At 45.9% G+C, this 103,202-nt stretch overlaps 2 protein-coding genes across 3 annotated transcripts; one reads left to right on the top strand and one right to left on the bottom strand.

The window, feature by feature from the left end:
* Positions 1-6,051: 6,051 nt before the first annotated feature.
* Positions 6,052-57,524, bottom strand: LOC126522575 (uncharacterized). 2 transcript variants are annotated; one of them, XM_055066475.2, is made up of 13 exons: positions 57,071-57,524; positions 53,322-53,735; positions 52,641-52,907; positions 50,218-50,332; positions 40,389-40,442; positions 37,051-37,181; positions 30,207-30,326; positions 28,608-28,802; positions 22,265-22,384; positions 20,256-20,423; positions 17,205-17,300; positions 12,701-12,845; positions 6,052-6,364 (listed from the first exon to the last, which is right to left on the bottom strand). In XM_055066475.2, the coding sequence occupies exons 1-13, from the start codon at positions 57,152-57,154 to the stop codon at positions 6,318-6,320; spliced, it is 1,956 nt and encodes a 651-aa protein (XP_054922450.2). In that variant the 5' UTR covers positions 57,155-57,524; the 3' UTR covers positions 6,052-6,317. The 2 variants fall into 2 exon arrangements, with proteins under 2 accessions (XP_054922450.2, XP_054922451.2); XM_055066476.2 differs by lacking the exon at positions 40,389-40,442.
* A 164-nt stretch (positions 57,525-57,688) lies between these two features.
* Positions 57,689-59,946, top strand: Bin1 (histone deacetylase complex subunit SAP18). Its single transcript, XM_050171352.3, has 3 exons — positions 57,689-57,798; positions 57,960-58,066; positions 59,582-59,946. Exons 1-3 carry the CDS (start codon positions 57,742-57,744, stop codon positions 59,874-59,876), a joined length of 459 nt encoding a protein of 152 aa, XP_050027309.1. The 5' UTR covers positions 57,689-57,741; the 3' UTR covers positions 59,877-59,946.
* The last annotated feature ends 43,256 nt before the right edge of the window (positions 59,947-103,202 follow it).

Here is a 103,202-nt window from a genome sequence, read left to right as displayed (position 1 = left end):
CATGGCTTTCTATTGGCTGCAGCTGCCGTGGTGCTCATGTCATTGGCTGCAGGTGGTTACTCTCCTCCACTGCATGACGTGCCTACTCCTTGCTTCCTCTCCACCACCCTGCACTGCTCTTGGCTATTCACGGACGCTCAGCGCATGGAGAGACACACAATGGCTCTTTGCAGGATTGGAAGCGTTAGCGCACTAAAGAAAAGACACCACACATTGGAAGGGAAGACATGACCTCATCTTCCCTTCCTTTGTGTGCCGTCTTTTCAAGCAAAGCTTGTATTTTTGGCTCGCAAGTTTCGGCGGCGGTCTGGTCACGCTAAAACCCAGTGCTCTCAGAGCAGAGCAGCTGTGGGAAAGGGTAGTTTGACGAGTTGACAGCTGCGCCGGTGCCGGAGTGTGAGTCGTTGGCAAGGATTCCAGCTGCACAGGCGTGTGCTCATGCCACGTATGCAACTAATCAGAGCCATTTCGCTTCCGCCGGGGAGGGAAAGGGCAGGAAAGGGTTTCGCGTGCACTGCGCCGGCTTCGTTTCCATTCAGTTCAGTCTTGTAAAACGGATGGGACGGCCATGCATTGTGCGTTCCCTGAGGAACGGGCAGCGTTCTAGAAGCAGCGGTGAAAACTCGGTCGTGAAAGAGCTTGCTGTCAGCGTGCTGATCTAGCCATTAGAGCCACCCGAGCCCAGGCAATACGACAGCAATGAGAAGAAGATCCCCAGCTGAGGGAGTGGAAGGCTGAAGCAATCTGGCACCATAACCTGTGGGTTACTTAACTGTGGTGAAGGTCAGGTGCATGCAGGACAAGCTTCGCTTGCTCCCATTTTCCGGTAAGGGAAGGGTTGGTTAATTTTATTGTGGTAATTATCGCTAATCTGTAACACTCCCAAGGCTAGATCTAGTACACATATACATTTAACCAAGAGAATGAGTAGGAGCGCAGTGGCTCAGCAATAGAACAGCGCACATGTAATACGCAAAGATATGGGTTCGGCTCCCACATGCGGCAAGCTGTTCGTCCACTTTCATTTCTCTTTATTATTGCTAGGTTTCAATTTAAAAGAGAGTTAACTTCCTTTACACTTTCCCTGGCATCGACGTAGTTGTGACTAACAAAAAATCGGACCCTTCCTTTCCACTTATTTGTGTCGCACAGTCCCTCATTATGCCGCATGGTAACTTGAACAAGCAAAAAAAAAAGAACTCTGTGACATTATGCTGAGGAGGTATTGGCAGGCTAGTTGATTGGCCATTACAGCCCTAAAAGCAATGCACTTGGCCATGTGTTGACAAGTTCACTGCCTTCAGAACAATAATGACATGTATGCAGTGCTGCAGCAGTATGACGTGGAAAGCTTGTTCAATACTTAAAAGAAGCGCGAAAATTCGAGCATCACTTTCTGCCACATGCTATTAAGTTCCGTCAAAGAATTGATCAGGTTGAACTTGAGTGATTACAAGAGCGAGAAAAATCACCTGCACACAACAAATATCTGGTACTGTATTCTACACATTCTAATGTGTATTGGCCTACTGTTGTACGACTGCCGACAAGTTGAAGGTGATTGGCTATGCATGAACGCACTTGTATTATAAATAATTCTTGCATTCTCATTCAAAGGTGACAGACAAGGTAAAGCCCTGCATTGTGACACTTCATCCTAGTCTACTTGAACTACGTTTAGGCTTATTTACATCATTGATACATGTCATGCCTTTCACAATTGAATGCAAACATGGATGCAAAGGTTAGATGGAAAAAACTTGTAAATGATGTGCAACTGGAATGTGATCATATCTGGTACATCATGAGACTAACAGTAATAAAATAAATGTTACCATATGCACATAGCAGGGTGTTGTCTTTGTTGAAATACAACAGTCCTGTACATAATTTTAATGGCACCCAAACATGACAACAAAACAATAAACTGCTCTGCCTAAATCGTGGCACCAAATTCGTAGTCTATACAAAGTTAGGCATGCTTGCTTAACAGCTGGCAACTATGGTGCAGAAATCATCTCCTCCATTCGCTCACTCAGCACAACAACCGTGGCTCTCCAGCAGAATCATTCAGAATAGCTTCCACTTGCATCAATCTGTATCCTTGCAAATTGCAACAATTGTTATTCCTTACGGTACTCCATAAGAACAAATATTCAGCTACTTCAAATAGTGTATTCTCTAATTGAATATTGAAACACACCTAGTATGTATAGATGAAGTGACACAGTAGTACATATCTGGCCACAACTGTGCACTCACCTTTTTTAGGAGAACGGCATTTCAGTCAACGACTGCCAAAACTAGTCCTAAAACAATGCTAGCTAGAAGGCAGGGAAACACAAGGGCCTACAGGCATACATAAAGAACTTATTGGCTATTTATGTACAATGTTCAAGTCACCCTTTAAACTTATTTGGTGCTTGAAGTCTAAGAGCAAACAGAAATTTTAGGCATCTTTCCTAACGTTTCAATTGACCTTACAGGGTTTATTTGAGTAGTATACCAGCCTCGAACTGTGTGACCAAATACAATTTTCAGAGCTTTCCTTAATTAAGAGGATGGAGCCCGTGCTCCAGCCTTGGCTCCACCCCTTGTGCTCCACCCTTGGCGAGAAAACAATGAAATTCATACCCACATGTACCTCGAACAGGACTTGCTGAGGAATATTTCTTTTGATGAAGCACCTATCAGAGTTCACTAGCCACAAAAGCTGCATCACTATGTTTTGATGTGAAAAGACAGGGAATGCGGGAGATGGAAATTCAAGATGAGCAAAACGTGAATAAGGTGAATGCAGGAGCCAACGTTTCGACAAGTGGACTTGTCTTCTTCAAGGCAATGTATGCTTTCCTTGCCACAGTATATATAGATGGGGTTCTTCTAAAGGGGAGAGGGTGTGAGGCGGGGGGATGCGGAAACAAGGAAAAATGTGTTAGCATGTCGAATTGAGAATAAAGGAACGCTGTGTACAAAGTCAAAGCCAGGGCCCCCCCCCCACCCACCCCGGTCTGTCAACGCATGCACGTTAGCCGGCGTGTCAAGGGTGTCTGACACGCCGGCTGACAAAAAAAAAAGAAAAGGAAAGAAAAAAAAAGAGGGGGGGGGGGAATACGCCAAGAAATCAAACTAAGTGTTGTTGCCTATAGCTTGAAGTTTAGCATAGTGAATAGATTCTAAAGCTCCCTTTGAAACGTTTATGCCTATTGGTTGCAATGTCTTGAACTTATGGATAAGGTATGATTCTCTGTATTTTCTTTCTCGTTCAGAACGGAAATTTGACTGTAAGATGTAGAGTTTAAGTTCATCAAAGTTATGACCTGGTTGGTTGAAATGCTCAGCGACGGCTGTGGGAAGCTTTTTAGCTGTGTCCGCGCGATGTCCGTTTAATCTGACGTTCATTGATTGTCCTGTTTCACCGATATATTGTTTCTTACAGAAGGAACATTCAAGCATATAAATCACATCCGAACTTTTACGAGTGAAGCTAGATTTGACTTCATGTGTATAACTATTTGCGGTGCTTTTAATTTTAATGTCACTTTGAAGGTGCCTGCAGGTTTTGCACCTAGGGTGACAACATGTTTTTATTACGGGGGAATGCTGTTGGCTGACTTTTGCGTGCACTAACATGTCTTTAAAGTTCTTGTTTCGGCTATAGGTAACCCTGGGTACATCCGGGAATGCTTTTCGCAGACGCTCGTTACTTTATAATATTGGGTGGTATTTTCTTGGCGTGTTGTTTATGTTTGGGAGTGCATAAGAATGTTTTGTTATGAAGGCCGGCGGTCTGTAAGATTCTACTGTGGGCTGTCTCTTCGCCAATTCCGACTGTCTCTCCAATCTTGACGCGGCATCATAAGCTCTATCGAGAGCAACTTGGGGATAGTTCCTTCCTGCTAGCGTTGATTTAAGGTCATTTAGGTGGTGGATATAATCGTGGTCTTCGCTGCAGATTCTTGTTATACGTTTCGCTTGTCCGACAAAAATTCCTTGCTTGCAATGTCGCGGGTGATGACTGTTGTAGTCTAAATATTGCTGGCTATCTGTAGGCTTCCGGTAAAGTGTCGTTCTCAGTTTTACGTTTTCTATGTAGACCGTCGTGTCCAGGAAGTTGATCTGACTAGGAGAGTGGTGAGCAGTAAATTTAATACTTGGGTGAAAGCGATTGAAATGGCTAATTAAGTCGGTTAAGGCGCTTGTGCCGTGTTCCCATATTATAAGTATGTCGTCAATGTAACGAAGATAGGTGTGGGGTTTTAAAGGGTAGGATTTCAGCAGGTCTGCTTCAAGCTGTCCCATGAAAATGTTCGCATACGTGGGAGCGAATGGTGTACCCATGCTAGTGCCGAAAATTTGCAGGTAGTGTATAGAATCGAATTCGAAATAGTTGAGCGTGAGAACTAACCTAAGGAGCGATAAGTAAACTTCAGGAGTGTGCGCTTGGGGATTGATTGCGAGGGATCTAGAAACGGCTTCAATTCCTTCACTCATGGGAATGTTGGTGTAAAGGGCAGAAACATCCAAAGTGACTAGAATAGCGCGGTCGGAAAGAATTTGGTTGGCGTTGATGCCGTCGATAATTCGAAGGAAGTGCGGCGTGTCTTGAATGAAAGATGGGAGGGTGGTGGGTATGTTTGACAGGTGGTGATTTAAGAATTTAGATAGTGACTCAGTAGGTGTGTTGTTATTAGACACAATAGGCCGACCTGGGATTTATGCTGTAAATATTTCTTCGACCGGAACTTTATGTATTTTAGGAAGAAGATAAAAGCAGCCTGCTGTTTTGTTCTTGGGCATCATGAAGCGATATTCAGATTGCATGATTAGTTCCCTGGACAGGAGCTGCGCTACTGTGCTTATCACAATATTGCTGTAATCTGAAGTTGGGTTAGAGTCGAGTTTTCTGTAATGGGTGTGGTTGCACAGTTGTTTAGAGGCCTCATTCTTGTACTTTTCGATAGGCCAGATTACGATACTACCGCCTTTGTCTGCTGGTTTTATTACAATATCATTCCTTTTCGCAAGTTCTTTAAGGATTTGGTGTTGAGCGGGGGTCAAATTTTTGCGTTTCCGGCAATGCCGCGTTGACTCTAGAATTTCCTTTGATATCAGTTTTAAGTATAAATCGAGGTCTGGGCACTGTTCGGTTTCCAGTGTCCACGTGCTAGGTGGTCTAAGAGAGTCTATCTTCTTTTCCTACATCTGGTCTACCGAAAAAGAACTCCTTGATGCGCATGCGTCGTGAAAACTCCGTTATATCTTTGTGGAGTTCGTATTCGTTTACTGCGTTGTTCGTCGGACAAAACGTTAGACCACATTTCAGGAGATCAACTTCTTCGGGGCTCCAGGCACGCCGTACTGGAGGACTCCGGAAATTTTGACCACCTGGGGTTCTTTAACGTGCGCCTAAATCTAAGTACACAGGTGTTTTCGCATTTCGCCCCCATTGAAATGCGGCCGCCGTGGCCGGGATTTGATCCCGCAACCTCGTGCTTAGCAGCCCAACACCATAGCCACTGAGCAACCACGGCGGGTGTCATCATCATAATCACCATCACTGGGGCCCCAAGGCAAATTTAGCACTCGGCCCCAAAATTTCTTAAATCTGACAGTGTAGTTGCTTTGAGCAAGTTTACAGACAAGTTCCTGAAGCAGCCGAAATTATCAGCAATAGCCGAGTGGCTGAAAAGTCACTGTGATCCAAAAGCAATATGTTGCTAATCAGTCATTATTGCTCCACGTTTGCTGCTGCTCGTGTAACGAGTATTAAGGTAAATCCTCGTTAATAGAGTGGGTGTGTATTCCTCAAAAAGGTGCGTGAATGGGGCAAGTTTTAAAAACAATATTTGTGCTATCAATCTTTACCCTTACCTGCGGTGTCACATTCGTAGGATCTTGTGAAGGTTAATGTTCACAGGTTGGGAGGTATGGAAATATAAAGCTAGCATAGCATTAGAAATACTAGTAACAGTTTATAAATAGAAGTTCTATCTGGCACCTAGGCACACATTCAATATGACATTCCACAATCAGACAACATTACAGCACTTCTTCTGAACGCCTGTATCACAGGCACACGTTTAATTTCTTTTCCAGAAATCCTTGTGCGCTGTTGTTTACTAACCGTTCAGTGCGCGATACTTAAATAATGTAAGTGGCTGAAGGTGTGCTGCCACATTTTTTATACTCAATCCCTGACTGCAGCGCTTCGTGTCCATGTCTTATCTGATAGCTAAAACGAATAGAAAAAAAAAAAAAAACTGGAAGTAAGGCCTGTGTGAGCTTTGTACTTCTACGATTCCCAACTAAACGAGTTATCCTTCTGTTGACTCATTCACAGCCGTTGTAGAACCAGAGTTTTCTGGAAAGAGAGAGAGAGGCGAAAGGTAAGAACTTGTGAAGTTTAATAATGCAATGCATACAATACGATTCATTGATAGCTAAGCATGTGTTTCTAGAGCTGCTTTTATGCGCATGTTTAGCTACTACAATATGTTGCACTTGGCATCTTTGGCCAATACAATCTGTTCCAATAACAATAAAAAATGCAGGTAACCAGTCGCAGTGCCTGTTTGGAACAGTATTCCTGAACTCTTGATTTTTTGGGGGATTGTGATCACTTTTGCCAATTTCGCATAACTCGGCACCGGACGATGCGCCAGTGTATACAACCGACAGCAGTGTTCGTACAGTGCCCAACGCACTGTCTTGGCATAATGCCAGAAACGCTCTCGCTGTAGATGCTGATGCATCAGGTGCCAAGTCAAATGGAATCTCCCTAATGTGATCACATCATCAAATCTGACTGTTTGAGAACAGTACTACCCCCCCTCCCCTCCACCTGCTTTGGCCATTGTATCCTACGCACACACTAGTTTGCCAACGTGAAATAAGATGGCACTTCTGCCGCAATCAGCCATTTCTTGCCTCAAGACCCGCCTTGGTGCTTCAGCAGCCGTTCGTCCAGAGTGCGGCATCTGCTTTATGACAAGTGGGGAATACAAAGATGCTCCTATAGTTAGATTTAGGTGCACATTAAAGAACACCAGGTGGCCGAAATCAATCTCGAGGCACCCATTATGGTGTGTATCATAGCTCCTGTGTTTCATTTTTTGGGGGTGAAGAGGCAATGGTGGGGGGGACGTTAAATTCCCAAATTTATTTGATGCAATTTTCTGCCTCGAACAACAGTGCACTGTGGTATTTTCACATGAATCTTTGTACTAAAAGCCAATGAGCTTGTAGTACATTGTGGTGATAATGGCAAAGCATTGAAAAAAGATTGAAGACTACTGACCATACTGACTGACTCTTTGCTAACTTAGCTTCAGCCCCTTTTAATATAGCGCCCGATCAATTGTTTGGTACAGCATGCAAAGCTAAAACCGACAATGGATTGCACTGAAAACGTTTTATCTTTCTTCCATCAGCGCACAATGACATGTGCGGGAAGAAGCCCACGTTTCATATAATGTCCAAATGCGATAAGACAGCCCCTCGCGTGCCGCTTGCTGTGGCCGTGAGGGAATATCTGCGAAGGTGCACTGAGAAGGATGGTGGCCTAATGCATGCTGTCCTCCCACGTGCCCAATGTTGGAGGTGACGTGATCAAACGTGCACGAGGAGAGATGGCGGGAGGGCTCGGTAACGTGATCCGTGTGCCATGCTAGGAATTCCTTCCTGCTCCTTTTAAGCCAGCACCACTTTGCTTGCTCCAATTCGGTCTTGGCTTTTCGCACCCCTCTTTCCTCGTCAGTCAGTTTTACGGCATGCAATACTACAGTAGCCAGCAATGCATCGAACCTTTGCCTTTGGCTCTGGTTTGCCCGAAAGGTAGTCCATGATAGTGAGAAACTTTGTTCTAATTAAACGTTCGAATTCACGGGAGTTTACCTTTATTAACATACATAGTACTTTGCCCGGACCAACAGAGCTATTATTGGGATTTCACTGCATACATTTCTAATACGTGCACCATATTCAAGGGCATTCCAAAGATGCTATAAAGATGCCCCTGTTGATGGACTTCAGCCTTCAGAACAAGTTAGTGTGTTTGTGTCGCTCTCCGTCATGAAGCTTGTAGAGGTGCCCGATCCGTAACAATGCGATTGAACTGCTTTGTTCATGATTATGTCGTGAACTTATCCTCTGCCTGGCTCCCTCGAAAGCAGCACGTTTGGGCAGCAAGGCGCCCAGTGCAGGAGAAAGCTGTTGCAATTGGGTTGGGAGCTGGATGTAGATGTAGAGGAAGTTATGACCGTTGCCGCTATTCATGAAATCATTTTCAAAAGTGAAAATGACTGAACAGTGATCAAATACTTTGGAAGGATGATTCTGGGAGTGGGACTGGTGAAGGAAGAAAGTCGCAAGGAAATAGAAACCCTGGACAAAGAGCTTGAAGAACTCAGACAGGACTTGCACCCCAAAGAACAAAAGCATGAAGACCCCAAACATGTGAAACAAAAAGAGTACGAAGTCACGAGTGCAGCTCTGTCAAACACTTCTGAGCTCGCTGAAATGGCTGTATGTTAGGAATGGATGGCTACAAGTGACACAAACGAATCACAAGCTCAGCGGGCTAAGATCGAAAGCTAGGTAATCAACCTCGTTGCAAAGGCAGTACAGTAAAACCTCGTTAAACCATACCCGCTTAAACAGTAGTTTCGTTTTAAAAGTAGTAAAGTCAAATTCCCGACTCAGCGGCCCTTGAACATAATGTGTTTTGTATCCGCATAAACCGTACCAGCTTATTGTGTATGCATTGCTTAAAACGTAGCATTTCCACTTTTCATCGCGTAAACACGGCAGTGTGTCGCCTCCATCGGGAGGCCCAGCAGAACAAGCCTCAGAGATCGGAGCAACGGCCTCCAAGCGCCCTATGCGTTTGCGCGTGAAGCCACATCAACATCAGCATCATTTCAGCGCCGTGCCAGAGAGCGTTGTGGCATCGTGCAAGTGAGCACTCGCGTCATGCCGAAGCCCGGATAAAAAATACGCCGGGTGCTCAGCATAGAAGAAAAATTAGACATCATCCGTGCTGTCGAACATGACACGAAGAAGTCGGCGCTGGGACACGACAGGGATCTGCTGTTGACTGCTGTGTGTGGCATTTGGAATGCGAAGAAGTTGCTTGGCAGCACTGCTGCGACCACAAAGAGATGTCGGCTACGAGGTTTGCCATTGTTGCTTTTGTTGTTGCCGAAGTGTCGACTAGCGACAGTGATGAGGACGACACAGAAAGCAACAGCACAGGCGATTCAGGCCCGACAGTGGCAGAAGCTGCACGTTACGTCAGCCTCATGAATGCAATCGTCGCGACGAGAACAGCACCCAGCAATGAAAAAGGTGCCCTGGGACTTCTGCAGCACTACCGCGCGCGTGCACGGAGAATACGTAAAGCCAATTAGGAATATGCCATGCGAGTGTTTGGTGAAAAGAGGGGGCTGGCTGAAAAGCTGGCACGCAGCTTCAGTAAGTTTGAGACCGCTGTCGTCATGCTAGGCCGCCGCGGCATCAAACGAAAATCGCACTTTTACCACGCGAAGTGAATAAATACTACGTTTTTTTCCCCTTTCATCGCACTCTCTCCGAGTTCTGAGTTCAGTGTTCCGTTTTCGACAGGTAAGTGGGCGATCTCATGCTATTTCAGTTAAACAGTACTACCATTTAGTACTTGCTTTTTCCGAGCTGCGGCCAACTACGGTGTAACGAGGTTTCACTGTACTTGAAACGACAGTTTCAAGCGGCAAACATGAGTCAGACGTACAGTGCATGGAGCTTGTGAGAGCCTCCACATTAGAGCCTTGATGACATCGCTGTGAAAGCAGTACAAGTGAGTACAAATACAGATGCTGCATCAAAAGCACGGCAATCTGAGATCAGTAGCACCTCTGCAATAGAGCACAATGTAGATAGTAATTGATACCGCGAGATGGAGTCACACAGCCTCGGAACCGCGAAGGCGCTAACAGCCGTAACCTTGATGCAGTGCTACAGCAGGAAACACTAAAGAGGGTGCCCGAAAAGAAACGGGTAGACGAGTCGACAGAGTTCGTCACTGCACCCACGTCAGAAAGCCTAAATAGGCTAGAGATCAGTAATCCCGCCCTATTGGCCCAGGAAAACGTGCATTTCAGCCTACAAATCATCCGATGTGACATAACCTGCAGCGTTGCACTGAAAAATGCAAGCTTTCAAGAGAAAGGTGGAGCAAAAGCATGGAGAATGCAACGAATCGGAGTTAGATCAGCTGATTGAGCCTCAGGCCTTTCGTCAGGATGTTCTCCGCTTGTCGCATAGCCCTCGTACCGAGCAGCCAGGTGCTAGAGACACTAGTTGTTCCACGATTTACAGGAATCTGTGGGTACGTGTGAGACATGTCAATGCGTAGACAAGCCAGCGAACCAAACAGAAGCATCAGTAAAGTTAGCACGCATCCCTACAGAGCACTTTTAGTGGCTTGTAGATGACCCAGTCATAGTGAAGGGTGCGCATCACATAGCGGAAAGTTTGCATGACGCACATGAATCACCAGCTGAGGCAAGGGCCATAGCTAAGCACAGAGCCAATATATTTTACGAATGTACAGCAGGAATGTGTCACTTTGAGCGAGGCGATTCAGTGCTAAGTCCCCTATGCCATGCAGGCTTGTCATTTGTCATTTAAAGCTGCAAGGCACTGGATGGCACACAGAAACATTATTTTCTGTAACGAGAAAAATGAATGGGCTTTTAATGCCCTAGTGAGAGTAAACACAACCGATCCCATACTCAAATCACAGAATTACTCTGAGTACGCAGGTCAGGGAGATGCTACTGCATAAGGCAGGGTCGTTGTGATGTGCCAGGTAGGAGGCATAGAGGAGGAGCACCCTGGTCTCATTGCGAATCATAAATGAACCAAGCCGCCACAAACAGGCCCACAGCATCACCGACAAAGAGAGCATTTGCAGACTGTTGCTACCTAAATTGTTGTGCAACCTTGCAAGTTCTGGTTGCATTATTGAATTATTGAGATGGGTCACTGCCCTCAACGTTCTGCAAGAGCAGCAAACTTCGTTCTTCAAAACCGATCATCTCCTGTGCTGGAGCCTTGCCTTGTAGAAAAATTTGTATTTAGAAATTAAAAAGAAGTGTTTTGCAGTGAGACTAATTCACAAGTGAGATTTTAGTGCTGCTGCTTTATTTTGGTAGATTAGTGGTGCCATTTAAATGGGGAAGTAAGCCTACTGGAACTTAGTGAAAATATGTCTTATGCTTGCCAGCCGAGTGGTTGCGTTTTCGGTGTGCTTCTGAGTGATGCCTGCCGTAAACCCGAGACCGGATGCAGCTTGACTTCACAAGGAATTGAGTGGTGTTCTCGACAGGGAATGAAACAGCTATCGGAAAAAGTTCGCCGACCATCTACCGGACACAAGCTGTGGGACAACCGCCTGCGACTCTGCCCCAGTGCAATCCATTTGGACAGCGGATGCAGCCCCTGCCCATCGGGATCTCTTTCTCCCTGGTAGGCAATCTATTACGACTGCCCTGTGCGATGAACAATTTGTGTCACGCCGTGAAAGCCACGGTAAATGTCCGGACGTTTCAAATACATATGCCGAGCCACCCGCAACTGTTGAAAAATGCCTAGGAGGCCGCAATCGCGAAAGCCCGGAAGTTTGCCTTTGAGCGCGCGTTCTCGCCTTCTTCGCCAGGGCACTCACAATGCTCTGATGTCTGCTCTGATGATGGCTCGCCACTGCTGTCTCCTTTCATGAGTGAGACAGTTAAGCTTCGTGTGCACATTCGCTCCTTCTCCTCCTTAGTGCAGAAGACGCCGGCAGTGTCTGTGTGTGCAGGCCTTTCCATCTGCTACACCAGTGGCGGTCCGAACGCCATAAGATCCTATTACGCCCTATGCACAGTATGCTTCGGGTGCGAGTGAAAGTTTGCAACGGTGTAGAAGGATGATGGCTTGGAAAGTTAGTACCGCCTTCTCGCACAAGTAGGAGGAAAGGTGGTGGGAGAGGGTGGAGAAAGTAGGGGCAGGACTCCAGCGTGGCCATGGAATTGAGTCCACGCACAGCCCACACTCCCTTCCTGGGATGTAATCTGCCATGTGTGCAAAGAATAGGCATTTCGAGATGGTGTTGCTTCCTGTGCGCTATCTCCCTGCACGTCGAAGGGAGAGGTAGACGAAGCACTTGCTCCCCACTGCTGGCACTTTTCATGATGGTGTTGTTTCAGTGCGGGTGAGCCACAGTGGCGAGGTGAACTTGGTAGCGTGACTGGCTTTGCTTCGTACCACCAATGTGAAGACATAGTCAATGTGGCACGAAACCGTGTCTGTCGTCACAGACTCACATTTTTAAAAATTACGTTTTTTTCTTATCAAAATCAGCCTATTCTGATTGCCGGATAATTCGGAAAATTTTGTGGCCCCTTGTAAAAAAAACCTATCGGCGACTGTACTTATTTGCATAAAAGGTTGAATTTCAATGTAAGAAGATTTCAATATAACGAAGCAAATTGCCAATTTTACTGACTTTCTTATATCGAGGTTTAACTGTACTTAGAGTACATTCCAATGTTCCACCACAGTGCTGCATAGTCCTCTACAGGTCACTGAGCACAGAAGTGATAGTTCTTTGATTCTGGCAAACATTATATTGTGCACATTCACTGAACTTCCTGGACCACTGAAAACTAGAACACACCTGTGGTACCATCGATGCAAGGTCCCCCAAGTCCCTTGACCTTCAGGCTGAGCTCGTTCCTTTCTAGCTGAAGTGCACGGCAGAGTTTCTCCAATGTGATGACCCGCTGTTGAGCAGCCACCAGTTCCTTGTCTCTGCCGTGCTTCTGTTCATGAAAAATGAAAGGTGCACACATAATGAGAGACAGCTCTTTGTCTATGTTTTCACTGCCACAAGCTCTATGTAATTCTGCACCTAATGCCTTGCCACGAAGTACCGTATTTACTCGCATAATGATCGCACTCGCGTAATGATAGCACCCCTAAATTTTGTCGTCAAAATTCGATTTTTTAAAAATTTCCTGTGTAATGATTGCACCCCGAACTTGCCGCAGCGATATGTTGTGTGCCAAGTCTAGCTAATAATGATCGCACTTAACATCTGTCGAATGCTACGCAAACCACTCTTCAAGACAAACCAAGCGGTCTGCACGCACCATCCTTAAGTAGATGCCTCATTTCATTACTTTCATCACTTTCCGCACTTCCATGACAAAAAGAGGTACAACCAAACTTGCTTTTATTATGTGTAGGCTTTATAATGGTTGTGGTCAACAACAACAAAAAGGCGCCTTTCGATTCTTCTTATCTGCACTTGTGGGCGCGCAACAAATTGCGAGCGGCAACGATAGTAGTCACGTTTACACTGATACATTAGAAGTGTACCCTATTCATACGCAAACAGTTGTAACACACCTAAAATATTCGCCCACCCTTAGCGGAAACGTGCCGTATTAGAATAGTAGTGAAGACAGATGCTGCAGTTTCTGCAGCATGCCGGCCATGTGTTTCTATGTCACTGGCAGCTAAGTGCGCGCACCTCTGTTTCTGTAACCTCAAAGTGGACATGGCTATGTTATTGCTGCAAACTTGCCGATATTAGCAATATTATTCATTACTGATACGGAAGAAACTGTTTCAATGCATGTAATGTACTCACGAGAAGAAAAAAAAATTGTGTTCAGCGCGTTTGGCTTGCTCGGTCGACCGCCATTTTCGTTTTGGTGTCCCGCACTACACACAGCAGCAGCCACCTATTTGTTGACCTGTTGTCATCTCGCAGCAAACACGGGACGAAAAAAAAAAAATTTTCTTCTTCTCGTGGGAAATTTACACCGCGTAATTATCACACCCCTGAATTTGCGTCAATCTTTTTGACAAAGTGCGATCATTATGCGAGTAAATACGGTACATACAAGTTTGTACTGGTGTCCCATAAGGCATCACAGGTATATAGACACGAGAAAGAAATCACCGGCTACAGTTCGTTAATTGAAATATGTGCCATAATGTAATTAATTAGAAAGTTTACAATAAAGTATATTTTGCTAATCAGCCAATTATGCATTTAGTTTTCTCAGACAAATAATGTCTGCCACTTCCGACAAATCCAGCTGAAGGACTACAATTACGGCATCTACCACAGGCAATCTTTAAAAGTGAAGCTTTCTTTGCCCCTTTCTTCGACTTTCCCAGTGCTGATGCTGCTGTCCTGCACGCTGCTAATCCTGGCCACGTCGGGACATGGTTGAGATGTGGTCAAGTCACAAAAACATAAAAGGCATGCGCTGTTGGGGTATTGTTTCATGACATTTGTTTATGAGCTGCCATTCTCAAAATTCCAAGGAATACCTTTGTAAGGAATGTAAGACAAGGTACGAGCCATGTGGAGGGCCTGCCTGGTTGTGGTTCAGAATGATTTCTGCAGATTTTCTGTGGCACGGGGCCCTTGACGCTATCGCGATAATACATGACAGGAGTGTGGCACAAAGGAAAGATGACCCGAAAAGCTTGTGTCAGTATTTACGCTGCATTACATTTGCACAATGCCCCCTGGACGCCGCCATCAGGCGCGATCCCCAAAAATGCAGTGCAGGAGCTGCCGCACTTGTCTCCGTGCTCACCCGCAACGGTGTTGACAGTAGAGGAAGGAGGTGGAGAAAATGTCAGAGAGGAAATAGAGAAAGAGATAGGGCAGTTCTGTGAGGTACAATGCTACAACCCAGAATGGCGCACTTAGTGCAGAGGAGACGGAGGCTCGCAAAAGCATAGACCGGAGCAAGAACAACAAACACGAGTAGTGCAGGCAAGGTAACATTTCACATCACGTCACGACTGTCGTATGCCCTCAACATCACCGACAAATAACATCAATGAATGCAAACAGCAGACAAAGCTTCCCTTACATTGAATCCCACAGTGCGTGGGATCTGCATATTTTTTAAATCCTGCATTGTCTTAAAGAACAACGCGAGGACACCTAAGCACTTCTTATGAGTTGTGAATGCAAAAGCATTAATGTCCAATTGAATGCTGCTGAGCCATCCTTCGAGTTTTGTGCTGCACGTAATGTACCATAGCAGTACGTGCTGCCCGAGCCAGCAAGCAGCAGTAGCTTGCGGTGCAAACGTCGCATGCCACCGATGTCCTGCGCGACAAGAGACCGAGGAAGCAGCAGTGGCCACCAAGGAAGGCCGGCAGGTGCATGCAGTAGCTAAGCCCAGAGGGGGTGAGAGAGAGCTACAGACCACGTGCAAGCTTCTGAGAGCGAGGGTGACGTGGCGTCGCGGCGATGCCCTCTACCCTCATGCAACACCTGCCCTGGCAGCAGGTGTTCACTTTCACCCGCTCTGCTTGTGACTCGTGACGTGGCACCACAGCTAATGGGAATTTATGTACCGTTTCGCTGCTCCAGAAGACAGACACTGGCTTTTTTTCTCAATGGGCCATTTGAAGCTTTCTCATAACAAAAATTAAAATCCCCATATCTATAGCTTCATTATGCGCATGCCATCTTCTCGGAATAAACTTTAGCTGTGAGTTAGCACTTAATCCGTGTTTTTTTTTTATCACTTGCTAAACCTGTGAACACAATGCAACTAGTGCAGCAATAGATTCTTTTAAGTTGATTCTGATGTAGGACATAGATACGTAAACCATGTTGCTTTCTTTATTCCTGGATGTCTTCAAGTTAGCTACATTGATGCAAGACAGCCATTGCGATGGCACACTCATGGGCCACCACATGTTTCACAGAATGAAACATCAACCTGGCTGATCTATTCTAATGCACCGTGCATGACAGCTGGGGCCACATTATCAGCCAATCGCTTAAGGAGGACATTATTTCCCGTAAATGTGCATGGGGCAAAACAGCTTAACCCTTCATGGTCCGAATTTTGTCACTAAAATGAGAAATTCATATTTTGTGCATCCGAATGGAAAAAGACTGCAAAAATAAATAAGGAAACAACTTCAGAGTGCAGTTTCTCCCTGATACCTTGCAAAAAAGACAATGAGTTTGGGAACTTGCCTGATAATGACTTGTCAAAAAACAACTCCAGTGGCTCAGTGCTTCAGCGTAGGAAAGCTTATTTTATACCAAAATAATATTTTTAGAGAAAAAAATTCACGAAACAAAACAATTACTTCGGGCTGCAAACGAAGGCCCATTCTGTACTGTTGTCACTCATTTGTGAGTACAAAAGTTCCCATTTACTGCGCAAAGGCACGTTTATAGTCCCCACGTTTTCAGTGCTTGTCACTCGCAGCTAGTCACACTATGTCGCTTGCGCTTTGTCAGCCGAAATGCTGTCCCCTTTAGACGCGCACTGTACCTGAGTGCTGCTCTGTTCGAAGCGTGCGCATAACGCTCCCCAACCCGCACGCCGCTTTGACGGCTGTCTGTGACCATCGACGAAGTGGCGTGGGCACCTTTTTTTTCTCCGCACCACGCCTTCACAGGACCGCACTGGTCGCGTCCGGTTAGGCTGGCTGCACCAGTGCTTCAAACTACATACTTTGTTGTTCTCACCAACGTGACGTAGCGTATGCGCACACTCACGTTACGTTGGACTATACACGTGCCTTAACCGAGCTATTTTTTTTTCTGACTTTCATTATGTCAAATTTTGTGTAATTCCAATTTTCGTAGCATCCCCGCAGATTTGAAATTAACAAGCTTTTACTGTAATAACTCGGAACCAACTCGCCTGAAGCCATACCTTACTGAATCAAGCATTTTACTACTGACTGAATCAACACACAGTTTACCTCGATATTTTCAACACTAATATTACCAACAAGGACCCTCTAGATATGGGTATTAAAATTGTGTGTGTGGTGGTGGGTTTTCAAAGGGTTAGCTGAATGAAACTCAAATAACATGACAAGAAGACTGTGTAGCAGTCAAGTCTTTCAGCAAGAGTAACTGGCAAGAATAGGTCAGCATGCTCACTCTCGTCTACACTGACTTGTACTCGCTTCGCACTCAATTTACGGGCTTGAAATAGAAATTGACTGACGAAGGGCGTGAGTGGACGTGAGTATGAACAGGAACATAAGCGTCAATTATGGTGGGGGGCAGGAGTGCTCTCGCTCCCCACCGCCCCCTTCCCCAAACTTGTCCACAAGAAGAGGGGAGAGGGGTTTGTGAAGAGATGAATGATTGTGGACTGTAGGCTCACTTCTGCTGTGATGTCTGCAAGGGCTTTATTGCTGGCTTCCCAGCGAGACTTCCACTGCACTGTTTCCTTCTCCAGCTTCTTGATCTTCTTCGACATCTGCAAAGTAGGAAAGGAAAAACATCTGAGCACCTTACATAGCTATCACACAGCACTGAAATCTCCAGAAGATTGTGCTGTACGGTCATGCATCTAAGAGCAGCACTCACCGACCACAAGACCTAGAGATATAAAAGTGGCTGTTCTAAGCAAACAGAATATCCGGAAGCCTTACAATGTAAAGTCACAATGTCAGCTGCCAAGCAGAACTAAGAACAGTGTGCAAGAATGTGGCTGTCTTCTTTTTTGCTACATGCCAATGGGCACTTCGAGAAGCACCAAAATATGTGAGAAACTTAAAAGTGTCAGTAATAATTACTGATAGAGTTTTAATACCTCAAATGTGCACAGTTTGTTGGAAGGGAGGGCTCTGGATTATAGTCAACGACCGATTATCTGGACACGCTTGATTATTCGGACGGCCCTGCCACTAGCCCCATAGATTTAGTATGCAAGGCTAACCGAATTTCAGACACTTCACAGAGCATTGTGCAATAATTAGGGCTCCGATTGCACGACCGTGTGCCAATAAGCCAACGAAACAAGCAGAAATAGCTATATTCTGTTTCGAGACGTCCCCAGCATAATCATCGGCTATGTCACCGGCTTTCCGTGACACCGAAACTAGTGAAACCTAGTAGTTGCCGATGAGAATTTGGTGCATGCATTGACTGTGCTTTCATCTACATGTATGGACAGCATGACTACTATGGTTGAGATACGGGCCGTGATATTGCGGCAATGCCTTCCACTCGATTCTATGCCACTCTTATCATTTATCATCCACTCTTCATGACTGGCCAATCACGGTGATAATGCTTGCGGAGCGTTGCTCTGAACCCTGACAATGTGCAAAAAGCGTCAAAAGGAATAGCATAAAAGGCATCGCTAGGAAATCACGGCCAGGCAATGTCTAGGCATAGGGCAAGCATATGTACGTGCGCAAGCAATACACATTGACAATTTGGGTTGTATTCATTAACCATCACTTTCGAAAGATACCTTAATTTTCGCTATATTTCGAGTGACTAGCATCGAACGCGTTGATGGGCGGCAGTGTTTCCACACAGGGATAAAATGGCGTGCTTGGCAATGGGCCAAGAATGCTGCCGCTCGCAGACACTGACGCGTCTTGCACTAATCTCACGAAAGATAGCGCGTTTCGCACTGTGCCAAGTATGCCATCGCTCCCAGATGACGATGCATCTTGTGCTACAGTAACGCAAAATTGAAGGTACAGTAAAACCTCATTAAATTGTACCCGCTTAACAGCAGTTTTGTTTTAAATGTAGTAAAGTCAAATCCCCGACTCAGTGGCCATTGAACACATTGCGTTTTGCATCTGCATAAACCATACCAGCTTGTTGCATACGTATCAGTTAACGCCTTAGCACAGGCAATTCAGGCCCAACAGTGGCAGATGCTACGCATTACATCAACCTCATGCGAGCGTTTTCCAATAAGAGGCGGCTGGCAGAGAAGCTAGCTCATAGCTTGAGCGAGTTTGAGGCTGCCATCGTCGCTGCTAGCCCGCCGCAACATTAAATGAAAATAACCTACTTTTGTCGCGCGAAGTGAATAAATACTGCATGTTTTCTGTCCTTTCACTGTACTCTCTTGTAGTTCCATTTTTGACAGGTAAGTGGACGATCTCACACATTTCGGTTAAGCAGTACTACCGTTTAGGACCTACTTTTTCCGAGCTCCGGTCAACTACGGTTTACAAGGTTTCACTGTATCTCCGAAAGTGATGATCTGAGAATACGGAACACTTTTTCTAGCCACTTGTGGAATTAGGTAACTTAATTTTGGGTGGATCCGGTATTTTGGAAGAATTCAGTATTTTGGACGCCTGTTTATTCGTATGTTCTGGTAGCCCCCGTCAAGTCTGAATTATCGGTTGGCGACTGTACACTGTTTGTATGCTGCTATTGACACATACATCCCATGGTATGCTTTGTTGGCACCCTAAAACCCTCTCAGTGCTGGATTTCAGTGCCTCAAACGTGCTGATGGGCAGCAGTGTTTCCGAAAAGTGATAAAATAGCATGGTTGGCCTGTTTGCGGTATGCTTGGTGCTTCTTTTGTGCTGAAAACAAAGTGAGCTGCTCTTTTGCATGGCATTGAGCACGAGGAACAACGTGGCGCACACGAGATGAGGCATAACACGGGTCTCTGCATTGAATATACAGAATATTTGAGAAAATTGAATAGTAGATATTCAATCTGCAAATTGAATTATTTGTTTGTTTACCGTTCAATTTGGTGATATTCGAGTACCTCACACCCCTAGAAAATATGACACCCATAATGACAAAAGCAACTCTTAGTATGGTCCTCACATTCCTATCTTCATTTTCCATCTCCTACCTAGTTTCATTCTGACGCATACGCTTCCGTGATACCGCCGCTGTGTCAGGGTCAAAATTAAAAAAAAAAAAAAAGAAGGCCTGCTATAACTGTACCACAGATGTCAAAAACACGAAGGAGTTGTTCTGGTACTATGGAGCGACTATTTGAACAGAGAATTGTTGCAGTAGTGATGCACAAAATCCGGCAGCCACCACTCCAATCGGCGGATCCGTGCTCCATGTGGAGCAACCATGCGCACAAAGGGGCGCGTTCCACAGCACGCTAACAAAAACCCAGACTGAGCAAATCCAGGAAGACACGAAAACATGCTTTTAGAAATATGCAACAGATGGCCGAACCACCTTGAAGCTTGCCAGCTTCGTGCTGCTGCACACATGCGACTGGAGAGTGCAGAATGTATCAGTGTGTCAGTATCACTGAAAGGGTTAACGATATTGTTGGGTCCCGAGTGGTTATTGCTTGTTGTAATTGCATAGACTTGTCACCAAAACTTGTAACGGAAGTACTGCCCCTTTCTTTACAAGAATGCAACCACCAGGACTAGGAACCAGCTTAGTCGCTCAGCGGAAGCAATAGCATTACCTTTTCCATGTCCTGTTTGAAAGTGCGGAACAGCTGGTTGCTCTGCACCAGGGCCCCCTGGAACTCCTCGTACTTGCTGGCGTGAGACGACAGCTCCTCCCGTAGGTGACACTCTCGCGCTGCCAGTTCCTCCTGCTGCCGCTGCGAGTCGCACACCTGCTTCAGCACCTGCACACAGCAAGAGACAAAGGAAGGGCCTTACAGCGCAGAATCTCAAACTGATATGTCTTGCTTCTTTTCATCTGGTTCAGTGAAAATGGAAGACAAGACTTCAAACAGCTGATCTGACAGTGATGCGTTTCCAAGCCTTTCCAAAGCCTTTGGTGGAAGCCAGCTATTTTTCCAAAATGCATCGTTCCCAACTTGTTTATGTTTCTCAATTTAAATGAAGAAAGTCAAAGTACATTGGCATTCAACTTGTTCTAGAAAATTTTAATATTTGCGCACTTCTTTATACATGCTTACATCGCCTCCTGGCCCGGGGAGTCTCAGTTTATGCTATCTCCGCAAATGCCCTGATGTGCAAGACAGCAGTCAGCACTCACAAAGTGGGGAAATGAGGTAAAGAAAGCCTCATTTTAAGAAATTTGCCCTAGACCCAGGTCTACGCATAGGTGGTTTTCAACAAGGCATGCATTAATCTGGTTTGGTTTGACGAAGTGACGTTTATTCAACGTCACTAAGACCAACATATCATTCTTGTTGTGCACAGGGTGTGTTCAGATAAGGACGGACTATGGAGGGTTCTGACTGCAGTCAACGTCCGATTTTCTGGACACCCGATTTTTCTGACATACCTGATAATTCGGACTCCTTCGTGGCACCGTCACATACCCTATAGAGCCAATGTACAAAAACGTCTGGAATTTCAGATGCTCAAACCCTTTGCAGTCCGATTTTCCTTACTTTTTACCCCTAACCACAGGTCTGAAGCGGCATCTATTGCCGCCATTTTGATTATCTTGCAACCTCGACCACCCACGCTCACACAGATCCGCTAGCCATATCCAGAAGAAGCACCGTGGCCACTGTATCATATCGAAACCTCTAATCAGTGCTCTCGCAAGCCAATCCGTTGGCTGCCGTAGCACGTTGTAGCTACGGCCATAGCCTTTTGTGTTTATCCACATGTTGTTTCGTTAGCTTTGTGATAGGTCGTGTGATCGTGTTGTGCTGCTGTGCACTCTCTTCAACATTTGGTAAGAAGCTTTCTGCTGTTTTGCGCTGTGCTTTTCATCAAGCGGTTTCACCACTGACAGCATGGCATCGACTACACCTTCATCATCTTTGCCCATGGCTTCAAAGTGCATAAAACCCTATCATAGAGTGACGATCGAAAAGAAAGCCGCGATCATCAAGCAAGTTGAAATTATCCGTCAAGTGACGATGCATTTGAAAGACTGACACTGAGAATGAAGAGCCAGCGCTTGCCCAGCCTACAAGCTTAGAGTTCATGTGAGCATTGATGATGTTATCAGTGTACAGTGTGATGCTATGACACTGACTGAAATTGAAGTAAGCATCATCGCATTCAAGTGGAACACCGTGCAAAAGAAGATAAACAATTTTTTTCGAGACGCGATGACAGTAACAGGCAGCGTTGAGCCAGCTGAAGACAGTGCCGGCTACACTGACGACACCCGCTGTCGGATTTAAAAAGATGTTTTAATGTTTATTAACGGCTTTCTTGAGAGCTGCAAAATAGAGACACAAAAATACTTACGTTATATCCAATATTTGTTATAAGCATATATTCGCTACACAATTATATCTGCGAGAAATATTTTATATTTAAACAGTTTATATCCGTGTTTGTTATATGGAGGTTTTACTGTATTACATAAGGGGCATCACATAAATAACATTTGATTGCTTAAATTCGTTTGAATCTACTCTCTGTGGCCAAAAATAAAGGTGAATGAGTTGCTCTAATTTCCCTTGATGTGTGTGAATGGTGTTTGGGCTTTTTGTGGGGCTAATATCTGACAAGCTGCGTGGCCATTTCTCACCAGTTGCTTCTCGGAAATGAATGCCTGCCTCTCTGCCTGCAACTGCGCTTGGGCCTTGGCCAGGTGTGTCGTGGCCACCTGCGCCTGCAGCTCCTTCTGCTGAAGAACGGCATCTATGTTCTGCAAGAAAATGGCAATTGAGTGTTAGAGACACACAAATTCCTGGAAACTCAGCTAACACTTATGCTGAGTGTCCCAGATAGCGCATAGAAACAAAAGCGAAGCCTCTGTGCAGATGACATCAACTGTATGCTGTTAGCGACCTATTATAGAAGCCTCCAGTATTTAATGCGAGAGCATTACTTGGGTCATTGTGCAACTCCACTATCATCAGAAAGCCCTAGTAGAAAGGCGGTGGCAGGAAAACGGCACACAAGTTACATCATTACCATATAACTAAAAAAAAAAAAAAAGTGGCCCAGGTAAGGCTTCGATCCTCTGCCCCACTGCAACCGCTCCGTAGCCAAGTGCACTACACCGTTGCATTGCACCACTGCTGCAACAGGCGACAGTAATGAATATCTTCAAGGCTGTGCATGTGGTTGGGCTCTGCCTGGCTAGATGGAGCACGATAAGACTGGCGCCACTGCTGGCACTATGGAGTCTTCATTGTTCGAAGTTGAATCGCTTGCGTTTACTTCATCAGGCGAGACAGCAAAGAGTGGCCAGAGGCGCCAAGTTCACTGCCGACAAAGTACGAGACCATCGCAACGCAGTGAGACATGTGAAGCGAGCTACTGCAGTGAAACAAAATACATCACCCAAGTCCCCAACAACGCAAAGGGCAGAGCGAGCGGCTGCAGAGCGAGCATGGTGAGCTACAGCGAGGCAACGTGCACTCCCCAAGTCCCCGACGAGCAGACAAGCGGCGTACACAGCAGCTAGAGAGCAAGGCGGCAATGGAGGTAGCGAGAAGCAAAGCAGTGGTGACAACAGCAGTGGGAACTCTGCAAAGTCAGGACCGGCAAGCACACAGCAGCAACAAAGCAATGCGTCAAAACGTTTATAGACAATCTGTTGGGAAGTGTTTCCAACATTTGCGATAGACTGTGGCTTAGAACAGACGTCACACCTGCACAAGAAAGATGCCCGGAACTTCTCGCAAAGGAGTTTCCCAATGAGGATGTCATGAGTATCGCAATGTGCCGTGCTTGGTAAGCGTGAAGCAGGGGAAAATTACGAACTTCTCAAAGTCCAACGGCTACAGCTACCCGGAGCGGCCATCATACCTGCCGAAGCTCAAAGAAATTTCTGAAAGGTTAGCGGCGTCCTGTGTCCCATCTATGCAGATCCGCAGATTGCTATATCACACCAAAAGCCAACTGGGAATCAAAGAGCCAGTAGTGAACGTTTCATTGAATGTTGAAAAAACAGTCGCCATGCTTTTGAATTGCTTAGAGAATGACCGAGCAATCAATGTACATTCCAAGCATCGGAAAATGTATAAGACAGCATACTGGCAGGGAATTGCAAAGAAGGTGGATTTGATCATGTGGCTCAACTACTTGATGAGTACACCTCTGCACAAGTACTACAGCATAAAGCTGGATATGGGTGCGGTGGATGAAATCTGCAACAACGCAGAAACCGTGCCAACCGAAGAAGAGGCAGATTACTTGGACATGGAACTCACAAACGCTAATGATCCGTACCAGTACGCAATGCCGATGTCGCTGGGTCAGCAGACTACGATAGTTGATGAGCATGAGATCCTGGCACGTGCACCCGCTGAGAACAAGACACCGCTCAGCATTGTCCACAACATCCACGCTGAGGAATTGGCGTTCCCACAGATCTACCTCGGACACACCAGAGAGTTGAAACCTGAAGCCAAAGCAATAACGGGCACCATCGTGATGAGCGAATGCAGGCAGCAGGACCGGCGCAGAGCAACGGCATGCCATGTTCTGTACATGGTCATGCGGGTGATGCAGTTCAGAGTCAGCACATCCATGAACGTGATGTTCTGAAACTCAACAGAAGAAGCAGCTATGCTACAGAAAGTAATGTGCGCACATTTCAACAATCCGGTGTTCATGAAGCAAGCGGTCAAGCTCGACTTGGCATTCATGGCCGGTGCCCCGAACACGGTGTGCTACTGGCACAACAAAGAAACAGGACGTCTTCGCCATGATAAGGCAGCTTGGAAAACCGTCAGCGTTCCTGATGGTCGGTGCCTGGGATCTACTGGGAAGGATCTCAATGTTGGACTCAGCGACATGCTCAGCTACATGTAATGCTCTCGCATTTACACATCATAAGAATTGCTTAGATGCCCCATAGTTCTTTGTGTTTTTATTGGTGATTAGTAGTGAATAAGTAACGAACTTTTGGATAACCAATTTTATAGCCACAATGTCAATATACGGTTTATAGAATACGTACTAAGACATCACTTTGTGTTGTTTGCGACACGTTCCTGTAGGTATAACTCCTTTCTTTAGCAATTAAAAAAAGAACAGAGTTGCTGTGGTATAGAAGTAGCCGGCGCTGGTGAATCAAAATTTTTGCAGGCTTTCTTTTAAATGCGAACGAAGGACTGCATAAATGATAGACATCGCAAACAACCGAGAGTGACCTTTTAAAATGTACTCTACAAACTTTGCATTCACAAGTTCGTCGTAGAATGACCTATTAAGGTATTTGTCACTCACTGCTAACTACTCAGTAACGGGAAAAAACAAAAAAGAACACTGGAGCCTTCTTCGGGAGGCTACTAAGAATGTACAGCTTTTTTTCATCTGCACTGAAGGCCTCACTTCTTTTTTTCACTTTCTCTGTGTTCATTGGGAATAGAATATTTGGGAGTAGAACATTTTTTTCAGAACCATATAGCTATTATTTCAATCAATCAAATTCCCAAGAAAAGTCTTGGTTATCACAAGAGACGGTTGTGGACAAACAGCTCTTTCTTGACCTTTCGCATCTAAGCCAAAGCGGCTGAGGCATTACTGCTATGTGAGGGATTTCATGTCCCCTTCACATATATGGGCCATTTTTACGCAGAATGAGTTAGTACAGTCCAATCTCGATAATTCGAAATCGAAGGGGCCCAAAAATTTGTTCGAATTAAAAGGAGGACTTGTTTATGAAACATTCGTGCACCATATCATAATAAACAAATGGTGCAAGTTGCGAACTATCGCGCCGCGCAAGCACACAGTGAGCGAGGACCACGAAACTGCCCATGCCGGCCAACGCTCGCTTCTTGATAACGGCAGAAAACGAAACTTCAGCCAGGCTAGCGGGTCTGGTGGCGGTGGTGCGGAGACCGTCGAAGATGAGGGAGTTACGAGGGAGTTGAAAAGGAGGGAGAGGAGAGGGTAGTTGCGAGCAAGGGCTGGAGAGAAGAGGATTTGCTTTCCCGCCAGCTTGCTGGATGGCGCTAATTACCTCTGCCACTTACTACCACTGAAGTAGCGGAGTTGCCAAGGCCAGGACTGGGCCTCTACTGCTGCTTCCCTCTGCATGCTTGCGTGCTTTTTCCTTGGTCTACAGACAGATCGGCGCTGTGTTTACCTTTTTCATCCTACGTTCTTAATGCGAGTCATGTCTTATCAAGATGACGAAGTCATTGCTGGTGATCATAAACATGCTGGTGTGCTCCCTTCTGTTGCGGCGTTGCCGCGCTGTAAAGACAAGGAGAATGAGGCACTGGGTGTCGCCTTTGCATCCTTGTATTCACGGTCTGCCTTGTCGTACAGAATCGGATATGGTGCACTGTCTCCACCAACCTTTCCATCGGGACGTCTTGGTTTGGATGTGTGATTGTAAAAGAACAGGCACGAACGATACCAACCAAGACAACTAAAGCAAGTGTGGGCGAGAGCCGACGCGAGCAGACGATAGTGCGAAACAAGCGGTCCAGCTGAACAAGATGCGAGTACGAAAAGAGTGGCTGGGAGGGTCCGCACGATACCAGTTTCCAGCGCTTATGTCACTGTGGGAGCCACTCTCATTGGTCTCCTCCGCTCTCGGCTCGCTTGCCGCCGCGGCGAGCCACGAAAAATCGGCCTAGGACCGATCCCTCTGGCGGCATGCGCTTTGCTGCGAGTCATGTCATGATCTAGTCATGTCTTATATTATTAATGCTGGGGCATTACAGCATGATGCAGAAACAGCGACTTTGCCACTTGAGAGAGGGTGAGATTGCCACTACAGTTTTTCTTTATTTATTTATTTTTCTTTTCTTTTTTTCCCGCGTAGAGTTGAGGGGTTTCTCCTAAGCTTTTGCTCTATGGTGGGGTCAGAGCAATGCTAGTCGAAGGTGCCACCGTGTGATTTGGTGCGCTGCTGAGAGCATTATCGGAATGTGGTATGCTCGAATTAACCATCGCAAATGCTTGCGCGTTCGAATTATCAGGCGTTTTTGCCCATTGGAATACACAAAACTTTGACGGGACCCCTGCGTCAGTTCGAATAAATTGGAAGTTCGAATTAACAAGATTCGACTGTACTAGAAGGAGCTAGGCCGAGCCTTTGGTTTCTCTACAATGCAAGATTATTTTTATCAGTGACATTGTGATGACCTCACGTGAGAGAACTCCAAGGTGCCATTGCAACTGGTCTTTAGCTATTACGCCCTCCAAGCCTCTGCTCGTGGTAAGGCTGTTCTTTTAGTACTCTAGGAAACTGAAATGTGGAATGTCTTGGCCCATATTTGTTTTCACATTATGCCTACAATGAAATTTGGCTACTACAACTTTGTGCACAGGACCTGAATGCCATAGCCACCAAGCCAACCACTGATAAGACAACATGCACAGCCACAGACAAATCAAATGCGAACAAGAAATTACAAAGTAGAACACCTTCCGCAAGTAACTCAGGAGCAAGACCGCACATGGCTGCTTATATTCAGGTATCAAAGGTGAGAGAGCCCTCACACTAAGCGTACAAGATGAAGCCATGCTGACATTGGACATGTTGGGGAAAGTAGAAATAGCAGAATGTATTCTTGTTAGCTCTCACATGTCCATATTTCAATCATCCATGACTGTATTTCAGGTTATCCCTTTGCTTATGCTTATGCCAGTAACAATGGCTCGCTGGCACAGCAGCTATTGAGATCCACTCCTACCAACGAAGATAAGAGCCACATTGCACTATAACAGTCACTTTATAACATTAAACTAAATCAGAAGAGCTGCACTGAATTTTAATAAAGCAGTACCCTATAAATGCATTTTTTCCTGTGAACCAATGCAACACATGTACCGGGAAAACTCAACTGGGATGGGTTTCTTCTGTATGTCCACCCCAACAAGTTCTATGTTCATACCAGTTCAATGGCCAATGGAACAGCTAATTGGTTCACCTACAATGTAAGCCAAAACAGCAGAACTAAATTAGGACAAATAGGCAATATCTTGCCTTTCCTTATCATATCAATTGATATGCCATTTGATCCAAAACAGTAGCAGGTGTGGCAGCTGTCCAATATACCGAGAGTGATGACACAAGTCGCTCGGAACTGATGACCGATGATGTCGTCAAAGCCAACAAGGATGGTAATTAGGCAATGCTTGACGAAAGCAACAGTGATGAAGAGCCGGAAGAACGAAAAGCTTTTAAACAACAATGCTGGGAATGGCAGCATTCAACACCCTGCAGCTGTACCTTGCATCGTTCCCAGATTTCACCATGATGCAAGAGTGAACCTCGATGACATAATGTCGGCCGCACTTAAACATCCATCGGAGGAAGTGCGTAGAAGGAAATTTGCGACTTCTTTCCCTATCTCTTAAACTGATGGTAAATTAAGGTTTCATTTTGCTGAGTGTGCTCAGCCTGCTTTATCGGGAGTGAGGTGGCGCCTAATTCTTATGAAAAAGTGCCTTGTGTAATGGAGTATTTTGTAGGTCCCGAGTGCTACGAAGAAATTCATTTATTGAAAACAAAATTAAGCATAGTAAGCAGCAATTTTTGCCTTTTACTTTGACTTGTAGCAATTTTGCCACATGCAGTGGCTAAGAATGTTGTTCTCGATGCTGTTGGAACTATAGGTCACACGAAAAACAACTACCTTGAACCATCATGAGAGATGTGTGGCAACATGCAAGTGTTTTCTGGCAGTGGGAGCAGATACCCCATGTTTAATACATATATCTAATATTCATTATGAGGGAGTTATTTCACATGGGTATTGTTCGGTAAGCTTTTCGCGTTCAATATAGACAATAGTTTGCTTTATCCGAGTTCATTATACTTGGATTTAATTATATTACTTGTACAGTATGTACACATGCTTATTCAGAACCAATTTAACCAACCAACGTGAAATTTCTTTGCAGTCAGCCTTTAATCCACAAACCAAGGACACTGAAACATGAAAGCCACTGGCCTTCTCCCAGAGGTCGTAGTGGTCAATGACGCCCTTCAGCCTCTGCGCCAGCTGGAAGTTCTCCTCACGCAGCTGCACACTGCGTGCCTGGTTCTCCTCCAGCACAGCCGTGATGTCCATCAGGGTTGTCTGGAACTTGGAGGCCACTTCCCGGCGCTTCTCCTCCTCGTCCCGGATGCGCATCATGCATTCGTCCTGAGGACATGTTCGCAAAGACAACACATATAAGGCAGGCAGCTCTTTGTTGTGTGGTATGCAGTATTAGGCCCAGTGTAGCCATTTATTCTTGCAAGGAGGTGAATAGAACATGCATTTCGTCTAGTTGGTTTGACATAGCCACTACAGTGCTTGAACAATGGACACAGACAGGATGGACAGATGTGGATGCTGTGCCACTTTAAAGCAAAGTTTTCTTTCGAAGTGTTGCATACTGTACGTCAACCCAGCGATCAGTTGATTTTGTCTAAGTTTACGAGGTCATAATGAAGCAGGTGCCATTTGTGGATTAAAGGGCCCCTCACCAGGCCCCATAGCAAATTTTGGTCATATGCTGCAAGTTGTTACATGTCCTCTAGAGAGCGTGCTGCCGAAAAAAAAATTTTTCAAATCGGCTCATTAATAGCCGAGATAGAAATATTTCAGTGCCGCGAACCCATGATTTCAGCAGGCCGGCTCCACTGTCTAGCAAGACGCTCTCTCCACTCGCTCTGTCTAGCCTCCGCAAGCGAAATTCCTTCCCTGTGTTCTGCCATACCAGAGCTCGAGGATCGTGTGACGCATACATCACAGGCACTGCCTTCATTTTTTTTTCAGCGCTACGCACTTCCGCTGACAGCGTCATGCACGAGCTGTTGTCTTGCTCGCGCAGCGCATGGTTTTGCACACCATGCACACGAACACATGACTAGCGGCATAATTCCGTGCTACAAAAATACTGAGGCAGAACAAGCAGATCGCAGAGCATGATCACGCGCTGCAACACAGTAGGAAATGGCACAGTTTCGGTACCTGCGCACATGACTGCACGACCGTAAGAACAAGCAGATGAAGCGGAAGTACATCTCTCTTGCATCGGTGCAAAGTAAAACAAAAAAAAACACGCAGACATTCTGTTTATGTGTTTTATTATTTCTCTAAACTTCAATTTGTCAATTCAAGCAACAGATCACGCAAATAAGAGATGGTGCCTTGAATAATTCTCGAAGTCACGTGTCACTACGAGCGACGCCCCACTGCAGACCCAAGTACGTGGGCGCAGGGACGCGAGTACGTCACTGTCTGGCTTGGAGAGCAGTGGCCGCAAGGAGAAGGGAAAACAGCGTTCGGATTGAAATTTCAGACCTTTCCGCGGCACGTAGCGATGTAATTCTTTGCAAACACGATCGGTGGCGAACATTTTATGCTCTGCGCTTGTCAGCTCAACATCGCCAGACCTGGTGAGGGGCCCTTTAAAAAGCAACCCCCCCACATACAGAAGCACACTAAATGTTTATACAGTGTTCCTCATATCTGAAAATTCTGCTTAACCAGGTTAACTTTGACGGGAGTCTACTGCATACACAAGCAAAGATGGCAACGCTGACCAGAAAGTCTGCCCACCTTGACTGCCCGGGCCTGCTTCTGGAGTTCACGGCAAAGGCTCTCAAGCTTGCTCTTGGCCAGCAGGGCCCGGTTGCAGTCAGACTGCAGCTGCTCCTTCTCTCTCGACAGCTGCCGCACCTGCACATACACACACAAACCACATCTCTTCAAGACCTTAACCGTTTTCTGGCATTTATAAGCTGAATGCTTCTAGAACGCTAAGAGAGAGAGAGAAGAAACTTTATTAATGAATGGCCGGCAGTTTCGTTGTGGTGGCCTCAGGTGGCGGCTCCAAGTCCTTGGACTCGGGCGGCATCTTTGGCTTGCCGGACGGCCCAGAGCTGGTCTGCCAACTCTGAACTTTTGAGAGCCGCCTCTCAGCGGTGGCGACGCCGATGGAGAAGGTCCCCGGCGGGCCCCGCAGCTGGGGCGGAGTCGGGGAGAAGCGAGCTCGAGGCTTCCCGTACTGTGGTAACGGCCGCGATTACGGACGTGTCGCGAACGGATGTGGTCCCATTACCGTGGTTGCCGGCACATTCCCAGAGCATATGTCGCAGCGTTGCTCGCTGTCCGCAAGCTTTACAGGCATCTGTTGGATATAAACCTGGGTAGATGTGATGTAGGATCGCGGGGCTAGGGTAGCTGTCTGTCTGGAGCAAGCGTAAAGTTACGGCCTCATTCCTGTTTAACTTGTCGTGTGGTGGCGGGAATGTGCGTCTTTGGAGTCTGTAGTGTTGGGTGAGATCTCTGAACGTGGTCAGGCAATCGCCCCACGCCCATTGTGATTCTTGTTGCAGCATTTCTGTTGTAGTGTCCCGATCAGGCAGATCTGATGCCCCGCTCTCGGGGGCGGCAACCACATAATCTGCGGCGGCTCGACGTGTGAGACCTCGAGCCGTGGCGTGGGCCGCCTCGTTGCCCGCGAGCGGGACATCGGTGTGTGCCGGGGTCCAGAGGAGGAAGACTGTAGAATTTTGGGGTTGCGAGGGCGATGACGAGTCGCCGTCATCATAAATTTGGAGTATACGGACCGCTTCCCGCGAGACGCAACCGCGCACGAAGAAGGACCGCGCGCGAAGGAGGACCGCACGAAGAACGCTAATGCTTTATTATCCTTCAAAGGTCAGATTTTTTCGGGAAATGTGTACCCGCAGTGTCACATTGCTTTAGTGCAGATTTTAATGCTTCAGAGAACTATTTTGACAAAGACAAACAAACTGTTTTTTAGGGGACAACAAAGCGAGAAATTCTTTTAACGTGTGAACTTTTCTTGCATGGTTTACTGTTGAATAGGTGGGCAAACCAGCACAAATAATTTATCTTAAGACTGTAATAAAATTCACAGAACTTATTGTTTCAGATTGGTTTGACACAGCTACAGCTCGTCTTTTGAAACTTTCCATATGTATTTGACACATTTATCGTGTATTGCACCGAGACTGTGATGCCAGCAAATATGGTGATGCTGCTGATTCCAAACTATGTCCTATCAAATGACGAGGGACCAGAAAAATGGAAAGTGAAGTAGCGTGTTAGAGAGCAAAGCCCCAGGGACACGCAGCCGTAGTGATAGCGAGACATGCCATGCGAGCACCCACAAGCAAATTCAGTGGTGCATTCTCATCAGAAAAACAAAGCAAATGAGAAACTTGGAGTTATCAATCGTTAAACCGTTAAACAAGATTCTACCAGTTCTTGCACATCTTGCAAAGAGAGAGACACATGGCAGTATCACCGGTTTGTGGGTGCCCTTCTGTAAACAAAGTATAATCACACGCCTACAGAGGAGCCATACGGGTGAGTACCTCGTGGTGACGCTTTGGGCAATAAGAAATGAGGCAGAAATCGGTCTTCCCAACAACTGGATTATAGTGTACACAAACAGGGGCATGAGCATGCGATATCGCATTACTGATGTCGTGCGGTGACGTACCAGCGAAGCAGTGAAGCTTGCGCCGTTATCGTATCGACCACCTTGAGCGCACATAAGGGCGCCGCTTCGTCTACTTAAAGAAAGCACTCTCAAAATAAACTGTTCTTTTCTTACTGGCGTATGTGCTGTCCAGGCGTCAGTTACTACAGTGGCGAGGAGGCATGGTCTCGCCCGTGCAGGCCGGTGCAATCCACGAAATGGCGTGGAGCGGCCGCATTGCAGAATTTAATGTTAATGGTGGTGCGACATGGGAAGAATAGGTCAATCGCATTGAATTGTCCTGTGCCATCAACAAGTTGACCCCGGACGCAGACAAGAGGGCTGTGTTGCTTGGCTGTTGCGGACCGGAAATGTACTCTTTCATAGCGACGCTCATCAAACCTCTGCAGCTGCCGAATGTCGATTACAAGGCTATAACCGACACCGTGAAGAAACACATCGAGCCAAGGCCATCAGCACTCTATTTGAGGTATGTGTTTTCGAAATGGGACCAGGAAAGCGGGGAATCTGTTGCTGACTATATCGCCGTTTTGCGCAGATTAACCGCAAACCGTGGATTCGGCGAGGACAAGTTCTCGCTTAATGAAATGCTCCGTGACCGGTTGGTTTTTGGAATCGCTGATGCGGTGGTTTAGCAACGGCTGTTGGCAGAAAAAGAACTGACGTTCGAAGTCGCATACGAGCTCGCAGTCACAGCGGAAACTATGGCTAAGCAGCAGAAAGCGATAAGTGTAACCCGACACGAGAAAGAAGTTCAGCACGGAATGACCGCGAAGTTCGGCGCGTAAGCCATGAAGGGAAGCACAGAACAAAGCAAAGGCAACCGTGTCGTGGGGGCTGCTCAGCAGTTTGAGTGGCGCTGTTTTCGATGTTTTGGCAACCACAGGGCGATGTGTTGCCGGTTCAAGAACGCCGTATGTTTCAGCTGCTCACGGAAAGGAACATAGCAAAAGCTTGTTGTGGTATTCAGGCGCAAGAACAAGATCACCTGGATGAAGATCATGCTGTCGCTGCAGAAATGGAATACAGTCACTTATTTTGTATTAGTCAAGTAACAAGCAGCATTCTGAGGTACATTGTTGATGTCAAGATTGCCGGCGAGCAGGTGAAAATAGAAGTGGACTCAGGGGCAGCGCGGTCCATTATCAGCCAGAAAGAGTTTAAGAAGCTATTAGTGGCAAAGCATGGGAAGCTGCAAGAACCAGACGCTCGGCTCGTCACCTGGACCAAGCAAGGTCTCGAAGTTTCAGGAAAAATTGTGGTGCCAGTAAAGTTCAAGGGCAGAAACTGCCAGTTGCCATTACTGGTTGTCAAGAATGACGGGAACACATTGCTTGCCCGAGATTGGTTCGGGGCATTGCAGATAGAAGTAACAGGCCTTCATCACATCAGTAAGAATCGAGAAGCTTTCACTGCCAGGTTCCCGGAAGTTTTTAGCGAGTCTTTGCCTGGCGCGGCGTTACCGCCTGTTAACATTGAGCTTAAGGACGATGTGTCACCACATTTCCTTAAATGCCAAAGCGTGCCGTTTGCCTGGAAGGATGCTGTTATGAACGAACTGAATAGGCTCGTGGCACAGGGAATCTTAGAGCCAACACAATATTCAGAGTGGGCCGCTCCCATTGTGGTGGTACGAAAAAAGAATGGCTTGCTCAGGATTTGCGGGGATTATCGAAGCAATATCAACCTGGCTGTCAGGAGCAACAGCAACATGTATCCCCTACTGACCAGCAAGGAGCGTTTTGATGAGCTGGAAAAAGGGTGTATTTTCCCAAAGTTAGACCTGGCACGGGCGTATCAGCAACTTTTGGTCGACGATAAGAGCGCTGAACTGTTCGCAATAAACACTGTCTAAACACAGTGTACGGCGTATCTGTGGCACCTGGTCTGTTCCAAAGGGCCATGGGCACAATACTAGCTGGACTTCCGCAAGTAGCCGTATACCTAGACGACATTCTGGTGGTCAGCGAGACAGAAGAGGAACATGAACTTGTGCTTACTGACGCATTTAGCCATCTAGCCAAGGCTGGAATCAGGGTGCATGCAAACAAATGCGAGTTTTTCAAGCAAAACCTGGAGTTCCTGGGCCATCACATTGACAAAAATGGCGTCTATCTGGCCAAAACCAAAATAGGGGCAATCCACAAAGCCCCGGCCCAGCCAACAAGAAAGAGATACAGGCATTTTTAGGTTATTACAATCAGTTCTTGCAGGGTAGGTCTGAAACAGCCGAAAAGCTTTATTGTTTGCTTGATAAAAATGCCAACTGGAAGTGGGAGGAGGAGCATCAAATGGCGTTCGAAGGCCTAATTAAGGTCGGTAACGTCAGAGTCTTTGCCGGTACGTTTTAACGAAAGTGCTCCCTTTGTATTGTCGTGTGATGCGTCCCCTGTAGGTGTAGGTGCAGTATTGGCTCACTGTGACAACTCAGGAAATGAGCAACTGATTGCCTACGCATCGAGGACACTCATGAAGGCTGAACGGAACTACACTCAATTTGACCAAGAAGCTTTAGCCATTTTGGTTGGTGTTCATCATTTTCACCAATACTTAGCCGGGCGAAGATTTCTCATTTTCGCAAACCATAAACCACTCTAAGGAATATTTCGGAGGGAAAAACAAATTCCCAAAGTTCTGTCACCTCGCATGCTGCGTTGGAGTTTAATGATGTCGGCATATGAGTACCAACTCGAGTACTGCAAAACGCAGGACCACGCTAATGCGAACTATCTGAGCAGGTTGCCGGCCAAGGGCTTTCATCGTAGAGTACCCACCAGTCACCGCTGGGGATATATGGACGTCGCAAGACTTCGAACTTTCAGAGGTGATGAAATGGATCATTGACGGTTGGTTGAAAGAGCAGGTTCCCTAAGCATATGGTGCATACGAGGTAAGACAGTATCAACCGTCTGTGCACAGAGATTGCATGGTCTGGGGAAACCGCGTGGTAGTTCCATCGGCATCACAAAGGCATGTATTCGTCCTGCTGCACGCAAATCATCCGGGAGTATCGGCCATGAGAGCAGTCGCGAGATCCTATGTTTGGTGGCCTTGGATGGACACGCAGATTGAAGAATTTGTGCAGCACTACACGGCGTGTCAACAAAACAGGCAAAGTGAACCCAGAGTGCCTACCCAGTTTTGGACAAAACCGGAGCGGCTGTGGAGCAGGATCCATCTCGACTTTACAGGGCCCATTGACGGCGCCATGTTTTTAGTGGTCGTGTACGCCTTCTTAGGGTGGAGGTGGAAATAATGACGTCAGCGCGCTCGTCTGTCGTGATTGAACGGCTATGTAAGATGTTCGCGACTTACGGGCTGCCGGACTTAATTGTGTTTGACAATGGTGCAGCATTTATGAGAGAAGAAATGCAGTCCTTCTTCAAGCTAAATGGCATTCAATACATGTATACTGCCACTTTCCACCCGTCAAGTAATGGCAGAGCAGAACGCATGGTACGCATGGTGCGCAAGTTGAAAGGTGTACTTAAGAAGCACAGCCAGAAACACTAGCGTGTAAAGTCTCTCAGTTTTTGTTCAAACAACATTCCACACCCCATTCAGAGCCAGGCAAGGCCCCTGCAGAGCTCATGTTGGGAAGGAACTTGAGGTCAAGCCTGGCACGACAGCGCCCAGGCACGATGCATGCAGAGTGCATGCAGCAGTTACCACCACAATGTTTTCCGTGTGGCGACTCTGCTTATATAACAAATTTTCACTCAGGTCCAAAGTGGTTGGCGGCTCGAGTGCTGCGGCGCCGGGGTCACATTATGTACGAGGTCCAGACGTCAGATGGAAGCACACATCGACGCCATCGGGACCACGTACGAAAGGCTTGGGACCCAACACCCGTGACCGCACCAGGTGGTGCAAGTACCTCGTTTGCTCTACCCGAACCCTCATGTTTGGTGCCTGCGCTTTCCCCTGCAGAACCACTGGTTTTGAGACGCTCTACCCGTCATCGACACTCAGTGCACATGGTTTCGTTGATCACTGGGAAGGGATGTGATATCGCATTAGTGACGTCGTGCGGTGGGGTACCAGCGAAGCAATGAAGTTTGCACTGTTATCGTATTGACCACCTAGAGCGCAGATAAGGGCGCCGCTTCACCTACTTAAAGAAGGCACTCTTGAAATAAACTGTTCTTTTCTTACTGGCTTATCTGCTGTACGGGCGTCAGTTACTACAGAGCATGCAGCAGTAAACTAGGTGAAGCTGGAATAGTCCCAAACCACCGCGGTTGCAGCCACCGCAGATGAAAGAAAAAAAGTCAGTTTTCGGAGGACGAGGAACAGCAGCATAATAAGAATTTGTTCTAGAAGTCACAGTAGGTTGCGGCACCTGCCGAGCAACGCTAGATGGTGCTTTGTTCCAAAAAGGCCCATTTTTTTTCTTTTTTTTCGAAGCTTTCCCATGCCGCCGTTCATGTATGGTTATGAGCACTTGGGATTTGTTTCTGCTGCCATACATGTGCAGCAGTAACCCTTAAAGGGTTAAAGGAATGACACCCTTGAAGGCATATATCTGTTGCATTGAACATATTTAGGTAGCATTTGTTCTTTCTTTGTGTAATTCGGCAGAGAACTGAGCTGCTAACCAGCGCATCTGTAGTGTCAGTATAGGTGGACATGAAGTGCGTGTCAAAAAACTACCACAGCTGGCTTCCGGTGACGAACGTGGTCTACAGCTTGGTTGCACCAGAGCATGCACCCTTTGGACTGGTGCCTTTGTATCACCGGTGAAAATCCAGCCTTTGACCACCAACTACCGCCCATAAAAACAGGCAAAAGAGCCAAAGAAAGCCACTTGTTTTAAAAACACCTAGTAGGTGCCGCTACTCCAACTCTAACCAATTTCTCTTCAGGACTCCTTCGCTATTGCTGTGCACTGGAGCAGAGAGCTGACGGGAGGAATGCAAGCACAATCACCTGCCGCTCGGCCTTCTGCACAGCTGCCTGCAGCTGCCAGGTGCCTTCCTGGAAGCCCAGGTAGTGCTGGAACAGGGCACCGAGCTTCTCCTCAGCTGTTTCGTGGGGCTCCAGGATTTTCAGCACATTTTCTGCAAACACAAGAAGGGGTTGTTCTTTGAAAAGCCTATTTGCCTTTCCTTGGTGGAAAAAAGACTGGTCACTAGTGGAGAAAGTGGGAGTTCGTGCTTCAGAATTTTTGCGCTCAAACTATAATGCCTTTTCACACATTTGGGCCATTTCTATTACAGTCTAGCAAAGACCACGTGTTAATACTTTTGTACAGGTGGCGGCCAAATCAAAATACCAGTGATGGCTCCCTCGGAATAACAAAAGGCAATCAGGAACGCCATACCTTTAAATACTGCAGGCACTAAAAAAGCAACTGAGATATGTCACTGCTGTGATGTTTTCAATGTACTGTTAGTCTGCATTACACAATGTCAGCTTTTGGAATTCTGCCTTACATGCTGTAGCTATACAGCAGCCCAAGTGATGCCCCACCAAAGGCTTTTTGAAGCTGCAACAGCCTTTTTTGTTTGTTTTTAGCTGCCCTTAAAATAGGAGTTATAATGGACCACCAGGTGCTGCGAGAAAATTTGGATATCTCCACACCTCGCCATAGAAACCCAATGTGAACGAGTCAGTAAGATGCAACAGTTGCAGAGAAGGTGTCTGGTCTGCACAGCATGTAGCACTGAAGCCACAAAAGAAAAATCTACAAATCTGTACAATTAAGAGCTCTATCCGATTTTTCTTTTTGTCAGTGATGCAACAGTAGCTGAGCAAAGCATGCAATTTGTGTCAGACAAGTAAGCTTCAATTTCAATTTTTATTCTTACAAACATAAAAATATATGTTACAAAGAAGACATAAATACAGAAGAACAACTCACAGTCAAAAGGCTGAAAGTGAGACCTTCTGTTAATAAATGCATTAAGAAAAAAAAGCTACGATTAACAGCATCAAGGTATTCAGAAAAAGCTAAAGTCATACGAAGAACTATACAGCATAAAATAAATAAACACATTACAATATCAAAAAACAAGCTGTAGATAGCACAAATAATATTTCGAATGACCTATTTAATAACAACGAGAAGAAAGGGGGTTAACCGAGGGGCCCGATATTTATTAGTCATATCATAAGAAGCCAACAAACACTGACACTAAGGACAACATAGGGGAAATTACTTGTGCTGAATAAATGAAATAAAGAAACTATAAGTTAATGGAAATTAAAGTGGATGAAAAAACAACTGGCCGCAGGTGGGAACCGAACCCACAGCCTTCGCAGTTCCATGTCCGCCGTCAAGGTCTCTGAGTGGTGGCGCTGGCTAACACTCCCAGTGTTCTACTAGGACACATAAATACCCAAGAATGTGGATGGAAAAACGACGCCGCGGTAGCTCAATTGGTAGAGCATCGCACGCGAAATGTAAAGGTTGCGGGTTCGGTTCCCACCTGCGGCAAGTTGTTTTTTCATCCACTTTAATTTCCATTCACTTATAGTTTCTTTATTTCATTTATTAAGCACAAGTAATTTCCCCTATCTTGTCCTTGGTGTCAGTGTTTGTTGGCTTCTTATGATATGACTATTCAATAACAAGTATCACTAAGTTCCCTTTGGAATGACCCAATGGACACCTGTAAGCAATGAATTCTATAATGATACAAAAATTTGCAGTGAACTTGCCATGAAAGGTCCTGTGCTGTAGTAAGAGTAAAATAATGAAGCAAAGCAGGTCAACAGAATTTGAGGACATTGACTTGGATGTAGCAAAGGAAATGGGAGGTTTCCAATAACAGACTTACGCATACTTTCAGTTATGTAACTGAAACATGGCTACATGATGACGCTGATGACATGTTGATAGCAGGATACCGCCGATGTTTAGGCTAGATGGAGAGTCACAGAGAGGGAATGATGCTGTTCTACTAAGAAACACTCTCATCACCTCGCCGCAGACAGTCGTGAACACCTGTTTTTAGAAGTACACTGCTGGGCCAAGCTGTCACAGTGAGTGCAGTATATCACTTTGTCATTGCCATCAGAATTTCTTTCAAGGCTGCTAGATCATATGACAGCAGAAGTTATGGAAAGGTTACTATGGCAGGCGCCTTTAACTTGCCTATGGTTGACTGGTGGAGTGCATCAATGCCTGAACTGGGATAACTTAACAATTGTATTTCAATGACATTCCTTGTCGCGTTTTGTCAGTGGTCAAAGCAGCGCTCTGCCAGCGTTATCAACGAGATCTGATGGTCATGAACAGCACATAAGAGTGCCGCAGAATCAAGTCAAAGAAATTGCTACTTTATACCGGCCCTGGATTACATGGTAGCCCATTCTTATGCTTGCATGCAACTTAGATAAGTTGTGCTTAAACCAACTCATATGATAGATGATGGTGGCTCAATGCTAGACATGGTTTTGTAAACAGAACTCTGTAATTATGACGTGTCAATGATGAGGGTACATCTGACCATAAATTAGCACAGTACACACGCACTCTTGATGACATCAGTACTAAATCTACAAATTCAGTAAAGATAATAAGGATTTTTTTTTTTCGTGCTGATGATTAATCCATCCTATACAGACTGAGAACTTGACCTTCTGTCATTAATGATGCTGGTGCACTATAAAAAGCTATTCACAGCTGCAGTTTAAACCAGTGGGTGGACAGACATAAAAAACATCTGTAGCTGTGCTACCATCGATCGCAGTGAACAATGACAAGATCATCAAGCCAGCGGCAAGGACGGTTGGTATACCAAGGGGGTTCCACCACTTGTAATAAATGTGGCCGCAGCAAATTGTAACAGTGACCACTACAAATTTTCTACATGTCATTTAAAATGCGCTAATAAGAGAATGACCGCCTATGCGGAGCATATTAAATGTCTTGAAATAATCTGTCAAGTGTCGTCAGCTGCACAAAAAAAAAGTACTCTTCACTGACACTGCATTAATTCATTAAGACTAGTATGGAGACTTTTAGTATTACATGGGCAGCGAAAGCAACCACACTAAAAAAAAAATTATCACAACTGCACTTTGGTAACTAACCCTATGTATATCGCTAATTTATTGAATGAGTATTTTCCATTCAGTTTTCTTGACCGATGACGACATGCAGAGCCAAGCTTCATTGTTCTGATGCACCCAGAAATAACAGCATAAAGTCTATTCGCCCTTCTATTAAAGAAGAAAGAGAAATTGTCCGGAGGCCTAGAAAATGTCCCTATGTCTTCCTGCACCGGTATGCCAAGCCAGTGTCTCATATCTTGACTGACCTTTTATGAACAGTGGAGCAGTACTGGATGACTGGCATGTTGCTTGTGTGGTTGCTGTTCATAAGAAAGGAGACGACTTCATTAAAAATATATATATATATATATTTCCTGATAGCTTTAACTTCATGTTGTAAACTTTTAGAGCATATAATCCCACATTAGGTCACTCTTCTAAACCTAATAAGCTACTTTTAGAGTTCACGTACAGTTTTCACAAAGATTTTTACACTGAACACCATTAGTAGTAGCACTTCCCAACAAAGCTCCTCACACTGGACGTTTCTGGTCAAGTCAATCAGCTGATTCTTGACTTTAGCAAAGCATTTTATTTGATAGCATTTCTCATGGCAAATCATTAAAAAAAGCTGCAAATGTTAGGTCCCAAATCATACTTAAGTAATATAACACAATTTCTGGACATAAACGGCATTGTCTTTATGCTATTACCAGTTTCCTCTGATGCACCCCAAGGAAGCCCTCTCAGTCTGATTCTTTGCCTATTATATGTCAATAGTATCACGCAACAAGTCCGTACTGATGCACATATCTGGTTACTCATGTATGACTGTTATAGCATAGGAAGATAACCCACCACGGGTTTTAAAGTAGTCTTAACATTAGTTTAGAAGAAACATGAAAATGGTGCGCATCCTGGTCCATGAAGCTTAACTCTGACAGAACAGTACTGCTTCTTGTCACAAACAAGAAACAAACATTCGAATTTTCACACCACATTAACGGCACATGAATAAGAAAAAAAGAAGTTGAAGACTACAAGTATCTGAGTGTGACATTTACTAAAAACCTGTTGTAGTCCACTCGCATCGCTGCCACTTGCGCATTTGCTACGTGTAAACGCTGAGTGTTAAAACACAAACTCAAGACTGCACCACTAGACATAAAGCTTCTTGCCTAGATTTACTTTACCTAAACGCTAATACACATGCATTGCGTGTGATCCCTTCTACATAATGCACGAACAAAATTTATAAATATTACAAGGGCCTGCTGTCCGTTTTATTTTTAATAAATGTCGAGCAACAGACGAGCTACCCTAACTTATGCTTGATAACAACATATCCACACACAAACAATAAAGGAAAACAGCTAGGTTGATGTTCCCTTACAATCTTCCTAGTAAACCACTCGGACTCGACACACGCACTTATAGACAATCGTTTGCCCATCACGCAACCAGGCATTGTCACTCTCAATATCTGCCTTTCTGCAAAACATTTTTTCACCAAACACCGCAAAGGTTTCAAACATGTTTCCAAAAAGTGTGTGTACAACATTCTCAACAGTTTTTACTGGAGTTGCTATACATATGTGGCAACTTACAAAGTTTGTTTTTCTGAATGGTTTAGGCTTGATATTTATTTTTCTGTGGCAATTTGAAAAAAAGAAAGGCAATGGCAATATAAATATCACCTGTAGAAATAAATCAGAAAAGAATACAACACCAACAATGTTATCTATGGCATTATTGTCTGAGCAATCATAAGCATTACCATACAACATACTTGCAGGTATCCTATGTAACAGCTCCTGTGCTCGATCTATTTTCATCTGGATGCAGGAGCCAGAAACTGAAATGCAGTTATGCTAAACCTCAATATAACAAAACAGCTAAAATTGACAATGTGTTTCATTATATAAAATATGACCTTTTATTAAAATAAGTACAGTCATTTGCGGGATATTTCTTACAAAGAAGGAACCACAAAAATTTCTGGCTTATCAAGCTATTGAAAAAAGAACTAATTTTAATGAGAAAAAAATTCATTTTGTTGAATTTGAGAGTTGGCCACCAAAAGTAGTTTCATGCCGTGTCGACATCTTCGAATCTGCGGTACGAAGCATGATCTGTGACGCTTTCGCACACACTCCGCTGCCATGGCCCATAATGTCACCCGCAGTGCGACGACGCTATCATGAAAAGCGCAGGCAGAGGGAAGCGAACGCTTCGTGTGCCTTCCCTTGCACGTGTGCAAGGACGGCACACACCAAGCCACCATCCTTTACAGCTCAACCTTGCATACTTTTCCTAGCACATGCACAGTGCGCAGGGTGTCGTAGGATCTTATCGTACTTAGACTTTATACGGAACATGACAGCAAGACGGTCTTGCTGTAATGCTTCTCCGCCACGGCGATCGCTGTATGACGTGTGGCACACGATTCGAGAGGTGCATTTGCAAGCAGACGCATGCATGTAATTCAACCATTTGACCATCTGTGCCCACGGCCGGTTCCACTTATTGCCTTGGCATTTCTTCACGGTGACAATGAAATTTCGTTATATTGAAATTGTGTATAAACACACTTAGTTATATTGCGGTTCAAAATACATGATGTTCTATGGACTGTAGGATATAAAAATTAAATGCCTCATTACATCAAGAATTTTATTAAACTGAAGTTCGTTATATCAAAGTTTAACAGTACAGTAAAACCTCGGTAAACCGTACTCGCTTAAACAGTAGTTTCGTTTTAAAAGCAGTAAAATCAAATCCCCGACTGAGCGGCCATTGAATATGTGTTTTGTATCCGCATAAACCGTACCAGCTTAATGTGTACGCATTGGTTAAAATGTAGCGTTTCCACTTTTCGTCGCGCAAACACGGCAGTGGGTCGTCTCCATCGGGCGGCCCGGCAGAACAACAAGCCTCAGATATCGTAACAACGGCCTCCAAGCGCCCTGTGCGTTTGCGCGTGAAGCAACATCAACATCAACATCATTTCGACGCCGTGCCAGAGAGCGTTGTGGCGTCGTGCAAGCAAGTCGCGTCATGCCGAAGCTCGGATAAAAAACGCGCCGGGTGCTCAGCATAGAAGAAAAATTAGACATCGTCCATGCTATCGAACGTCACACGAAGAAGTTGGTGCTGGCACGTGACAGGGATCTGCTGTTGACTACAGTGTGAGGCATTTGGAATGCTAAGAAGTTGCTCGGCAGCGCTGCTGCGACTGCGATGACACGTCAGCTACGAGGTTCGACTTTTCGCCATCATTGCCTCTGTTGTTGCCAAAGTGTTGACTAGCGACAGTGATGAGGACGACACGGAAAGCGACAGCACAGGCGATTCAGGCCCGACAGTGGCAGAAGCTGCGCGTTACGTCAGCCTCATGAATGCAATCGTCGCGATGAGAGCAGGGTGCGATAACATAACTATTCCAAATGAAAATTATTCTGAACTCCGGCATCCGACAAAGAAAAAGGCACCCGGGAACTTCTGCAGCGCTACTGCGCGCTTGCCCGGAGAATACATAACGCCAACGAGGAATCTGCCATGCGAGTGTTTGCCGAGAAGAGGGGGCTGGCTGAAAAGCTTTCACGCAGCTTTAGTAAGTTTGAAGCCGCTGTCGTCGTGCTAGGCCGCTGCGGCATCAAATGAAAATAACACTTTTTTCGCGTGAAGTGAATAAATACTGCATGTTTTTTCCCCTTTCATCGCACTCTCTTTGAGGTCCGTTTTCGACAGGTAAGTGGGCGATCTATATATACCGATATGACCGTTTAGTACGTACCGATATATATACCAATATGACCGTTTAGTACGTACCGATATATATACCGATATGACCGTTTAGTTTGTACTTTTTCCGAGCTGCGACCAACTACGGTTTAACGAGTTTTCACTGTACTAAACGAAGCACTGACTGACCTAGAACATGAGAAACTAACCTTAGAAAATAACCTATGCAACCAAGAAATCCACATTGAATGGTTGCCCTTTTTGCCCTGCTATATAAATTATCCTTTTCTGTAGATATTTAAGAAGATTTAGGGTCAAGAATGGTTCAACTGTGGCAAAATACTTACTTTTGAAAGGTGCTAATGACATGGCAGCTGTAAATGCATTGACAATGGCAACGTAAATTTTACGTAAGCAATTTTGGCATTGTCATGCTCCTTATCTGAAAACCAGTCACACTGTTCAATAACATTAAGGGAAAGATGGGAGGAGTGGGACGGTTGAAGGAGAAGGACAGTTCAAATGTTTTAAACACTGTTTGAGCTACACATTGCGGAAGTACGTCAGAGATACTGCCACTGTGTGTGCGTGGTTTCTATAGTAACCTGTGGCTACATCGTGGTGCAGATACGTGGGTGAATGGAAAATGGCCTTTCTGACTACACAAAGTAACTAGTAGTTTTGTGGTGACCACTCTGAAGTCCAAACAGCAGGGCAGATGTGCAAATGAACAGTAATCTTTCAGACTTGCATTTCTTGAGTGTTTTCTGCCACTGTGCTCTTAAGCTTATTTAATGGTTCTTCCATATGAAAAGTGATTTCGCCCTGTCCTGTGTACTTAAGTGGAATGGCATCGCACAATACAGGGAGGAGCAAGACACCTGCTCCACCCAGCCTTAACCATTTGAGGGTCAATGACGTAAATATACGGCGCCGCGAAAAAAGTCCAAAATGGTCGATGCCGTATATTTAGGGCGCCGTCTGTATGTTTAAAAAGTGTGCCAATTTCCTAACTTTTTCTTTTCTGTCATGTGCTGCCACTATGTGGGAATACAGGGAATTTTTTTCGCGTGCCTCCCTCTCTCGGTTTTAGTTGCATGGTTTGTTTTAGCGCTAGTTCACTCCTGCGTGTCTATATAATACCTCTTGCGCATTGGCGTGCGCGCGGGCGGGTGGCGGTTTGGGTTTTGTTCTGCGGGCGGTTTCGGCTTCTTGCACTTGCAAGACTGATGGCTATCTCGTTATTAATCGCTCAAAGGGCGACCGCTTGTTTTTCGCTCGTTTAGTGCTCACGGGGGTGCGCATAGGAAGGATGCCGCCATGCAAGCGTTTTCGTTGCTTTCTTTTTTTTTGAGACTCGCGAAAACTAATTGCCTCTGGTTGGCGATAAGATGAAGATTAGCGGAAGTTGGTCACATGTTTTGCTTTTTTGACGGGCACACAACCACAGTTTTCTTGAGTGCGAGCACCTACGCAGTTCGATTACGCTCTGAACGTACATATTAGTCTAAGAGCAGGAACATTTGAGTCTTGCGAAATATTCTCGTGTGCGCATTTTCAAAGCCTTGAACTATACAATGCATCAAATTTTCAATTCTTATAAGTTTATTTTCTTTGTTATTGTTGTTAGTATTCATAAATGAAGAGTACATATATACCAATGCAATATATTTTTTTCTCACTTTACGATCACCCTAGAAAAACCATGGTAAATTTTTTTCGAAATAACTCCCTAAGAAGAATTGGAATCTGCAATAAAAAAATCGACCCTGGGAGGTCGCATATGGTGAAAAAAATCAACCCTCAAAGGGTTAACTGTGCTACACATTTTGGTTACATTAATCACACATTTACCCGCTATAATTGGCTACTTATTGCTTGTTTATAGCTCACTCCTAAAGCCATTTTAGAGCACAATTATCTGATATAAGCCTGTATACTGCAGGATAAACGGACTGGCCCAAGAATCGTGCCAGAGAAAGGCATTTAAGATACAGCCAGCACATAGAGTGACAAGTCCGTTTACTTGATTTCGGAATAAACCAAGCTGAAGTGCAATTTAGTCCTCCCTGACAATGAGCTGCAGAGCCCCCCCACCGAGCAAACGAGTTTCAAGGTGCCCCAGTGAAGGTTAAAAGAACACTTACTTTTCGGCAATTGTGCTTGCATGATTTTTTGGCAAAAGATCAGTCAACTTTCAGAAAAGCAACATCAAGAGTGCTGATGGCATGGATATAATGGTGAAGGTCATGAAAGAAAGAGAAATATGAGCATCCTTCTTACCCACCTGTCTGGATCTATGTTCAGCATAAAGCAAATACATTGTGCCAAGGCTGCAAGAGTGACAGGGGAAACCAAAGACTGAGGTCCTTGTTTTTGTTCAGTGTTGACTAGCCCACACATAAGGCCGAGCTACGTTTTATGGCTGGATGCACACGTCCCATTGCTCCAATGTATGCCCCACTACTCGCAACAGAAAGGGTGAAGTGGGACACATTTCGTTGCTCAGTTTTTTTTTTTTTTCTACAAATCCTCCAAACATCCTCAAAGAAAAAGCATCTGTGCTACTGTAGTTGAATGCCTGGTGAAAATTTATAGCAGTTAAGCTTGTACCTACGTGACCGATGAAGTAAGCAAAAATTGAATTATAAAAGCTGTTCCATTCCTCCCACTTCTCCACAATGAAAAAGCAAATTAGTGAAGCAGCTCCTGAAGTACCTATTCCTGTTTTGCTCATGAAAGAACATTTTATGTGCAAATGTAGGGTAATGGTTGGTAACAGGCACCTCGATAACACAAGTGTCAGGGGAAGTAATGAGATATCCTTATATGTGATCCATGATAGTGGCATCTCCATGAACTAAAGGATAAGGTGGCATGCATATGAGGGGCTCGTGACCATAGCCATAAACCACATGAGAGCACATGCTATTGAGTGCAACAGTGCAACAGTTGTATTCAATAGGTGGTGTTCAAATCCATGTACCAGCGACTGCTGTCTCTGGGTAACAAAAACAGATCTCAAAGGCTATGGTTTTGACGGCTGCAAGCATCGGAAGCGATTGTAAGAGCCAGAAACACGTCACAGATGCCATGTTTTCGACATCACCTGTAACATGTGCACTAACGGTCAAGAAGCTTAATGTTGATGTCTCTTGAAGTGATGACTCAATTCCTTTCTAATAACAAACTGTGCAGTGCATCACCTAAATCTAAGCAGAACTGACACAACTGAGTAGCTGACGTTGATGGTGAGCAGATAAATACATGCAACAACAAAACTTTTGTTATAAAAAAGATGAGATTCATGAAGTACAGTACACACAGATTTACAATTGGAAAAATTTAATGCTAGGTCATCATATGTGATATTGAAGGCAATGTGGCATGGAAGTGGCTGCACCACCATGAACACTTATTTCAAGGACAATATTGTAACGAAACATAAGAGGGGAAACTTGAATAAGTCTCTGCCGCTTTCATGTACTGTTTCGGTAACACGTATGACTTAAATATGGTGACCAATATATGATAACAGATTAATGATGTGATCGACATTTCTTGTTAATCTATGCCCGTTAAAATGAATAAATTACCTTAATGTTTAGGGAGAACTGCGATGCAAGATCAGCAGGTGAAAAATACGACATTATGGAAATAGGCAGGAACTACAGGCATGGAACTACAAGCCCTGAATTAATAGAATTAATTGAAAACAAATAGATAAAGCACCATATTTTTGTGCATATAACCTGCCACCGCATATAATCCCCACCTCCAATTACAACAGCCTGGAAAGAAAGAAAAAGTATCCCCGCATATATCCCGCGGAAGTGCACACAACACTGCTCAAATCTTTGCAAAAACAGTCTCCATTTGCAGATGCACAACTTGATACGTCGCATCATCGGCCAGCAGCTCTGTCCCCCCATTTTTCAGCAATGCTGACAAAGCTGGATTCACACGCCAGACGTTATTGCGGACGAATCAGTTACATGATATATGACGTGAATTGGATCACTTCGCAGCTAGCACTCACACGACAGCGTGGACGGAGAAGCCCTCGCGTTGGCAACGGCAGCAGAGCAAATACAACCAAGCCAGAAATCATATGGTGGTTTGGCTCATCACTGCATCACGAAGCGCATCGCGCAGACTGAAGGAGCACCGCTAACTACTAAACGCAAAATAGTGACGCATAAAGTGGAGGAGAATGGGTGACCGTAAAAGAAGGGAGCTTCAACACACAGAGGCGAGGAAAAGGTAGGATTCCCTAGGAGATAACGAAACTTTTGAATGGTGGGGTACTTTGCCTTGAGACGTGGCTTCATGGCAGCATGGCGTGCACTGCCCTGAAGCCACACTTCAAGCCGAAATTCACATATGACCCGTACCCCCCACTTTACTGTTAAATCTTTTTAAATTTTGGTGAGGGTTATACGTGCAAAAATACAGCATAGACTTTATTAGAACTGTAAGGGAAGAGGAAGAAACTAGAAGGATTAGGAAAGAACACTTTTTTTTTCAGCACAGAAAGTGTGAAAAAAAAAATAAATAAAAAGAAACCATTAGAACCTCCACCGTACAGTTATACTTCCCATTCTCTGCTGTGCAGCATACAACTATAGAAGCAATGACAACAACACGGAAATGGCAGTACAGTTTTCAAGTGTTTTCATTACATGCTTTCAGTTTCATTTTGAAAACGTAGTGCAGCTTTCAAACATAGTGGAATACAGGATGCCCCCTGTAGTTTGGTACAGGAATGGTATCTGGGACTTCGCAAGGCACATGGAAATGTCAACCTCATGGCAAGGCCTTTGCACTGATCAGCCACTGACACCTATAGCATCTAGGCTGCTGCAGATACAGTCATAATTTACCAGTTGTGAATGAGACAGCTCTTTGTTTGCGAATGTTCTTAACAAGCTTTGCAACAGGCTCACAAGCAAACATGTTCGGAAACGCAACTTCGTACAACCGAATTTGAATGTGGAAGCAGCCGCAGTCGATTCTAATGCGAGTGTGTCCAGTGAGAGCGACTCGAGCACCGAGTGACCTTTTTCTGAGTTGTCAGATTAGCAATCTTTCGTAGAAGGGAAGAAGGCATTCATTCGATTGCCGTCACTTTGTCTGCGCAAATATCACATGTATTTAAGGATAATTATTTTTTATTGCTTGAATAATAAATAGTACAAGCTATTTTTAATGGAGTTTCAAGTTTTTCCAACATTTCCTGGAAGAAAGAGTAAACCTGTTTTTTTTCATCCCACTCAAGAATTTCAGGAAACTGCATCCCCAGACTTGATATGAAAGACAAAGCTGTCCATGATTTCTTTGTTTTTATCTGACAGTTCTCAGTCCGCAGAAATGTCCAATCTCTTTTTTTTCCCTTTTTTTTTGTTTTTTTTGCGCAGGAGCCCTTTGATTCCTGCGCCAGCCCGGGACTGGGCATTTGTGCAGTGTTTGGTGTCGCCGGAGACAAACTGTTTTCTCTAACTTGGGGCAATACTGTGTTTTCCTGCACACATAATGCCCCCCCCCCCCCCCCGCCTTTTTGCAGCTTGAATTCGTGCACAGCAGCGATTTAGGTTATGAGATGCGACGATTCACACCACCCCATGGCTCTCTAAGCTCGAACCCGCAGTGGTCGGTACCCCTGTGAGATACATGACCTCCACAACTTCAAGCCTCATTAGCGATTATAAGTACAAACGCGTTGCTGCTAATGTGCTTCCTCAACAATTTCATTGGAAGCGTTATTTCACTGAGAGCTTGCAACTGTATCTCACTGAGATCAAGTCCCGAGCCATGGAACTTCAATTTGAGGTTCACAACTATATTATAAACAAGTTATGCCCTTCTGCACTGAAACCTAGCCTCAAGGTCTCGTTCATAAATACCGAACGAGTGCAGTGGCACGTTTCTGTGGCCACTGGCCATAGTGCACAGCCCGCATTCACAACCAAAGCATTGTATGTTGCATAATGGTAGCACAAAGACACACAAATATTTCACTGACATATCCTTACAACAAGTTGCAGTCATAATATACATGGAGTACGTAGTTATTTCGCAGAAAGCATAACTTATTTAGAACAACTGCACTGAAAAATGTGCGGAGTGAGACATCTATGATCGCACTGCGTATGCAGCTTCCGCGACATTGCCCGCTGACTATGAAATGGAGTAATGTAGATAGTTCGGTAAATTAAGGTTGGTCAAATAAACTGACCAGTTACGACTCAATTTGAAACCTGCAGTATGCACGCACCACACTGAAAACCACTTCTCACACGTGCTGCCCTTGATTCAACAGTAAAAGCGAGCACTCAAGTAGCCCCAGCTTACCAACGGCACGCTCGCCTTTCCGTTTTGCAGCAGCGGTGCTGTTGGCCTCTTGAGCACCGAGTTTGCGGAGTGGCGATCGTCTCATGCCACCACAGCACGGGCTCCTTGGCTGGGTCTAAAAGCAATAGCGACGTCACCAACATCACTACACTTTGCACCACGCAAGTACACCTGCAATGCGTGAAACAAACAGAAAGCCCTAAATGCTGTTAGCTGATGCTAGCAGAGGCTCTTTGGGCAGTGTTGTAGAAATATTGGGTGTCGTGTCGAGAAGGGAGACACGTATAAACCAATCTTCCAGCTAGATCACTGAATTATTGATGGCAAAATTTTGCACTTCCAAAGACGCAGAATTTTGCTGTGCATTTTCTTTACTGCCAATATTGAATTTAGTACTTGACTCTCGTATAGAATGAAATGGAAGTATGTATTATCTGCAGTCACATGGCATTCATATTATTATTATACAAGAGAAAACTATTGATCCCATAGATTTTTAAGCCACAGCATCTTTCACATAAATATATTGGAACAAAATTTTGCCAATAGCTTGTCATAATTATGCAGGGATGAAAAGTCAACTGTAACAAAAGTTCACTTCAGCTAAGTTTGTTATGAGAAGTCTACGCAATCGAAGTCACTTTGACGAAGACACAGAGCTAGTACATTCATCTAATTACAAGGCTCTGAATGGCACCATAGCAGATGGAACATACATCTCATGGTAAACTATGTGTGTTTGGAGATCCCACAACGGATATCCCCCAACCATGCAGGCATGATGATCTCATTGTCACACCCTTACGCCTGGGGAGGGACTGGTTCTCAATGCTATCAGTTGTGCATCACTTCTGGTAAGCAGTAATGGAGCCATTTCTGAGTTTCAGCACCAAAAGTGCATACTTTTACAAGCTTTTTGCAGCATGTCCACTTGTGTTTAAAACACAAAATTTTGAGGCAGAGGCTGATCAGTATCTACACTAACAAGAAATGAGTCTTTTTTAATGCTGTCTGAAATTTTGCTGCATGGCTTTACCTAGAAAAGAAGCCCCAACGTGCAAGCTCAACAAAGTTGGAACACCGAAGATAAGCTGATGGTGCTCATGTTCCAAGCATGCAAAATAAAGGGAGCATGTGTAAGGGGCACCAAAGTAAGCAGCTGTTTCACACTTCAGACTCAAGTATCCTTAAGATAAAAGTTTCATGGAGTAATATTCTTTAACAGCAGAACTATTTAGCAAACACATCAAGCAACATTTGAACTTATTTAGTAATCCCTGCTTAGACACTTGCGAGGGCGTTGAGGTTAAACTCTGCGGGAACAACATCTATACTCCAGCTCAAAATCGATTGGCAGAGCAGCAAGAGCTATGAGGCATGCTAAAACACCACCACGTGCTCCCTGTACACCACATAGTGTGCAATAGAATGTTGTGTCGTCCTTTGGCTATATTACAGATACACAGGTTTAGTATTGTCAAGCACTACATAAACGTTTGCATAGTTTTCCATTTCATTAAGGCTTGCAACATAGGTCCACATGGAGTGGTAAACATAACTGTTTTCCACCCAACAGCAATGAAGCAAAATTTTTCTGAAAACGCACGCCCGCCCAGGACAATGCAAAGTGGAAGGGCGAAACAATGAAATGCAGTGCAAAGTCACCGTTACTAACGTGATGCTTACTTTTCGCCCTTCGGGGCAGGGCGTCATGGCCATGTAGGAAGTGTTTTGGCATAGTGCAATGGCTTATTCATTGACCTTTACCTTCACACTCATCTGCTTGGGCTTTGGTAAATGCATAGGCACCGGTGCATTGCTGTAGCAGATCACACATCATGCAATGCCAAAACAAAGTTTTTAAGACCACAGTTATGATCAATGTAACAATTATATGTTTCCTTTTACCCAAGTTGTCTAAAGTACCCCATAGTGTTCTACTTGTGCAATACGATTTAGCAAGACAGTCACCGTCTGGAGTTGACAACTACTCCGTACTACTATACGCAACATTTAAGTGTACCATAGCTCATCTATGTTGCAAAACAGCCTACTACAAGCTGACTCACTCTCTTCTAGTTGTAAATCATAGTCACAGTCATTAGAGCCCAATAAAGCTTTAGAGGTCCATTAAAAGGAAAGCCTTTTTAGTGTCAATCAAAACTGCAGTTCGACAAGGGAGACAATTTCAGAACTATGACAACATGGATAGCGCAACGGCTCTAACATTGTAGACCTGAGTACAGTACTAAGTGGATAGAGAATTTTCTTTTCAAGTGGCTGCTGAAGAAGAAACATGACATTCGACAACGATACTGCCAATAGACACCATGCAATCTGGAAAAAGGACTTTTGACAGCAATCACTGTAAAATGAAGTGGAGAACAAAGTTTCAACTTGGCACCATAATTTTAACCACTCACAGCGTTCTCCGTGGTTGCAGTCGACTGCGCCACCTTTTTGTCGCAATGCGCAATGGTATCGGGCGGTGTGCAGCACTTGGGCGACACAGTGGCAGGGGACGGTGACTTCTCAGACCGAACAGTCTCTGGCATAGGGGACGGACTTTTGCGTGCTGCTGCAACACAGGACTCTTTTCGTGGAACGGGGGATGATGAGGACGGAGGAGTGTTTGTCTGTTCGATGGACTTAGACGTCTGCGCGGCTTCCACTGCATTCTTCTGAATAACCTGCATGAAATAATAGTAATAATAACAATAATAATGATAACACATAACAGACTACTTTATTGACTGACAAATAGCCTTGCTTGGGCTTGTCCATAATACATTATGAATGTACCTACAATGAAAGAAGAAAAAAAGAATGTCTTTTTACTTGTCTAACTTTGCATGATTAGTGTGTTTAACATTGTGTCATGAGGCCCTATGTTTTCAACAGTTTGGAAGTGACTGTATCATTAGGTCTTTTCTTTGTCCTTTGTATGTCACACCATTTCGCTACAGTATGAAACGGCAACTTGTCCAACATATGACTTTCCCAAGAGGTTGCCTCTGCAAGTTACTCTCATTCTCACTGCACCCTACACAAGAGACTAGTAGAGTGAGCTGAAAGGGGGAAACATACTGTGGCACCCAACGCACCTGTTTGAGCAAACTTAGTTTATTGGCTGCCTCTTCCTCGAACGACGATGCAGTGGTCCCATTCGAGCTGTCTCCACACGCTAGCCTGCTGTTCAGCGTCTCCATTATGGCTGCCTTCATCTCCTTCGCCTTGCCGCCGAACGAGTCCATGAGCTTTATGACATCGGGGTCCCTCTCGAAGACAATAGGAGGTACTGGTTCGTCTTCAGAAGCAGGGGACTCGGGCCTCTCTTCAGCGGCAATGGTCTCTGTGGGTTCCGAAATCTCGGCGGTAGGAGAGTCGGGGCAAGAGGGGTCAAGCTCTCCATTGGCTACGACTTCAGCTTCTGAAGGCACTGCAATGCACCCAGCTGGGCAGCTGTCATCAGCGGCAGGGTCTTCCTGCTGCTTTGGCAAATCCTCTGGGCTTGCGTCCTTTGTGCACAATGCAAAAAGGAAAAAGCACACATTGCACAGCTTTCACGAAGAAACACTTCATTCATGGAAACATAATTTGCTATGAGCAATTGATTTCATCATGCGTGCAATAAATTTGTAATTCTTTATATTCGTGTTCAAGAAGTTGTAGCTAGTCACTTGTATACTTGTAGTAGAATCAAACCTCAATACTATAACAAAGATATAACAAATTATTTGATGAAAGGAGTAAACGTAACATGTTTCTTGCAGATTTCAACGTTTAATAAATATATGCTTATAACAAATATCAGTCTAGACAATTTTGGCCAATGCTTTAGTGCCTCATTTACTTAAGGAATCCCTGAACCACCTTTTATCGAAGTGTAGAAAGGTATTTGAAGTGAAAATAGGCTACTTCAGAAATACTTTGCTACAAAAAGTACTTCAATGCATTCAGCAGAATTATTGGAAATCAAACACGACCTCCACTGTGCTCCCGTTCCTTCTTCAATGCTTTGCACTGCGAAGGCTACGGCCCAGTGGGGCATGCCCACAATTCTCTGCCTTCTAAATGTGCCTGTGGCATGCAGTTTCTAATTTCATTTTGGATGTTAACGTAGATGCCACAACTTCCGCCTTTGGTGCTTACGACATGCTAAACATAAGCCAAACATGGTTGTCCTCAGCGAGCTGCTGTGTGCTTAGCCAGTGGACTCATGGCGTCACCCCGCAGCGGCCGCGGTATCTACGCCATGTAGCCGACGGCAGCTTCATAGCGTAGATACCGTGGCCATTGGCCAATAGCAGCTGTCTAAGGAAATGATGAAATAGTGTGTCTAGAAGAGAGTGAGGACAGGGCTTTCTGTTGAAAAGACAGCGTTTAAGGGAAAGGTGACTTCGCATTCCACTTGTGAGCTCCACACACCGTGTATGACAGCAAAACTTGGCTGAGATGTTCCCAGCAGCATAGCTACCAGCGGACTATGTTATTTCAACAAGCCTGAGAGGTGGTTCAGAGCCCTTTTAACTTGCAGGATATGATATGTATCTCTTTAACGAAGGCATTGATGTATACAACCTAGTTTCATAGATAGTTTGCAGGTGAGATCAATGACACAGCTTCTTATTGTGCTAATATTCAGAAATGGCAGCCACAATGATGTCAGTGCACCATATCATGAAGCATACATTGTTTCAATCTCTGACGATGACCATATTTCTCTTAGTTATCAGTGTTATAGATTTTTTGCTCAATGCAAGACATGCCTGTTTTTCCATCATGTTTACTGCTTACACAGCTTCTCGGCATGCGAGTACACCGAGATGGTGGCCTCAATAACATCAATGCAAATCATCTATTGAATATCACATATGATAACACAGGGTGTTTACATAACACCTAAGGTGAAAGGGAAAAGTTATTTAGTGAAGCCTTGCGTAATTACCAAACAACTAAACACGATGGGTTCTTGGATTGAACTGTATACTGTTTACCTTATCTATGGCTCTGGCTGTGGTTCCCTCTACAATTATAGTCACAAGCATTCATCTTTGTATTTCTGAAAGCCATGCTGTTCTTTAAATGCTGCCCTCATGTTACGTACTGCCCAATGCCAGAGGGTAGCGACATCAGTAAACATGTTACCTGTGAGTGAATAATTTGAATAGAAAGCATTGTTGACTATATCAAATTGGTAACAACACGGTGACTATAGCCACAGAAAATAGGTACCCAGGTGTTAACCTAAGCTCAAATCTTTCTTGGTCCTCACACATCTGTATCTGTGCTAATGCTTCCAGTCTATTAGGCTACTTATGCCGTCACCTATTAACCTATGCAAATCTCCTTCCAGTATACATAAAAAAGCCTATTTGACTTCAGTTTGTCTTAAACTTGAATTAGCTTGTGCCACCTGGTGCCCTCAATATCATTATTTAATCGATATGCTAGAGGCTATTCAAACAGGGCCAGTTCATTTATTTCGAGTAACTACAGCTTTCAATCAAGCATAACAAAAATTAAACTGGATCTTTCACTTCAGCCATTACCTGTATGTCATGACACTGCCCTATTATCACAATTTCACAAATTTGTTCACAGTAGTAGGCCATTGACTGTTTATTTTAAACCTTCCAATTGGTCATCACACAGATTACACAATAACATTAGCTTCGCATGCATTTACAGAAATACTGATGTTTTTAACTCATCGGCCCTACCACGAACTAACCGATTATGGAATGACCTTCCAGATTGGTGTCTCAGCAAACTGTCTCTTAATTCGGTGATCACCTTAACAATTATTTCTGAACTAAAAATTAACATATGATCGTACCACCCACTTTTTTCCTTTCTTCCTCACACAGTTCTAATTTAACTTTCATATAGCCCAGGCTCACTTGATGGCTGTCTACTTGATTTATCTGCTTTTGTTTCTTTTTCTGGCTGTTTACCAGTGTTTAAGCAAGCTTACTCTCATTGATGCCGTTGTGTATTTTGCGCCAGGTGATGCTGTGTATGTCGGTGTTTAAATGATAGGCTTGCTTGTAGTGTTAGGGTATCTTAATTGTGTGCTCACTATTAAAATGCTAGCTGTATTTTTACAAATGTATTTGCTGTTTATGTTAATTGTTCCCTTTCACATCAATAGCTGATACTATGCTTACACCATCTACTTTGTTTACATTAGGTTTTTTCACTCATGACTGCTATGTATACATTTCATGCATCGCCCCCCCCCCCGCCCCCCTAGTCAATGCCCCAGTTGGGCTCTGTAAGGTATGTTTAAATAAATAAATAAATAAATAAACTGTTTCATACACTATCGAGGAGTTTATTAAAACACAATGTGTGCAAAGAAGCTCATGTAAGCTAGCCCAAGCAATACAGGAAGATACTAACAATTTTATTTCCCCACAGTCAAATAGAAGGATGAAAATGTGCCCCGTCTTCTAACATAGGGCTTCCAAACGACATCTTAATCGGTTAGAAACCAAACCATCGTAGTAGAAGTAAAACTGAAATGTGCTACTGCCAATTACTGTTCTTGTCACCGTTAAATTGTCGAAAATTTTATGTTGCGTCCTTTATTTAGGGCCGGTAAACCACTTTGTGAAGCTCTTTATTGACGTACTTAAATAAACCTGAATTATTGGCTGTCACGTCGCCGATATACTTAGGACAGGTGAAGACCGCCAGTAAACGTGAGTTCACAAGCTAAAGCTTCTTATCCACGCCACTGAGTAACGACATATACGCATGGAAGGACACACTTACGACGCAGTGAGATTATCAACGACACCGAGTCGCACGTTAGGCGTTAAAAGCAGCCCGAAATGCAACGCCTTACCAAATTAGGAACGACCGCTTTCGCATCTCGCGGGTCTTCTTCGGTGCCGAAGAGTTCGTCGGCTTTTTGTACTTCGGTTTCCATCACAACTCGGACAGGATACAACAGTGCACGATGAGGCTTTGAGGCGAGCAAGCGCTGTCCTCCAGAGACGTCTGTCGGGACGGGATTTGTAAACGCAAATCGCTCAGCTGACCAGTCGTCGAGGCTCAGTTGACTAGCTGCACCCGAAGGGAGACCGGAGAGAGTAGCGCACGCACAGACAACCGGGAAAAACGGAACGCGAAGGCACAACCGCAAGCGTACGAGCAAGACGCGCAGCTATGTTTACAGCCTCGCTATTTCAATGCTTAATTGAGCTCGAAAAACTAAAGGCGCTCAGAATGCACAAAAATAGACTTCACGACGCGCAGGACACCGCCATGCCTTTCAAGCACATGAAGCGAGCGCAAGCGCTGTTTCAGCCTGGCCGCACATTTATTCCATTTTTATTACGACTTCTTAAGTTTAAAACAAAGCATTAAATTTAGCTTAAAATTGCGATGTTCCGCTGCAGTAAGTAGTTTATTTATAACGCAAGAAGCAGCTCGTAAAACGCGTCGTGAACGCGTCGAAGTTTCAATGCAGGCAACAAGGGTACCGGCGCAGTCGCCATTGTTTACGGTATCAATATGGAGTCCGTCGTTGAAGAGAAGAATGAAAATGAGAAGCCAATTGACCGAGAAAAGGTTAGTATTGTCGCTGAAAGGTCATATGAGTGCTTGGAAACCGTCTCGTAGCACCCGAACATCAAATTTATGTGCTCACCGGCCAATCGCTGTTTCTGATATAACTAGGCGAGCGGTGCGACTTGTCTCGCGAGTTCAGTGCCGTTTTCTTATATGTGCAGACGTGCCCATTGCTGCTACGAGTGTTCCTCAACAACTCCAGGCATCATTCCATGAGCGAGTACTCCAGAGGCAACGTGCCCAGCAACGAGCTGCAGATTTACACATGGTGAGTTTCGAAAGCTGCGACATCTGTGCCTCGCGAGAACGTGGCCTTTGCGCCGCTTCAACCACGGACATGCGCCGTTTGAAATTGCTTCCATTCTCCAATTTTGCGGCAATTCCGACTCCGTCAAGTTTGTTACAGTCTGAAGCGCTCTGAGGCATACAAGTTTAGTATGTTACAAATGTTCCGTTCACAGCACTATGTTAATGTTAAACGGCTAAAAGCGAGCAAGGGATTTAATGTGTCCACAGTTCTACCTCTAGTGCCTGTGGCACAGCATGTCAAAACGTGGAAGCTCCGAGTCTCTTTCACAACTGAAAATCCAAGCTCACTAATTACTACCCGCTTCTTTTCGCCAGCCATGTGACACCTTTCGAGTGGCATCTTCATTTGAGTGACGTTGCGAGGCACCGTGTGATTGCATGTCGACTACTTTTGCAAACTACTGGCCACGACTCTCGGAAGAGTTCAAAACTCTTTTGATTGTTGCAATAGAGTCAACAGAGTTGCTGCCAACTCTGTCAGGGTTCACAATGTGCTTTCGCGAAGTATGCGTTGAGTCGTGCGCTGTATTGTACTCTGCCAGCATTTACGCCTCGCTGGATAGCTTGTGATAGGGCTCTCCGAGGGCTTTCTTTCGCTGCATTCGCTAAATGCAGTAGCGCGTAAGTTTCCCAACACACAGTTAGTTTAGATTCACCATGCGGCATTTTCACACTTCCCCACCCAGCTGGTTTCCCGCTCCAGTTTAAAGAGCTGGTGGCTCAAGTTCACCAAAAATGAGCAGGCCATAGTGTGCACTGCATGAACACCAAAAGGTACTCTGAGAAGGGTATAGCAGAAGGATTTCACTGACCTTCTGTCCAAAGTACCCCCTTGACAACATAAAGCTCCTTTTGTGTATGGATTGTCAAGATTATGCACCACGATAGGAATGCCCAGTTGCTACCTTCAGGCAATGGTATCACTTGCACTCAATGCCAGCCATTTGGCACACACATAAAAACTTTCCCAGATTTTTGGATGAGAATGAGGAAAGCAGTGCTCGGTAATGTAACCTCGCTGTTTCTTCACCTCCCTATTGTTGCGCTCAGCTTTGTCAAATCTCAGCTTCAAAGAGCTACCATAAATGTACCGTGTAAAGAAAAGAATGATGTGAGGACGTTGCTATCAGCGCCACTCCAGCTGAGATGAACAAGTGGAGCAGTAATTGGAAAAGTAAACATTGCACTTTATCTCAATTCATAACAGCTGTGTTTAAGTTTTATTCATGCAAATATTCTTTGAAATGCATGGCATTTATTCCGGCATTTATTCCAGCATCATATTGCTAATCCTACGAAAGATTGAATCTGTGGCATTGTGGGATATGTGCTGAGGAGTAATAGCAGAACAGTACCTAACACATCCAATGTGTCATAAGGTTGTGGGGCTTAACGAACAATTTATTGACTGGTATGGCCACAGTTCATTCATTGTCCCTACTTGCATCAAGCTCAAAGAATGCTTTGGTTTCAGGATGGATGCTACTTTGAAGGAGCTGACCAGCCTTGTGAAAGAAGTGAACCGAGATGCTCGGCGAAAGGGCACCTTTTTTGACTTTGCACTGGTGTTCCCAGATGTTCGGGGTCCGGGCTATCGCATGCGGGACATTGGTACGACCTGCTCAGGACAGAAGGGCTCAGACGATAACAAGACCCTCAATGCCTGCCGGTTCCAGATCGGCGACTACCTGGACATTGCCATCTCAACACCTCCCATGCGTGGTGGACCGGTTCCACCTTCAAGGCGGGGCAGGCAGTCTGGCTTCTAGCCAGCACAACCTCTAGCTTCAAAACATGTTCCATCTGTACAAAATAAACACCTTTCTGTCTTGTAATCGATCTGGCAAATTAAGGTTGGTGTTGCTTTCCTTGCACTATGTCTGCACTAAACCAAGGCACAAGAGAGGTAAAAGACAGGAGGTTAGCTTGAAGACACCCCTGGGTTCTACCCTGTGCTGGAGTACGGTACCAAAGAGGAGAGAAAAGAAAGAATGAAAACTTAAGACTATGTGTGAGCAATGTCAATCTTTTAAGTCCATACAGTCAAACACTGTTGCATGCATGAACACCGTACAATGCATTCTGTCACCCAATCAGTTTGTCACAAAATCCTAGGTCTTTTATATGACTGAGCAGGGCTTTATAGCTGCTCGTGCTGATGTCTGGGTAGGCCAGTGTCCAAGAATTTCGCTTTGTGTTAGTATGCAACTGTCAAGCTGATCTAATGTGGAAGAGAGCATTTGCAGATACACGGGGTCTTCACCCCCGTGTATCTGCATCTGTAAAATTACATATTTTCAGTAACTGTTTGTCTTCTCAAAGTGACTATAGCGTTTCATTTCTTGTGAGCTTGGGATTTTGCCTCAAGGATTGCCTTTCAGTAACGCGATGTCACCTTGTTGCATGGCACGACTGCATGGCGGTGAAGCCAATTTGTGGGACATGAGGTGCAGATTTGGGGAGTAATGTGCCTTTCATCGCATTGAAGAGAGAATAAGTTTTATTAAAATACAGCTCCTTGTCTAGACTTCCTCCTTTCAGATCATCATTGTGTATCATGGCGGACGTGCTGGACGCAATGCTTCACCCATTGTGGCGTTGGCTCAGTGAGGTGTACTGAAGGTTGTGCTGTGCACTCCTTCAACGATCAAGCTACGACATTTGCGATTGGCTATGAAAAGTGCTTTCATCCTCTCCGCTCTGTTCCTTATGAACCAAACACAGGATATGTGCCTAAAAAGGCCCGATATCAAGAGGAAGCACTCAAATCCGTGCATGTGACAATGGCCCACCCTACTGTTGCTCGGTGATCATTACCTTCAAAATACGCTTCCAGCCGAACCTGGTAGGTTTCCCAGGCTCTGTCTGCTTTGCTAAACTCCAGCGGCAAGTCGGGCGCCACCACAGGCTGATCGTGCGCGGTTGCTTTGGGGGACGTCACCTCACTTATTTTTCCATCGAGTCCCCCCTTCTTGTCACCACTTTTGTGTATCGAACCACATGCCAAGTCGAGAACCAGGAAAATGACGATGTTTATTCAGTGCTCTGTGTTTAAGTACTCTTGCCTTTGACGTCGCCAGACTACATACTCTACGCATGTATGCTGCTTATCACGATCACGCCTTGCTACGCAGCAGAGTCCACACATTTTGTGATTTCCTGTATGGGAACATGTCGTGTGCTTTCACCCAAAAATACTCTGATTTGCCCATCCCCACTTTCTAAACCATCCAGGAGCATATTAACGTAGTAAAAAAAAGACATCAGTGAGTGTGCAAGTACCAGGCCTTATGTTGCAGCAGCGCTCCCACTTATATGGTCACATTTATCACTTTGTGATTCCAAAACAAAGCAACATGATTATCCAGAGAATATTAGTTCAAGTCGATACACTTAACTCGGAAAATTTTTCAGAAATTCGAAGGTGGCCTTTTTTAAAATCAGTATTTATAAAGTATCGCTAATTTACTAAAATGGGGCTTAACTTGAGCACTTGCGCATTTTTAGTGTTGACGACGGGAAAGATATTTGCCTCAAGTTTTAATGACTTTCATTTGAACAGACCTACAAAATTTGAAAATGGTACTCTCTAGATGTGCAGAAAAAAAATTTACTTCGGCCGGTATTCTGAAATGTTTAGTTCTTGCTAATCTTTTTCTCTGTGTACTAGATGATACTCCGTGGTAATTAGCTAGGATCGAAGCTATTGACCTGCAGTATATGGTAAACTATCTTTAGAACCATAGCCACAATGCTCTCAGCGGGGGAGCTAACCAAAATGTGGATTTGGTAAAATCTGCAGAAGTGCATCTGACTGACTGGGGTCTTCTATATTTATTTCTTGAAGACAGATTACTTTCTCGCAAAACTAAAGTCGATGTCGTCCTCGGCCGCTAAACTCTGGCAACAAATTAAAATTTTTCATCAAAATTTAAATGGTCACCGGACATGTCTGGCCAAAATCATCTGAACACAGTCTAGTAAAGCGTCGGGCTGGGTTTACCCCCCATGGGACCAACTTGGGTCTGCATATTTTCCACATGGTATGTGCGCTCTTCATTGAAAAAGAAAAGCCTCTAAAATTTATCGGGTACATATTCGCACACGCGTGGACTTTGTGACGGTAGCACTAGATGGCACAGCATGTTTCTACATTCTTGTTTCATTTTTTCCCCTCGTCAAGGGAATGACCAAAAAGATCATCATCGAAGCGCGAGAAATGAGCCCAACGTTTACTGTGAGGTGGGTTCTGACGTAAGTTTTATGGTAAACTTTTTAGGCGCTCTCCGACGCTTGGCAGTGTTTCTTCTAGTGTTTCGATGCTTTGTACCTTAATTTCATTAAATAAAATGAGAAGTTAAAGATGTGTCAGCACTGCTTTCAGATGTTCTTGTAAGCGCATTGAAAAGGGTTTCGCAACCGAAAGTTCAATTAAGTAGTGATAATTGTTTTCATGCTGTGGCGGGAATGAATTTGGTTGCAGTGTAGTATAGACCAGAACACGCTAGCCTCGCACCCAGACTAACCGAACGCATACTCTCGCACCCGGATTGCCCGGTCGACCAGCGCCATATTGTACTGGGCTGCCAAAGTGTTTTCGCCGGCGACCAGCAGACATGGCAAGCGCCAGCTCTAGGACTCCAAAGTGCGGAAATGTGCCCGTTCACGCGGATCCAAAGTAAAAGAAGTCATCTGGGCATCATTGCGTTGTGTTTGTATGCCAAAATAACCAGCGGAAAAGGAGCAGGTTGCTCAGCGCTGTTTGCGAAGAGCACAATACACGTAGGGAATCGTGCCGGTGCGGTGCTTTCAGCCTGCACCGATTTCCATCCGCAACGAAGAATGACAAGCTGTGCCACCGGTGGATAGCTGCAGTGAATAGGAAGAACTACCAACCCAGTGAAAATGCACGAGTGAGTATTCGATCTGTGTATATTTTGGTGCCGCGTTCAACTTTGCGCCCTACGAACGTAATATGTGTAACACGCAGGTTCGCTCCGAGCACTTTCTGGCCAACAAGCCTACAGAACAGTATCCCGCGCCGGTGCTTCGCCTTGGCTATAACAAGAAGGCAAACCTTTTCGTGTTTTCATTCAGGCAGAGCTCCCGACGGTTAAGCGGAACAGTTGAGTTTGCGGTTAGCGATACTTGCAGCTGGTGCACGGCATGACCATTAAGCGTAAACGACAAGTTGTAGGCAATAGTATGTTGCCCTGCTGGTGGGCGTTATTGCTAATGAAAGTAAACCGAAGTCCGCTCTTCACGTAGCATGCGTCCACAAAAACGTAAACGACGACTGCTCGTCGCCGAAGGTGTTCTTGCAGCGCGCCTGTCTTTACGAGCTGGTGTTGCAGGTGTCATTCGTAACGAATTCATTTGAACCTCCTGAGCTCTAAACTGGGTGCGGGCTGTTATGCGGGGCAAAGCGCAAAAATTTTCCGTTCATATGGCGAAGAAAATAAGGTGCTTAATTACTGTTTTTTGTAACAAAATTTTGCTCGTTCTCACCAGTTTTTTTTTTTACTGTTTTTTTCTAAGGGAGCGCCAACAATCCGATATGGCCTCGCACAAGCGAAACAAGTCTGATACCAGGTAGCTGCAGTTGGTGGAGCTAATTTTTTGGAATGCAGGTGCGGTTGTTGTCTTGTACCAAAAGGGTCCCTGATGATGCAGCTTTAAGTAGGGATGGAAATTTTATGTGCCCTGTCATGGTTTGTGCAACTGTACAACACCTGCATCTGTCATGCTCGCCCTGTTAAACGGGCTTTGACTGCACATGTAGTTGAACATTATAACTACTGTAGTTCCTCATTTTCCAATGAGTGCAGGTTTAGCATCATATGCTGCTTGTTCGAGTGCTGTAGGCTTGTGTTCTGAATGTTGTACTCTTAAGTGGTTGCACGATACAATTGGCCTGGTGCATTTTCTATTTCATTTTGAGAGGACTTTATATCTTCGCAACAGTGATGGCATGGGAAGGAACTACAGCCCTTCTTACTATAACATCTATTTTGTTTTCAATGTGCAGGTGGTGAAGGGCAGGCGTCTGCTAATCAGGCAGTCAAACGACCTCGCCAGTTGGTTGCCAAACGCGGCCAACCCAGTGACCATGACAAACAAGACCAAACTGAAAGTGCAGAGGACAATGATCTGCGTGCTTTAATAAAATATGGCACCAACACAGTGCTGTAAAATCCTTCACAGGTTACGTGCCAAAAAGCTCACACGTGTTCTAGCACATAGCGCGCGGTTTGTACAAACGTAATAGCGTACTTACCCGATATATTCGCTTCTGCAGTCTGCACAGCACTCGGTGTGGCCATTGCGGACTTGCATGAGGTCTTGAAGTTTGATTGAATCGAGACAGCGAAAATGACAGGTTACAAAAAACGCGAAACACGCCTTCCGCCGAGCTAAAAAGCCCAAGTTTCGCTTTCGCGCCGGGTCGCATCTCCCAGCGTGGCAGCCCAGGCTTGCTACTTCGCGACGCTTGGGATAGATGGCGCGACCGGCGCTCATCAATATGGCGGCGCGCTTAGAATTCACGGTGTTCTGGTGTATAGCGTCACGAACTTTGCAAGGCACTGCGGAGCTTTGCTATGAGTGCCTTACGTGACAAATTTTGTTTTGTGCAGCGGAGCACTGGTATATACATCTAGCAAAATATGATGCACATGAAATGCAGTAAGCATGGGTAGTGCAAACAACGGACTTAACGCTGATGTCGGTGCCTCCATTGGCCCCATTTTTCCAGACCGTTTGCCAGACGAATTTTACTCGTTTTAATTACTGTAACAGTTGTTACGCACAATGTTGTGCCGTGAACGTCTCAGACTACTGCTCCGAAAAATACAGAATAAAGGGAAAGCACGCGAACAATTTTTCAACTGTTTCTGATTGCAAACTTTAAAACAGTGACCGTTGAAATGCCTCGCTCAGAGGGAGCGGTGGCGATGTGCGATCATCTATTTGCTCGCTGTGGCTGATTGCTAATGGTTTCCTACGCACCACCTCCACCCTTCCTCCAACTCCATTTTTATTGTCCAATCGACGCCCACTTTTCTTACAGACTTCCTCGCCACAAAAGCGCGTCTCTTGCAGGACCCCCCCTCCCCCTCCCTCCCCATGCGCGCACTTCTGTGGCTCCTGCAGCGTCTCGATCGCTTTGCAACCGCGAACGGAGGACAACGCGCCTTTTCCTATAACTCCCCTCGAATCGGGAAAGGCGGTCCCGAATCGGGAAAAAGAAGTATGAGCGGCTAATTGCCGAAAGCTAAATTGAGGCCCGCTGGCGCGCACACGTCGAAGGCGTCGCCTTTTCGGGTGCGGCAAGATCGCGCCAGGCGCGTCTCTGGAAGGGGAGGGGCCGCGATCTAAATTCAGGATCGAACGCGCGCCGACGGCAGCAGAAAGCGGCCGCGGCGGCATGTTCCGACCGCGCGCAGCGGGCCTTCCTCTTCAGTCATCGGCACGCAGCGCTGTTCGGGCCAGGGGGAAAGAAAAGGGGGGCACCGGGCCTCCCTTTCGCTGTTCCCCGAGGCCCGCGCCCCGCCCCCCACTGCTGAGTTCCCGCGAGGCGGTTGCGCGCTCCCTCTGCGTCGCCTTTCGAGGCAAAACGAGAGCGCGCTTTTCCCCACCGCGATCCCTTCTGACCCTCGCCTCGAACCGTTCTTCCCGAAAACTTCGGCCTTTCCCTTTCGGAAGCCTCGGAGGAGGTATATGTGCCACCGCTTACGCTCTTTCTTCGCCCTTTTCGTGGATTTGCGAAGAAAGCAGGATCCTGTGCGGCATTTCCCGTGTTGAGGCTACCAGTCGGAGTGCGGGCGTAGGGCTCACGGCTGCTCTAGTTTCTTCTCAAACAGGCAAGAAAGCAGTTCACGAAAGAAAGCTGGGAAGGGAGCGAGGTGGACGACTAAAAAACGCTGCAGAAGTTACGGATCATGCTTCATTGTCATAACTTATAAGCAATACGCAAACACACCTATCTTTAGCTATACTGCGCATGGGTGATGACTCCGCGTGTGGCCTATGTTTATTATGTGCCATTGTTTAAAAAAAGATAACGTTGTTGGAAGTAGCGTACGGCGGTGTCCCGTTCTATCACTTTATCGTTGTTTCTTTGCTATTTAGTCATTACATCACGTGCACTACAGCAACAAAGCCGCTCAGCTCGGTAACATGTTCATTTTCTCAAGTGCAAGATGGTTTCACGTATAAGCAGAGAGAACAAACGCGTACGATATGGACTTGTTTCTGCCAAGAACGGACTCTCCCCGGACTCTTTGTGCGATTTCCCCTTACTGTAGCTTTCCCAAGGACGCGGCGACAAAGTTTCGCGACTGCGAAGATTTCCTTCAAGCGAAGACCACACCCACACAGAGAAGAAAACAGAAACAAGCAGTTGGGGATACTGACCCGAGTTCTTTCTCGGTGTTGAATCCCAGACTTCTTCAGAAGTGGCGTCCGCGGACGGACTGCCACACCCGGATGGCACTGCGTGCCTCGAGTCAACGCCTACTCGTGTGTGTTTGCCTTCGTATACTTGCTTTAGCTTCAAGCGGAGACGAACACTCGGCGCCTAGAGAGAGTGAATGAAAAAAAAAAAACGAAAGAAATAAAAGAAGAAAGAAAAAGGTGTGTGTGAGGGGGGGAGTGCATCGCCTCCTTTGGCTCGGAGGCGGAACGAAAGAACTGGAGGCGTTTCCCGTGGCATTCTTTCAAGAACGATCTACCGGCGCCTGATGATGAATGCCCGTTATGGTCCGAAGGGAACGCCCAGGGACTGCTTTAAAGGGCTCTAGCGCCGTTCTCGATCTTTTGCGCGGCGCGCTATCCGCAAAATAGTTTTGAAATGTTCATCGATCTGACGTCACATCGACACGAAGGAAAGGGGAATTCTGAAAAATGCGCCGGCATTTACTATGTATAGAGGGTCCAAGACGGTACGGACAGAATTTTAAAACACGCGCGCTAATGAAATCAAGCCCTTCAAAGAAACGTCTACTTCTTCAGCAGGCTATTTTCAGTTTTGTGTTAGCTCTGTCCCATAACAATGTACCGGGTTCCTATATTCGATTAAGTATTTTCTTCGCTTTTATTTCCCCCTTTTTTTTTTTGCACGTAGGTGAAAAAAGTGCGCGCGCACACACACACACATATATATATATATATATATATATATATAATCGTTCGGCCTTCATCGGAGTCATCGGTGACTTACTTCTGGGAGGTTTATACGGTATACAGGGTGTCCCAGCTAACTTTGGCCAGAGTTTACAATATGCGAATGACACGTAGCTGGACAGAACCAAGGTGATGTTGTTTGCCGTCGCTTGGAGATACTCAAATTATTATCTTTTCATTCCTCCTAATTAGATAATTAGTCTAAATTAATCAACTTCTCAAATATCACATTTATATGAAAAGTGTCAATGAGAAAATTGTAGAGCGCCATGAAAAACTCCGACAGCTTTCTGTTGCTCAAAACATTGCACACAAAAATGTTTTTCCGAGCGTGAAAGAACCCCGCAAATACACGCAAATTGCCTCGAGCGGCCAGTCGCGCCGCGAATTCGCGTGCAATTGCGGGTTTCTTTCACGCTCGGAAAAAACACTTTTAAGTAGCACGTATTGAGCAACAGAAAGCTGTATCGGGAGTTTTTCATGTCGCTCTACAATTTTGCCGTTGACACTTTTCATCTAATTATAATATTTGAGAAGTTGATAGTTTAGACCAAACTTAGGCGGCGGCGGCGGACTTTAGGTAAATGTGAGGCTTATAAACTTAGAAACCTGCAATTGTGGTACATAAATGAAAGCGCGTAGAATGCAAATATTATTTCATAAACAGTCAGTCTGATACACACACATACGAGAGAGAGAGAGAGAGACAAATTAATATATATACTCGTATATAAATGAAATGAGACGATGTGCGAATCATCAAAAGCTGTTAACAATGAAGTCGACTACTTTTGATGCAGACTTCATCACTTTCTGCCTCTTGTTCTGCTTATATATTCGGACACCTACATACTGGCACATGCCCTTTCTGGGGTAATGGTCAAGAATGTTCACATACCTAATGCCACATGAACAGCTGGCCGAATGCTCAAGTTGCCTATTCGGGCGCATACCTAGTCACACATGGCCCAGCTGCAGATATCCAGTGGCCCACTTAAGTTGTATAATCGGCAAGGCAGCAGTATCCGGCATCCGCAAGGTTAACGGAAGAGGACAATGAACTTCGCTTCCAAGCCCGCCGGCCAGTCCCCCTTCCCGATTATACTCGTCTCTGCTGTTGCGCTGGTCAAACCCTGCTCGCGCTCAGCAGTCGCTTAGCGAGCACTACTACTGGATTATTATTTTTGGAGAAACGCTCTGAAGCTTGCTTTTGGGTTCTACAGTGTTTTATTATCACAAGAAGAGGGCCGCAAACGAAGTGTGTATAGGTCTTCATGAGATAGACCAACTGCCAGTAAATCAATCACGACGCACGATTAGGGGATTTCTGCAATACACCGAAAATATTATGACGATGGCGGTGACCGTCACCGTGAATGTTGTCGGGCGTCGACGCGTATAGAGGGAATATCTTTTGTGAGAAACGCGAGACCATAGAGGGACGACAAGCAGACGCTCCATGCCTCCTGCATGCGGCTCGCTGGGACGGCGGCAGATCGGGATCGCCTGGCTTCACTGCTGAATCCGGTCACTGTCCCGTACGTCGCAAGGTTCGACAGGCTACAACCTGCGGGTGCAGCAACTTCGTAGCTTGGCGCAAGCTGTACTGGCCCCGGCTGTAGCGCAGTGCATCTAGTACAGGGAGGCGACGCTGCCAGATCAGTCAGGCTGCCGCCTATGCTGCCGCAATCAGTGGCCTATGTCATGCGCCACGGCTTGGAAGACGAAAATTTGCGCCGGAATCACGTGGCTGCTGACCTGTGCCGTGAATCGGAAGACAGATCGGCGCGCTCGTCCAGATGCTGTAACCATGCAGTGGCGTGTGCCGCGACTGAGGTTGGCAGGCTCGCCACGTTGACGGAGTCCGCGACGTGTGCCATGGCGAGGACGAGGTGCCAGCGCGTCCGTCTGGCTGCCGTCGCTAGTGGCCAATGACGCATGCCGTGAACATGAAGGACGAAGCTGCCGCACTTCTCTGGCTGCCAGCAATAGCGGTCCTTTGTGCGCACCACGACTGAGGTTTACAGACTCGCCGAGTTGGAGTCCCTGACGCGTGCCATGACGAGGACTAGGGGTCAACGTGCTCGTCCGGCTGCCATCACCAGTGGTCCCCGACAGGCGCCATGACTCGGAAAGCTTAAGTTCCCGCACTCGTCCGGCTGCCAGAACTAGTGGTGCATGAAGGGTACCATGGCTGATGCTGGCATACATTTGGAGCCCATGATGTGTGCCATGATGAAGACGAGGGATCAACTTGCTCGTCCAGCTGCTGGAACCAGTGGTCCATGACATGTGCCACGAGCCTGAAAAGTGCAGTTCACACACTCGTCCGGCTGCCAGAAGTAATGGTCTATGATGCATACCGTGGCTGAAGTTGGAGCACTCGCCCAGTTGACATAGTCTATGACGTGCGCTATGAATCGAAAGACGACCACAGAAAGCGTTACATAGCGGAGAGCCTTCAGCTCCAGATAGTAGCCCCCGCCGAAGAGGAGAACGCGGTCTTCCTTTCCCAAGTTGTCGTCCATGATTGGTCGCTAAGTCGCGCCTGAGAAATCCGCACTGAAGCGAGCCCACGATTTCAAGATTCCTCCACATCGATGCCGTGGATGTAAGAGGGAGATATTCCGGCGTCTGTTCGGCGTTCCCGAGGCTTGCGACTGCGTGATGCGAACGTGAACAGCGCGCTCGTGGACCCACACTTCGATGTCTTCTATTCGTTACCCTGAAAGCCGGGTTATGCGCGCTTTAGCGTAAGCGCACTACTCGCACGAAGCGTTTTTCAATTGCGTCTACATCAATCTCTCTCTTTTCTTTTTTCACGTGCGTCTACACAAATCTTTTCCTTTTTCATTCTTGTGGAGCTATAAGTTTGACGCATGCTATAATTTTGCTCCGTCTAGACTCTGAACGCGTGTCTTTCTTACGCTGCAACCTGTTTTCAGAAGTCTCCTCCTCGTCTCCGTGTATTTCAAGCCGCTTCGTCGCCAATTAATTATAGTTCGCCTGCGCACAGCCGTGTCGCTTATTGTAACCCAAATAGCACCTAATCATGTAGGAATACTCTAACGTACGTGCGTAAATGTAAGTGTTTTCTGGTGGAATTAATGTTTAGCGCATATATATAGTATAGTTTTGCTCCGTCTGAACGCATGTATTCTTTACAATGCCACCTGCTCGTAAGAACAGTCTCTAGGAAAATGAAGAGGATGACACGATCAGATCCCGAGGCAATTGCACGTTTCCTTAAACCATTACCGCTGGAGGACTTTAGGGAAGTCACATTACAAGAACTGGCGGATGTTGATCGCTCTCTGCCTTCTTCAGAGCCAGGTCCAGATGGAGTTAATTACCACAGCCCTGATAAAGATTCTGTATGAATTGTCCCCGCAAAAAAATTTTGAATATGGTAAATTACTCCAAAAATGCCTGGATACCGTCAGAACGGAAACTTGCTAAGGTAATTCCGATACTTTAAAAAAACAGGGAGGTGGATATGATTTAGATAATATTAGACCAATTTCTGTCACATCCAATTTGGTTAAACTAGCAGAAAGAATCTTGAATTGCCGAATGACGACCTATATTTCTGAAAACTTAATACTTAGCCCCACTTTAACTTTAGAACTCGGTGCTCGACATGGTGTGCGCACGTTAGAGAGTTTCACACGACTTGCTCGTCGCCAAAGAGGATACCCAGCATTGGTGACCAACCCTAGATCACGCTGCGCCCTAGATCTAGCTAAAGCTTATGATCCCGTGGGACGTGGCATACTGATAAAGCAACTAGAGAAGTACATGTTTCTGAAGTACATCACGAGATGGCTTTCGGAATTTCTAAGGGACAGATAATTCTACTGTTTTCAAAGCGGATGTTCATCACCTGTGTATAAGCAGAAGTGCCAGTGTTATCTCATGTTTTATTTAATATATTAATTTTTAAGCTCCGTCTCCTTGCTCCAGGACATTCATGTGCACGTTTACGCCGATGACATCGCTTTATTTTTTTGCATTGAATGAAGATCTACATCCACTTTATCAATCGCTACAAAATTACTTATGTACTCTTTAAACTTGGATTCAGAACGTACATATGCCTCGGAACGTCAGTAAAAGTGCACTTCTTCTCTTTCCTTTACATATTCCCGTTCACACTTCACTCTTGTATCGCCAAGAGTTCATTCCCCAGGTGATTTTCTTATATACCTGGGAATCACGTATGATGGGACACTATAAACTGGAAAAGCCAGGTTGAAAAAACCGCGTCTAAGGCAACTCGTGCCTTGGGATGATTGCGTAAGATCAGTAACCGACGACATGGGTTGCGAAGACTTACATTAATTATGATATATAATATGTATGCCCGACCCATCATGGAATTTGGGTGCGTCTTGTTTTCTGGCAGCCCAGCTTATAAAATTCAGCCTCTGATACTATCGGAAAGGAAGCTCTGCGATTCTGCCTTGGAATCCCTAAGTTTGCTGCAAGCACCGTTCCGTATATGGAAGCGCGAATACCGTGTTTAAAAAGTGGGTTCAGAATTCTGACTGTCTAAACGTACCTAAATATGTACGATTCTCCTGAAAGAAGATCGATGTATGTTTTCATTAATGAACCGAGCACATTTTTTAATAGTCTATGGTCGCGACCACACACCCCTCAGATCGTATTCGTACAGGCGCAGCTAATACCACTGAATGTGTAAATTCAACGTATTCACCCAACAGAGTTCAATCCGAGAAAAGCCCCCAGATTGAATTTGGCAACATTTGCCCATCAAATGCTGAATTAATGTCATTCCAATATTTAAATGACCGATTACAATGTTACCTTTCTCATCTCGGAACAAACAATATAATAGCCACCGATGCTTCACTGTCAGACGAGAAGGATGGCGTAGACATTTTCTCTCCTTCTCCTGGTTGGTCCCTTTCTATTCGCCTTCCGGATTACACGCCTATTTTCGTAACAGAATGATTGGCGATTGTTTTAGCACTGCGCAAGCTTATCGCGAATCAATCCTCAGCTGTCGTAATTACGGATTCTTGTCTTGTCTTGTCTTGTGTCCCAGACAGTGGCGCGTACCAACTATGGGGGATTGGCCAAGAAGCAGGCGGTTTTCCGTATGGTCTGCCGGTATGTGCGCCGTTTTCCTCGGCAATGAATACGACTGTTTTAAATGTGTTCCAAAATTTAGTTCCAACAATATTACAAATAATTCATTTGCTGAGGGTTCCCGGAAACCGCGGCTTATACTTAAAGTAAATGGCAGATTTATTAGCCAAAACGTCTTTAAGTGGACCTTTGATTCCTATTTTACCGGATAAATCTTACGTCACTGCATCGACATACAGAAGATTTTGCGTACAAAATGATTTAAGCAATTATCGCTGATACCATCTCCAGACTTTCGGCATCTCTGTTTTTTCTGGAATAAACAGTGGTGTCCTTGTCGGCAGTTGGAAGTCACGTACACCAGATTATGCTGTCGCATCCCGCAATTGAATTTCTATTTTCATAGAGCTGGTCTGGCGATGTCCCCTCTGTGTCACAATTGTAAGGAAATTGAATCAATAGACCCCAACTTTCTATTATGCCGACGATATGCAAAGCAGAGAAAGATATTACTCGATGTTCCACCCTGCAAACTGAAATAGGATTAAGTATATTGGTAATATTATCATTTGGGGTCTCGACCCCATGGCAGACTATAGCCACAGAGACGTTTGTTGCGCAGTGTTCGATTTTTTAACTGAAACAAAACTATTACATTGCTAATTATTGTAGCTTTATTCTACCTATAAGATCAGCATTCATTTCACTGAAATTTCTCCAAACTTTTTATTAGCACGTTATTTATTCTAGCTTTCCTTGATTGTAACCTTTTAAAAAGTTCACTCATCAGTTAGTCTGACTGCTCGCTGGCATACTAGTCTAGTTATTCCAAAATCTTCTATGTTTTTTTTTTTTTTTTACTTTGCGTTTCTCATTTTCGAATAAGAGTTTTCATTAGCTACCCACTGTCACCCGATTCTTGGCCTATCTCCTTAGTGGGTACGAGCCATGATAGAAGTTCATCGTCAACATCTTAAACTTCAGACAGAGTTAAATTTCGATTCTTGGCAGTTCCCTCGCTAGTGGGAATTCAGTAGATTTGGGGAGAAGCCAGACCACGCTTGTTTGCATCTCGTTTCTCTTGCAGATTTCAATTGATGTTTGCCGATTCTTACCGTTGCTATTCGTTTCCTGTTAACATGTAATTTCGCCTTTCCTGAATCCTGAAAATTTAGTTCCGGGAAAAAACAATCCGAATATTGCCTAATCCGCTACACAGTAGGCATGAAACATACATTTATTGAATGACAAGAAAAGCTTTCTGGTTCTTCACTGCGTCACAGTAGCCCACTCTTAAGTTACAGAGTTGGGAGATCTTAATTCGCTCTTATAATCTCCGAGAATGGACAGCTTGACTTGACCAGGGGCAGCTTGATGTACCACGCACAAAAACAGATCACTGTTCGGAGGATCAGAAGATGGCAAAAAGAGCGGCAGGAGAAGGTTGCAGAAATCGCCTCTCCCTTCTCGGCGTGGTCGACCTTTCTCCCTCCGACCCTCTCTCTCTTTTAACCCCATCCGCTCCACCCTGCTGGCGCTGAGCCGTGCTCCCGCATGGGTTGCAGAAAATAGCGCTAGCCTTTTCTCCTTCCCCATAAGAACCACTTCTCTGGTCGGCACCACCGAATTAAGTCAGCGAATCCGTCGACATACGTAAACTGTTATATATATAGACAAGAGTGGATTCGCTTCAGACTTATGCAGAGCAGTTATAATAGACCCGTGCCTTGTACCTAACGGACAGGCACCAAAGGGCAGTAACTTTCATGTCGATAAAGTGAAGCCCAGACTGCTAGTCATCAAATACGAGAAACATTTTGTGGAGGGAGGAGAAGAGGCGGCATGAAAGAACATAAAAATTATAAATTATAGGGCCCGTATTCGCAAGAAGCTGTTACACTAAAATTCTTCGTAAAAGAAAATTTCTGCCAATCTACTGCAGCCAGTCTACGACCGCGTAAACGTCAAATGTACCGCCTCTCATCGCTTCAGCGCTTATGACGAACTGCGTCGAGGGATGTGTCAGCGGTGATCAATAAGGTTCGCGTGCGAATAGTTTGATTACAGCTTGAAAAAAGCAGAGACAACGGCATATTTTTCAACATAGTTTAATTACTTCAGCGCTTCACAGTTCGAAACGAAGCGCGCCCTTCTTTGCGATGCGTGTGAAAGTAGACAAAAAACAACGAGCAATAAAGCCTGCGTGATGCCCGTGCATAGAGGAGGGCACGAATGATTCGGAACGAGTCGATGGACTGCTGAAAGAGCACCGCGAATGACACAAATGACGCACAAGAGTGAGCGACGACAGCGGCGGCGCCCACGATGACGCGACGGATGAGGATGATGAAGGCATCGTCAGCGACGAAGCGTCCACCTCTGTCGACGTCGCAGGCCATACAGAGGACGCAAGCCATCGTCGTCGCCCCTGCCGCAGCGGTCAGCCAGCCTTGGTGGCAGACGGGGCCACAACCTGCGGGGACGGTGGCGTCGCCTCTTCCGAGTCCGATCGAATTCCCACGCATCGCGGGGCTCGAGAGACACTCCACCGCCGTGGACACCGTGGCACGCGCAGGTTGCACTGGCGCTACCCCGGCTGCCGTCGGCTGCCTACGCCGGAGGAATGGCCATTTCCTTCCGCCAGGTGGACTCGGCGGGGATGGCGAGCTCGTCCGGCAGCCGACACCAGTGGTCCATGACGTGCGCCGTGGCTGGGAAGCGGGCCAGGTGCAGCAAGGTGGCGACGACCGGGGTGCTGGCCGAGTGGAGCAGGCCTGCAGGCAGCATAGGACGGGCTGCAGCGAGCAGCCGGCCGCAGTGCTCGTCTTCGGTCTTGCATGTCCAAGTAGTTGGCCGCCATTGGTCGCTGTATGCTCGAGCAGCGCGCCACCGAGGACAGGCTGGTCCGTTGGCCGAACAGGACCGCGGACAACATTCGAACGCCATGATGGCGACGGGGAGAAAGCGTAATAAAAGCCACGCGCATGTCGGCCCGGGATCTTCTTCGTCGACCTTCTCGTCGTCGCGAGCGGCAATTAGCATGCTTGAGTAATACACCAAAGTTTGTTAAATATTTTCTTCTTTGGAAGACAGCTCAACAGCGAGAAGGAAAAAGAAATTATAAACTAAGAGGTTATGCAAAAGACATTCCGTTTAGTAAAGCAATGAAGGGGGCTAGTTGGTGAACGTTCGTGGTTATATTGCGCTCAGTTTTACACAGACGATATTAAGGAAGGACAGGAAGGACAGGACGTGGACGTCCGTCCACGTCCTGTCCTTCCTTAATATCGTCTGTGTAAAACTGAGCGCAATATAACCATGAACATTCCGTTGTTTTAAGACAACAACAAGGACATATTGTTTTTTCTTTTGTCTATTTTCTTTTTCGTTTTCGGTAATAGCTGTGATGCCCGTTCACTCTCTTCGCCGCTTCTTTGTCGCCGCTTCCGTCGCTGCAGTCCTAGAGTAGGGTGTGAGAATTTTGTACATAAATAAGGAACACTGCACGAGCAGTCTCGTGGGTCCGAAGGTCAAATTCTCGCAAATCCCACGAATTTTCTTGCCTACTGTTTTAGACATTTTTTCCAAAGGGGCTCTGGGATTCCATCTACTAATGGACACAGGTTGACATTAAAACAACTTTAGGAGAGCGTGGACGCAACAACTATCGCTACAAGAAGCTCTCACTGCCTCTCAAAAACTTGAACTGCGGACCCACAATATTGCCAGTCGGAGATTCTATCAGCGTTGAAAAGGTTTTCTGACGATACTCTTGCAAGCAATACCGGTCCTGCACGACAGGTTGCCTAGCTTCTTGAGCACTTGTTACAATGACTGGCTGAGGCTTCGCTGCGCAGTTAATAGATGAACCAGCGCCGATGTGAAAGGAAAAGAAAATATGCGGATTCAGCGTATATGTTGAAATCTGCGATGCGAAGCTTTAGTAAAGCATTTAATTAGGCGCTTTACAACTGCCGATGATAAGAGCAATTTTGTTTACTTTCATCCTCTGCAACGTACGGCCATGCCGAACTATCTCGCGGATTTATTAATAGTCGGTGAGGGCAGCCAAGCACGTTTTCTTTAACGACATGCTGCGATCAGGTCTTGTCCGTTACTTGTCTAAGTTCTGGAGTATTATTATTAATCCCACCGAAATTGGCATGGTCAGCCTTGACGGATGTCAGTGGTTATCTGCGGAAGAAAGACTGCCTCGATTTTAAACGATGTCTTCGCGAAGTCATTTCCTGTCGCCGCTGTTATTCCGCTATTGAAGAAGCGCAATTACATCTCAGTGTATCCTGTTGTAGTGGATTTAGGTGGTATTGTTTAACTAATCAATCGTTCGAAGCTGTCCTTAAGTTCGGGTCCAGACGAAATTAACTAAATGTTTCTGAAAAGCACTTCGATGTACTCATCTGTGTATATATTTTTTCATGTACCTATACACACAGTCTATTAGAATACTCCGAACTTCGACGTGACTAGAAGGTGGGAAAAAACGTGCTGCTAAATCAAGTAGCCCTCGTTCCGTCCTTAAGAGGACGCTTTAGCCCGGGTGCCCCTATCTAAAACGTGTAAAAGGGGAATTCGTGTTTCTCGGCAACCACTGATCAAATTTGGCGAGGTTTGTTTGTTGCATTTAAAAGAAAAACTTAAAATATAGTGACTGCTAGTTTCGAATGTTTGATTTAGGTCGTCAAATTTTTTAATAACAAATTGGCAAACATTTCAGAAAACGCAACTATCAAGTTTACAACTCTGTCACTCAGCAATGAAAAACGATATCACAGTTCTGGGAATTGCATCTAATAGTACATCTAAAGTGGACAATATTGATATGTTACACATGAATCTAAAAAAATAGTAATATGGAAATACAACTTTGGCAGAACCCTTGTACAAACCGTAACAAATTCACGTAATATCTAAACTGACATATCCAGTTTGTCAGCTTTGAATGATGTAATGGATGCTGTTTACAGAACCGCGATATCTGTTCTTGACGCAGAGCTATTAATTTGTAAACCTCGTGCTTCTGTTATTTCAATACTTCAAATTTTTGAAAATCTTCTTAACAAAATTCAAGCCCTAAATCGAAATTCCGCTTCAGACAGTCACTGTAATTTAATTTTATCTCTCAAATGAAACAAATTTCGTTAAAATCGGTGCAGTGGTTATCCCAGAAAAACATTTTTTGCGTTTTACATGTATCTGAATAGGCCGCGTCGGAGTTGGGGCCTCAGCTAAAGCTTCCTCTTAACATACAGGCCAATATCACCAACCAGCGCGCCATGGAAACTTCTGGAGCATGCCATTTGTACACGCCTTGTTGCTTTCATAGAATCTAACTCTTCTTTAAGGGCGCTCAACATGGTTTTCGAAAACATTACTCCTGTGAGACAGCTCATTTCTTTGACTAATAGTATACTTTCAGCCCTAGACAACGGATTTATTATCGATAGAGCTTTCATTGAGTTTGCCAACGCCTTCGATAAAGTGCAATATCATTTACTACTTTTTAGGATAAGCAAATTAAATGTTAATCCTTGCATCTAAGATGGATCGAGTGCTTTCTTAACAACCGTAAGCAATATGCCACTGTCAACGACTGTGTTGGAGCTTCCTGCAGTGTAACATCTGGTGTCCCTCAGGGCAAAGTGTTAGGGCCTTTATTATTTCTCATTCACATTAACGAGCTTTCTGATGGCGTTGTATGACCCATGAAACAGTTTGCGGACGATTGTGTTATTTATAATTTAAAGCAATGATCAATCGTAAAGCTTACCCCTTCAGTATGACCCAGACAAAGTTTACAGCTGGTGCATGAAATGGTAAATGTGTCTGAATACTAACAAATGTAAAACTATGTCTGTTTGCCAGTGATCTGACCTAATTGTAACAAACATGATTAACGGGGCTACTCTAGCACAAGTGTCTTAACTGTTACAAATATCTTGGGATACACATAACAATGGCTTATTTTGGAACGCACACATTGATTATATCATTAATAACGCTTATCGCACTCTCGGCTGCTTACGACAAAACTTCTCTCAAGCCCATTCGTGCCTAAAACTGACACTTTACCCGAGATTAGCGCGACCAAATATAAGATATGCGTCGTCGGTGTGGGACCCTTTTCATCTTAACCTAATTGAAGTCGCTGAATGCGTCTAAAACAATGGTTCGCAATTTAATTTGTCAAATTGCTCCCTTGACACTAACGGTTAGACATAGGAAGTTTGCCCTCCAACTACAAGACTTACAACTACGGAGAAAAATAGCTCGAATCCCTGCTTTCCACAAGATGAACTTCAAAAACTCAATACTCAGACAAGAATCATTCTTGCGGCCCTCGTAATTATCTCTGCGCACCAGTCGCGTGCACAAGGTTGGTGCCGCCCATTACCATACAAATTTACTTTTTCATTCCTTAATACCTAAAACAAGCTCTGACTGGAGCAGCCTCCCTTCATACATCGCCAGCATTGTAGGTGTGTCACCGTTTAAAGAATCTCTCACGAATTACTTATTTTCATACTCTATGTGAGCCGCCGACATGTGTGATGCACTATTGTAAACTCGCAATACGTATATGTATATGTATATTTATATGTATATATGTTTGGCTTGTTTGATTTTTGAGATTTTGCAAATAACTCTCTTAATAACTGTCTTGCTGTTATTCTACCCACTCCCTCACTAGTGCCTTTCCGGGGCACTATAAATAAATAAATAAATAAATAAATAAATAAATAAATAAATAAATAAATAAATAAATAAATAAATAAATAAATAACCTGCATTTTCATTGAGTGTGTATGTATATCCGCCACAAAGTTCAAAATGTTTATTTTCTCCTTGCAATGCTTATGTGTTATGCACTGCTTCGTTCACAAGCTGTGCCGAAATGGAAACTCCACATCAGGCGGCTGCACGGTGTGTGAAGTCTACGTAGCGATGTCGTAAGGACGAAGGCGATGCATGTGATACTTGTCGAAGGAGGAATGATGATGACAGGTGCCTGCACATGAGAGTGGGACACATATCGAGCAACCACTTAGGGGTTGTTTGCCTCTTATACTGTCACATGTAGTGAGACATACCCGCTCTGGAGGATTGGCCAAGGACAGGCAAACACCCAGTGGCGCATACAGAATGATTAAATCAAAGAAAATAAAGTGAATAAGATGATATGTGAAATACGATTCACCATTCTATTAACAGATCGGTGTACTTTAGAGATTCGTGTGAGCGGTCATTATTTGTTGAGGCTCGCAATGGAAATGTAATAGAAATCCCTCGTTCCCGCTAACTGAGCCATCGGTATCACCTATATTTGTTAATAATAATAATCATAAATACGAAACAATACGTGAAAAGTGACCATGCCAATTTTGGGTGAAGCCGCAAGAGTACAAATAGATGCTAATCAAACGTTAATAACGAGGAAAAAGGAAGGTGTTTAACATGTCACCCTATTTGTAGCAATGATGTATTGAAGCATAATCTGACACACATCCGTTTGGGCACGACCAAGGGTGCTGGCACCGAAAGATAAAGTAGGAAACACTGAGAGAGGAAAACAAATAGGCTTTAGGGGCTCCTCTAAACATGTCTTTCTTTCTGAATTCAACTATTCGCAAACGAGGAGGAAATTGTTTAGTGGTCCTGCATCCCCACATGGCGTTCGATAGTTCGAGTAAAGGTTTAGCTGTGGTATTGAACACCATTGAAGGGTAATCGATATTTCGCATTGTCGTGATGGACGCGACCAGATATTCCATGGCAAAACTAACTGTATGTAGTTCGGTTAAGCAGGAGGGGCTCATTTTTGCGACCATGAAGTTGTTGTTGTCTTCGGAATCTTGCGACAAACAGAAAGGCAAGGTTTCTTATTTAAGGAAAACTACGGGCCCACCAAGCGTGCGTAGCATATTGCAAGTTGTCTGTAATGTCGCTAAGCGCCAGTGCACTGCAGTGTTCAGGTATCCACAAAAACGAATGTTTTTTTTTTTGACATTAGGTGGAATGAAAAAATGTAGCTAATGATATAGTAAATTATTCGTACTTTGTAGCGACATAAGAAATAAGAGGCCAGTCAACGAGCATGGTTATATGTGACACATATAGCTTGCCTCTGTGACACATCACACAGCCAAGCAATGGCCATGAATCCAGCGGAAACAATTGGAGTATAATCCGGAATACGGGTAGCAAAGCTCCATGATAATAATTCTGAGCAACTGCCAAATTGCCGGTCTCTCATCTTTCTGGAAGCCGCCGGTTGACACTGTCGAGTGGGAAGGGAAAATATTCCAGGTATACTCATTCAAGAATCTGATGGGCTATTAGCTCAGCATTATTTGGAAGAACGTTATCAAACTTATACGTATTACAACGCCTAATGGAACTGGCACATTACATTGATCGTAGGGTAACCTTTAACTTTCCTAAAAGACTGTGCGTAAGCACAACCCGAGGAAGCTTGAATCTAGACCACATAGAATAATAATAAAAAAAAACATAGTGCCGGTTGTGAGGCAAATACCAGGTAACTTCTCCCGGGAACATGTTCATATGTTGTAAAAAAAGGCGATCACTGCTGGCGATTGAAATCTCGATGCTAAATATGTGACACTATAGTATGTGCCGCTCTTCTGTCAAGCCAAGTTCGGTCACTGAGTACGTGTCAGTGAGTCGGTGTTCTCACAAGTTTGCAGTTGGAAGACCAGCTCTGGGCCGTCCGGCAAGCCGAAGATGCCGCCCGAGTCCAAGGACTTCGAGCCGCCATCTGAGACCACCACAACAGAAACTGCCGGACCATTCTTCTTAATGAAGCTTCTTCTTCTTCTTCAGAATTTCTTGAATGCCGGGCAGAATCGAACCTCCGTCATAGTAGGAAAAGGAGGAGTATGTCGCTGGCCTCGCTAGACATACCGGCAATTGCCGCACCCGAGTGCTTCCGTTGAGCAAAGATATGCACCATTCAGAAAGCGCAGCATAGATAATCCGGCCTGAGTATGTATGCAGCGTGTCCAAAGGAATGCGTGGGAGAGAAGCCTGGCTGCAAACACGCTTGATACACGATAAGTTTCGTCGTTGTAAATGCGGTGTGTCGTTACATTGCTTCAATGCTAACCGCATTAGATAGCATCAGCATTCATCGTGGAATGCGCTCTCCCGGAATCTTTCTTTTTTTCTTTCGATAACGCTTTTCGATACATAGAAACAACAAAATAAGTGGAACTCAATATATTCTTTTATACATTTGGGGAATCGAATCTTGAAACAGAAGCTTGTGTCATCCTCAGAGCTCGTTCCAAGTTATATGCTTTGCTCACTCAACAGCTGTACAATTCGCAATATTCGCCTCTAAATAAATAACTAAAGAGGTAATACGCACAATTTAGGTAATAAGTTGATTACTCATTTATATTTCTCGTCAAAATAAATTTCTCTCCTAGAGTAGTCCAACTCATGTAGAGGCCTTCCGCGATACGACACAGGCGATATTGAAGTTTGAATAACTCACACATAGTATTGGGCAATGAAGTTTCAGTTAGGACCTTTTTTAAAACGAAATTCGCTGTCTATACCTTCTCTGGTCGCTCGCCTTGTTGCCTTTGAAAATTGCGATGGCGAATTATTGGGCCCGCCATGATGCTTACAGTATCGTCATTGTGGTATGCGTTCATTCGCGTTCTTCACGTAGCCATCTTTGTGACAGTCATCTCCGCAATATCCTCTTACAGAAAGATCAGAAGCGATGGCTATCAATTGTTACCGCTTTAACTTATGCTTTTTAGTGGCACTATACGCCACGTTAGTGTTCCTCATACAGGAACACTATGTCATATTACATGGCCTGGCCACCTAGTGGATATTTCGCAAGAGTGGCCAGCACGGCAATACCGCCAAGATGTCAGGCGGGCAGCCCCGCTCTGCTGCGCTTGCGCGCAACTGCGCAGGCGGATGTGTCGGCGGTTATCTATAAGATCTGCTTGCTAGCAGCGCAATTCCAGCTTGTGAAATGAAGACGCAATAGGCTATTTTCAACACATTTAATTACTTCAGCGCTTAAAAATTGCAAACGGATCACGCTTTCGTGTTCACTGGACACGAACGCAGGTAAACGCTAACGAACAAAATGGCGCACGTGATTGAACGCGTAGGCACAGCAAAAGAGGAGAGAAATAATGATTATGAATGCGTTGGTGGCGCGCTGAATGAATCCCGCGAGTGACACAAATGACGCGGCAGAGTTTGCGATGACAACAGCGGCGCCTACAACGACAAGACTGATGAAGAGGATGAAATTTTTGTCGGCGACGAAGCGTCCACCTTAGCTCTCGTCGCAGGCCCTCCGGAAGACGCAGGCCATTGTCGGCGCACCAGCAGCAGCGGTCAGTCATCCTTGGTGGAGGACGAGGCCAGAAACGGCTGAAGAGGTGGCGTCACTTCTTCGAGTAAGGTGGAACTCCCACTCGACAGCCACCTCACCGGCGTCAACACCATGCTTCTGCACACGCTGCGCTGGTGCTACCCCTCCCGCCATCAGCCGCATACGCCGGGGGAACGGCCATTCCCTTCCCCCAGGTGGACGTGCCGGGTTCGGCGAGCTCGTCCCACGGCCGACACCAGTGGTCCACGACGTGCGCCGTGTCTGGGAAGCGGGCCAGGTGCAGCAAGGTGGCGACGACATGGGTGCTGGCCGAGTGGAGCGGACCCGCAGGCAGCATACGGCGGGCTGCGGCGAGCAGCCGGCAGCAGTGCTCGTAAGGCGATGGGCTTCGGTCTTGCGCGTCTAAGTAGTCGCCCGCAATTCGTCGCTGCGTGTACGAGCAGCCGGTTGGTTGGAAGACGCCCCGCGGAGGACAGGCTGGTCCGCTGGAACGCCATGACCGTGGACAACATTCGAACGCTGCGATGGCGACGGCGACAAAGCCAGACGGGATCCACGCGCATATCGGCACGTGATCTTCGTCCACCTTTTCGTCGCCGCGAGACCGTGGAGTAGCATGCTTGAGTAATGTACCAAAACTAGCTAAACTTTTGTTCTGTTGAAGAGGGCTCGAGGGCGAGAAAAGAAAAAAACATGATGTACAGAGAAGGTAACTTGTAAGATGTTACGCGCGTCAAATCTCCTAGTCGTTTATATGCCAGCCTTCATTTATTTTTTTATTAATTTATTTGAACGTACTATCAGGCCTTTACAGGGCCAAGATAGGAATGAGTACAATAACGTATTACATGCTATACAACAATAAACACTAAACACACAGCAGTGCATATGATAAGGTATACACGAACAATATTAAGAACAATTCATGACACCTAGTGCATCAGCTTGTGGTACTTAGTGCAGCACTATAGGGTAACAAAAACTGAAATCACGCGCAACTAAGAAGAGCATTGTTGAAGTTGGGTCCGAAACTTCTCGCAGTCTGTCGCGCTTACCACTCTCTCCGGCAGTTTATTCCATTCTCTCACAGTTTGCAAAAAGTAAGAATATTTAAAAATATACTTAGAAAATCTACCTTCTTTCACGTACTTTGTATGTTTATTCCTTACTACCCGCCACGTCGTCTCGGTTATGTAGCGTTCCTTGTTTACCAGCACCATATGATTCATAATGCTGTAAAAGCGGCTCAGCCTTTTCTGTTTCCTTCGCATTTTAAGTAAAGGAAGGTTTGCCTTTTCATAAAGCGGTGACACCGAGTCTTGTCTTCGATATTTGGAAAAAAATGCAGCGCAAGGCACGCCGTTGCACACCGTCTAATTTTAGTGCGTTCTTTTGGTCGTGCGGATCCCAGACTTCGCACGCATATTCCAGTATAGGGCGAACTAGCCTTTTGTATACGATAAGCTTGGATTCTGCGGATGCTTGTTTGAAAGTCCGTCGAATAAACCTTAATCTTTGATTTGCCTTGCCTACTATATTGTCAATGTGGGTAGTCCAATTTATATTTGCAGTCAAAGTTACGCCCAAGTCCTTGTATTCGGTCACTCGAGTTAGTGGGGTACCCGATAGGGAGTAGTTGAACTGTAAAGGGGCGTGTTTGTGCGATATTGTCATGCATACAGTTTTATCCAAGTTCAGGGACATTTGCCATTTCCTACACCATTCATGTATTTGATCTAAGTAAGAATTAAGTTTAAGTTGGTCAGCTGCGGAGCTTACTTCAGTGAAAATATCGCAATCTGCGAATAATTTGACTTGAATCGATGGGTCTGCTATCAGGTCATTGATATAAGGAAGAGCAGGGGTCCAAGCACAGAGCCCTGCGGCACTCCGGAGAATACCTCACATATTGTAGACTGGCTTTCTTTAACACTAACGAACTGTCGGCGATTTATTAGAAAAGCTTCGGTCCATTGGACAACATTGCAGTTACCTAACATGACTCTTAACTTCAATAATAGTTTCGTGTGACTAACCGTATCGCATGCCTTTCTAAAGTCTAGATAAGTTATATCTACTTGGCCTCTTCGATCTAGCACTTCACAGATGAAGTGCACTGTTTCCGCAAGTTGGGTCACTGTCGAGAGGCCGCTACGAAAACCATGCTGAGACTCACTGAAGAAATTTTTGCTCGTCAGAAATTCCCTGATGTGTTTGGAGACAACGTGTTCAAGAATCTTGCATGGTGTTGACGTTAGCGCAATAGGCCTGTAGTTGTAAACATATTTAAGATCTCCGCCTTTTGGTATTGGGATTGTTTCATCTGTCTATCTCTGGAATGCCAGAGCACGGAGCCAGAATTTTCAAAATAAGTAAGGCTGTTCGACTGGCACTCTCATAGGCCTGCATATTAAATTTTCAGAACGTCAATTCTCAGGACATCAGAAGGGCTAATGGAGTAAACCCCATAGCAGCTATCGATACAAAAGGTTTCCAGTGCTCCGCGAGAATTAAAACTGCGGGCCCACAAGTTTGTCAGCCTAAGGTTCAGCCTTTCAGTGTTGAATGATATTCCTGCTGATACTGCAGTAAGCAATACGGAGCCTGGACGATACGTTGCCTAGCCTCTCGATCACTCGTTAAAATGAATGGCTGACACACGCGCTCCTTAGCTCATAGATAAACCAGTATCGCGGTGAAAGAAAATAAACGAAGCCAGTAACTTCGCTTCTTCATCATCGGATATGTGCCACCTAAGGATTCGAAGACGACGTAAAAAAAATGAAATTCTGGGTATTTACGTGCCAAAACCACGTGGCGATTAATAGCTACGCTGCAGAATTAATTTTGACCAGCTGAGTTTCTTTAACGTGCACCCAATGCATGAGCCTTTTTGCATTTCGCCCCCTTCGCAATGCGGCAGCCAAGGCCGGGATTCGAACCGGCGACCTCGGGCTCATGCAGCAGCGCAGTGCCAAAGCCTCACGTCACCACGGCGGCTTGAAGACGACTTGGGAAAGAACCATCACTGGCTACGCTTTCTTCTCGAAAGGAGGCTGCTCGAACGCACTTGCGAATGGAATTAACGCGGACGCGGTAGCTCAGGGTATAGGGCGTTACGTTGCAGAGGTCGTGGGTTCGATGCAAGCTGTGGTGGCCACATGACGATATAGGGGGAATGCGATGGCGCGCGTTCACCGTGCATCACGTCTATGTCGACATCTACCGGTGGTCAAAATTATATCGGAGTCCCCCACAGTGTGCCTCATAATCGCATCGTGGTTCTGGCACGTCAAATCCCAGAAATATGTGTAATAATTTAACCAGGGAATGTTTACTCCAACGAATTCCGAAAGAATCACTACAATACTTAGCGAGTGTAATATTTTTCAGCTGTCAGGTCAGTCTAAATTATGGGCGAAACTGCAAGATATTTTTTTTTTTCAATTTGGGGTCCGTTTTCAAAGCAAGTAAAAGCGCTTCTCGATGCATTGAAAAACGAAGTAACAGGAACGCCAATGTATTTCGTGGCCCGTTTAAAGGACCCTTATCTCGAAACTGGAGATGTGTCGTACTCAGAATGGTTTCCAAGTGGACAATCAGTGTGAACTCACCGGCTACAATTCGTGAATTGCAATTATTATTCGTAATTATTCGAAAAGTTAATTAGCACTAACGGTAACAGTAACGAAATATTTGGCTTGAAGTATGCTGGCGCAGTAGACATTTCATCACTTTCGGGTGACCTTGCCATCTTCTTGAGCTGGAGTCGGGACCAAATTAAGCAGCTTGAACGGGCCCACGGGCACTTCTTATCACATTTGACTATTAAAAACTTGATTTTCATTATATAATTTTAAAGTATCGCTGGTGTTACCTTCCAGCCCATTCTTGTTTTCTTTGTTTGTTTCAATGTTCTTTATTTTACTTTCCATAAATTGACCACTTTAGCTGCCTCTTCTGTCTTTTCTTTTTCCATCTTCTCTTACCAGATGTTGCATCACATCCCTGCCCCGGCACGAGCGGACCTCTTCATCGCCATTTCTGGACACATATGACGCCGATGTCACATATTTTCATTCTTACATTATCAATAAACGTTCTATGCGAGGACCTGCTGCCGTCACTGAACACGTCGATGCCAGGTTGCCGTGCCACACATTTTTCTTCCGATTGTTTCTTTTTCTCGAATATGCGCTTTAGCTTATATCTACACATCCCTATTCTCACTTATTTAACTGGTTTAAGTAAGTCAACCTTCGGTAGTGTGGGCTTATTTCCTTGCCTTTTGCTTTTGGTTTCTCAAGTAAGGGAATGAATTTAGCCGGGGCTCCCGGACACCAAATAGCGACAGGTCACGACGATGGCGTATATAGAACAACAACGTGGAGGTACTGTCTGTAGCCGCTGTCAGAATAATCACTGGAAAGATCGAGGCCCTAGGGGCGACTTCACTGACAGAGATGAAGGGCCGTATTTAGTGGTTGCGATGACGATGCTATAGTGTCCACGCATACGCGGTGGATGGCATGACGACAGAGGTTTTCGCCATGTGAGTGTGAGAGCGATGCCGTTCTCTCTGGCTTTGCATGTCATGTAGAGGTAGAGAGAAGCGATGTCCTAATGAGATGCCTGCTGGTGACTTGTTCGCCTCGTGTAGCAGGAATACGACACCACCGTACACAAAGCACAGTGTCTTTGTCGACAAATGAAATGGGAACATAGAAAGAAATAGCGGTATATTTCAACTAATCTTTAGCATTGAACTTATTTACTTTGAGAACAGTTACTCCTGTCCTCCTTCTCCCCACCGACACACTTGTACACATACAAGGCTCTCCAACTTTGCTCTAAGCTACTGCGACCCTAGACAAACTAGTCGAATCAGGGGCAACGACAACGACGATGATGACCCAAGTAGTCAGGAAACGGACTGAAGGATAGAGAAAGCTTTTCTTTTTCGAGGTATTACCTGTGGTCACTAAATAATGGAATGATCATGGATCGAAGAACCACGCTGCAGCATAGCTGAACAGCCTGGATGCACCGAGCAAACTGAGCTTCGTTTCGAGGCCCCAGTTAGCGCTCGATGTAAAATGCCTTGACGTTGGAAGACGACAGATGTCAGTCGAGCGAGCTTCAGTGTCTGTTGTGCTGCTGCCCTTAGCGAGGAAAGGAGGGGTTGTAAACGAAAGGAAGTGAAGGTGGTGATAACGTGTATGGAACAACGGTCGAGCTATGTGAAGGATATATATATGCAAATCGACGACTAATTACGCACACGCGATTATATTGCGCAGGCAGGGAGCACAAATTAGTGACTCGGTATTTGGCTCTCGTAATACTTCCTACACCGGCACACTATAAAGAAAGAAAGGAAACGGTGCCGCTATCGCGGTTAAGTTTGACACGGTTCCTTTGAATTAGACGACGAGTCATTCCTAATCCCCGACTGAAATTCTTTTTTTCTTTTTCTTTTGGCTTCTTTTAATGTTGGGCTGTAAACTTTTGTTCCGTCAGTGTTGTCTGTCTCCAACGCACTGAATTATAGAGAAGGACTGTTTCTGTTCTGAGAAGCTTAAACATACATACACACACATAGAATCACTCAGAAATAAGGGTAATACGGATGACCGCACTGGGCTAAATGAAATCTAATTTTGAAAGCGTGATAACGCAGTAGCACTTGCTAGTTCAATATTCAGATAAGGCGGCCGATCTTCCCCGCGTTTAGCCAGAAAAAGACACAGATCCTAATTTCAGAGCCCTCCGTGCTATGTCAGCGCGAAGAAGCAAGCGCATCATCTGCCATTTTTAATTGCATATGTCCTTTTCTGTTCCAGTGATCAGAGCCGCTACGGTCGAGTAGCAATCGATTCGTTTCCTCAATAACGGTCCCACACGTTATCAGGGTGCATGGGCTTGTGAAAGTTGTTCAAGCGAAGAAGATGCGCGAACTCGGCGTGGCCAGATAACAATATGTTCTCCTTATTCACACGTTCTGAAGCAAATATTCATGTAACTGTATATAATACTATTTGCAAAAAGTTCTTGCTTTATCACTCTCATTATTACTTGTACTGCGATCCACCCCGCCCACATCTCTCGACTTATTATTCTACCGCCCACTTCTTGATCAATCATCGGTTGCGGGTATGTGGGATTATCATCATTACCTTGGACAATCCCCCATAGTGGGTATAAGCCACTCATAAAGGAAAACCAACCGAGCGAACAACTATTGCCATCGTCGCCAGAGCCTCGTGCTGTCATCCTCCACGTGGCGGCCTTCGCGCAGCCATCATCCTTGAGAAGAACGACCCTGCAAGATTGTGGTGCTTGTCAGAGAAAGCCTCGGCAGGTATGGCCAACCCCGCAGAAAAGCAGCTCGTACTCGTTCGTCTCGAGATGGACTCCTTCGAGGGCGGCAGCAGCCCGTGGTTCAACAGCAAGGGTCGTTCGGCAGTGGAGAGGCTAACCACGGAGCCCGAGAACGCCGACCTGTTCAGCGAGCTGGCACGCGACGGCACCATGGGCGCGCTCGTCTCCTACTTGGACGCGGAGCAGCCCTCGGTAGGCAGCGTCGCCCTGCTCTGCTACGTCGTTTTGGGTCTGGCGCTAATCTCGCTCTTCGCGCTGCTCCCGGTGACCGCGTTCCGCCGGTGTGACACCTCGACCCTGGGCCTGATGCCGTGCCTGCTCTGCGTGTTGGTCCTGCTCGGCTGCGCAGCGGTCCAAATGATTTGCCTCATGACCATGATAAGCACCCGAAACGGCATGGACGAGTGCTTGAGCAACAAGGCGCCGCAGGCGTACGATTGGACCTTCGAGCTACTGCGCAACTATACCGAGATCACCGTCCGACGGCTGAAAAAGGCCGAGAACCCGGACAAGAACCTCGACAATACCCTGACGGCGACCACGAACAGCATCAAGTGGCTGAAGGACAACGCGACCGCTTGGGAGAAAAGCTTCGCCGGGTACGACGCGTTAAAGAATATGGTCACCGGCCACATGGCTTCCTCCCAGATAGTTTTGCTTAGTTTCGCCATTGCTCTCGCGGTCTCTTCTGCCCTGCTGGCATGTACCGCATGGAACCGGCGCAAGAGGAACCTGGAGAGAGGTGGCAATAGCCCCGCGTTCGTGGAGTTCGTCGCTATGACCGGCACCTATATGCTGCTCGCGCACCTCGTCATAGCATTGCCCATGATAGCGCGCTGGCTGCCCGTGTGCGTGCTCGCCGACACATACCTGTGCGCACCGTACCGCCGGGGCTCGTTCGTTGTCATCGACGATGGGGTCGACCGGCTCTGGCCTAGGAGTACCAGGCCCGATCCTTTCTGCCGGCTGGTGCCCAGCACCCTCGCCGCCAAGTGCGACACCAAAAGCAAGACGTCGATCAAGGCTCTGCCGGCATGTCCAACCAAGACAGGCAAGAAGACTCTGGACATGCCCGAACACATCACGGGGGAAAAGAAACTTCTGCAGCAGCATGCACCTCAACCGAACCTCGCAGTTCGTTCTGCGGGCAACGACAAAACGATCGGCGACTGCTTTTATCCGTACAAGATTGTAGACACGGATATCACGGCAATGTGCCCACTGTTCACGGACGACCTAGTTGCCCACTGGATGGCGCTGGTAGTGTCCGTTGTCTTCGGCCTGCTTGGTGCCCTGGCATCGGGTGCGCTGGCCATCATATATTTGGGCACTGGCAAGAAGAAGGTGGTGATTAAGGCACCTAAGAAGATCGCACGAAAGAAACGCACCACGAAGAAAAAGAAAAAGGCGACCCCCCCACCGCCTCCTATCCCTCTGCCTCCCCTACCTCCCCATCAGCCTCGCCCGGCCGAGCCAGTGCACATCGAGGTGCAACTTCCCGAACCCGTGCCGGTGCCCATGCTGCTCACAAGGCCGCGGCGACGTCCCAAGCCACTGCGTCCCGTCATCGTAATTCCATCGCGGACATGCTCGCACTCATCACCGTCACTACCTCCTTTGCTTCCAGCGCCAATGCCACCACCACTGTTTCTGCCACCGCCGATGGTGGCCCCGATACCGCAGCTGGCGATGACGCCTGCAGTCCTCGCCCTTCCACCGCCTCCTTCCGCCACCCCGCCTCCCGTTCCTCAGATTATGGCAAGTTGCTCAGGCGAGAACCAGCAGTCGTCCGTGGCTTACACGAACGTGAATGTCTGCGGTGGCGGTGCTAGCGGCGGCGTCGGTGTGTGGCCGTATGCGCCGAGCGTGCCGAGCGCAGGAATGACACTGACCTGGCCTCGGGAGGGATTCGCGGCGCTGCAGTCGCCGCGGCCGGTAGGCAGCCTGACCGTGGCGTCGTCACCTGGGACTCAGTTGCCGCCTTCGATACCTTCGCATGATGAGTCCAAGCCAGCACAGGAGCTGGTGGCTTCGCGGCAAGTTGTCCAATAGGGCTGTGGGTTGACTTATCGGTGGTCGCAGAATGGGAAACTTGTGTAGAACACTGCCACGCGTGTCTGGCTTCCCTCGACCGCACAAGTGCGGGGGATGTGCATAGGACGCGCCTTTGTTTTAATGGTCGCGAATAGGCTGATGTTGAAGTATTAAACGTGGTTACGAACCGAGACAAACGAAGGCTGGTCTGTTGACGAGATATCTGCGCAGAAGGGCGCGTAATTTTTTTATCAGTGGTGTGTGACACATATAAGGAATGATACCTTCTGGAACGCAATTTTAGGTGCGAATGTCAAGACGGGCTGTAGCTTCGCGCCTCGATTTTCTTTCCAAGCCAGCTGATTGCCGGTTTTCTTTCGTTTGAAACAGTTGATCGCCCCTCAGCGTGTGAAGCCGAGAGGCTGGTGCGACGCGCGATTTAACAAATGAACCAAATAAGTTCCCCGCCTACGCAATGTCGGCAGCCGAGAGGCTGCAACAGCGGTTTTAAGCTTACTATATGCCCGGCGTCGAAATCTTGTGTCATTAATTTATATACTAAGCGGCACCTAAACGGTGTAAGATATTTGAATATGTCAACACAAGTTCACATAATTTACGTTAACGCACGACAATTAGTACCTTTCATTTTACGGGCTTAGCCGCAGCTTGAAGAGACGTGGCGTTATTGTAAACAATGGTGTTACCGTTTGGCACGAATGCTTTAATGTCTTTTCGGATGCCCTTTAGGCTCACAGGTAACTTGTTTACCAGTGAGGTCCATTGCAGCCATAGTCGCTAAAGTTAGCGTTTTTATGTACAGACTTGATGAAAAACAGTGCTACACGCCTTGGAGGATGCATCGATAACTACGAGTAATAGTAAAATTCAATAAAACAGTATGACTGCGCAGATGCAACGCACACGTTGGAATCCATGTGAAGCGAAAATTTCGGGATGTTGTTATACTCGAATAAAACCAAAAGCGATGCGTGAAACTGTGTTAATTTCATCCTACGCAACGTGTGATTTCGTGCAATTTTTTTCTTTATGCCTCCATGGCACAGGTGGCAACTTTAACACCATCCAATGTATATGCTTATGCACTACGCTGTTTACAAGCTATGCCGGAACACAAGTGACACCAATCAAGGCGGATTAAATCTGTACACGAGTAGGCGTGGGTTCGCCCCATAGAACCTTTGTGCGTTTTGTGTGGAGATGCAGAATATCTGGACCATTTCCTCCTCTATTGCCGAAAATATAATTCCGAAAGGACGACCTACGTAGAGCAACCCCTACTGCGTGTGGGCCTTCCCTTCTCAGTGCTTAATATTTTATCTTTTGGTGCAAGTACCCTTAATGGAGCCCGAAAAAGAGCGTGTCATATATATATATATATATATATATATATATATATATATATATATATATATATATATATATATATATATCGTTGCGTGCACGGGCTATCTTGTTTTTACAGCGAAGCTATTAGTACGACTGAAACGGTGTCTGCCAATTTTTAACTGTGTCCTAACAGGACGAAATTACTCTAGCTCCTTTTTGTTGACACCCCGTGATTTTTGAGTCATTGTGTATTAAGGGAACTTGACACTTTGTTAGGCATATATTTATGTTTATGTCAAGGCCCTTGGCAACATTCTTGGTATGCTATCCAAATAAACTTAAACCTCAACTATACCGAGGTTGTATTTAGAGGGAACGGGGGGCATATACTAAGGGTGATATGCGGATAAACTTTATATTGTGTGGGTCAACTAAAGGGGCCGAGTGATCATTGCTAAACCGCTGTTTTTCGCCGGTTTGGAGGCGTTATAAGTTTAATTTTGATTTGTATTTATTTATTTACCGTCAAGGCCAAGTTCATTATAGAGGGGAGTGGGTAAAAAATACAAACAAAGGAAAACAGATAGAAAATGCAGTGAGTAATAATAGAAATGAGGGGTGTGGGAATATTCGTAAAGTTCGAATAATATCGAACATTATATATTTATCATTCGTAGCCGATTCGAAAAATAGATATTCGAGAATTCGAATATATGATTGGATACAAATATTCGAATCAAATCGAATATATTGTTGACTGTGCAGGAGCAAACATAGTTCTTAGCATTTGTTTCTATCTGATCTAAGAATATTGTGGCGATTTTCGCCTTTAAAGCACACTTAGCTGTTAAACGTCTTAACACTGCGGAACAGTCAGCCTCTCAGTAGCAAGGGGCACGGGTTTGCGGACAGCGAGGGGCCGAGGGTGTACTTTTTTTATTATCATTTTTCTTTCTTTTTTTGCAGCGTCACCCCGAATTTTGAGCTTATTGCTCGAGAGTAAACGCGATGATTGACAATTCGATGCGACGGCTAGTGAAAATTGCTAAATTTTCTAAGATGAGCCAAATACAGTATGCTTTAGCACATCGGCTTACTAGTCTACTTTTTTAATATTGACAATGTAATTGCAATGTTACAGAATAACAAATTAACCCAACTTGCCTATAAATGCATCTGCACATCATTATTCAATATTCGATTCGATATTCGAAACAGTATTCGTATTGATTCGTATTCGAAAATTCTGATATTCGCACACCCCTAATAACAATCGAACGATTGACGCAACAGGTTTCTATACAATGCTGCCTAGTGCATCGTGAAAATGTTGATCGTCACCAATAGATGATATGCCAGCAGGTATGCGATTCCACTCAATTAATGTGCGCAAAGAAAAAAGATTAAGGAAGTTTCGAATGCGAAAGCGGTTTCCCTGCTACCCTCTGAAAACAAAGAGTGGCAGCAATTCAGTAGTTGCAGAGTATGGGAACGGTATTAACGTTAACATATACTGAAAGCTTAACATGTGTATAGTAGCATTACACCATTTGGAGAAAATTACTTGTAGAAGCCTGCGACAACCTTACAAGCATATCTACGAACCGCGCTGGAAGTGTTCCCAATTGGCTCAATGTGCCACAAAGTTGAAACTTTAAAAGAATTGGGAGCATTTTACGCGTGATGCGTGCGCGAATTATCAAGATCGTCTGGTTAATGCCACCACCACCACCACCACCACCACCACCACTTCAATGCACTTCAACCCATTTTTTATTCTTCTGGAAGTTTCTTTCTCATGAATTCATGATCAGCATCCCCTGTGAGTAATTGACCTAGGTAAACGTACGCCTTCGCAGACTCTCTAAAGGCTTAGTGGCGATGCTGAACTCTTGTTCCTTTCCCATGGCTAGCCTTTACAAAAAAAATTTTAAGTAAACGTTTGGAAGCGTCACAAAGCCGTTAGTCAATGTTTCTCAGTGTCCCGGGAGAATCTACACGTTGCACCGAGTTTACATTTCGGGGAAAGGGGACGATCTTAAATGTAATATGCGGCGGAACTGCAACGTTCGCGACTGAATTCGAGTTGTCGCAAACAATATATTGAACTTTCGTATTTTTTCCTTATTTTCGTGCCCGATAAGAGGTTCGTATTAGATTTCCGCAGTGTCATCGGTGAAATAAACTCGGCACGTTGTGTGTAATATCAAACGTGGAATATCTGCAAAAAGAATTGCACACTTGTAGGCTTTATACCTTCTGATCAGCGCAGGTTTGAGTTAGATTATAAGTACTATGGCTGAGTCGCCTCTCAAATTCGACCACAATCGACCACAATCGACAAACGAACTACCGAGCTATATAGGCCTATACCTGAACGAAATTTAAGCTCCGATTCCGTCACGCGCGCCGCGACAACGGCGTCGTCTGTGTAAGCGATACATGCATGAGCGAGTAAAGGCTTCTTTCCTCTACACAGCGATACTAAAGTAAGGCGCGTCGCTACCATGGTTGCAAAAATAAACGATAGTAGTAAAACGTGTGGCTTCGTTGTGTGCGCTTTTGGCAAGCGACCCAATCGGTTGAGCGAACTGAAAGAACGTTCTCGCCAAAAAGAATCCTGGCTATGCCTATGGAGAATCCCCCCAGCCCACGACTCCCTACCATAGAGATTCTCCAACAACGTACAACGAGGTCACGCAACATTTTTACCTTAGTAGAAGAGTGTATCCGCTCCCACACCAGGAACTGGCCAAAGCGCAGACAATCACCCTCAGACTTTTGCAGACGGGGATATACCCCAACCCATTTTTATTACACTCGATCTATCCATCCACGTATGCTAGCAATACCTGCCCTCAGTGCGACGATTCAGCCAACTTGGAACACATGCTCTGGCGGAGTCCCTCGTAACGAGGGACAGATCAAGCAGACCAGTCAAGATGGAATACCTCACTGCGAAGTCCCGACTACCGGGACCAAGTCTGGGCCTAAGATGCGGCGGCCAGGCTCGGCCATCCCGCTGCCCGAATTTGGAGAGCCTGGAAAGTAAGCCTATGCAGAATGTACAGCAAGAGGGCAGTGGCGCATTCTTCGTTTCGCGGGAGTCGTGGCGTCGCAAGATTGTGTATAAATTTGGAGTTCAGCGCTCGCGTGCGAGACAGACTTACTGGTACCGTTCCTGCTGTGCTTTCGAAAAACTGCGTTCTTGAAGTCTGCGCTGTATCGCTGCAGTGGTTAGGTATTTTTTTTTATTATCATCATCGCGTTAGCCCTAATCGCCAGCACGACAGAACGTGCGATTTTTTTTTTTACACCGTAGAAGAAGCCACGCGCGCTCTCGTGGCCCGAGACCCGCGGTGCCAGCCGGCGCGCGACAGCATTGAATCAGCCGTGATCTTTGTGAAGAACAAACCGGCAAGGTGAAGACAGGCCTCTCCTTCACGGAGAGCAAACTTGGAGAGCGATGACGGCCACGGCAGCAAAGAAGCCTGTGCTGGTTCAGCTCGACATGGAATACACCGAGGGCGGCACCAGCCCATGGTTCAACAGTAAGGGCCGCTCGATCGTGGCCATGTTGACCTCGGAGCCTGTGAACGCCGACCTGTTCAGCGAGCTGGCGGCCGAAGGCAGCATGGGCGCACTCGTATCCTACCTGGACACGGAGCAGCCCGCCGTGGGCAAGGCCACCCTGCTTTTCTACATTCTCCTGGGCCTGGCGCTGGTCATGCTGCTCGTGGTGCTTCCGGTAGCCTTGTTGGCCTTGCGTCGCTATACTTCTGCCGTGGGCCTTTTACCGTGCGTGATCTGCGTGCTGGTGCTTGTTGGTTGCTCCGCGATCCAGCTCTTTTGCCTCATGTCCATGATAAGCACCTCGTACGGCATGAACGACGGCTTGGGATCCAAGGCACCGGAAGCGTACGAGTGGACATTCGCGTTGCTGCGCAACTATACCCAACTTACTGTGCAGATGCTCAAGGAGGCCAAGGACCCGGACAAGAACCTCGACAAGACCCTGACGTCGACCACAAACAGTATCAAGTGGCTCCAGGGAAACGCCACAGCGTGGGAAGACAACTTCGCCGGGTACTCCGCGCTGAAGAGCATGGTCACTGGTCCGCTCGTCTTCCTCCAGATGGGTGCGCTTGGCCTTGCCGCGGCGTTGGCGATCTCCTCTGCCCTGCTGGGATGCGCCGCCTGGAGCCGGCGTACGAAGAGCCTGAAGAAAGGCGGCAAGGGCCCCATGTTCGTGGCGGCTGTGATCGTGGCCAGCGCAATTTTGCTGCTCGCACACCTCACCATCGCACTACCCATGATAGCGCGCTGGCTGCCGGCTTGCGTGATGGCCGAGACGTACCTGTGCGCACCGCACCGAGCCGGTTCGTTCGTTGTCATCGACGACGGAGTCGCCCGTGTCTGGCCTCTCAGTAGCAGACCCGATCCGTTCTGTCGGCTTGTGCCTAGCCAAGTCACCACCAAGTGCTCCACCAAGGGCAAGACGCCGATCAAGAGTCTGCCGGCATGTCCCAGCAAGGTCAGCAAGAAGACTCTGGACGCTCCCGAAGACACCGTGGTGCTAGAGCAAGTTCTGCAGGAGCCTTCACCACAACCGAAGCCCGCAGTTGCCTCTAAGGCTAAAGATAAGACCATCGGCGACTGCTTTTATCCTTACAAGATCGTCGACACGGACATGACGGCAGTATGCCCACTGTTCACGGACGACCTCGTAGCTCACTGGACAGCGATCGTAGTGTCCGCTATATTCGGCCTGCTCGGCGCAATCGCGGCGATCGCGCTCGCCGTTATATATTTGGCCGTCGGCGAAAAGAAGAAGAAAGTGAAGACTGTCAAGAAGGTTGTCAAAAAGAAACGCATCAAGAGGAAAAAGAAAGAGTCCCCGCCACCTAGTCCGCCCCCGCCTCCTCCACCACCTCCTCCACCGCCTCCTCCGCCCGAGCCTGTGCACATCGAGTTGGAAGTTCCGGAACCAATCCCGGTGCCTGTGCCCGTGAGGCGCCCGCGGCGTCGCCGCAAGCCAGTAAGGCCTGTTATCGTGATGCCGCCGCCAACATGCTCGCACCCGCCCCCACAGCCGCCACCTCCTCCGATGCCAACGCTTATGCCGATGCCGCTCTTCCTGCCTCCGCCTATGATGGGCCCAATGCCGCCGTTCGCGATGGCACCTGCAGCGCTCCCGCCTCCACCAACCGACCCGCCGCCGATACCGCAGATGATGACGAGCTGCTCTGGCGAAAATCAACAGTCGGCCGTCGCCTACACTAACGTGAACGTGTACGGTGGCGGTGCTGGAGGTGGCTTTGGTTCATGGCCGTACGCGCAGACTGCTGTGCCTGCAGTCTATCCAACCAGAGCGCGATACGCCGGAGCGATCTCACCACAACCGGGCCGCACGACTTTGGTGCCGCTGCAGGAATCATCCCATGTGGTGACGCAGACGTCGGTGACACGTCTAGCGGCTGGCAGATCACCGGTGGCCACGTCAGCAGTGCCTTTGCAACGTGTCCAGGGCGTCACAAGCGCGACGCAGCCAGTGGTCACGGAGCGCAAGACTTATCTTGTGCAGCAGCGCCCCACGTGACTGTGCCGGGCCGCTTCGGGTCTGGAGAGTCATTGGAGAAAGAGTAGCCGGCGTGTTGCGGTTCTTATAGGCGCGAAGCGATAATAGAGTATTAAACGAGGCGTCAATAGCAGATCGCAGAGCACTCATTTTTCTCATGACTGATTTCCACGGTTAAAGGCACGAAACATGTTAACTATGAACAGACGGCGCAACGCGTTTCCTTTCATAGATTTCTGCGGAAGTGTTTAGAGAAGAGAATAAGCTCGGAAGCGTAGACATATTTTTTTTTTTTTTTTTGTGACCATCGAGCAGGTACCCGTCTACAATGAACAAGCGAGTGTGAAAATACAAGTTAATCACGCGCGTAAGTTAATACTGATGATCTCAACGTAAAATTTATGATAGAAGATTATATTTAGCTTTCTTCCTTGCAGCCTTGTCGCCAGCTGTAGTTGCGTGGCAGTATGTCTGAGGGTCATAGTCACCATTATCATGTGCGCCTCCTTTTTCTCGTTGAAGCTATTTCCCCGAGTATGACGACGAAGCATTAGTTGCACGCCAATAAACTTGTGAAAAACTACTATGCGGTGCGCACAATGCCATCCTCGTCCGCTACATTGTTGCCTGTTGTCGGCCCTATGGTAATCTAGAGGCTTGTGTGTAGCGCAATACCTTGCACCAACTGCCAAGCGCTGTTGTTGGGGCCATAGTGCAGCTGAGCGGCGTCCGGCTAACCAAGTGCACATCGCTGCAGTGATACTGGTTGGAATCCCAACTCGTATCTAGCTAGCTTTCTTATCTTAATCAGCATGTTTTTCAACGGGGTGTCTCTTGCGAAACACAACTGGCGCTTTTCATCCATGACATTAGCTCCAGCCTAGATACTAAGATCCCAGTCCATGTCCTGCTCCTTCACTTCGAAAAAGCATTTAATAAAGCCCCTCACAAACGTATCATCTTGAAACTTCCCTGTATAAAAACGTAAACACTCTTATTCATGACTCGATAAAAGCTTTCTTAACTAAGCTTTAACAGTTTGTCCTTGCTAATAATCATTCACCTCCCCTATCTCCAGTTCTTTCAGGCGTACCACAGGAAACAGTCCTCGGTCCTCTTTTCTTGATTTACACAAATAACTTACCTTCTTCCATACAAGCTAGCATCCGCCTATTCGCAGGCGAGTGCGCTCTTTATCGTTCTATACACGACAGCTTGGATCTTTCAGTCTTACTGTAACTTAAACTGTGTCCAAACTTCGTATAAAAATGTTTAATGTGCTTGAACGTAAAGAAATCCGGAGATGTCTGTTTTTGCATCGCACGCAGCACTATACCACTCGACGCCGTCAATACCTCGAACGTTTGCAAGCTTTGAAATACTTCGGCACTAACCTCACGTATAATTTGTCTTGGTCATCTTGTAGCACGCGTAACGAATGAAGACAATCGTCATCTTGGCCACATTTACATCATAACTTTAGCCTCGCCCGTCCTTCAGTTAAAATCTAAACAATTAGAGCAAAAGCGTTAAGGGCCCCGCATCGTAGAACATCAGACGCGAGACATTGTTTCGACAAAAAAAAATTTTTTAACCACTCATGCCCAGGCCCTCCATGTGGCGCAAGGAAGCTACTGAACTAATTGAATTTCTCAAGCTAAAATACGTAGAAAAATCGTAGAGTACGACTTGCACACAACCTACAGACATGATAGCGTCCTATTGTAATTTGACAATAGGAGAAAACATAATTCTGTTAAGTTCTGCTCTGTTAAAAAACTATTTTCCAGCGTTTCTACCATTTATAGACCAGCCACGGCGTCCGCCATTTGCGCGCGCCGGTGCATATCTCAGGGGCCACGGAGCGCCGTGCCCGGTTCCTTGCAATACGTCCATATGGCGCTCGCCTCCACCGCATCGCGGCCCACGCAAGAGGCCGCGTTTCTACTTGAAAGCCCGCCTTCGGTCATAGCGTTCGCGGCCAGTGTATCCCGGTAAACATTACGGTTACACACGCTCCACTTGCCGGGAAGCGTGAGATGCAGTCAGGGGTCTTTGAATGTTATCGCGTTCCACTCTTAAAGGAGAAGCTTAAGCGTCTTCCATCTTTTTTCAACTCTGATTCGCCCTAGAGTACACCTGTTCTATGGCACCCGTACTAAGCTAATCATATTAACATGCTAGGGGCCGTTTAAAATTGAGCAGTTAGATTTGTTTACTCAGGTTATTCCTATTTAACCAGTGCCTCCACTCTTAAATCCAGGGCTAATCTCAAACCACTCGCTCTACGGCGTAAGGTTTTTCACCTCTGTTTATTTTCTAAGCTCAATGACACATCTCGTGCCATTTCCAATGTCATTCATTCCAACCGTCTTTCTCAACGCATCAGTCACCACAAAGCCGTCTATACCCCGTCAGCGTGCAGCTCTCCCCATTTTAGTTCTTTCTTTTTCCAAACAGCAAGAGAATGCAACTGCTTGCCTACAGACGCTGTGCACAGTACTGGCTCCAATAAATTAAAGTGAACTGTCATCCATTTCATCATGCAAAGTTTGTTCGACCGCCTGCCTCCTCATGTAATACCCCTCCTCGGGGCACTTGAGGTATAATAAATTAATAAATGAAATACATGCGAAATAGCTGAGCGTTTTGACTCGTCAGTTCAGACTTCGATGACTGTGCTCGCTGCTGTCGTTGTGCTCTGAGTCTTGCTTGTTTTTCTAAGCGCCAGATTGTGCAAAATTAGTAAAGAATGAAATAAACAACTAAATTGTAAACTGATGCTTTTGGCAGTGGTTTATTCTTGGCAGTGTGTATTCTGTGGACCAGCCGACAGGATGAACTTGCACTGTATTCTCTAGACCAGGCTACGAAATCAGTGGCCGACACATGGCAAAGCGGAACTTTTTTGTCGTCAGTTGGCCCGTGTCCTCAGGTGGCACGTAACATAAGGTGTAAACGCTTTGACGTTCTCACTGTGCTGCCAGCGTTACTACAGCCGGTGCCTGGCATTGGCAGTAGTGCACCCTGGCATTGGCAGAGATGAAAATTTGAAAACGCGTTTTGATTTGAATTGAAAACGGTGGCTTCGACCTAAAAGGTGAACACCAAATTTTAATAACACAGCAATATGTCAAATAAAAAATAAAGAAAGGAAAAACGTCTATCGAACACGCGAGGAAAATCGAGTGCCTAGCAATCATGAGCCCAATGCTCTTGCACGACACCACAGAACGCGAACGGCAGGGAGCTTATTCCAAGTGCTTATAACAATGGCGGTCGGATCCACCGAGTAAAGTTAAGGCTTATTTTGTGGTCTGGTCCATAGAATAGTCTGTGGGTGACAACATCAGTCGCGGACGAATGTTATCGTCGCGGCACGTTCATCGCTATCGCTTCTGCAAACGTAGCTGACGTGATGAGCCAGAACCGACGCAACGTTCAGCTATCCGACGATCATTTACGAAAGCCGGCTCCACTAGATCGATGCATGTCCCATTAAAGAATGATATAAGTGCAATCTTGCAGTACGCTCCTCGATCGCTTGCCTCTGCTGTTTAACTACGATGAGCGAAGTGCAGCTGCCCCCAACTTTCCATCCTACTCCTACAGGACAAATTCGACGTTTGCGGTCCTGGTCTAGCAACACCACCGTACGAGTCGATTGTTTATTTGGCCGTTCAGTTGCGAAGGAAGCCATTTTGCGTTTAATTTTATCGTCCCATCGGCAAATCCCGAATATGTTACATAGAATGTAGCAGTCACAAAATGTTCTACTTACCACTATCCAGCCGCTCCCCTACGGTGTCCATGGTTCATTATAGCTTGCCAGTGTTCAGAATTCTCGGATGCTTCCGCAGAGTTCTTGCACGGTACGCTGTTCCCTAAGAAGCCGCGTACCAGTTCACACGTTCCGTCTTGCCGGGGCAGCCAATGGACAGCTAACTTACCATGATGAACACTTTAACCGTACAGTGATGAACACTTTAACCTAACCGTACTTTAACCGTCTAGAACACGCGAGCTGTGCACTCGGGCTTGGGATTGCGTGGGCGGTACGTCGCGCCTTGTTCTAGATTAATTACACTTTGTCCTCTGCACGGTTGACGCGTTTATCTTCATAGGTTAGCTGTTTGTCGCTGCGTACTTTAGGCTCGCGATTGCGCTGGTTTTGTCTATAGCGCCCTTCAGGCAAGTACTATAGCACTATTCTCACTTTGAGAGCAGCGCAAACTAACACCTACCGATAACGCCTTGCACGAGACCGGCTCAATGCGAGCAAGCGCCGTTGGATTTACGAGTTTCCGCCTAATCGGTTGCCGCGTGCTTTAGGCAGTTGCTGGACGGATGGATGGACGCTATGAGCGCTTCTTTGAAACGGGGCGTTGGGTTGTGCCACCTAGCTCTTTTTATTATATTGCCTAATGCCCAACATGCGTTAAAGAAAACAAAAAAAAAAAAAGAAAAGAAAGAAAAAGACCCCACGAAGAATTCTTATCGACAAGCTTTCTGAACGCCTACAGGGAACTTCGTTTTTGTACGCCTCCGTTGTCTATCGTTTCCCTACTTCTGGCTGCTTTCGCCGCCAGAAGCGCTAGCTGTCTGCGGTGCGGCGCCGCAAAACAAACAAGCGGCAATTGCATGGTTCGACGTGCGCTGTGAATATTTCTTGCACGTAAGGTTCGATCTGGTCGCGTCTTCGTGCTGCAAACAGATGTACAGTTTGCCTTGCGCGCACCGCCCCTCGGATTTCTGCGCAGGGCTCGGCAATATCTTCGCCAGTAGCAACGGGTGCAATCGTTAGTGTTCGTTATGATTCTCGAAACGCCGTGAATTGAAATTAATGAACAGGCGAAAAGCATGAGCGGTGCAGCTGGTTAAATACTTAAGTGCTTCTGCAAGAATCCTATGGCTTGAAATCGCGATGAAAAGAGCATACGCCTTGAACGCATTTGCTCGAATGCCGGCGCCGCACGCGATAAGCGTTAGAAGAGACAGAGAGAGAGAGAGAGAGAAAGAGAAACAATTTAAAAAGCGCGGTAATTT

Source organism: Dermacentor andersoni, chromosome 6 (genome assembly GCF_023375885.2).
Source record: "Dermacentor andersoni chromosome 6, qqDerAnde1_hic_scaffold, whole genome shotgun sequence".
In the NCBI taxonomy this organism is placed as follows: Eukaryota; Metazoa; Arthropoda; class Arachnida; order Ixodida; family Ixodidae; genus Dermacentor; species Dermacentor andersoni.
This window is presented reverse-complemented; position numbering and strand designations above follow the sequence as displayed.

Bases quoted from the DNA above. Each gene is read 5' to 3' on its own strand.
- LOC126522575 (XM_055066475.2), bottom strand. From the start codon at position 57,154: ATGGAAACCGAAGTACAAAAAGCCGACGAACTCTTCGGCACCGAAGAA. The intron at 52,908-53,321 runs GTGCGTTGGGTG...TATTTCATGCAG, and splicing joins AACTAAGTTTGCTCAAACAG to GTTATTCAGAAGAATGCAGT. The intron at 40,443-50,217 runs GTAAGCTGGGGC...TCTTATGAACAG, and splicing joins GAAAGGCGAGCGTGCCGTTG to CAACCACACAAGCAACATGC.
- Bin1 (XM_050171352.3), top strand. From the start codon at position 57,742: ATGGAGTCCGTCGTTGAAGAGAAGAATGAAAATGAGAAGCCAATTGAC. The intron at 57,799-57,959 runs GTTAGTATTGTC...TTATATGTGCAG, and splicing joins AGCCAATTGACCGAGAAAAG to ACGTGCCCATTGCTGCTACG. The intron at 58,067-59,581 runs GTGAGTTTCGAA...CTTTGGTTTCAG, and splicing joins GAGCTGCAGATTTACACATG to GATGGATGCTACTTTGAAGG.